The sequence below is a fragment of the Manduca sexta genome, chromosome 27, assembly GCF_014839805.1.
Source record: "Manduca sexta isolate Smith_Timp_Sample1 chromosome 27, JHU_Msex_v1.0, whole genome shotgun sequence".
NCBI classification, from domain to species: domain Eukaryota; kingdom Metazoa; phylum Arthropoda; class Insecta; order Lepidoptera; family Sphingidae; genus Manduca; species Manduca sexta.
The window spans coordinates 1736201-1869382 of NC_051141.1; the positions used below are offsets into that span (position 1 = coordinate 1736201).

General features: G+C 37.0%; 3 protein-coding genes and 1 long non-coding RNA gene across 6 annotated transcripts in view; 2 read left to right on the plus strand and 2 right to left on the minus strand.

Moving 5' to 3' along the window:
• The window catches only part of LOC115454998, a 186918-nt gene extending 165660 nt beyond the window's left edge, over positions 1-21258 (minus strand). The window contains exon 1 of the mRNA XM_030183700.2: positions 20689-21258. Coding sequence (XP_030039560.2) covers positions 20689-21166 — 478 coding nt within the window. The 5' untranslated portion in view covers positions 21167-21258. The remainder of the gene's footprint in view (positions 1-20688) is intronic.
• A 2212-nt stretch (positions 21259-23470) lies between these two features.
• LOC115455021 (RING finger and SPRY domain-containing protein 1) lies at positions 23471-41641 on the plus strand. Of its 3 annotated transcripts, none has more exons than XM_030183721.2 (11): positions 23471-23950; positions 24083-24270; positions 29346-29571; positions 34573-34743; positions 35590-35797; positions 37130-37293; positions 37744-37839; positions 38619-38836; positions 39402-39546; positions 40397-40512; positions 41431-41641. In XM_030183721.2, the coding sequence occupies exons 2-11, from the start codon at positions 24086-24088 to the stop codon at positions 41516-41518; spliced, it is 1617 nt and encodes a 538-aa protein (XP_030039581.1). In that variant the 5' UTR covers positions 23471-23950; positions 24083-24085; the 3' UTR covers positions 41519-41641. The 3 variants fall into 3 exon arrangements, with proteins under 3 accessions (XP_030039581.1, XP_030039592.1, XP_030039598.1); XM_030183732.2 differs by having other exon boundaries at positions 29376-29571; XM_030183738.2 differs by having other exon boundaries at positions 29391-29571.
• Positions 41519-50211, plus strand: LOC115455486 (brain acid soluble protein 1-like; the record flags this gene model as incomplete). The annotated part of the gene is made up of 1 exon (XM_030184110.2): positions 41519-50211. A coding segment is annotated over one exon (630 nt), but the record flags the coding sequence as incomplete, so codon positions are not given.
• Positions 50212-64332: 14121 nt separating this feature from the next.
• On the minus strand, positions 64333-108456 carry LOC115455284. The gene is made up of 6 exons (XR_003939770.1): positions 108178-108456; positions 100904-101006; positions 92727-92781; positions 92474-92541; positions 90883-90956; positions 64333-64423 (listed from the first exon to the last, which is right to left on the minus strand). It is a non-coding gene; the product is annotated as an uncharacterized LOC115455284 (long non-coding RNA).
• Between the last annotated feature and the right edge of the window lie 24726 nt (positions 108457-133182).

A 133182-nucleotide genomic window follows, 5' to 3' on the forward strand; every position in this document is an offset into this window, starting at 1 on the left:
TATTTTAAAGTTATGTTATTTTTAACGTTAGCCGTCTCTTGTGTAAAATTGATATATCAAGATGGGATAGTGTTTTAGCTGGGCTCGTTGTCAAGACGTTTCTGCTATCGTTGACGCTAATAGAATATAAGGAAAAATGTCATATCCTAACGATAAGTTTATCGCTAGAATCCTCATTCCCGTACATAATGCTAATCTTAATGATCGTAGTACAGTCCACTACTCGCTAGAGTTTAGCTAAGATCATTCCTTTTTTGAATTCACACACATTTATCCCTGAAGGGGTCCGCAACCGGGGCACCCACTTTTCGCCAAGTGGGTTCCGTTCCATGACGTGATACGGGGCAAGCCTATCGCCAATATCGGGCACAAATTCCAGACTCCGGGCTGATACTGAGCAGGAAAATCTAAATATCACTTTGCCCGACGCGGCATTCGAACCCAGGACCTCAGAGCAATGCCCGACCGTGCATGCAGTTCAACTACGCCACCGAGGCAATATTTTTTGAATTCAAATCACTTTACAAAGTTCTTTTCTAGTATCTAATGCAAAAAGGTAAATATTGTCAAACTTATTTGTAGCTCGCTCAATGGCGGGGTGAGCAAACAGGCACATAGCGCCCAATTGTGCCATAACTAACGATCAGTTGCCTATTTGGATAGGTTCAAAGGCTTTGTCAAAGTTGTCCGCTCGATACAAAGTAATTACAGTGAGCCCCTTTATATTAATTTCACCTGCTTTCGACCTAAGCGTGTGTTTGGGGTTTTTTTTAGAGCAACCGTAGTCGTTTATCAGTAATATAATATTTCTGGATGCGACATATAATGTAGTTTATAATTACAACGCGTTTATAATATATGTCATATAAAAATAGTAAAAATTATTTGCGTCAAAATTCAGCCCGCTTTCAGCTGTCAGTTGTAATTTTCGACAGGAAATTCAATCGATTAGGCAAAAAGATTTCGAAAAATGGTTTTAATTGATCTTTACTGCTTATTGAATATTAATATTACTTATTAAAATAAATGTTTACGCAAAATTATGATGACGTATACTAGCATAAACATATCATTCATAAATGAATAAGACAGGCTTTATTATTGTTAAGATATAACCGCTAACTAGTCGAAAATTAAGAGTGGGCGGAAGCGGTATTATCTTATGATTGGTAAACTTAACTGAGTGGCCCGCTTTGAGGAATATTTCTTAGTGCGATGACTTTGGTTAAGATACAATTTTGCTCGCAGCGCCGTTCGCAATATAGATCTCTCTATAACAGCCCCAGTTTCCAAATAAAAAATAGGTAGCTTGAAGATAATAATATCTACTGAAGATGTTTTCAAACATTCACGTCCCTTGTACAGATGTGTAAGATGTTTTAATTTGACATTTTACCAACGTTTTCTTAAATAGAGAGCATTCCTAAATGTTTATAGCAAGACATGTCAAAATAATGTTGACAACTGTCGAGGACAAAGTCCCTTGTGGGTTGATTTTTTTTACAAAAACCATCGGATAAAGTAGCAAATTTTGTTTATTTAATAATCTGTCATACTTCGTGGCTTGTCTGTCTCTTTAATTGATTGATGTATTGGATTGTAAATTCTAACACCATATTGATAACTCGGACCAAACCACGAAGAAGCATGCCAACAGCCAAGTTTGAGACAAAGGAACTGCCGATTCGTATTTTTTTTTTATTGATTTAAATGACGTGACGAGTTTGCCTTTCGCCTGATGGTAAGCGATACGACCGCACATAACCAGTATAAACACCATCCAACACCTTGAATTATAAAGAGTTGTTTGGTATTCCACTACGCTCGCCATCATGAGACATGAGATGTTAAGTTTTAATATGTCCAGTAGCCAGTGTAAACAGGCTACAATTTTCTTCAAATCGTAACACAACATTGATTACACACTGCTGCTTGGCGGCAGAAACAGACATTGCGGTACCCAGGCGACTTTCACATATGACCAGAAATTTTCACTATTAAGCAATGTTGTATAACTAACATGTGACTAAGATTTAAAAATGTATAAAGAATACCTTCATAGAATTTTTAAAATCACTTCGTAAGAAATACAACTGAACACTTTCAAGATAACAATAACAGCATCAATATATCTAGGTCAGTTTTATGAATGCAATTCAATCACAATTTATTCCGTAACTGGCTTGAATTGGCACTTTATTTTATTAAATTATTCTTATCCATTCATCTGTGCGTTTGTCCTTAACAATGGATGTAGAACCGTTTGAAATGTAAATATTATTGTAACATCGAAGGATCTCTAGAGACATTCTCCAATTATTGCTTTTAAAAGTGTCGAGGAAATGTAGCAATTGTAAGAAAATATTTGTGTACGTATAACTAAACTAAGAGCATAGCTATTTTGTTTGTAGCTGTGTAATATTCCGTAAATATAATGCCATTCAGAAATTAAAATATTCACGCCTAGTAAAGTAGCCGGCTTACAACTTGAGCACATTACCACTAAATGGGTGTAGTTTGTATGTTAGTTATATAAGCAGAAACAGTTTTGACAGAACATTGTGATCTTTGTCCATACAAAGCCAACTATTCATAACCAAGCCAGGTACTCTCCTGTGCGAGAAAGGTGAAAATAATCAAAAATTAACATATGATGACGTGGTTTCAGCTTGTTAATCTCGCGCCAAAACAGATGTTAGGCTAGCCGTGTTCTCTGTTAGCTTAGTTATTTTAGGCATAATATTTAGTTCACGGTTCTTTAACTAGAGCAAATAGACTTTAATCCAACTGATTGGCATAATTAAATATTTAATGTATAGGCCTGATAATTGCCAATAGAGGAGGCATTTTTGGACATTGTGAGACCTAACATCTTATGTCTTCGGATTATGAGCGCAGTGGAATACCACGCAGTGTGATTCCAAATTTTGGATGGTATAGTATTATATTGTATTCAACTGCCTATTTTAAGATAAGCAATGCACATCTTTTCACAAACATGTTATCATTATTATCAGTAAAAAATCATAAATTTTTTGTTCTTTACCGAGGCGCTATAAAACATAAAAGCAAACACGGGTATGTCCACAGCGGTTTGTCTATTTTCTAATAACACCAACACAAAGGCAAGCGACCGAGTGTAATTGTTCTGAGATAATGAGTCACTGACGTAGGTTTTATTTTTCGCGTTCCCAGCTGTTTTGAACGCGAGTGTTGCTATAAACGCGATTAAAATGTCCTCCAATTGTAAACGTTATTTAAATTTTGACATAGTTTGATGTCTAAGTTTTGAACATTTTTTAATTTTAATATTTTAAACTCTTTGTATGTAATGACGAGACTCATAATTTTTTAAAAGTAAAATTATTGTACACGTATTTATATAAAGGCCATGGCCCGATGTGTATCGTTAGCAATACCTAAACAATATATTCTAATTGCCAACACACTTCAATATTATACCCAGATTTATTTTTAAACTCTTTAATCTTGAGTCTGAGGAACTTGTTTGAACTTAAACATCCGGGTTTATGAAATAATTCGCTTTTACTCAGCGCAAGGTAAGAGCTCTTAGGATCTCGTCTGCTATTTCGCTCAGGAAATTTGAATTTCATCTGGAATGATCGAATTTCTTGACGCCGCCGCGCCGCTTCTTCTGATGACAGACACGTCGATCTTAATAATTGTGTTTAGTGCTTTATTGATCCTTTTACTTCTGTTGATCCAGCAGATTTTTTAAAAGCCAACCTTATATTCATTTTTGTCATGTTGTCTTTTTAAACCTATTTGCTTTTACGTATCTATTACAAATATTTTAGTCTATAATATAACAGATATAATTTATGTTAAAGTAAGTTAAAACGTACTGTAAAAATATAAACATAAAGTCGAGTTTGTTGGTACTTATTTCTAATAATAAGGTAGGTGCGTCTAAAAAGGGCCGGTTCCAAATAAGGTCCATCTTTTCAAACTTTACGCAGTTAATACTTAAATTAAAACGGATACCGCGCGTCGCCTCCCCAGTAACCAATCACAAAAGTGCACCGACGTTCATTGCTTTCGTGCCGACCATTTTGTCAGTGGCACTGTGTGTAGCCTCAGAGGCGGTCAAAGTATCTCAATTTATAAAAGTTCTGATTCCATTTTCTGTGTTTTAGTAATAAAACCCTGTCGTTTTGTCATAATTCTGAAATAGTAATGTTAACATACTTTCAGAACATGGATTGGCAAGGTAAGTTACCAAAGTTATTGCTTTTTTATCTCGATTTTGTTTGGTTTTTTCAGGACATATCTAAGTGCCTATGTAGGTCCACTTTTTTCGGCCCAATAAGAGCCGGACTTTATTAGGGGTAATTATTTTTAAAATAAGCATGATCAGTTATTTATATAAGTGCAAATAAGCACATGACAGTTCAGTACACTATGCACACAAAAAAAACCACTTGTCTTAACATCTTTTTTGCTTTGGATTTTTTCGCTTTCAAGTTTTATATAATTTTATTTACGCAAATTAACAATACCTACCTTTTGTCAAAAATATTTTTTCATTTTATTTTAATGATTGTTCATCCATTCATATAAGTATATTGTTTTTAGTAAAGGCAAGAATAGAACCTTTGCAAAATAGAAAATGGGGCGCAGGATGGTCTCAAACTGATTTTCAGGATGATATAAAAAACAACGAAATATCTGAATGTGCAACAGCTATAAACTACAATATACCACGGCGAACATTGAAGAATCATATAAAATCTGGAAGCGTGGTGATGAAAATGGGAAGAAAAGCTTTGATGACGTCATGCCACTATCAGAATAATAAAAAACGATCTGATATTCAAGAGTCAACTTTTAAAGAGTTTCTAACTAAGGCAAAGCTGAGACGAAAAGCATTAAATTACGTCAGACTGAAAATAACCAAAGATTTATTAAAAAAAAAAGTCAAGCAATAATACAAAAAGCCCTGCCAGACTAAAAATTATAACAATACTAAAAATTATAATGGTCAAAAATTAAAGGCAAGAGAAGTCGCCTAAAGTTCTTACGATTAAACCAGATAGAATCAAATCCAAGCAAAAAAATTAAACTGAAACATACGGTCCAAGCCAAAAAATACAAAGAAGTAATAATAATATCAGCCCTGTATTATATACTTGCCCACTGCTGAGCACGGGCCTCCTCTACTACTGAGAGGGATTAGGCCTTAGTCCACCACGCTGGCCTAGTGCGGATTGGTAGACTTCACACACCTTCGAAATTCCTATAGAGAACTTCTCAGATGTGCAGTTTTCCTCACGATGTTTTCCTTCACCGTTAAAGCGAACGATAAATTCACAAAGAATACACGCATGATTTTTTAGAAAAGTCAGAGGTGTGTGCCCTTGGGATTTGAACCTGCGGACATTCGTCTCGGCAGTCAATTCCACACCCAACTAGGCTATCGCCGCTATAAATGATAATAATTATTATTATATATTATGTTCTCTAACAACTTTAATTTAGTTTTTAGTTATTTGATGAACAAATTATAAGTGTAGCGTTGCCATTGTTTAAGTTATTTAAGTTTGTTTTAATTACATTTATGTTGATAACCAAGCAGAAAATATATAAGTACAATAAAAATATATATGCATATTTATTTTTAATCTTTAGGTTACTAGGTGCAGTGGTTCTCATATTTGTTATTTTCAAGCACTTAATATGGTCCAGATTGTGAGTAAAGAAGTGTAATACCCAATAAGGTCCAAAGACAAAAACAGAAAAAACTGATTGATTAGTACATTTTATGATTTTCTTAGCTAGAATCAATAAAAAATAACATAAAACTACAATTTGTTTCATCTATAACTCGAAAATAAAATAGTTGTTTCATATATACATTTCCTAATACTTTATAAGGCCCACGACACTAATTTATAATAATTTCCTTTTCATTATACGAAATCCACGAACTTAATGGTAGTTTAAAACCAATGCTTTCTTAAGATGTGATTTTTCTGGAATATAATGCCTAAGTGCCTGCAGTTCAATTATGGACCTTATTTAGAGCGCCAGTGCCCAATAAAGACTATAGACAAACTTTTAAAGAACTTTTTTTGTAAGCAACTGGCCACTGCTGCCTTGTTTTTGTACAATGTATACTCTTCACATAAAAACGGTTTATTTGATCATAATGTCTTACATAGCAATTCACTTCCCAAAATTGATTTATAAGGATTTCCAAAAACCCGGCCCTTATTAGATGCAATTACCTTAGGCATCTAGGATTTCACGCGTAGTTAGCTAAAATGTCTAGACGTGTCTAAAGGTGTGAGGCATAGTTAGCTAAAATGTCCGAACTTACGTCCCATTTACAGAATAAATTATTTGAATTAACATAAAACTCTACTCCATTAATATGACGCCATCTAGTACCTAATTCCCTATTAGGTCAGCGTCGTCGTTACGTCAGCCACATAGCCGATAGAATACTTACTTTTTCTGCATGACAACTTACTAGCAGCCTGACGCACTCGTCGTTTTCTTCAGGAAAACCGAACCTTTGTACGAGCGCTTTAGACGCCCTCTTGCGCTCTAGTCCTTATTAAAATGTTAAGATATGTTTGTAAGCAATAAACTCTGGAACTATTAACCGAATTTCAATGAAATTTGCCTTGAAGGTCGGTCACATCTTATGCCGAATTAACTAAGCTAATTCCGAAAACATACAAAGTTGTATTTTTAAGAAAGGTTTTCACGTGAGAGAAACCGTCGTGAGCTGTCGATAGTCGTAAGTCCGTCTTTATATATAGTGTTTAAACAAATAAATAACAAGCCATAAACAACACCTAGTGTTCAATAGTAGTATGACATCATGGTATAAAATTGAATGATAAGCCGATTGTATATATTTTTCAACTAAATAGTGAAACAAACAATCCGTTCGCCCAATGGCAAGCATCACGACTTCTCTTACTCGCAGTTCCGATCGCTGAAGAGCCCTTGTCCGAAATAAAAAAGGCTATAGCGCAAAATAATGCTGCTCCATAAAAGTCAGAAACGGACCAATTTCACTGTATTCGAAATTCAATCAAACGAAAATGTCATCTAATAGCTGTGTTTTCAAACTATATATATCAAACTAGAAATCAAAACATGCTGATCAGTTAGATAACCCTGAATATGACCTTTCGTTTAACGGGTACAATCAACCCGTCAACGATTTGCCTCAGTAGGCCTCTGTTACTAGTTGCTCGGGTACTTTAGGCCCTTTGGCGCATGGGTAGGGGTATACCGCGCCTGCGTGTCTCGGCAAACTCAAATTTGACTTATAAATATTAAATACCACGCCCTATTGGACTTGAAGCGTAATCGTCAGTGCAAATGAAATGATCCTCTTCTTTAAGTATTTTTAAGCAATAAATCGTAGCTAATAAGATTTGAAAGATATAGGTATAGATTTATTTTGGCTTTTCTCACAACGTTGTCCTATTTATGCTGTATCAGAGATATCAGATTAAAAATACTAAAACTAAGAAAATAAATAGGCATTTTATTTCCAATATGTATGTATGTTTTTAATCATCAAATGTAAATATAAGTCCAAAGTATATTAATAAATAAGGACAGAAAACTGCGAATTGTCTAATGACGTGAAGCTAGCAATGTTTATTGTAACTGACGTGAACTGTCCTTCGAATTATTATCAAGTCATTAGATAAATAAATGTATTGCCGTTTACGTTTTAAAAACTCAAGGCACCTACATTTAAATGGTTTAATATGTTACGCAATTCAGCCTGGTAGTACCTGCTCAATGAGTTTAAACATGAAAGTATGTTTCAAAAAAATGTGGTCGCTTACATTGCTTAAGGAAGCTAACTGCTAACATACAGACAACTGCAGCTATACGTTGTACATATATACCTAACTAACAGTCAATCAGCCAATTAACAAAATAATTTCAAGTGAAAATAAGGTGATAAAGCTGTTTTATTACTTTCCGAAGGTAACGATATCCATTCAACATTTAAATTTCTCTTTTCAGACATATTTTTAATAAAATATTAGCCAATCTGTGAGCTATTTACAGGCTAATAAAAATATAATTAAATTTATTACTAAAAGACGCGGTCGCTATGCTCTCCGGATATGAAAGACCATTGACGAATTGATTACATAAAATGCACGCTACTTAAGACAGTCGTCCAATTTCTAATTTTGACTAATTTAATCTATAAATATTATGAAACGGTTTCATACTTAATATGTTTGCGTAAGGAATAGGCAATTATCTTGTGTTATTTATGGTCAAAAATTAATAATAAATAATAATATAATTTAAGCCCTGTATTATATCTACTACTGAGAGGCATTAGGCCTTAGTCCACCACGCTGGCCTAGTGCGGATTGGTAGACTTCACACACCCTCGAAATTCCTATAGAGAACTTCTCAGATGTGCAGGTTTCCCCAAAACGTTTTCCTTCACCGTTAAAGCAAGCGATAATTCACAAAGAATATACACATATTTTTTTAGAAAAGTCAGAGGTGCATGGCCTTGGGTTTTAAACCTGCGGACATTCGTCTCGACAGTCCGTTCCACACCAACTAGGCTATGGCCGCTTAAGATTAATATAATTTGCGCAAATGAACGACAATTCTAAATCAGTTTTGGTTAGGTTTTATTTTAGTATCATGAAAATCACCAGTTTTCTGCTAACGAAGTATCTTAGAGAAAGTATCGAGTAATAATTTTGGAATTTAATCACTAGAATTATTCAGGAAAATTAAATAACGAGTTGAATAAGAAATAATTTTATCATGTAACGTCATTCAAACAATTTGCTTGAATTAAATAAAATTTATATTTTATTTACCAAGCAATAAATTCATAGCATAAAGAAATGTGCAGCGAAAAGATGCTGCTTTACACCAATTAGCACCTCGCACCTTTATAAACGATAAAAGAAAAGCGAAATAAAAAACCATTTAATTAATAACAAGCACCGTTTCATAAACAAGGTATCAGAATTGCAACACTCGGCATCAATACCGCTTTAGTCTATTTTTATTTGACTCGCTTCTCAAAGGCAATCGTTTACCCATTACCGCAGTTTATTGAGTTGTGTATATAATACTTAGTTTTATTTGTACCTGGCTGGAAATCTACGATAGCGACTTTTTGCAAGTCTCCGGTCGATCGATTTGATGATGTCGGAGTTCTTTTGACTTTGCTGGTTTGTGGATTTGATACTGGATTCGGAATATGAATAATATTTATTAGAAACATACAACGCCATGTTATAGCACTTTGTCTCTGCCAAAATGAGCTAGGGTAACCTTGGTTGTCCTTGTCAAAATCTCAACATTCTGATAATATTATATACTATTTTTTTTATATAATCTACAGGCCTGTTTCACAACTTCTGAATAAATGCGTCATATATACATATAAACCGACCAAATATAAAAGTCAGAGTCTTATCTATGCTCAATTAAGTGATAATAAAGTTGTGAAACAGTACCCAAACGAACGGATCCTAAACTCCGTTTGTTATCAAAAATACCCTTGAAAACAACGGGTATAAAAATTGCAATGTTACTTTAGTTGACGCCGGAGCAATATTTCGTATTAAAGTTAAGACCAACAACAAACGGTAAGGACTGACGTTTTAAAACATGCTTTTCTTTATTTCCCTATGTTATCAAAGTCCCAGAAGAACCTAAATCATTGAATACTACAAAATTGCCATCGCCTATATTAGAAAACAAGAAAGTACAAATAAATGAACACTAAATTATAAATAAATGTAATAAAAAATACCAAACATAATTTGTTCATCGTCTACCATTAGGCTAAGGCGACGAAAATAAACAGCCAACTACATGTGAGATCGCAGGGGGTGATTGATCACCTAAATCACTCCCCCAGTCACCTGCTGAGAGTTCAATAACCTGTCGGTACCAATTGTTGCAGTGAAGCCGTATAGCGAACGGCGACTACTGTTGACTGGCAAAATCTAAATTGCAAATTCAATTATACTTGTAGATAGCTTATGCAACTGGCCAATTTTAAAATCAACTATAATGCAACGAGATTTGTCGGATTGTTTGAAATATCTGAAATTATTTATACTAATTTTCTTGGTATCAACATTGTAGAACATTCAGCTTGCATTAGTTTCTGAAATAAATATATTAGGAGCTCATTGATATCAGCTGTTTTGTGAGAATCTTTATTTCGATTTTTTTTATTGGTGTTATCAATGACAGCGGCCTATTTTTGTATGTTGTTTTTGTTAGTAGTACTGGTCTTACATGGTAAACGTAATTGAAAAGCTGGAGCCTTCCAAGTGATTGGAGTCTATGCCAATAAAAAAAATCTTCCTCCCAACTTAACCCGCCTTCTTCAATGCCCATTTCTTCAGCCTCCTTAAAAATGCTTCGGCTATGTTGTACACTGTTTCTATTTCTCCCTTCCTTCCAAATATCTAATCGAACTCAGCGTCACAATATCTTCCAAAATATATATAACTGACGAATTCTTTATCCATTTTACCTGATTTTACTGTTTAATATGTTTTACGTCGTATTTCAGATTTTAATCCCGGATTGGAGAACAAAGCTAAACTCACCAGCTTGTCTAGTAATTGCCAACAAGGTATCGTTAAAATAGACTAAACATCAAGATCAATCTAAAAGCACTTTCTAATTGTTTTGTTTCAGATCCTAGATGTCTTGAATGCGAGACTACTGTTTGCGAACAATAAAACTACGAGATCAACAAAGTTTTGAGTAAGTGAAATGTTTCTACTCTGAGTAAGTATCGGTATCACTAGGTTTTCCTGCCTCTGTTGAGGAGATAAGTGCAATTTAGTCTAAATAAAATGTCGAACGTGTTAGTCAAATCCATCGAATGGCTACAATAATGCTAGCCTGTCTTACAGTATGGACTGTGGTACACAAACTGTCTAAAGAATTATTTTCATGGATCGTGCTCCTATAGCAGATTTTTTTCTCTGCAGTGGCGTAGCTAGGGTCCTTGCCCACGGCGTCGCACTTAAAGGGGCCTCGCGGGACCTCTTTAAGTGCGATTTTTACAATATTCCCCCACCTCACATTTATATTTTCTCACTATTATAAATAGGTATGTCGTGCCAAAACATGTTTGGTAAAATACATTTATTAGGTGAATCTTAGGAAGGAAATAAAAGGGGCTTCGTTGATGCGACTGCGCCCACCTCTATATTAGTCCACGCTACGCCACTGTCTCTATGTGTACGTTGGTTGCTTTTCAATCAAAAATATTACAATGTTTAGTATCTTCCTCCCAGCACCATATTTCCTTTAAAGAGATACGTGTATTAACCGCACAGTTTTCCAGTATTCAAAATAATCGCTTAGAACTTAAATATTTTCATAATTACTGATACTAAATCGATTATATGTCCAAATTTATTACTGGTTTCTGGTAATTTATTAACACTGTATGTTTTAACATTATTCTGTTTGGAATCTAAATTTTCATAGAAATTAGAAACGGTTCTATCAGTGGGCGTCTTTGCTAACTAGAACATTAAATAACTGTTATTAAATACCGTATTTACAGAGATATCTGAATTTGCGACTGTCGAATTGAATTAAGCTTATCCGACTCAGTCAATAAACTTGTTAGACTGATCATCTATAATCTTACGTCCAATATATTGATTTTAACCGAAACATCCCAAATATTATCGATCATATTTACCACGTAGCTACTCAAATTTTGTGGAATATCATAAATTACCCATATTCAAATTAATCCTTTTACATTAATGGTAAAACGAAACAGCATATTTAATGCGGCTTTAACGTGGTCATTCGGTATAATTAATCATTTACCAATAATAAGTAGGTATTTAAAACACATTTATGTATGAACATATAACTCGTTAGCAACATTAAATATTGAATTTGAGGTTGGAGCGTTATGAAATTTATTTGAGAAGAGTTAATAATATCATACGCAGACTCCAATTACATAATATTTATAAAACAATGTGACAACACAACGCTTGAGTAATGTAGGTTGCTAGGTGATATTCCCATTAGCACGAATCTTTCACCGCAACCGTCTGCGATCATTAGAGCATGCCATTATAGACTTTATACTGAACTTTTTAACATAAATAACTGGGAAATAAAATAGAAAGCCATCTTATTAGATTATGATAAATAGATGTTATATTATATTATACGTTTATCACAGCTAGACCGTGTACTGCTCCTTCCTTTGCCGTCAAATGACGCTGAACATAATTAAATTCTGAATATAGTAGTAGACATACAATGGTCATTATATAGATATTCAAATAATCTCATTCTGTATTTATTAATTAAGTGCTTCGCGATCCATATATTCCTAACATCTATTTACGTTCCTCATAAATTTTAACTCCCTAACGGTTGAAATTGATATGCCACAATTCTTAGCTAACTTTAAAACTTCATTATAACTCAGGCAGTGTTAAGACTTTTATTGTAGATCTATTCATATTAAAGTCATTTTCCTATGCCAACTACTGTTAACAATGTTAGAGACGTGAGAATTACAAACAATAGTATTTAGTACAGTAGGCAATTTTCTAGGATGGTAAACACCACCGAATACCTTAGTTCAAGACAGTTCACCAGAAACTGTAGAGACAGATATTGACCGTAATCTGGTTATTGATGTCCAAATAATTCAGTGCAGGGATGCATCCTCTAAGAATAGACGCCTCCAATGAAGCTTGATCTTATTGTGTACGATACTGAATGAGACCGATGCTATCCGTCAGGTATAACTGCATTACTACTTGTGGGATACACAATTTATGTCAATGGTGTCAACTACATTGCAGGTTGGAAAACTGATATTTGAAAAGGTACCAATATTTTTTGGAATACCCTGAATATCGACAACCGTATAAATAGAAAAAAGCTTTCGCTTGTTCCGCCCCTCTAGGATGTTGCAAAACAACGTCCGTGCCGTCTGATTGGTCGAGAAACTAAGGGGTGAGTCACGTGTCAGTCTCTCGACCAATCACATTCGAACGACATGCACCTTCGTGTCATGCTGTATGCGACATTCTAAGGGATTAAATGTCTCGTATTTTAGGACAAGCCGATGTACAGCCAATTAAAATTAAATTATAAGGAAATTCTACGATTATCGAGAGTTCAATTCATCGTGTTGGTCGACACTTTGTGGACCCTGTATTTATACTTAGGTCCTGGTCTTTTCACTTGCCGTGCCTAGATGCCTTAAAATTCTGCCCTGCAGAGTGTATCACCGTCAGTACTAAAGACAGTAATGTGAAAAGATAACTTTGCGACCGCCACGCTAGCCCACTATAAATTATTACTTATTTTTGTATAATAAATATTATATTAGAAAACGTATGGTGCATTTATTAGAAATGTGTTCTTGACTTTCTAACCTAATAAATAACTGACAATTTATGTCCTGTAGGCAGAAATTAAAGAGCTTTATTTAGATTTTAAGGCGCCACCAATTTAGCATCGCGGCAGCAGCGCTGCATTCGTGCAGCTAGGCATACATACAAATTAAACAAGCGCGACTGCCGCGCTGCCGTCGCGTGGCATATTGTGGGCGTTCTCAGGTCTTTTATTTTAGCATCAGTTGTGTGTTGGGATCCTTTTGAATTTTCAAAACAGCGCGGATAATTTAAAGACACTATTAAATCTCTTCCAAAGAAGAATTTCATTACTCGTCGATGCTCATGGCATACATAGTGTGTTCAAAAAGTATCGCAAATTTTGAATTTTCGCGGGTTACGTATATTCAAATTTCGATTTTTTCGTATATTCCGTAACTCTATTGGTAAAATATTCAAACCGTTAACATTTTAGTTTGATGTTTTAAATATCAAAACGAGATTTTAGATGCATTTTTTACTCTCGCTGCCGTTTGTATATGACTGTATGTCAATGCTTTTACTTTTATAGTAGCTATTGTTCTGTATTAGTTGTTTTTGTTTACCTACGTTTAATAAATGTTACGTTTATTCTAAGTAAAGTGATTTATTTAGAACTAAATATTGTATAAGAGTTATTTACTTAAACGGAGCATGAAGAGTATCCGATATTTTTGCTGTAGTAAAATATAATCGCGATAACCGGGCAGGAATGGAATGATATTGTGTAAAAAGCAAGCCTTGGGTTTGATCCCGTAAAACATGAATTTAAAAATTAAGTTATTGGTCGCTTTTACAGCGAAAGAAATCAACGCGAGATGGTGCCTTATAATAATTTGAATTATGAAAGTATGTCAATTCTACCCACTTTACGCAAAAACGGTGGACGTAAGGTCTTTTTTTCCTTTAATTAGTGATATTTTACTGTCATTGAAACTTTTTGCTGGAAATCTTTAACTATATTTACACTCATGATAGTGTTAAACTGTTACTTCAAAGCGAATAGAACATTTAAGAGATCTAGGTCTAAAAGTAAGCGTCCATGTCGACTAGCCTGTCGGTGGACCTGGAATGCGCTGCGGTATTGCGGCGCTTATTCCGTTGCTCGACACTTTTGCGGAAAGCGCTCGTGTGATACACGCTTTATGTAACAAGTAAATATTGACAAATATTTTCCAATGGCAAACTTTAGACTTTTAGAAATAAATATTGGTAACTTCTTATACATGATCATTTTGGCTTTAGGTTACTAAATGAAACCGCTTACTTAAAAAAATATACTTTACAATAACTCACTGTATCAGTAGCTGTAAAATAATAAGGTGTTAGTCAAGTTAATTTTATTCGCTTGTCACTCACTATACTCAATTACTGAATAGAAGTTGTCGCAGCGGCAACATTACACCTTCAGTCAGAAATATACTCACGAATACGCCACATTCGCACTAGACTACAAAATGATCAAAAAGTCACAAAAGTAACACTGGGATTTTTGTTAAACATATTTGTCATTCGTGGATAATTTTTGGCACAATGTGAGTAGAAGTAAAGACGAGTCTTTAGTTTAATTTATTCAATCAATGTCAAAATGGTACACGTCTTTGGAAGAGTATTTAATAATATTGCAGTTCCGTTTTATAGACATTGTCTCTAAGTAATGAGGTAAAAACCTCTAGCTGACGCGTGCATTGTAATTCAAATCTACGGGTTATATTATGAATCCAATCGTTTACCTTCAAGCCAGCTGCTCGCTCGCAACACCATTGATTTATGCTTAAAAACATAATAAAAAAAATAGGTCACCTACATTGAGATTAAAAGCGTTATAAATAAATTCATCGACGTGAGTGATTTCCGGTAAATGGAATATGTTCAGTCATATTCATTCACTCTTTAAAAAGATTATCAATCACGTGCATTCATATGAGGATTAATTTATTACCCGGCAAAAAGGTGTATTTTAAGTTCTTATCTATTTTTATCGGTCGATTTGAATAAACCATCTCTATTTTGAAAATGGACCAATGAGAAGCAGGTTTGTAGACATGCTAATGATGTGTTCATTGGTTCAAATATTGGCATTGATCCGAATTAAGCTTATGAAATCGGAATACCCCATGGAATAGGATGTTTATTCGAAAATAATTTAGTATTTCGTGCTGACCTTGAACCTATGCAAGCCGTCTGCAGCTCTCGGATAATATCAGCCTAATGACGGAGCGGAATATGGGTCTCTGGGAATCAGATTTACAAGACTAGTTTTAAGTATAAGATAGCACCGAATTAGATGAAAACTGTATCACTTTTTTGCTAATTGTTGATAATGATTTATAAAAATACTTAGTCTTATATAATTGGCTGTCTTATCTGTGCTAAACTGTCTTATAAAAATATCACATTTGAATAGTAGATTCAAATTTGATATTTTTGTACAACACAGTGTGAGTAAGCCTTTGTCGGTTCGCTCGACACGTCGTAATTCATAGCGTCACTTCTGTTTATAAATATCAACAAAATACAAATTAAAACGTGATATTTTAATATTAATAAGCAAACATTATTAAAGCTTTAATTCCATGAATGTAACGTGTGCATTTCAATTCCGTTAAGGCGTGTGGGACGCAAATATAAAATTTTGTTTACTAAGATATTCATGACTTGGAGAAGAACTTTATAATTTGTTAGAATTTCGTAAGTACATCGAATTGAGTTAAGAGTGCAGTGCAGTGCATCCAATCCGACGCATACCGTTCTTAATATGGTCTTATAAGTAATATCATTTTTAACTTCTACTGATCTTTATAGAATGTTAATAACTATTGTTTTTTCTAGCCCTCGATGTACGGATGGTAACCGATGTAGCAAAGCGCCAAAATATACACTAAAAACATATTCTTACACACAGAAAACATCATGCGTTTCGAATAAAACTGTTTTGAAGGTTCCTGAACACAACCAGGTTTTTAAAACAGGTTTCTTGTAAACAAGTAACGCGTTAGTTTCACGATAAACCTTTTATTTTATTATGACGGTAATATTATCAAGCACTGGAACTGACGACACCCCAGAACATAATATCTTTACGATTGCGGGAATAATGCCTTTGTAAGTTTTTATTTAATTACGTCTTTCTAAGAAACGTATTTTAGATTTATGCTTGGGAAATAATTCGATTTCCTTTGTAGAATTCTGCTGTATTTACCCGATTGGATAGCTCGTTGAGACGATACGTGTTCGAAAGGGCAGTTAGGACGTCCAATATGTCCAATACTGTATAGTTCTGAAAATCGTAGATATAAAATTATCGAACTGAAGATATGGAGTATTCGTCTTTCAGTATTAGTATTTGATGTAGGAATTTTAATATAATAAAGTAATCTATTAATATTTCTGATTGTAATCTTGCTATAATTAGTATTTCTATTTTCATTGCTAATTAAGTAAGTGAATTATCTTGTTGTCCACCCACATGGACGCCATGGCTCTAGCACAACACATTTTGTAAATAACTTAAAGAAATACTTGATTATTTTTTTTGTCTGGCCGCTTGTGTATTTTTCCTTTTGGAACACAATTGGTTTATATTTCAATATTAATATGATTAAAACAATTATGTAGATATATATTACTTGTACGGTGTTTGGTGATAAACACATTTTGTAATTCGGTGCTCCTAACGGGTAAGGCAAAATTAAATTTATATCTGAGTTCTTTAAGGATGTCTGTTTTTATTAACAGTTTCACAGCGAGGGGTAGACAGAAACAAATCTGAATCTACGATCCAATGAGATCTATGGTAACTGTGTAACTAATGGACATTATAAAATTTAACTTCTCATGGCGAGCGCAGTGGAATACCAAACAATACTTTGTAATTCAAGGTGTTGGATGGTGTCTATTGTTTATGGGCGGTCGTATCGCTTACCATCAGGCGAACGACACGCTCGTCTCGTCATTCAAAGCAAAAAACAAAATTGTGAAGACTCTACAAGGTAACAGATGAAGAAGGTTTCTGTAAGTTTCAGGCAACGAAAAACCTGTTAAGAAATAGAAGAAATAAAAGAGAAGGATTACCCTACTTTTAATTATCCGTGTTTGGTGTAACTAACAGAGCCTAACAAACATTAAAGCAAGCCGTTATAATTTATTTCTTCCTTTAGAAAATACTGTGTAGTTAATGTGCAATTGTATTTCTTACAGTTATTATACATTAGCGGGTGTACTAACAAAATATTGGATGCTACTTATTGCAGCTGCTATTTATTTCAAAGCAGTAATTTTATATGTCAGCTGATTCAACAGCATTAGACTGTGAATGTAATTTAGATATAACGCGAAAAATTATAACTATTGTTGATATATTGCAAAATTTCGGATGGTATCATAGAACCTATTGTGTGATTCAAACTCGTATCTTTCTAATTTTGATTATTGATGCTGGTTAAATACAGATCAATGCTCCAAGGCTCGCTCGGTATCGTGAAATACGTGATGTTCTTGGATACAGAAATTGTTGCGGCGGTAGTAAATGCAAGATAGTCTGCTGTGTTTACGAATGACAATGTAGAAACATCATTGGTTCAATTCCAGTGGTTACATTGTATTTTCCTTTATTGTCCGCTTTCATCTAAAATATAATATGCGCATGCTATATTTCTTTGTATTTCAGAACTCAAAGGTGGGTAATTTATTGATTTCAAATTTTCTTTTTGCGAGCAAAAGTTTTGGAAGATTTATTTTCGTACCTTTAGTAATAAATGAGATGCTTACTATTTATTTATTGACTTATACTTGTAAAGTCCGTCTACGTTTTAATGTGAATTTCTCGACGTATTTTTGATTAGTTGTATTTGCATTTAATATTTTCTTGACGGAAGATCGCCTAAGTACCTATCCCCGCACCTAATATACGAATACCGCGCAAACTTTAATGCGTGTTCAAATGATTATGTTGTATTTATGTTTTAATACCTCGCTATTACGTTGAAGTTGTTACATTACTGACAAACATTGTTTGCTTTCTTACCTAAAATGTTTTGGGAGAAGATAAAACTCTGAATATAAATGTTTTATGTTAGACGATATTAAAGAACTTTATGTTAGTTCGTTAATATCGTTTTTTTGTCTTTAAAATATTTATCTTTCTTTATTAAACCGTAGTTAAATATGATTGGTTACAAAATACGCACATCTCAATACATTGAACGTATTACATTGAGACGGCGCTCAAGTTGAATGCCATTCATAATCAATCACATTTACATATCTTTGACTACGAGTTATCGCTATATTTATGAATGGCCTGAGGCGTTTAATCTATCAGAGTATTTATTTTATTAAGTGTCGCCCCAACATTACATTTTATTGTTATTTTACTGTTTGTAGTGACAATATAATGCGAACGAGTTCAAGTTATTTGGTCTCATTGCCTAAGATAGCCAGATAACTTCGACAAACTAGTAGTAGGGACAGCCGACGGTAGAACACGACGTGGGCGATCTACCGGCTGGGCGGCTGGTCTGATCAAACAAAAACTATCGCAACACTTCCTTTTACCACAGCCTTAAGGAAAGCCGAAGACGTGGGGTATGCAAACAGCTCGTCATGGACTCTGTCAAGGAGAATCAAGACGGACTCGACCTCCAAGTGAAGTGTTGAAGAATACGATTAAGAAGAGTGAAATTATCAAAAATGTCTGTTACGTAAAACAGAGCATGTGAGTGGAATTTGTACTTTGTTTCGGGTCGGCAAGGACACGCGTTGAAGGTCACATTACGGAGTATCTCACGACGCGAAACAGAATTTGTTGGCCACCGCTCTTCGTAAATGGACTTCGAAATGGCAAGTCTAAAACCTACATTACACAATATGAATTTTGAATGATTAAAGGAGTTCTTAGGTTCCTTCAAATCGTAAGGACAAAGTAATAAGCTATACTTTACTAAGGCTATGTGTATTTAATGAGTTCGAATGTGTATTCATATTATCCGTTAACTGTAAGTAAAACAACTTGAATTTCGCGATGTTTCACAATAGTGAATAATTTAAATCTTATGGCCGCAAATTGTGATGGATTCGGAGATTTCTTAAAGATGATGTCTATAAACTGTTTTGACGTTTCAAAATTCAGTAAGGATTCTATTTGTCTACACAGGTCAACAACTTCAAAGATATTTACGTTGACACCGCTCATGACTTCAATAAGTAATGGTTATTTTATTTTTCTAAAATAGGTGCTGTTGTTCTTAGACAGTATTAGGTATTATGAGAATTGACGGAGACTGACGCACGCATACTTGTTTTAGTTTATCTACATGATCTTACTATTTATATCTTAGCTTGTCCGCAAGAATTTCGACCAACAATTGGCATTAATAATTGAACTATACCTACCCATACTCAAATAAAATTTATACAGCGACCAGTAACAGCCGTCAATTCCTGAGTATTAAAATTGAACATGAATTATTTAGCATGAAAACTGATGCGATAATTGGCACAATAAAGTATTAATGACGCGAATTGTAACTAGGTGTTATTGCCGATTTGCAATTACGAATGGAAATCGTGCTGGCTGCTGCTTTTGTTTCAAGCGTTAAGGTTTTAAAGGCCGCGCTCTGATGTCATCATTGTCTTGTTTAATTTAGACGTTTTATTGTTTTAATTGCACTCTACAGTAACTTTCGAATTTAGAAATTAGACATTTCGTTTTGATTTAATTTTACTTAACGTGGCTTTGTCATGGAATTTGGCGGCTATTCGAAAGTGTGGTTGAAAAATTCTTGCTCGAGCGCTAAAAAAAGGGAAAGATCGAGTGTCCCCACTTGAGATGAGAACAAAAGATTCCGGTCTGTTTTGAAACATGACGCCACTTGCGTCACTTGCTCTAATAACGAGGTGGTTAAATTGTGATTTGGTACAAAGTACACACTACAAACGCTGTTTTATGTATTTTCGCTTCTGCTTAACATAGTAATCGGAACATATTGAGAATTTTATAAGGATACAATATTTTCGCCAGGCAACCATTCGCTCCGCAGCTGCAACCCTTAAGAAACAATGTAGCTCGTCTTATTTTAAACAAGGATCGAACTGAAAACAAAAACATGTATTTACAAGTATCGGGCATATGAATTTGTAAGGTTTCAACCTCATGCCACGTTTGCGGACAGTTGAAGAACGCAAAGCCTCGTGAATGAGAAACCTGATAGGCGACATGGGCATGAGTTCGTCCTTGCCATAGATGACTCACCAAGAGGCTGGTGCAGAGCGGCGTGGGCATCGCAGTCAGCACAGATGGTGGAGCGCAGCATACGCTCGCGCTGCAGCCGCCGCAGCAGCTGCAGGTGTTGCGGCGTGAACACGGTACCGGAGCGCTCGCCAACCAGCACCACGTCCCCGGCTTCCCACCAGGCCTGCTCCCGCAGCGTACCGTCTCGGTTGAAAAGCCCCAGGTCCTTGTACCCCTCCGGCGGGCTGAGCGCGCCCGGCTCCGGCTCCTGGTAATGCTCGCACGCGCCGCATCCCGAGCATTCCTCATTCTCCCCTTCATCTGAGTAGCCGCACTCGTCGCGGACTACAATAATATAATCGGCCTCGAAAAATTCATTTGCGCTCTCATCAAATATAACCCTATGCTTTTTGGGTTTATTCCCTTTTTTTAGAGAGGACTTTAAGTTTTCGTGATCTTTATTGTGGCGCGTATCACGGGCGGCGCGGTCGCCGCGCATGTTCGCGTGTAATCGCCGCGCGGGCGGTCGCCGTAATGTTAGGAGGCGAGGTCGGCGTCTCGCGTCGAGCGCTCAGCCGACTGCAGCGCCGCGCCCGCCCTATCGATCGCCATCACCCGCCTCAGCGGTGCCCGCCAGCCGACCGCCGACCATCAACACACGGAGCCCACGACGATCCGCCATCGTCATGCCATAAACATCGGCCACCGTGTACCTTCATTAATTGAACCCCATAAAACATGATTGCCGAACATGTTTTCATAGCGCTGACAGCCGCAACTCCAAGGTTGCGTCGTTTTACCTCACCATAAGGGTTTTTACATGTTTGGTGATCCACCCTGGCATCCCGTACCGTATTGTATTGTCCTACACCCTTAACATGATGCGTCAGAAGCTGCGGCTACGAGGAAATATCATAACCTCTTCGCTGTCGGGCCGGAAATGAACAGTTTTGTGGCCCCACTCGCAGCTCTATTCAGAGCGTTGCAAATTTAATAGGAAGTAAGTAAACGTGCAACGGACTGTTATAAGTAACGCGCTTTGGTACTACTGCTTACAAGCGGTCAAATAACGTTAAGAAATTGCGTAAACCATTAAAAAGTAAAATGCCGTTTACATTTTTTCTATTGAGTTAATTTTGTATAATGTTGCTAGTGCCCTTATTGGATTGCTTAAATTACTGTTAAACTGTACCTATTCCATTAACAGATTGAACGTTTATATATCTTCTTGACCTTCAACGAAATCCCGCTGGCAATTAGCAATCCCCACACGAACCCCGTGCAACATACAATTAAGGAAAATTCTAGATTTAATTCATTTTTATAGTGTTTATAATGTCTTTAAATAAATATTTTACCCACGTCAGATTTTATCAGGTTACTTTATTTTACTGATTTTTTAAATAATTAACAGAATCGCCGGCAGTCTTCGTGTCTCCCAGCAAACCTGCTCATAATGGATCAACACTGTAACACTTTTAAACTATCATTAATATAATATACGTCGAATAATATTATGGTAATAATAAAAATATTTATCATTAAGCTATGTAACTTTGGTACAACAGTGTGTCATTATTAATAGTTGTAAGGAATAAATGAGATTATAAAGACGCTCATTAGAAAACCCGTTTCCAAATCCCCTATTACCTTCATAATTAGGTCCTTACCTGCATTTCAAATACATACAATATTATCCTACGTAAAAGAGATAGATCATAACTGTAGGCTAAGTATGTTGTAATAATGTATTATACTAAATATAAAATGCTACTTTATTTATTTTATTTTGGAAATCAAAATCACATACATCAATCAATTTTGCTTATATGTTACATAACTATTTTAATAAAGATAATATTGTGTATTAACAATGAAATAAGTACCTACCGTATAATAAATATATAAATGTAAATTTTAATTATATAAAACTTATGTTTGAATTGTTTCCATACTAACATAGATTTTTTAAACTGTATTCTTCTATCACCAATTCAATTTTTACCGCCATTTATAGACGTCAAAATTACAGACTATATTTAACTCTCAATGCCACAGACTACATAAAAATCACAAGTGTTACCACAGATTATAAAAATATAAGTTGAATGTCGAGAATAACATCCATCAACTCAACTGTCAGATATCTGACAACAAGATAGTGAAATACAATTTCCTATCAGAGCGAAAGCGACAGCACCACCGGTCATGCTACAAATACCACGTTTACAAATCAAGATGTTGTAGGGAAGTGGCAGTACCGGAAATTGTTCCTATAAACGATCAAATTCTTCAAAACGATTTAAAACGAATTCGCATAAACAATTTATATTAAAAGAAAATATACATCATATTTTAAGATAAATAAAAATATTTTAGTCAGAAAGACACCATCCATGTTGTCTTTCTGGCTCACAATAACATAACTAAATAAATCTCATAGTATTGGTGGCAATTAAGTAACGGCCTAATTTTTTTTACCTAAATAATGGAAATAGGTATTGTACATACTGGGAATATTATTTTCATTTTTTCTTTTTGTTTGACTTTGATAATTTAGAAGCTTTATTGCCATATATTTGATTTTGATGGTATCAAGTATTAATCTTAATTGTATAAAGTTACAATCAATAATAAAATTATAAAATTCTCATTTACGTACCAACATCTGGACATTATTCTAATAATAGATTGGGTACTAGCAAATCGATTCATAATGTTTGAAAGCTACATCGATTTTAGACAAAATCGATGAAAATGAAATTAAATATGATCTGTAGAATCGATTTTCTGGTAACAACAGAGCACAGACATTCCTATTGACCGGACTGCTTTGCAGTAAAACTTGACGGTGATTCAATTATTGACGCGTTTTGAAAGCGAACGAATTGTTTACAATAATAAAGCTTATTGTTAGCTCCGAATTAGCAGACAAAGTATATAATTTTTGTCTTTATCGTGAATTACGGGTGCTCAGAACACAAAGGGGTTTGTAAGTTGAAAGAAAGTTGCATACATCTGTGACGAGTGAAAATCGTGAAGCAGATTGTTGAGATTTAAATTAGCACAGTGCATACTTAATAGAAGCGATTACATTCAATTATACGTTATCAAATCGGTCGACTAATATAATTACAATTAAGATTCGGATGTGCACGCAGCGTAGGTGGGCGTCGACAGGGGCTTTGATTGGTCCATAAAACGTCGATAGTGATACATCTCGTTTGCAACATGCATTCTGCAGGTTGATTTGTTGCGCGGCGGACCTTTGTCGCGTTGCTCCGTGAGTGCTCAAATATATATTTTAACAGGGGATTTATTGATTGTCTATGAGTTATAAAATTATTTTATAATACATTATTGTTATAATAATATAGTGCGCGACAACGGAGATGCAAGTTGCGACTGTTTTTAGGAGATGGGGACGTGTTGGTGCAAACACAAAGAGCCTGATGAGAGCGACACGGAGTCGCCCCCAGGGCTGGACACCATCTCCTTGGCGTCTGGGGAGCCCCCACCACACCTGTGCAGACACATTGACTCCAGACTGGTGGATCAACTGGTGTTAGAGATGCTATCCCTCATTGCTTCATTTGTGGATAAGTAAGTTGAGGCCCTCACAATGAGGACTGATGCATTAGCAATCAGATCAACATTATGACAAAATTCATACAGCAGTTATAATATTTAGTGAAAGGAATCAATAATTCTGACAAAGGTGAAAATATTATTTTAACATAAATTCTCTAAAAAACTATAAAAATTATGTGGATTAGTTTGAATTGAAAATGATTACATTAAAGTTTAGCTTTATTACAAAAGTGATTTAAATTTAAATAAGATTTGCATTTACTTATGTAATATGTGAGCTTTCATATTGAAATAACAACTGGTGAATATTTAAATATCTTATGCTTGTTAATCTGGCTAGCTTGCCTAATTAAACCAATTTAATAATTGCCCTTATGAAAGACAATTGTCGAAACAGTAGTATGTAGTAACAGTAGTAGTAGGTGTACCCAACTGGTGGCCAAGGGGGTACTAATCCCAACTTAGGTGTGGAGAGATGGGGCCAAATTAGAAATGTCTAGGTATTCCCAATAATTCATATAGTAGAACATAGGCATTCAATCAATCACGAGGACAGAGCGTAGGCATAAAAAGAAGCACATTTCCTCTGTTGTTAGGTTTTTCTACTCAGTTACAGCCTGAAATCTAGAATTTGTGCATGATGTGGTGTAAGGCTGGCCTTGTCGCATCATGGAACAGAATTACACATAATAGAAAGTAGGTGCACAAGGTACGCCTTACCTGCCCTTTCAGCTTAAAGGCATGAGTGTGTGTGATTCATCATATTGGCTGTATTGACGAGAAAGGATATTTTTCTGTGACTTAAAAGACTTCATTCTAACAGGATTTCAACAATAATACATGCCCATATCGTTTAATTTTTTGTGAACATTTCAAAATCTGATTTAATTATGGCTTCAAATTGATCTAATTTATCACTGAAATGTTATGATTCACATTGAGATATGATTTAAGAAAAATATAGGTAGCACATTTTGACATAAAAAAGATATCAAAATTAAATACACTATTGCCATTTTAATAATAACAAAATTTACACAAAAGCACATTTAATACTATGGTGTTTCCTAAATAATACACATTCAATGCAATTTAAACAGTAGCTTCATCATAGAAAATTAAAAAGAAACAGTATGAGTTAATAAATGTCAAGAAAAAAAACTCATGCAATGACTCTCCTAGACAAAGATGATTAGTAAAATGTTGTTACCTAAGAAAAAAATATAATACTGAGCCATTTGTCTTTAACCATTTTTTGTTTCCCCAATTAACACCTATAATATCATTTTTTTATAAATATTTTCGGGTTACCTCAAAACTAGAAACACTAAAAATTCTGACATGTGGACATAAACATATTTTACAATAATGGTTTCATTTATTGGGAAAAAGCAAGTATTCAATTGTTTAACTTATTTTTATGCATCAAATTTCAACAATGATATATAGAGAAGATAGGTATGTTACTTGTAGGTGTCATATTTCTCCAAAGTGTATAAAAGCAACATAAATGGCAATGAACAAAGAAGTCATGGCTGTTGAAACTCATTATTATGTATCGGAATTGAAAATTGTAGATAAAATAGATTGAAAAAATCTGTTACGTACACTTTGCATGCAATTATTTTTACCAATTAGAAGTAAAAAAATAATAATGAATTTTTTTACTTCATTAAGTATTATTTTTTTACTTTTTTACTTAATAAACATTTCTGTCTATAACACTACTTAGTATGTATAAGGGTCACTCCTTAATTCAATAGAGTTGTCAGTCAATATGGGCCATTAACAAACCAACTTTATATTACACAAAACCTGCTATACTTACAAATAAAATAAAAACAGAATTAATTCTCAAATATACTATAAATTTAAATAGACAATGAAATATTTGTGTAAATTTGAATGAATTTTTGTATTAAGCTTTGATTGGGTTTTGCAAATCTCCATACGTTTAATAAATATTAGAAATTGAAATAACAACCATACTTTGGTCCAAGCAAAGACCTATTATAAGAAAATTAATTTTATTGTATATTGTAATTTTTTTTTTGAAAATGAATTATTCTCATTGTTTAGAGATGAAAATATAATACCTCCATTTACATTAAATAGTGGCCATTATAAAATGACCTTGCTTGATTAAAACTAGTATCAAAATAAATCTTATAGGAATCTACTTAGTAAACCAAAAATACCATATCTCAATGATCAGTGAATTTCTTAAAAATCAATTCCACACAGCTATAGCTGACAAATTGTAATAGAAAGATTTATTTTGCCATTGCATGAGTTTAAATATTCTTGTAACTAGGTCACCATGTGCAACGGAGCTAATATTTACCATCTTGTACTTAAAGACTTATTGCATATGGTTGAGATTTGTATTTGTAAAAATATTCTCTTTACCAGAGCATACAGGGATTCTCTCATGGTGGCGAATGTAGTTAGAATATTTTCAAGTTACATTTGAGTTATGACTTATGTATGAAAAAAATAATATTCAATATTTTTGTGCAGTAACTGAAATATACATATATTTTTACTGTGTGCACATTAGCGATAGATGCACTTCCTATCAAAATAAATATCATTTTTAATTATTATTCATTCATAGTAAAAGAGCTGATGCAATGTTCTTGATATATTGACATTGTTTTATTTGTTATCCGTATTATACACATGTTTTTTCCAGGTATGTTTTAATTTTTACTTACTGGAAAGTATTTTAATTTCTATTTCTATGGATGGACTTAATCCCATGGTTATGAAATGGAATATGTCCATAGGTATTCCAAAAAATATTTATAGAAAGCATATTTAACGAAAAACTACAATGCTTACTTTACATCTGAATAAATATCAAAGCCTTTTATACATTTTTAAATCTGCTTGTGTACTCTATGTGTTTTATTGTCCTAAATAGATCACGACATAAAAAAAAAATCTTTGAAAAGTATAAAAAAATGTGTCTGTCTTGTATTATATGTTGGTGCCTTACCCATTAATATTTTGACCCCAAACAACAACCACTAAAGAAACTTTTATTTTTATGGTCCCGCCCACTTTGACCATCGGTGGAACTCACCGGGTTCCAATAATGGACAGTGGAAAAAAGTTAAGATGTCCCCAAGTGGGGACAATGTAACATTTATTTTCCCTTGTCCGCACTATATTGAAAACACACAAATTCCTCCTCCAAGAGCAGGATTGAAACTAAGCATTTGTCATTGTCCCCTTATATTTAATATCTTGCGTCTTTAGGGCGGTTAAAGAATGTGGATCAAGACAAGATAAAGAGTCTTCGTGACTTATTTTTTTGTTACGTGGTGATATTATCAATCTGAAGTCTCAAACGCAGGAATAGATTTCATTAAAAAAAACGCATTAAAAACGGCCCCTTTCGTTTGAGAGCTATGATGCCTGTCAGACTTAGAAGATAAACTTATACACCCATTTTTACCTCGGCGATTAAAAATACTTTACAAACTCCTTTTAGAATAAACAACCTATGACCTTACTCTCACCTTTCGCAGAGGATAATCTTTAGTCTATAAATAGGATTATTTTTCTTAGACCCCTGGGAAAATACAAGAATAAATCAGCTGTATCAACACTAATCCTTAACGCGTTCTTTTCTTTTCAATTTTAATGTTTTCTAGATGGTTTTAAAAATTTCCATAGTTTGCACCTTCAATTATTAGCTCATATAAATACACACCTTATGTGGATAAGATAAGTAGTGGTAGTTGCGCCTTTGCATCCCCTTTCATTAGTGCTTCGGCTTTCCGCCGAGTATATCCCATCCCATGATACGATGCAAGCGAGACTTGCCGCATAGGGTACAAATTGCGCTCCGGGCTGATACCAAGAATACCATTACTGATATACGCTCTTTTATTAAAATCCATTCAATTCAACTATTTTACGGACTTTATCGCGGTTTTATTATTTTACTTTTCTCCCGACGTGTCGAAAGACTACCGCCTTCACGGTCACGGGGGAGAAATAGTTTAATTTGAATGTCTAACATTCGCGTAAACATAAGAAATCATAATCCATTCAATTATTTTTATGGTATCGATGGAGTGATTAAGTTTGAGTTAGCCCATGAGTGGTGAAGAGTGAGATAAAATGAAGATATTCCGCAATCGTACAGTATGCTTGATTCTGACTTAAATACAATAAATACTCAAGCAGCACCTGAACAAATAGTTTGTTGCTCATTTGTTTAGTATAATTTGATGAACATAGTACTCCAAGAAATAAAATTAATCAAAATGAATATTAATAATTTCGAATGACATTTAAGTAATCACAAATTTGGGAATCACTGGTAGATATCATTTTTTTATTATTAAACTGACATACTTAAATGAAGCAAGATGTGCTGAGCTAAGTTTTTAATGCACATCATTAATGTTTGATATTCATCTTAAGTTTTATTCATTCACTTTTCTAACAGGAACTTGTGGCAATTCAAAATAAAATTGTTGAAAACAAGTTATATTGAGAATGAAGTTTACATGTATGCATTTGAATCGAATTACATATCCATTAATACAATGCTGATGCGAGTATTCATTACATTGCATATAAAAACAAAAACGTGAAAAATGAATTAGCTTTGTAAAAAAACATAGCGAATGGTATTGAAATATGAGTGTGTAAAAGTTTTAAAAATAATATTGCAATTGAAACTAGCGAATGTATTCCACGCTGTTTGTAGCGAATATTATATGAAAAATTCTAATTGGCTAAAAAGGAGTAAAGACCTGATTGCAAATGTAATACATAATTCGTTTTTCTTGACAACTCATTCATATATCTAACGTACCATTTCATTACTTAAAACAACTGTAATTCCTCAACTATTTTGTATGATATTTAAATAAACAAATATCAGTTCACAATCTATTGAAATTTTGTTAGTACAATGTGGGCACAACAATTTGGGCCTGGACGCTTCGGCTTCTGTGTTCCGGAAGCAACACTTGCATCTTACGTATCAAATTGGTATTTCTGGGAAATTGAGAAAAACGAATTATCACAAAACAGATTACATTTTTGTTTTTAATTTGAATTAGGACTATGTCAACATTGATTCGCCACTGTTGGTTGCGCCGTTTCAGCGATGAGGAATCACCAGTGCCACTGGTGAAGTTACATGTTATTGCTGACAAGGAGGATGGTTGGATCCAGGTGGTCTCCTCGTTGGTGAATGTCATTCCCCTGGAGGATCCCCTGGGACCTTCAGCCATCACGATTGTTTTCGATGATTGTCCCCTGCCGTCAAAGGAGGCTGTTATTAAGGTATGTACCTATTTCGTTTTTTTATTTTCGTATGAAATAAAATAAGATTAATGCTTGATAACGGAGCTGTAATTGTCAAGTTTGCTTTCGCGAAACGCGTATTATTTTGAAGATGTAATATAAAAATGATTGTAAAAGTGCGGCATGTTGTAGCCCCATTGGTGTAATGGCAGTGTTATTAAATAGTTGTTTGTAGATTGGGAATTTATGGATTTGGATAGGTCGAATATCAATTTTTGTGGGTTTTAATAACTCCGTTTATAAAGTTAGGCGGGCGGCCCGGCGTAAAATGAGACTAAAGTCGTTTCTTTAAACAAATATTTGACCCCCCTCCCTTCCTCCATAGAAATAAACAATAAACGCACATAACTATTTAAATACTTTACATTTAAAACTTAATAACTTTATTGAAATTAAAAAATATGTTGTTTAGTTAAAATAAAATGTTTTAGCGAAATTGTTTTATTGATTTTATCTGAGAATTAGGTCATCCGTGTTATATCGGAGGCTCTCGCCGTTAAAAATAAGGCAGTTGCTTTTTTCAGTTATTGTATATTTTTTGTTTATTATAACAAGCATATAAACGAAAAACTGGATCGCTTGAGTGCCACGAGAATTATTTAATTGGCAACACTGGACCAGGACAGGCCAATAATCCTGGAAACCGTTGCAAGTGACCATGCTTCTCGTTGCTCGAAATTGTAATTGTTTATACTTGTGAAAAAAATATATTACTCCCTTTCGTCTTACTATAGGTAAATCCATAGCATGTTTAAGATAGATTACTGCTCCTCTGGAAACTTCATTCGTTCTCTGGAACTGATGAAGTTCTCGTTGTCATAAAATGCGTGTCAGTTGATCCTGGCTTGTTTTTTTTATACCAGCAATGAAGTGACCACACTGCAGCTGATGGTACGGTTAATGGACACAGCGTCGAGTTACGCAACACGATTATCCCTATACTCTCGCTAGTCGACATAATTATGCCGGCCTGTTTGAAAACAGACACACATATTGCGTCGATCACTATGGTCGATATTACACCTTATTAAGCAACTTTGCAGACGGTGCAGTGTGAAGTGGGAGGCCGGGATAGTGTCTACTACTAACGTTTTTAATAAATAGCTATATATGCCAGAAGCAAGCGTTATAAAACTCGAAATTGTCATTATTGTAACGTTTGCATAATACACGCGGCAAGTACCTACTAACTGTATTTTTGTTCGTATTTGTTTAAATGCGTCATGTCTTTCACAAATGTCGGTGTTGTGAAATGTCAAAGAATGCGTATGTGTGCGTGTTGAACTCTTCGTTCGTTTTGTTAGGGTATAATATATCCTTCATCATCACTACATAGTATAAAACAAAGTCGCTTTCTCTGTCCCTATGTCCCTTTGTATGCTTAAATCTTTAAAACTACGCAACGGATTTTGGTGCGGTTTTTTTAATAGATAGAGTGATTCAAGAGGAAAGTTTATATGTATAATAACATCCATTAAATAGTGGAGAAATACTGTTATTTTGTTACGTTATACCCGTGCGAAGCCAGAGCGGGCCGCTATGTTTTTATATACAACGTTCACAGTTTTTCTGTAGTGTATTTAGTATCAGCATTACACCCGTGCGAAGCCGGGGCGGGTCGCTAGTATATTATAAATGCGAAAGTTTGTGAGGATGGTTGTGTGGTATACGCAAATTTGTTCCTCTTTCACAAAAAAAAAATTAGACGGATTTGAATGAAACTTTACAGTAATATTGGTTATACATCAAAATAACACATAGACTACAATTTATAATGATTTTGTGCAATTTGGACATATTAGAACGATATACAATCAAGCAAGTCGGAAAAAAATAGCTATCTTGGCGTACGCTGCCTAAACCGTTGGAATTAGACAAAGATGATGTACCGTAGGATTGTTTGTCTTAAATAGTTATAAATAAAAGTCCACGACAGCATATATCTACCTTTTATGTGGAAGCCACTATGATCAAAATAGTGAGCCCTAAATATAATTAAATCGGATACTTTTTTTAGCAAGTCTTTTATCTCGGAGAACTCCTTCACGCCGGCGAAGCTGCCAGAAAAAGCTAGTATTATATGTATATATTTTTTGTAAATCACAATATGTTGTTCATTTTATCATATAAAAAACTAATTTGCAACGTATGTTAATTATATGTAGGTGAGTGAAACTGCGAGTTGTTTGATAGTAAACATTCTTACACCCACGTCGTGCGGCGAAGTGGAACCATTCTCTACGTAGCTGATTATGCCGTTTGTGCGATGTGTGAAAATGTGTAACTAATGATTACTTCAATTGCAATCATTAATGTGTAAAGTGCTGGCCATGGTTCGATGTAACATTTGAACTTTTCCATCGTTTCGGTGTGGGTTGCCAAATTAAAAATAAAACAAAGCTTAATACTTGTTTATCGTCTGGTTCTTGTGAAGACGTAGATAATTAGTATGGCTTAAGAGATTATGTTATGGCTACGGAGTGTACTGGGATGGGGGTAGATGGAAAAATCTTGGATCATTATCGGGTTTTAACTATTTTTAACTCGTAAATCCGATGGAGCTACTAGATTTAAAGGGCAGAGGTCGACGCTAAATAATAACAAAGGCTGTACAGTGTACACGGCACAACATTGTGATGTGATTTTAAATCTTGTTTCTATAATGTTAAGGTTGTTTTTATTTAAGCAACTATAAAGGTTTTGTTTGATATTCATTTGACAGGTGTTCACGGTTTCGCCCGCGTGAAAGCCTTTTCCGCTACCAATGTCCATAAAAACTGCAGCGACTTATAATGCAACTTGTACAATGCTAGTCGTCATCTATTAAAAAAATGATTATAAATTCCATTATTTCGTATGGGAGCAAATTACCGGGATAATAAGTAGCCTATATTAATGCAGAATATTATCTACCCGTGTGCCAAATTTCATCCAAATCCGTTCAGCTAAGTTTACTCCTAACATACATACGAACATTTCCACAAACTTTCACATTTATGATATTAGTAAGATATCAATGCTTGTTATTATGGTTATTAGGTGTCTCGTATGCGTCTGTCTGACTAGAAAGTAGACAACGCTTTGTCTATTGCTAGCTTTTAGTGCGCAAGCCCGGTTGCGTTCCGCTTATATGTCAGTCTAGTCAATGTAGGTGAGATGCTGTTAGCCTTCGTAAGCGTGGGTGACAATAGTGTATCAAGAAGGCTTATTAAAAAGGGTGGCAGCAATTCCTATTTCATATATTGTAATGTGCAAGAGGGAGATAGCCCGCTGACCTTCTCTTTTTCGCGCGCATCGTAACTCCAGATGACGTCACAAACAAATATGATGCTTATTGTTTTATTATCATAACAGCAACAAATTATTCGTCAGTGGAATAAGATTCTTTTTTCCCTAAATTATGAACATTTTGAAATATAATTTTGTTTATTGTAATAGACGGTAGACCAGTTCGATCCATTTAGCGGGGATGCATTAAGACAGCAAATTTATTCAGTTTAAACTCTTTTTACAATATCCATTATCGGATCAGTTCAGTACTTGCCATTTATTCACATTCAATCCACGCTTTTACATCATCTTCAATCGTTCTATTTGTTTTTTCTGTATTTAATCCTCGCAAAGTGCCTGACGCACCCTTTTACAAAGGATCTAGAATGTTTTTTCTTTTATTATCATATCCGGACTTTGATCATAGTGTTATAAAATCTATTTTCCAATGCAAATCCGTTGGACGTATCAAATTCATAACGTTCGATGAATGCAAGATAAGTATGGAATATTTCGCAGTGTCCATTAATCGTACAGTTGGAATCAAATTAATGCATAAACGTATACATTAGGTATATTAGGTACCTATTAACAAAGTGATAAATATGGAACATCTTTGTCATTGTATTAATTAATTTTGCTGAATTTTATAATTAAACATAATTTTAAATTATCAATATTTATATTGTCGCCTTCAACATCCATATTGTGATGGACTCTAATTTTGACGCCGCATTAAGTTTATATCTATCTAGCATATTTCAAACACTTACCAATAAGTAATGGGTGGAAGGAACACTCTTTAGATCAAAAGAATTAAGTCAATATATTTATCGATTATTTCAGATGACAAAAGTTAAATAAAATTCATAGATTTATAAAAATATTAGCCTCACATTAAACTAGTGGCCGGCGACCTATATTTTACTGTGTATTCAGCTTTCATGTAATAAACAATGCAAGCGTTGGCTTAAGCTGTTAGCAGAGGTCAGTGCAGACTGACCAAGGGCTGAAATCCAAGCTCGATGCCAATTTTACTGAACCATATGCACATTCGAATACAGCTGATATTCATGTAACAAAACGGTGAGCGGCAAGAATACGCCGGCGTGCGTATTTTTAAAAACAACTTTATGGCTATTGCCTATGGTTTTCATTATTGGTATACATTTCCTTATTGAAACGGGTCTGCGATAGAGGTATTAAAAGATTCAGGTGTACAAATCGATTGAGACCCAGCCTCGCCTTGGCATAGTTTATTGAAATAACGTAGTTCGTTGTAATTTCCCTTTTGTCGTATTAATGAATTTTTGATCTTGCGTCAATTAAAAGAATGCCCTAATTTGATTACTAGTTGTACCTTTTTGTAGGTGTATTAAGTATTACTCTCATTAATCTTCGTCTATTGTCCAATCAAAAATCGAAAAACTATAAATTATAATGCTATTACGTATGGGATGAATTGAGAAATTAATAATATAGAATAAAAAACTCAACAAATAAATAAGTAAATAATTAGGTTATTTTAAATGCCTTCAGTATAATTTTATTTTTTTCATGTTCACTAACCTATTTTCGCGCTGAAGATTTCGATGTAATTTGGATTGCCTTATCGTTTTCCACCGTAACAAATACTACAATTTAGCACTGAAACTTTCCAAAACCGCAACTTGGGACACTGTCAACATTAAAAATGACCCCCCACTCCAGCTAACCAAGTACCTGCGGCTGAACAAGCATCGCGCACTGAAGGGCCCCGTGAACGTGCGCGTCGAGCGCAACATATGCGTGGTGCTCGGCTGCATCGCGGAGAAGCTCGCCGGCCCGAACAGCGTCGCGGTGCTCACTGACGACACGCTCGATTATCTGATTACGTTCCTGGTGAGTTTTACATTCTGGGCACAGTCAATGCTAAATTAATTATTCATGTTTTATACGCTTAAATTTAATTTGGGGTTGACTGTACATCAACAGAGTATGGTAATATAAACTAAGAAATGCAATAAGATATTGTTCTTTTTAATCATTTAAAAGAATGAGGAATGCTCAATTCGTGTGTTTATATAATATTTTTTATTGTTTTTGTTGAGAGTCAACAGGTGATCAATGTCAAGCTATTTTGCCAATTGCGGAGTCAAATAATTATAATTGAATGCCTGTCACGCAGGCTGAAGTTTGTAATTATGAGTGTGGGCGACATTTGTAAATAGTAATAGGCTGCCCTGCTATTTGATGTAGGAAATGCTAGTTTGATATTTATAAATCATCGTGCAGGTTACTGTAAACATTTGACCCGCTCCTGGTCGCAGTTAATCAGGCTGTCATTATGTTAGTGATGGGTCATTTGTGGTGGATCCTGACTTACGATTTTATATTTAAAGTGGTCAATGGTCAAGATATTCTAAATCGAAGAAATTGTATTAAGTCATATTTATTATGTCTCTTTGGTTTTTCTATGACGTTATATCTATATTGGACATATTAGTGTATCTACATTACTATGTGTTATATATACGACACACGGCTGAGTACGAGCCTACTTGATAATTATCTCACCACATATACAATTATGCTGGTTGGAACCGTATATACAGGATGATCCCGGAACGCGACACACTTGGCCCACTACGGCGCATTTTAAACTTATATACGGTGCTCGCTATCCAGGCAGATATGAAATAATTCCTACTGAGTATTTACAATGGTTATATGTCCGCGAACGTCTAGACGATGCGCCGCGAGCCGTGCGTGGTGTTGTTCGCGTTGATCGCGCTGGAGAAGTTCGCGCACACCACCGAGAACAAGATGACCATCCGCCGACGTTTGGACAAGGAGCGCGACAACCCCCTGCTCGTGCTGGAACTGCTGGCCGAAAACGAGAACTATCTGTGGCGGCAGGTCGGCTTCTGTGCTAAATGGGCGCTCGACAACCAATGTGAGTACACAGTTTTGTTCCCCTGCCTTTGTCGTTCCAAACAGCCAGGGGTAATATATTTTTTAAAGACATTTTCTCAGCACTTTTGTCGAGCATTTGTTTTTGTTCCCCTGCCTTTGTCGTTCCAAACAGCCAGGGGTATTATATTTTTTAAAGACATTTGCCCAGCACTTCTGTCAAGCATTTGTTTTTGTTCCCCTGTCCGTATCGCCATCCCATGCAATTTCTAGCATTTTGTAGAAATATTGTTAGGTATTATGACTGCCGCGGCGTCTTTTCTGAAGAGAGTTTCAAAATTCAAATGCCAATTTTAAACAAGTTATATTAAAAATATTCCACGAGGTGTAAATGTTACCCAACACGGGAACCATCAAACATCAGGAACTCCGAGTCCGCAGTAGATGCATATTGCTAGACAAGGTTAATATTCCTGAGTCTTGTTCCTAGTGGGAAGATCAACTACCGGCACGTTGACATTCTATTTTCACCTGCTCCTCATGTTTTATGTCTTGTTATATTTCCTGTTAATAATATCAGCCCTGTATTATACACTGTCCCAATACTGGAGGCCTCTTCTAGTACCACCACGCTGCGTAGTGCGGATTGGTAGTGACATACCAATTTTTTATAGAACCTTAGGATGCCTTATGATGTTTCTTTCACCGTTAAAGTAAGAGATAATTCACAAAGAATACTCACATAACTAGAAAAGTCAGAGGTATGTGGCGTTTTGAAATTGCGTTGTCTCGGCAGTACGTTTTACTCCCAATTAGCTATCGCGATTTACCAGTGATGTAGGGTACTTATAACCCGATTCCTACCGGCTTCCCTTTATTGATGTAAAATTATCATTAGAACGATATGCAGACCTCATTTATTCATATTATTAATACCTATAAACAGTATAAGCGGCGATAGCCTAATTGGGTATGGAACGGTCTGCCAAGACGAATGTCCGCAGGTTCAAATCCCAAGGGCACACACCTCTGACTTTTCTAAAATCCTGTGTGTATTCTTTGTGAATTTATCGTTCGCTTTAACGGTGAAGGAAAACATCGTGAGGAAACCTGCACATCAGAGAAGTTCTCTATAGGAATTTCGAAGGCGTGTGAAGTCTACCAATCCGCACTAGGCCAGCGTGGTGGACTAAGGCCTAATCCCTCTCAGTAGTAGAGGAGGCCCGTGTTCAGCAGTGGGCAAGTATATAATACAAGGCTGATATTATTATTATTATTATAAATTGTGTTTGGTTCTCTTTCTTATATCCCTCAATATGAATTCGTGAATGTATTGTTATCTAACCTCAGTGGTTAAAACCTCGTTTCTCTCCAGTCGTGATCGAGGGCCGCAAGCTGTCGTACGAGTCGGTCGACATGTCCGGCATCAACGTGTTGCTGAACACTCGTGACGTCAGCGAGTACCTCAAAATATCGTGCAACGGACTCGAAGCGCGCTGCGACTCCTACTCGTTCGAGAGTGTACGGTGCACCTTCCAGGTAGACCTTCAATATTTTTTTCATTTGTTTGATGATTTTTTCTAATCAGTGATGCTGGTCACTTGTATGTTATAAAGGAAACGCACCAGTGGCGCCTCTATAGTTTCTTATATTCCTGATCAGGTTATAACTAGACTATTCTTTATAGGTCACTTGTATTTAATGAAGGAAACGCACCAGTGGCGCCTCTATAGTTTTTTATATTCCTGATCAGGTTATAACTAGACTATTCTTTATAGGTCACTTGTATTTAATAAAGGAAACTCACCAGTGGCGCCCCTATAGTTTTTTATATTCCTGATCAGGTTATAACTAGACTATTCTTTATAGGTCACTTGTATTTAATAAAGGAAACTCACCAGTGGCGCCCCTATAGTTTTTTATATTCCTGATCAGGTTATAACTAGACTACACTGTATTGTGTATATCTCCACGTCTCCTTGTGTCCAGGTGGACGCCGGCTGCTGGTACTACGAGTGCACGGTGATGACCCCCGGCGTGATGCAGATCGGCTGGGCCACCAAGAACAGCCACTTCCTCAACCACGTGAGATGCTCTTTATTATCTGTACAGTAAGGTTCATTATGAGCTAAAGTGAAAGTCACGAAAATTGGCAAAACACAAACATCACTAAAGTAAAAGAGTTGCGACATTGGTGAAACGAACATATTGATTTGAGTTACGATTACTTTGACATATTGCTAATGAACTGATCGGTTGTTAACATGTTATGTTTGTCGCTGTGTGTGGACTCGTGATGGTCAGGTGCTTCCCGCAACGTTCTGAACGAATTTACGGGTCATAGTGTTTTTTTTATTGCATTGTATGACGAAACGAGCTTGTCGTTCGCCCGATGGTAAGCGATACGATCGCCCATAAACAGTAAAAACACCATCCAACACCTTGAATCACAAAGTATTGTTTGGTATTCCACTGCGCTCGCCATCCTGAGACATGAGATGTTAAGTCTCATTATGTCCAGTAGTTACACTGGCTACAATGTCCTTCAAACGGTACACAACAGTGACTACATACTGTTGCTTAGGGGCAGAAATAGACATTACGGCGATATCTACCCAGGCGGATTCTCACATATGAGAGATCTACTTCCAATATTATAGTGTCTAAAGTAAATTTTTTTGTTGTATTTATTATTGTCATGAGAAGGTTTTTATGAAAGAAAAAATTTAAAAAATTATGCGGACAATTAGAAAACTTAACGACAATATTAATTTTACATAACTGTCAGCGATCGACAGAATGCGCGCGTGCAGTATAGTTAATACAGGTCTGTCGGGTCAGCTTGCACATTTATGATTTCACAGGAGGGATACGGAATAGGCGACGACCTATTCTCGCTGTCATACGACGGATGCCGCAAGCTGATCTGGCACAAGGCGAAGCCGACCACGGTGAGGAACATGCCGGAGTGGCAGCCAGGCGATGTGCTGGGCTGTCTCATCGATATTGAGCGGAAGGAGGCCATATTCTCGATCAACGGGCAGCGCATGCGCCCCTGCAAGGAGATATTTGAAACCACGCAGTAAGTTACTTGTATTATACTTGAATGAGTTGATGAACGAGTGAGTCCTGCTCGGCTGATGGGGTTTATAAAAACGTGTTATTTGTTTTTGTTTGGTGTATTTACAAATTACTTCGGTCACATACATATTTGCTAGAAACTCTGCTCGCATGTAAAGTATGGATTAAAATTGTAATATGGACTTTTCCAGTATTTCCAGTTTCAAATAACAAGTGGCCTATATCTTTCTTTATCCTGGGCTACTAATTTTATTAAAATCAATACATTGGTTTACCAGTGAAAGCGTATCAGTGAGATAGACAAAGTAACTTTCGCGTTTATAATATTAGTAATAAAGAGGTAATTACATTAAAACTTCAATATTCAGTATGAATAACTAAGAATGTGTTAAATTCTTTGCCTTTAGATGCCACAGCATGTAATACATGTAGGAAAAATATATACATTTACAATTTGCAACTGTGATATATAAATTTAAAAATTATGTAACTATCACCTTAACTGTTTCAAAACTTATTGTTCCAATATAAAATAATTGTTTTTAAACGAACAACGTTCCCCGCAGGTTCGGTTTCTTCGCGGCGGCGAGCTTCATGGCGTTCCAGCAGTGCCGGTTCAATTTCGGGCACGAGCAGTTCCAGTTCCCGCCCACCGACCGGCCCTTCAGCACGTTCAACGAGCATGGAGACCTCACCGATGAACAGAAGAAGGTAACTACGTCACTCCTGGCACGAAGGTCTCGCGCTAGTTACTAGGCGTTGCTCGCGGTTTCGTCCGCTTTCCTGCTACGTAGTTACTAAATCACTGTGGTGATCCGCTGTACTGTCTGTATAACACAAATGCCGTCTACTGTAAAATCTTATTAAAAACCAAATATCTTCTATAAATTATCGTAAAGATAATTATTAAACTAAAACAAAATCCTGTATGTTAATCCAGGATATAATGTAATTGTCTGTCAAACTTCATCCAAGTCCGATCAGTTGAGTTTGTATTCAGTTTCTAATAAACATCCAAACATTTACATTTATATTAGGAAGATAAGATTTCGTCATTAATATATATATGTACTACGTACTAGATTTGACGTTCCGAACGTTCACTGTGTTCAACTGGATTCAACTGCAATCCATACAATTGCTTTAGTATGATGTCAATATTGACAGCTTGTAGTTGTGTATGGAGTCTCGAGTCTAAGTGTAAACCTGGATATGAATAAAAAATATTAGTCAAATAAGTAAAATTATTTGTTGTACAGGGGAAGAAATAGTTTATAACAGTGATGTTTTAGTTGCCATTTGAGTTCATATTTTGAACAAATAGTTTTTATCGACGTTCGTGTCTATAGAATATACGTCAATGGATATCGTCAAATCATTTTTATATAGAAATTTTGACAGTGAACATTTTTTTTATTTACACAAAACTGTTACTAAATATATTACTAATTAAGAAAATAACTTTAAAAACATATGTATGTAATTTTATTTATAGAATTAATCTAAAATGTATTTTACGTAACGAGTACTTGCAACGGTAACAAGATGTTTCTGCCGTCAGGTGGTCCCGCGCCGGATATACCTGGAGCAGCTCCGGTGCGCGAGTCTGCGCGAGGACACCTGCACCCTGTGCTTCGACGAGCCGCCCAGCTGCGTGCTGGAGCCCTGCATGCACAGGTAATGTGGGCTGAACAAATTAACATAATCCTGGCGTCCGCAAGCTAAAATGTCCTACTACTGCTAATAAGTACACGGCGAAGTGACCCCACTACGCCTGGTGGTACGTGGAGTGGGGTCCAATAGAATGTGGACTGACAAAAGATCGTTATCCTCGACAATAGGGTACCGGACTCATTTTTGTTCTTTATTATTATCAAATAATTACGTCATATAAATTATAACAGAAAAGGAATTATTAAAATCCGGTAAAACATCAACAAGTTATAAGTCTTTGAATGTCGGTGGAAGGGGTAATTAACAAGAAACAGAAAAGAGACGAAATACCCACATTTGACGTCATCGGGAATTGCGACGCGTGCGAAAGAAAGAGATCAAGCGATATCCCCACAACGCGCCCACTTCTGCACGTTACAATATTTGAAATATGAATTACTCGCTCATTTTTTAACCTATTATTATGCAATTTTCGCAGGAGTGCTTCTTTTTCGTGTTATTAACCATTACATATAGAATAATGAACAAAATCAAACATAAGCCGGTTCCCTATTAATACAATGCCGGCCTGTTAGAACTGGATATACACAGGCTGATCCCGGAACACGACACACTTACGTGGATACTATGGCGGGTTTTAACACCTTGTGTACGGTGGTCGCTATCCGGGCGGATATAATGTATCCTACCACCAGCAAATTTGGTGCGCTATAAGATTTTTGAGATATTCCAGAACTTAACTTTTTTTGCCTAGCTACAGCAGCTAAGGTAACTGTCCCTACTGCCCTGTCTCCAAAATTCATCCTGTGAATATTTTTTGAATCACTCAATAAAGATAGACTTTAATTGACTTTCGTCAAATAAATTTACTAAATTATATATTTATAGCAGTTATTTTATACTATCCACATATTATTACAGGGGTTTCTGCTCGGTGTGCACGGGCTTGCTGAAGGAGTGCCCGCTGTGCCGTGCCGAAATCCTGAACATCCGTCGCGAGCCCACATGACAGGAGGACAAGAGCTCGCTCTCCACCGCGTCGCCCAAGCCTGCGAGCGCCGCCGAGCCCAACAACCATGCAAATACTGCCGAGGAGCTGCCTACCATTGAGGAGGCCACCGACGGAGAGGCGGCCGCCGAAGAGGCCGACGCCGAAGAAGCCGCCGCCAAAGAGGCCGCCTCCGATGAAGCCGCCGCCGATGAAGCCGCCGCTGAAGAGACCGCCGCCAAAGAGGCCACTGCCGGAGAAGCCACCGCTGACGAGGTCACCGCCGAAGAGGCCGCCGCTGAGGAGGGCAGCGCCACCAACCCCGGTGACGAGTCCTCCGACGACACCGTTGTGTCCCCAGAAGATGCGGCCACAACGGCTGATGAGATCCCCACAAGCGACGAAGCGACCTACTCCTCGCCAGAGATTTCGCCGATCACACCACTGGACTCGAACACGGAAGCGAGCGCCGATGAGCAAAACACCGGCGATGACGTACCCACGGTGCCCGAGGAGGTCATGAGCGATGTGCCCACGCAAGATACAGACTCCCCGTCGTCGACCTACGAGCTCGGCCCGGCCACGGAGCCCGCGCTGTTGCATGCGTACGCGCAGGTATACACGCACACCAGGATCGAACGCGACGGTTAGTCGGACCACGGAAATGTTATTTGAGATACTCACGTGACACACTGTATCAAATTAAGGTTTCAAGTTTCCCGATTTATTCTACGAAGAAGGATTCGTTTAAGGATTTTGATGCGGTTTTCACCGTTTAGAGACGTTTTTGTCTTTGGTACATTCATAAGTAGACAGTGGATAATTCTTAGCATAGATGATGTAGACACCGGTTTAAATGTTTTAGAATTTGTTCGCGATTGCCGGCTATTTATAATTCATTGTATGTGTAGGAATAAAATATAATTTAATCATAATACATTGCAAGAAATAGTTTAAAAACCTACAACGGAATCGGTGACGCCAGCCCGGTACATAGGTCTTGGTGTCAGATCGCTTGGTAAGTCTCGACCGCGCTGATAGCACACACGATCCCGTAACGGGCCCGAAGGCTTCTAATCACAGATGTATTGTTCTATCCATTTTAAACAATACGATAGTACGGTAATATTAAAGTACGTAAAACATAAGATTGCTGTAACTCAAAAGATTAAATCTCCATCCTAATATTCGTAAAAATTCTGTTTAAAACATGTACTGTGTACTGTGTGGATAATTAAAAAAAATCATTTGACATTACAATATCCTCCGATCGCGAAGCATAGGACCGACAAAAAATATGACATCGGCAATCGCTTGTCAGATACTACTAACAACGTTTATAGTCTAAACTTAGCCACTTATATGTGACCCTCGTCTAATAACCAATACACAAGAAGGTGTCAGAGGCTCTTTGGTATCAACACAACATCGATTATCTGTGCTATGATTTGTGAGCCCTTATCCCGCAAGTCAGTAACTCTCAGATGCTCATGTTGGTATGGACATTTTGTTTCGGCTTCAACGAGGTTCTCATGTACGTCCACAAACATTATCAGCAAAATATTTAAAAAAAGAGATGTAGGTAATGACCTTTGTCCTGGATAGGGGAACAGAAAAAAAAATATCAGCATACTATCGTATTTAAAGTATACGATGTACCTGTGATTAGAAGTCTGTATGTACATTCACCTACATAATTAGCTGAACAAATTTAACACTTTATATCGCATATACCCTTTTGTGTTCTTATCAACTTCTTTTCTTCACAAAAAAATAATAAAAGTGATTTACTTTAACTTTGCACAAAAAAATGTTACAATTGAAGTTTTGAATTTGTTCAGACACTTTTGCTGCTGACTGTACTTTTAAAGAACCTATTTCGCAATAACTGCGACATGCTAGGCGACTGGACAGTTTGAGTCGACCCTTCGGCCCTGTTGCGGTATCGTTTTCGCCACCAGCTCGGACGAGAGTTATCCCAGCCATCATGGCTGGCCAGGTCGGCCGAGAGCCAAAAATCATTCTTAATTTTTAATCAAGTCGAAATTATTATTAGATGTCGTATATATATTACAGATATTTCCATAACTACAATAGCCTGTCGATAAGCACAAACAGTCAAATTCAGTATTACTATCGTAGACGGACATATCTATCGTATTAGGTGTTTATAGTATAATCACAATAAATAAATAAAAATAGATTCCATCACCATCAAGTTGAAAAGCTTAATGTAATTCAAATAAATAGTGAAGTAGTTTTGTTTTCAAATTCTAAGTGTTTGTTAGCGGATAACATGTATTAGTTATATAAACGTTAGACAAATAAGCTTACTAGACGCCACTATTTCAGTTAATCTTAGACGCTATGTTGTATTAAGTATTTCGGTCACGTGCTCTTTCTGCGTTTCTATTGGCCAATCAGCTTCCACTCTAGATGTAATACGTTGCTCCTATTGGTTGATTTTTGTCACGTGTTTTTAATTGGCTAATCACAAAATTAGTAACCGCCATTGTTTTCATTTAATAAATGTGGCGTCTATATGTTTACCGGTCTGCGCGACTTACATCTCATGTTAATCTATATTAATATGTGTTAGTAATATAATCAACATAATTTTAATATAAGTTATTGCGCATATGTAAGAAAAGCTTTGAGTGTCTATTATCAATATGACCCCACTGGTATGATCCGTTTAATTTTTGGTGGAACTTTTTTTGTACCTTTAATTTGATACATGATGTCCCTAATCGATCTTGTCCCTATATGAGTAGTGTTATCTTTTATTTCTGTACAGCTATCGCCTCTGGTCTGTGTTGTAGAGGTCTTGGGTTCGAATCCTGGGTATATTTATAAGGAAAGTTCGCGTGAAAAGAAGCTCGAGTAGAATCTACGACCACGTGAGCTTGTATGAACAGCTGTTCACAGTGTATATAAAGGAAGTAAATTACGGAAACCTCGTGACAATATGTACTTGTATTCATTAGGAACTAAATTATATAATGTAGTCTAGACATTTGTCTATAGTTACCGTCAACAAAAAAATTAAATCATCTCAAATAACATTTCTGATTTCTTCACTAGAAGAGGCGCCATCGGCCCCCTATAGTTGTTTAAATTGTATATTTGTTTATAGTGAAATGAAAGAAAATGTGAATAATAGAATGTAAACGCTGTATAATTCTCTCTAACGGTTTAATTTTTACCGCCAGTTACGCTTTAGTATAGTTTATAGTTAGCAAAAAAATCTAAATAAATAATTTAGTATTGACGCGGACTTATATGCCAGTCACTATATCGGCTCATGACATAAAGGTTTTAAGCCACATAACGTACAACATAATGAATACCCCGAGCTGCAATATTACCGATTCTTTTTAAGGTTTGAGCCGATGTAGTGTTAAGTCGATAAGTCCACGTGAATTTTAACCCATCCGAATCGACTGCTGTTAGTTGTGAGACGCCCTAAGGGTATAGGTAATTGATATGTGTGTGTGTGGGAGTATATTGCGTTTGACATAGTATTTCAAATATATGTTATGGTTTCTCGTTATGTTTTCATAATGGCGAATTATTTTTATATATTTAGATTGAGTGCTGTCGAGGGGTTCTAGACCACTTTTAGGGGTCAATAAGGCCGCATCAATACCCTTATTATTTTTCTAAACATAGCGTTAAGTTTTTAAGCCTAGTTTAAAAGTAACAAGAGATAGCATCTGTCTTATAGAACGGCGTAACCCAAGTAGTGCTTTCCAATTTTTAACCATCAGGAAACTACATTTTCGTCTCGTCATGTCCCTAAAAATGGCCCAACGAACCCCCACTCACTGCCCTTTATAATTAAGATCGTTTACAACGAAAACTTTGTTTATGACGTGGTTACATGAGATATATATGTTCCTAGCAACTTTTCCATAATGTATGAGTGTTATGAAATGCATTTATTTGGTGCGATGCAGTACCGTTTGTTTGCAATGTGTTTGTTAATTTAAAGCTATGACAATGACGTGCTAAGGCGTCGCAGGGCAGCACAGTGTCGTAATTGTGACAAAAATATCGTCACATTTTCATTATTGTTTAAATTGTATTTTTTTTAAACACTATCCCGCCACAAGACGGCGACTGCACAGTGAGTCCTTAATTTAAGCTTGTGTTGTATATTTTGTGCTTAGGTTGTGGTGAAAACTACATATTCCCCAGACTTATAAGGATTTGTTACTGTTAAAAAAATACGGTTAATGTTGGACTTTTTTGGCACCAGTACTGTTTAAACGTCACATGCTATCCAAGTGATCATTCGACGCTAAAATAAGCCGAGTTGTTTGATATATAAAGTGAAATTTCCTTTCACCGTGCATGACCTGAATATCAAAGGTAAAAAAGACTCGGCTTCTTTCTTGTCAAGATACATTGAAATTAAAACTGCCATTGATTTATTTAAGATTTATTTTCTAACGCTACTTTAAATATACTCTAAAAATAATAGCAGAAGCTTATTGCTGTTTAGTTTATTTAAATTATGCTCAAATTTACTTATAATATGTTTGACAGGCAGCACTGTACAATTGGTTGTATTTCGTTGTAAAATTTATTTAATTGTAATATAATTGATATTTGTGACAATTAGACAGTTCGCTTTAATATTTTTTATTGTAATTAAAATGACTGACGTACGGACACGGCGAACTATAATTAAATTGAGCGTGACGTTCAGTGACGTTTTGAACGTGTATCGGCGAATTGTATTGCTGCATGAACTCTGTTCCTAAACACCTAAGAACAGTACAGCTCGAGACGCATCGATACACGTTCTCCTACGTAATGGTTCTTTTCGCTTCAAAACAATGTCTACACAAAATTATTTTTAAACTTTTTACATTCGGTTTAAAAACGTTCATTTATGTGATACTTCAATTATTTATGAAACGGAACAATGCACAAACATGTATCGACAAACGATTTCACTAAATTATTCGCACCGCTAGGTTGTTATGACTTCTCTTTCTAATATGTATGCATAACCTACGTCTTTAGACGATCGATTTTTATTTCTGGTTTCTAGATGAGCGACACGAACATGTGTTACTTTTGTTTTATATAGTTGATTGTATATAGAGTCTAAAATTTTGGCAACAGTGAGGATTTCCCACGGCTATATATACGTTTCTTGGTACCACTTAGACATAAAAAAGGGTGCTGTTGAGTCAATCTAGGCATCAAACAAGCTCCACAAACTTAGACAATATCGCTCATCTAACAAAACCAGCTGGTCCTCAACGCGCTGAATTGTCGCACAACTAAATTAAACTCGTGAAACTATTTAACCCAAATTAACTTAGGTGATACATAGAGCTTATGATTTGTGTGCAATTGATACGGTGATTATATTTTAGTTGTAAAATTATATTTTTTGTATGCGATATCTGTAAGTCTAAATCAGTATTTTTACTATAACTTAGTGTGGTAGCGGTCTGCGGACTGTACGCTGTGTGAATTGTGTATGAATGTAAAGAGTAAAAGTACACGAATTTTGTTTCGTCCATTACATTCCTTAAGGACAATACGGTAGCGTACTTGCGATTTGTATTGTTTACATTTAGCGATGGTACTTTCGTCTGATACCTAGTCATTAAACGGCTAAGGCCTTCCGCGACGTATAATGACGTCGTCGATGTTAGGCCGCGTAATTCGTCTGTTACGCGACGGATTGTAATTGAGTGATTTTTTATATGTCATACATTACCCGTCTCTATGTCGATGACGAATATAAGGCCCTAAATCTATTATGTAATGCTCACAATACAAGTACATATGTATCAATGCATTCGGCCAGCGCAGTGCCGGGAATACATGGATTGTTTACTGTTGAGATAATGCCGAGTGGCCTGGGACAGCGCTGCGACAACAGGGCCGTACTTAGTCAGGCTTTCCGAGGATCTAGGACCCATACACACCAATAATCGAGATGCCATTATCGGGAGATATATTTTTACAACGCCTTGCTCATATCTACAAAGCTTCATTTTGTCACATTATGATTGTTGTTAATTTCCGGTTAAAATAAAACTGTTAGCAATTCTAATGCAAACAGCATAAATAAAGACTATAAATAGAGCAGGTATGAAGAAAATAGCTTTCATTTGTCGCCCGGAAAGCCCGAATAAAGACGGCCCTGGAGGAATTAAATATAGTTTAAAATCTTTACCACTAGTCGTTAGATCGATACAGGGATGCATTAAAACAAAACAGTGCATTTGTTCTCTAAATAAATTTAAAAAAATAGGTTAAATAATCATAATTATTTGTCCAGTTTAATTCTTAAAACAAGAAATTGGGAAATAATTAACCTACATAAAAAAAGAAAGGTATTCAATCCACCATTTATTTGTAATATAACTTCAGTAACTCGTCACCTATCGGTCCCATTTCACAAGCTTTTATTTAAATTGCAATATTTATCTTCGTCAAATATGGCAATTTAATGCAGCAACGTAATTTCTACAAGTCATGTGCCGTTTCTCCACTCTTGAGTGTGTGTGCCAAAAATACATAACTTAATTTTGACGCCGCAATCCATATATCTAGCTCAAACTATGACTGATATTAATCTGGAGTTTTCTAATGTTAGACAAAGTAGCAAATAGAGTAACTCGCTTCAGATTCGTTAAAACTATATGTAGCGGCGTAAAGGTAGACACCGCTGTAGAGGAACAGATGGTTACGTTCCTCTATGGAAGGGGAAGATTTCCAGTCAGGCAGATGTTGCGCCTGACCGGCCGCGGCCCCTCCGACAGTTCCTATTCGGAGGTGGTATATATGCTGCACGTCGCTCAAATTGTGCAACCGTGATTCAGGATCGATGTCGCCATCTATCGTGATTGCTGTGTGATATTACTGTAGTTGCGTCACTGCATCGATCCTCTTGAAGTTCCGGCGATGTTGACAAGATGGCGGTGTATGCCTCGATTGGACCGCCACATCACTCCCCCCCGGAGACCGGAGGTCGAAAGTCTTCAGGTCTTCAGTCGAGTCTTCGATGCTAAGCGTATAGCATGTCGGTGCCAGAGAGTAGATGCCCCAGTGCGTCGGGGTGTAGATGTCCCCAGTGAATCGGGGTGTAGTTGCCCCAGTGAGTCGGGATGAGATGCCCCAGTGAGTCGGGGTGAGATGCCCCAGTGAGTCGGGGTGAGATGCCCCCAGTGAGTCGGGGGTGTGGTCCCAGTGAGTCGGAACCGTGCGCAATTGGCCCTAGTGAGTCAGGGCTGTGCGCGGTAGTCAGCTCCTTTGAAGCGAAGCTGAGAGTTGGATTCCAGTGAGTCGGAATCGATGCTGCGTCCTCTGCGATGAGTTCGGTGCGTCACGTGGCTATACCGCGACAACCGGCGAATGCTGCCCGTAGATGGTCCGACTGTAGCGCAGTTGTGCCGTGACGTTGGAGCCGAAGTCCGTGCAGGAGTGCCGAAGGTACCAGGCTTGCATTGGCAGCATGCATGTGGTAACCTTAATGGCTGGACAGTGCTGGCTGGCTGTGCGAAGTGTTGACTGGCTGGATGGAATGGAAGTGATGGATGGCGAGGTGATGCGAAGCGACGACGATGCAGGTGCGGCTGGTCTGGTTGATGACGGTGCGATGATGTTCAGCGTCAGGGGTCACCACTGTAGCGGCGTAAAGGTAGACACCGCTGTAGAGGAACAGATGGTTACGTTCCTCTATGGAAGGGGAAGATTTCCAGTCAGGCAGATGTTGCGCCTGACCGGCCGCGGCCCCTCCGACAGTTCCTATTCGGAGGTGGTATATATGCTGCACGTCGCTCAAATTGTGCAACCGTGATTCAGGATCGATGTCGCCATCTATCGTGATTGCTGTGTGATATTACTGTAGTTGCGTCACTGCATCGATCCTCTTGAAGTTCCGGCGATGTTGACAAGATGGCGGTGTATGCCTCGATTGGACCGCCACACTATAAATGAAGATCGTTTCGGATGTCGTTAAGGATTGCGTTTCATACAATGATATGAAATTAACTGAACGGGTCTTTAATCTGTAATAGTGTTTTAACTTGACAAAATACAATCTTAATAATATAATAAGCCTTTAGATTCATAAAAAATTATAGCTACTATATAAATAACTAATCAGATTTACTACTTATATTTTATTATTTATATTTATTGTAAGCATAAAAGGAACACCTACCACATGCATCCATAATATCGATCTACATTCTAGTGTTTCCAACCAGTGTGCTAAATCTGTAATATATATTTAAAAATCTATTTTCTTACAAAATTTGTAGTACTCATGTCGTTTTAGAGTAATAAATGGGATGAAAACAAGGAGTGAAAAACAATATTTAAAATTACATCGTTACATCATCTTTGTAACTCCGTTAGTAAACAAATTGCAAAATACATTTTTGTGCAAGAATTTCGACTGAAAGTTTTCACTCAACTTCCCTTATTACATTATATTATAAGTTCTGTGTCGATCGAGTTGAAAATGACTGCCACGGTTTGAGATCAATTTATAATGGCTGATTGATAAAGTACAACGATTGTATACCTTATGATGTATGTCGGCCTCTATCTTACCTCTAATTTATTTGTAACACTACTCTATACTCGTATGTATAGCCCTCCTGCATATCGGGTTATACATTATTTACACGAATTGTTAATACTTCGGGTCACAAGATTAAACATTAATAAAGGAATGTTGTTTTATTTCTCTCATAGCTGTACCAGTTTTCATTTCCCTTAAAAAAATATATATGTTTCGCCTTTCTGGTAATTGAAGGCGTACTTATATTTATATTTGCGGACCGGGAGATCATTGCAAATTTGCACAACTTAGTTACATATTTGTTTCTTTACCTATTCTTTTAAATTTTGAATTCTTATGGATCTGCCGTAAAAGCTATAAACGCCTTACTTATTATTAAAACGAAGTTCCTCTACCCGTCTGTCTGTCTGAATGCAATAAACTCAAAAACTTAAATTTGGTATGGAGATAGTTTGAGACCATTGGCGACTTTTTATCGGGGTAAAATATAGTAGGACTTTTTCAAGAGGATACTAACAGAAGTAAGAAGTAACAATATGATTCAAATGTACATAACATATAGTTACTTCAAAAATATACAAATTTTTAATCAAAATAAAATTATAATTATGAAGATGAACATAAAAAAAGTACAATTAGATTGTTCGAAAATCCCTTGGTGAAATAAAACTATTTTACGGACTTTATTGCGATTTATTATATTATAATTATCTCCCGTCATTTCGAAGATATTGCAGCTTTTATGGTCACATAAGGGACTGCGATATTGGTCGTCCGAAAAGTCAAAGATACAAGATCAACCTACATTTAATAATCACACATAATTGTTTTAGCTGTTGACAGTCCGATCTACGCAGTATGAGTTCGGACTTTTGGGTTCCGATTTAATTAAATGTAGAATAGGCAATGCAAGCTTCCAACTATTTTCTTTATTAGAATTCGAATATTTTTTTAATTCCAATAGCCTCGCGAATCATCAGGTTGCAGGGATCGGTGTTCTTTAGTAAGGATTTGTGACTTGTCTAGTCGTAAATAATGAATGATTGGAGCCTTCTTCAATGTTCAGCAACTGCATAGTTCGTAGAGCGCCAGAGTAAGTAAAGATATGACAAATCACGTCTCAATTAACTAAGTTATGTTATATCTCTGTACTTTCAAAATAATATAAATAGTATATAATATTATGTGTATAATATGACATTATACCGCGGACCTTTAACGGCCCTGCCACGAAAATGGACGTACTGACATCTCTCTCCTTACTATTCTGTTTCGGGCTTCCTGCCTATTCTTACGTGCATCTGTCCCGCTCACTCGTAGCTGTCGCTCGCCGGTCGGTTAGCGTCTGCGTGCTTCATACTTCCCATACATATTTTGTTCTTGCCGCTCGCCGCGCCGCAACAAGTCGCCGCTCAGAGCAGCAACTTCGTTGTTAAGGCCATAGTCCGGTAGGCTTAGAAATCAGTGTTGGATTCTCCTCACATTCACATCCATATTTTCAAGTTATAAGCCAGGACCCATAGCACGCATAATGACAAAATTACTTAAAGCTCCGAAAGATTATGGGAACATTTAACTCACTACAATCAGCTATAATATTTTTGGCATAGCCACGTAAATGTCATGAGAGGCAATGTATGATTAAGAGTGGCAGCTATCTTATTGTCACGACTGGTGATGTCTGTTAAGTACTTACAGCTTAAAATACACAAATCTAATTCCAAGTTTCAATATTTTACCAATAATTATTAGTAAAATTACCTAATTATTACCTATCTTCCGGAAGAAATAACAATACAGTACAAATATGTATTTTCTGACTACGATAATGGAAAGATAGGAAAAAGTTGAAAAGGTATGACCTAATTAAACTATTTCCATTCATTCATATTTTATTAATATATCATTAATATTGTAGTGTGTAGAATAACAATATTGAACAAGAACTCTCATTTGATCTAATTTGCCCGATTTGTCCTATTTTGTGGTGGACGATTTTTCTAAATGTACCTACAATGCATAAATTCTTTGAACTAGTAAAAATCAAATCCTTCTACTAAATTAATAAAATTATTATTACTTGTTTATCTTCAATAAACCAATAGAGCCAAAATGTTTGTCCAAGAAAGATTTTCAAAAGTCTTGCGTTTTTTATGTTTTAGTGCCTATTTTATTTTAATATAATATTAGGTAGATTTAGCCCTCATCAATCTCAGATATATCTGGGTTAAAAATTTCAATTTCTTCCCAGTTTAATCCCTAAAATGATAGACCCCCGCATATCTCGGGAACTTGGCATCTTAAACGGCGAAAATATAATTCCAATTTCCCGTACTTCTCTTTACACATTTATTACCCACTATGAAAATCGAACCGCAATTAATTAACATTTTAGCAATTAAACGAAAAATAAATTGTAACCCAAGTCTTAAAAGCATGTCACTAGAGCGGGGCGGGGTGGTGTGTAGGTCATTTAAATAAAAAGTAAATTTAAACGTAGCCCTTGACATTTATTCAGTATGCCATCAGAGGGTCAACAAAGCCCAACCAGCAAGATGCATTCAGACCGCAAAAAAGCCACGCCCTTAAACTCGTTTCATGTCATGAGCGCGAATGCGAATTACCACTCCACCGCAAACCATATGTAATATCTTAACCAGGTTTGTATTAACCGTGTTGAGCCGCGAGACGCGAAAATCAGGCCGTCTCCCCCTTATAATAATAAAAATATCAACCCTGTATTATATACTGTCCTGGGTCCTGCGCACGAGCCTCCTTTACTACTGAGAGGGGTTAGGCCTTAGTCCACCACGCTGGCCTAGTGCGGATTGGTAGACTAACACACCCTCGAAATTCCTATAGAGAACTTCTCAGGTATGCAGAATTCCTCACGATATTTTACTTCACCATCAAAGCAAGCGATAATTCACAAACAATACACACATATTTTTTTTAGAAAAGTCAGAGGTGTGTGCCCTTGGGATTTGAACCTGCGGACATTCGTCTCGGCAGTCCGTTCCACAACCAACTAGGCTATCGCCGCTTTTTGCTACAAAAAATAAAATATTGTCCTTGGTTCTAGCGAAAATAAGGCGCTCGTTTTTCGAAGTCCGGGTACCATGTACCCCTTGCACCTTCGGGAAGAAAACGGCTCTGATCTTAATATCTATTAGTTCCATCCACCCCGAGTGCTTGAATCGAAGGAGCTATTAAGCTGCTACAATTGTGGCAAAGGAGATAAGTCTCTGAGTTAATTAGTTTAGTTCAGCTGAGCTGTACTTCAGTTTCCCTATTATCTTGTGGTAATAACGATCACTTAGCGGTTTTGTTTCGAATGCTGGAATAATCCTCGTCACATCGGTCGTAGATATAAAACAATTGTTTTATCGCTTAAGAGGTTTTAAATAACTATCGATTAAAAAGTAAGTATATTTAGTTTCTTTGCTACAATTTGTAGGTAGATAAGAATTACGCAAGTTATTTTTGTTTCTGAAATATGAATAACTGTCAAATTAATTCTAAATTAGATTGATCGAGAACATTGGTAATCATTTCATTTAAGTATAAATATATACATCGACGATATAAAACGTTGTTATTCTACTTATTTTAAGATGTTTTTCACTAGATAAATTGTATATAAGGCGACGCTCTAAATTTATTAGCTTTATGAACATCGCAAAATTCCCTATCATGTTTCACAAAAAAATCTTTTTCTATACGTATCTCGTAATTTGTTTACCATTTCAGTACGAAAGTTTCCTATACAACTAAATATCATATTATTGTGCAGAAGAATCATCCACACGTAGAATTTAAAGTTACATTTGTGATAAGATATTCCCTACATTAAATGAAACCTTCGTATTGCAACAACAAACATTTAAACAACATTAAAATATATTAAATGTAAGTATCGTTTATAAAGACAATAAACAGAATAGTTTATAATCTCCAACAACGATTTTCGATTCTCTTTGACAATAATTATAAATATCAAAACACTGTAACATCAAGAACCATTGCCCTATTAAAATAAAAAATACAATTGTTAGCTGGCTGTTTAATTTGAATTATGAAGAAACAGAATTATTGTTATGTAACATCATAAATAAATTATAAGTTATTATTATTTTGCTACCTTTTTACCTTATTATGTTTTAAAGAAGTTCTTATCTCACACAATTTTGTAATTTATTTAATTTTATTTACTGTAAGTGCTCATCTAGCAAACAAATTATAGAAAACCTAATTGTGTTTTATATTTAAATTGTTTCTGGTATTCCAAGGTACAGGCCTAGTCTAGTTTGGGTACCCCTGGCAAATATGTTAATTTTTGTTTTTATAATAAGTTTGTAATTTGTAACCATTGAAATTGTAAACATATTCGCTTATTTACAATAAAAAAAATATTATTATTAACTTTTTTTTAACTTAACGTTTTCTCGAAGAACTTATTCTTCGGTTTTAAATGAGACTCACGGGCCTAAACCAAGTCACAATCATTTTTACGGTAAGTGAGCAATGGGGGTTTCTTCTTGGAGAAACTTACGAACTATTCTACACGTATTTAGAATTGCTGCCTTTTGCATAGTAATATATGAATTTGTTGGGAGATCTAGTACCTTAATAGAGTTTAATAATAATGTTGGTATTACACCCGTACTGGAGAGAACCAGGGGTACGATATGAACTTTGTTCAATTTCCATATCCGGGTTATTTCTTCTCGTAATTCTGTATATTTGTTAATCTTTTCGGTTATTGTTTTTTGTAAATTATGAGTGTTGGGTTCCGCTACGTCGATTATGTATGCTACTTTATTATTCTTGTCCATTAATGTTATATCTTTTCTATTGTTATGTATGGTTTTATCGGTTAATATGGCTCTGTCAAAATACATTTTATATTTGTTGCTCTCCAGTACTGGCTTCGGATTATATTGATAGTAGGGTTCTGGTTTTCCGGATATCAGACCATGTTTTAAAGCTAATTTTTGGTGTATGTAATGAGCTATTTGGTTATGTCGGTGTGTATAGTCGGTTTGGGTTAGTGTTGGGCACGCGCTAGTTATGTGTTGAATAGTTTCGGGTTGTCGTTGGCATTTCCTGCATTTATCATCAGTGGTATTGGGGTCTTTTAGTATGTATTTATTATTAATATTATTATTTCCATTCGTTTTTAGACCGCCCAGCGCTCTGTTAAAATAGAGTGGTGCCTCAAAGAGTCGAACCAACCTTTTCTTAATATTTTATCATTTTCACAACATTGAAGTAAATGTGATTCGCCAGGTAACGTATAAAACTGTTAATCTCTAGTAAGTAATATTTTTATTCAGTTCATGACTTGAATGTGATCGCTCTATATCATGTTCAACGGTTACCTTATAGTGAAACGTCTCGAATATGGCCCTTAGTCTGCTTACATTACCTGTGTTTAGGTACCTACACCCTAGTAGGCGAAGTTAAATAATAAAATAATGACATATTTTGGTAGAGCCATGGCATAGCTAGTTACAGCATAAAATCCTGTTGGGAGTAAAATTGTAATTTCCGTATGTCCAGACTTAAAGTAATATCTGATGATTGTGCGAATAGCGATTAAAAAAAAAAGAAAATATTTCCAGTCCCAATAGAAAAACAATCACGGATAATTATTTAATTACTACGAAAACAATAACAAAGCTCGCGGCCATGCGCCGCAATCCGCCGTGGGCGAAATGTCCATCACGCGTCGGTAACACGCGCTATTAATGCTAGAAGCTAGACCGTGAAATAATTACGTATTTTACCCTCAGAAATCATCACTACGTGCCTACGTCATGAACTATCTCTCGAGCTGACTTCGCCCGTCCATGACCGCTGTCAAAATTTTCAACATTTACACAATGATATTTGGTTTTGTTTCCCTTACGTGCTAATTTACGTTATATTAAATCGCTTATGTAAGAGAAAATTAATTATTGAAATTAAACTAATTTTCGAATTCTATCGCGGTTTTTCATATTTTAGTTTTTCCTCGACGTTTCGAAGACTTGGCAGCCTTCATGGTCACGGGGGGACTGAGGTGTTGTTCATCCGTAAAGATAAAGTTACAATATCTACCTACATTTTACAATTATACAACTTTTTAAAATTTTAGCTGTTGGTGGACCGAGCTAAAATTCGAAACGTCGGGAGAAAACTAAAATATAAAAAGACCTCGATAGAATCCGAAAAATAGTTTAATTTCAATGTCTAACATTCGCGTAAACATAAGAAAATTAATTAATCAAACTTTACGTGAACTATGCTGAAACCAGGAGCATTTTATTTAATTCATTGGAACGTGTTAAAAATGAATAGCTTGTTTCGTCGAATTTATTGATGACCTTTAATATAATATACTAACAACCAGCCCTGGCTTTGCACAGGTTACACTTATTATCTATAGCCAGACGACTTCTGGTCTTCCGATCGAGAACAAACTTCACTGGGTCACCCACCCGCTAGCTTATCTGAAGATTATCAAAAAAAATATTAAAATAGCTCCAGCCTCTTGAACTCCATTGAAAACATACATGCGCGTAATATAAATGTTTATATATTACACTATTTTTATATATTGTTATTTATCTATTACGTTACAGGTTGAATTTTACAAGGAGGCGTGGGTGGCGATATCCGAATCTATAAGAAATAGCGCAAAATCCTCAAAAGAGTATCGAGAGCGATTTTGACGACAACTAAAACTGTTTCATTTTTTATAAATCGATATTACTAGCCAGTAATAGAACCCTTTGATTTTGACGAAAAAACACACTGCAGTTAAAGGTAACGATTCTATAGCATAGCTTATTAGCTATGAATTAGTTTAAGCCTTATTAGGCTTAAATTCTAGGAGGTGACATGCGGGAATCTAAGGGTAATAACTAATTAACTACGTACGGGATATTATAGACAAATAATTAACTGCAAAATGTAATTTCCATTAATGAAGTGTAGAGGGCGCTAGGGCGTAATACCTGAATTGCGCTTTGGACAATAGACACTAAGTTTCGAGGTATGTGTGTGGCCGTCTGTACTTTGTACTTTACAGTTGTCACTGGTTTTCAGTTCTCACTTAAATATGGTGGTAAGATCAAAAATATACAATATATCGTAATGGCTAATGTCGAGAGTTTTGTATATACGCCAAGGCCTGTGAAAGCTTTGCACTGTGTTTCATTTTATTAATCTTTATTAAGACTTATCCAAACCTAAAAATCTTGATTTATATAAATCCGCTGTTAAATGGCTTTTAGGTTACTAGTAGGCTGATAGGAGGTAAAAAAGAGGCTAAAAAAGAAAGGTAGCAATCATCATCATCATCAGCCCTGTATTATATACTGTCCCACTGCTGAGCACGTGCCTTCTCTACTACTGAGACGGAAAGGAAGTTAAGGTAGAAATAACATGAGAATTTCTATATGAATGTTACAATTTTGAGATATTCAAGAGAAGAATCTAATTCTCAAAGACTGACGAAGCGACCCATTTACACGTTTGTCTTCTTTACATTAAAAAGAAACTTTGGTGTTTTTATTAATTTTGACGCCAAGGAGTTTTGTGCTCTGGTTAAAGAGACATTATAGTCTATTATCACTGAGCATTTCAATAGTATATAATACAGGGCTGATATTTTTATTATTTCGATAGTTCGTATCTAACATCTCAGGATGCAATCGCAAGTCGTGTCATGCAGTAAGATCCGTCTTTACCTGGGGATGCGTGACACCCGGGCGAGTCCGAGAGTCGGGGGCGAGAGAGAAGGCCCGAGGGGACGCAAGCTGATCGCCCTCATCGAAGAAGTTCGTTTTTTGCTCAATCTCTGTAATAACAAGCGACAATTAATTTAAATTATTTTGTAAGCATGCGGCACAGAGGCTAATTTTTGTACACAGAGGCCGATATAGTTAAGACGGTCCTGCCAGCTGTGATTTTGAACTGTGTTTCATTTTACTAATTTTTATTAAGATTTGTCCCAACTTAAAACTCTTGAATCAGTTAAATCTGCTGTCAAATGGCTTTCTGATTACTAATAGGCTGATAGGAGGTTATAACCACTGAGCTTTTTGATAGGAGAGGACTAGGTAGTAGTAACCTTTGCTGGTGGGATATATTTAAATCCACCTGGATAGCGACCACCGTAAACAAGGTGTTAAAACCCACCATAGTGGCCCACGTAATGTAACGTAACGTATGTCGCGTTCCGAGATCCGCCTGTGTTTATTCAGTTCCAAGAGTCCGGCATAATTGTGTCGATTGCTGAGAGTTAACATCTCTCGTCAGTCGCCATTCTATTGGACCTCATTCCATTTACCATCCGGTGCAGTAGTCACTTTGCTGTGTCCATTAAAAAGAAGTTATTAGTTTAGTGAGGGTATTTTTTGTGGGTGTATAAAAAATATGTTTCGAATAATTCATTTATCAGAGTCTGAGAGAAATTATCTGATTATTGAAACTTACCTAGAGTAGCGACTTTCCCAGCGTCAATAATGTTGCGCGTCATGTTCCGTACGCATAATAAAACGTTGCTCAACAAAGTGGCATGCTGCGGCAAGTGTACCCAATTGCAACGCTTTAAGTGCGGGCAGTCCCTGCGACCTGCGGTTGCACCAATTAGTCGCCACTCACGCTATGCTAAGCGATGGGCTCTCGGTACATACCACTAACATCACCCCTATGTATATGGCTGTTAGGTACATAATTCAAAGCACTTGCCTACAACGACATCGCGAACTATAACCAATATGTAAAGCTATTAAGATCCTAATGAAAATTATGTAGTCATAAAGGCAGATCAACATAATTGTGCTGTCCAAAAAGACGCCACATGCCCGCTGATTGACATTTCGTTTGAAAGCATTGCGACTTGCCAACAAGGTAAGTTATAAAAAAATATGTGACGTTTCTGGAAGGATGAGATCTCAGAACAAGAACAATTGCTTGTCATTGTTCTGAGGATGAGATGACCAAGTTATGTTTCAAAAGATATTTGGACTCCAAAGATTACCTGAAAGCAAAGGAATAATACTTAATTTGGAAAATTAATTTTTAATCGCAAATTAAAGTTATTACATAGTACGTACTCGACTAGTCAATCGTTTGTCTAGTGATAAGCGTCACGGTTACCTAATCTAAAAACTGAACATCACACAATTAATATATTTTATTTATTTACTTATATGAGCATTTACTGTACGGTACGGCAAATTAGCCCTATTGGACCTGATGCTAAGTGGGGTTAGGTCTAGGATATAGACTTTAGATTGACTGAGGACAGATAATTACCCTTTATCAGTCGACATAACCATGCCGTCTGCCATAACTATGTATACATAAAAACAGAACAAAACTTACCTAACATAATTGCTAACAATGCGTCCCAAACAAACTTAAATATACTTCCTCCGGCAGTCGAACCCACTCCATGGGATCGTCACAATACACTTACCTCAAAATAACTCGATAACTGAATGTAACGTATTTGTAACGTTTGTAACACATGTTAAATAATGTAATGAGTAGCTGTTCTTCAGACATTTTTGTTTCCCCGCAAAATGTTTTAATTATAATTCGCGTCAATTTGCTTTCGTGCTGATTTTTTATTCATCTGTTATAACTAAAATTATACAATAAATGAGCACCTCATAATATAATTTAATTGTAATCATATTTTATATTAATAAATATAGATGTGTCATCAGAAAGCGTAATCTAGAGTGTAGAAAGATATTGTCCTAATTGTGACATTTACATTAACAAACCAGCAGAAACAAAATGCAGCTTCATTTTGTTTCTGCTGGTTTGTGCTCTGCGACATAAGTGTCTTAGTTTTAAGAATTGAGTGGCAGGAGGCGAGAGAGATAACTAACTCTAATAAAATGATTGAAGATGGTTAGACTTGTCGCGTAGTTGATACCGAATAACATAACGAAAGAACATGTAATGCGGTTATTTTATTTATTTTGAGAGTTCACAACAGAGAACACACATTAATTATTTTCACATATAGCAGTATAACGGCAGAAGATAGCTGCGTTCTCTGTTATCTAAGAAAGACAGAAAAATAATAGTTTAAAGAAATTTCAGAGATTATTAAAACCTAACAAACTGATCAAATGCACCAATTCCCTTTGGTTTTATGCAATTTCAGATAAATGGAATCGAAATCCACTCGGATTTAACCATTGTCAGTGGTAGTGTCTAGAAAACCACATGTAGAATTTTAGAGTTCCTAAAATGTTTGCAATGTGCGCGAGTGCTATTGAATTTTAATCCTTAATCCTTTATCCGTGTCGATGTTTCTGACGCTGTTAAAGTTATGAATTTGAAATCCGTGTTTGAATCGAATTTATGAGTTGTACAGAATATATTTTTTTATCGAAATGTCAGAAGGCAATCTGTTAGGTGGAACCTGTGGGTATATATTTCCTACATTGAATAAAACCTTATACGAATACAGAAAATGTATTAAATAAAAGTGTAATGTAAAATAATAACTTTCGATTCTCTTTAACAACAATTTTAAATATTTATATACGTTTTCAAATTAAAGCGCTCTATGTTAATATAGCGCTGGATTGAAGAGTAGGACCAACCTATTCCTCACAAACAGAAACACAGGAATCTAAATCCTGGGCAAGTCAAAGAATGACAGTGGCTTATCAAGGAGAGGCAAGGATACCTCTAGTCCCTCACATATAATAATAATAATATCAGCCCTGTATTATATACTTGCCCACTGCTGAGCACAGGCCTCCTCTACTACTGAGAGGGATTAGGCCTTAGTCCACCACGCTGGCCTAGTGCGGATTGGTAGACTTCACACACCTTCGAAATTCCTATAGAGAACTTCTCAGATGTGCAAGTTTCCTCACGATGTTTTCCTTCACCATTAAAGCGAACGATAAATTCACAAAGAATACACACATGATTTTAGAAAAGTCAGAGGTGTGTGCCCTTGGGATTTGAACCTGCGGACATTCGTCTTGGCAGTCCGTTCCACACCCAACTAGGCTATCGCCGCTTTTACATAATTACGATGGAAATATATTCAATCAAACTTGATTTATTCTTATTACTATGCAATATTACTAAAAACTGTAAATAAATCAATTCGTGGCGCTGATATTGATTCTACGATACTGAATGACTTAAAAAACAGCTGCTGGCGTGGTGATGAGCGTTTTGACTGCCCATAAACAGAAGTTACAATATGTCTAACTTAAACTTTTGAGTTACAAGACTTTGAATCGTTTTGTGCTATAACCATAGACTTTAAAATATTTATTTTACGTGACATATTGCCCAGAAATTACACAAGCTTTCTACGATGTCTTTCAAACCCGATCCCAAAATATCTGTTTGCAAAAATATATCCTTTTATTAAAAATATATGTCTGACCTTTCATAGGGCCCTATTCCGTCTACGAGGGCAAGTCCGTCTTTACAGGCGTTCTAATCGAAGGACACATTTGCCGTATAGATAAAAGTGACGAAAAATTACCTATTACCTAAACCATCTATGAATCCTTCGATTAGAACGCCCGTAATTGCAAAGACGGATTTGCCCCCACAGACAGAATAGGACCCCTGACCTTAATGCAGTTATTGCAGCGACATCCGCCCGTGCGGAATCAAACGTACGGGAGTCCTGGCTGTATTGTACCACGTAATCAAATATATTTATTTCTTAGTTTACTGTTATTTTTAGAAGTCTTTTGATATTATATGATTTTACCATATTTCCTCATTAAACATAGTTCCTCACAATATTTCAATTATCGGTGAATGTGGGCAGACAAATAATTTATAATTTCTTTAAAGTTATTTAAACATTTTACGCCCACTAAATTATGTAATTTGAGGACTTTTTCGTCGAATTTTCTTAAATTAAACCCAGTTAAAAATCAATAGCCGCATGGACTTAGTAGCAAAATACTTAGACTGAAGTAATCGGCTTTAGCTCTTAAACCGGGCAATCTGTAATTTGAAGCAACACTTCGAAATATAGCTACAATCGACATCTATAATGAATATAAAATCTACTTATTTAGAGTATTAGGAAGTAAGTGTTTAGTGGGAATCAGCTTGCTACTATCGCAATGTTTATTTCTCCCGCCAAGCAGAGCTGTCTATTGGTTAAAAATGTAGTTGGAATTGGCCAAGGGTCCATATAGTCTGATTATTACCGGCTTGCCTTTCCTAACTTATGTAAAATCTAATTATCATTAGAACGATTGTCAGAATATTATTATAAATCGACCCTAGTAAGTATATTTATTTGGCCTTTTACTATCGCTATGTAGTAAAAGATATGTGAAGTTTGCCAGCCCGCTGTAGCAGCGACGAATCTTGCCATAGAAGGGCCCTATATCAAAACTTGTTGGATCCCATCAGGGCAGTGCGAACTTTCGCCACGTTTAATGTAGATGTGAGCCACGATGAGCCCCTAAAGATCGAAGCTCTCGTATCATTAATACGGCCGATACTGTGGTAGCTACGCCCCTGCACTAGACAGGCGTGATATTACACTCAACTTAGTAGCCCGTAGGTGGTGCCCTGCAGCGAGTATGTAATACCGACTTAATAATTATTATTGGTTTATTTCATCTCACCCACCTTTTCTTCTATATCCAGATATAGATATAGACAGGCGTGATATTATACTCAACTTAGTAGCCCGTAGGTGGTGCCCTGCAGCGAGTATGTAATACCGACTTAATAATTATTATTGTTTTATTTCAAATCACCCACATTTTCTTCTATATCCAGATACAAAGAAAAGGTGGATGGGATCTCAGCACTGGCAACAACTACTATTATTAGTTAGTACGTCACGTTTATGAAAATGTTTTTGTGTACGCTGTCACCAATAACAACCCTGGGCCCTTATTCTGTATGATAGTGTAAACGCGTAACGCGGGCGTGTCATGTTATCTTCGAGAAATGTGCGTGAAATAGTATTCTGTAAGTCAAATTTCTATAGTCCTAAACATGACGCGTTGTGTTACGTGCTTGTTACGCACTGTTAAAATAGCGTGCGGGATAGAGAATAAGGCCTCTGATGTACTTAATCTTTAATCATTTAAAATCTCATCTTGAATGAGTCAATTGCAATCTCCATGTATTTTTTTAAATGGTTTATTCTTACGATAACTGTATAAAAATATAAGAAAAATCTTCGTTAAAATAGTAATTATTTGATAGTATTTTTAGTGTCCTTGTGTCAAACCTCATCAGTGAACTTATTCTTTACGAATCAACGCCCAGCAATTATCACCTGTCTTCGATTTTGATAGTTTCTCTTACACCCAGTGTAAATATTTGATGCTACTGCTTCAGGAACCCATTATTGTCGGGCGGATAAAGTTTTCATCTCATTCGAAAGGATGTCGTCTCTGTTTCAATTATTTATTATATCAATTATGGAATATTCTGGACTTATTATATAGAGGCGATGTCAATACGAATCCTTTTAGTTCGCTGTTACTAGTAGGTACACGACAGATAGTGTGGGCTGATCAAAATCTGAATATCAAATACTGCATAAATCTTTATAGTAGGACGTAGTTATGTTCAAGTAAATTGTATCCCCAGACTATCACATTATCTCTGATTTAGATACTTAACGTGTACAGACGAAGTGTCGAAGATGCGTGTATAAACAGCTCATTTGGGTGCATTAGTTACTCATAATTCACAATTAAAATCGTGCACAATATTTTTTTTTTTGATCTTATAAATGATTTATATTGATTGATTCATTCTCAGAAACAGATTGAAGATCGAGATCGTTTATTACGATCAGCTTTAAATGAGGCATTACAGATACGTATCTAATTTAAGTTGAACATTTGAAAGTATATGCCAGTGTGGTTTTTTCATTAGTTCGTCTTATATATGACAAATAGAATTTAGTATAAAAATTATTATTATATTTAGATACATAAGTGTAGACCCTGCCGTGAATTAGAGGTGAAACTGGCGATAAGCGTAGTTTATGAATTACCTTCTTTAGCAAATATTACAGTCACAAAGACCTATATTTAATAAGGTAAATTATTTTAAACGAGTCTGATTGACGCTGGTCAATCCAATCTTGGATTGCATTAATTAGCTTGTAATCATTATATTATTGTAATTCTATGATTGTATACATATTGTATAATTGTACAATTTATCAGTATGTGTATATCTATGTTGTGTATTGTATGTGAGGAATTCAGAAAAAAGTAGTATAAACAGTAAATTAGATAACAAACATTTATTGACATAATATTTTGAATACATTCTCTTTTCTTCGGATACAATTTTAATGTTAACCACGCCCGACGATCGACCTGAAAAACGTTGAAAATGCATTAGTAAATTGCCAATGCTTAGACGTTACGAATACAAAAATAAAAAGCAATTAACACAACATTCAAAATCATATTATAAGACAATACTTATATCAACATTCATATCATATTGAAAAACTATATTTCAACATTCAAAATCATATTATAAGACAATATTTCTACATTCATATCATATTAAAAGACTATATTTCAACATCCAAAATCATATTAATATACAATATTTTCTTCTAGATGTTGGCGGCATCCGAAGAGTCAACAAAGCTGGCTGTGATATGTATTGAGACACCATAGTCACAACCACCTTGTCGACCCCCCGACTGCGGCTGTCTGATGAGGTCCTGCTCCGGCCCGGCGCGGTGCCCGGTGATTAGTGTCGGCGCCTGTCGCTCATCAAAGCTGGCTGTGATATGACTCAGTATTGCACACGACAACCACTTTGTGAGCGACAAGCTATCGCACGCCCCCCCTGCCCGTCTTCCCTCAGAGCACTTTCGGCAGCGTCGGCTCATCACACAACCCAACTCGTCAAAAATGGCTGTGATATGAACTTAAAGACATCTTCACAACTATTTTGACGAACGGGTCATGGACTTGCGAACTGCCAGCATGCCCGTCCTGTTACTCGCTGCTGTTTCCTGGTGGCTTCGCGGTGGTTGCCGCTCGTCGCTCGCCTCCTCGTAAACCGACCACATCAAAGTGGCTGTGATATGAAGAATAGGAGACATTTCACTGCCGCTTTGACTGGTTAGGTTAGAGAGACAACAACCAGTTAACTATGATGTATCACGACACGTGCAGCTTCGGTCGGACATACACATGGGGCCGTGCTCATCAAAGCTGGCTGTGATAGCTTCGCAATGATCTATGACAAGCCGACTTTGATGGCAGGGCCTCATTGAATTCTTTAGCTCTGAAATTTTACATAGTTCATGTCACAAAATCTGTGCGTCGACACGCTGTAGAACCGCCTCTTCACCTAGCGTTACAAAATCATATCAAACACAATCAATAAAACAATAAGGGCCTGTGTCACCACATGGTCTCAAATAAATGGTTATAAAATCAGTACTATCTACATTCGCTGTTTAATATGGTAACTATCGAATAAAATTTACTTGAAACTGGTGGAACAAGCCCCTGTGACTTAATCACTAATACAACACTACTTAAATACATAATCAAAAGTGTTTACAAAACAATTAGTCGTAAAAACATAATATTCAGAACACAAATCTGAATTTCTAAATCGGAAACACGTTACAAAAGATGTAGCAGGGTAATAGACAGTTTTCGATCAATGCTTGCCGGCAGGGTAGTTTAATTAACCGATGTCGTATGACTCGATCACACGTCGGTGGGCGGCGAGAATGTATCCGGCGCAGAGCCGGGCCTACATGCATCCGCAAACCCCATCCACCATTAATTAACAATGCAATTTTCAGATACGAACCTAACATAGTCCGTCATCTGAAAATGATTTTCCATTAACCTTATAATTAAGCCCCTACCCGCCCTACATTCGCGCTCACTAACTTTAAATAGGCATGATTTAAAAACCCGATGTGATAACTTTTGCTTTTAAACTGTTAGTTTAAAACCCGGACTGCTCGACCACTTCAAAAGCGGAAACGTACTTTTTCATCTTTTATTTTAAACCCGTTTTAATTTAATATTTTAGCAGATCATTAATATTGTTTTTATTTTATGAGGATTAATTAATATAACAGAAATTATTTAAGACAAAACGCCAATCGGATTGCTATAAACATTGGTTAGAAAGTTTATAGATAAGCTTGGACATGCTTTGAAAAAGCAACTGAGGTCGAATGCAAGACAATAATCATAAAAAATGAACTGCTTATTGCAGATTTTTCGAAACTTACACTACGAGATGGTCCGTAACTGTACTGTAGGACTGTATACTCACTAATTTGCTGTTGTCTTTAAATATATCTCGGATTTGCAAGTTTTCCGATACTTCGCAAAGACCAGAACTCTCGTTTAACACCTAAATATTTCACGAAAGTTGGGCGAGGGAAGTTTTTACAGTAAAATTGCATTAAACTTTGTCTGTGCAGTAGCGTCGAGTCAAATTATTTTGGATAAACCAATCTACAGGATTTTCATTACGGCTGTTTCGTGATAAAAGCTCTGTCACTTCGCGATCATATATGGAACTTAATTAAATTCGCGAAATACAGTCATTCCGCGCGTATACTTTTTTTGGGGGAAATAAAACCGCTGCGAACAAAGGTGAGTCGAATAACAGAGCCGAGACAGTTTTTTGTCTGATTAAAATTAATTAACTAACAGCAAATAAGTTAGAAACAGAAAACAAAATAAAATATGAAGAATGTTTAAAAATGTCGCATGTCGCCTGGTTAGGGGCTACTTTGCCGGTGATATTATGACCACACGAGCCGTGTTATCGTAAACAGCTTAGCCGGATACCTATTACCTATGACTGCGGGCCCGTAATCCCCGTGTGTGCAGCCGCTGTGTGCACTGCGCAGTGTATTCTTACTAGATTAAGTTTTATTGTACAGCAAACTTTGTGTCGGGAGATCAACAGGCGCGGTCAATATAGCGTCTTATTCTGTGAACCGTAAGAAGCCGATTTTGTGAAAATAATATATTATATCATAGAGCTTAGACTAGAATTTACAATGACAAAATTTTTCAGTTTATTTTATAAAATCTCAAATTATATAGAAGGATATGTAGATTTTTTTTTTGATTCTTCTTGTAATTTATAAGGAAGGAGCGTTTGGATAACTTCTAGAATGAATTTTGTATAACAAATATTTTACGAAAGGCATTTTTGTGTTCTACGATAATTAACGGAACATCAAGGAATAAATAGGACTGGATTGATACGGGTTTTCGTATTAAAATTTCGCTGCGTTTAGTAAAATATTAGATCACTGCCATGTTTAAGTGAAATCTCGCAATAATTTAATTCGCATCGGATACCCTCTAGTTTAGCTAAAACTATAAATCTAAAATACTTTTTAACGGAAAACAATGTTTTGTTAAATACCAACCTCTAAAATCTAAATTTGAACAATCAAAAACTATTTCAGATAATAATCAAAAGAAGTCGCGATGCCGCTCGAGAATTTTTAAAGGTTTTTTAAAACTATTAAATAAAATTTAATATTTATTTTTAAATATTTCTTATTTAAAATATAGATCATTTATTTTTAACTGAAACAAAATTTAAATCTAATGAAACCACTCGCACAATTAAACCACGCCGAAAAGCTAAAAAATTTTTAAATCACAGTCGGTTTGTGCTAACAAAGGGCGGAAGTGGTAGAACCAATAAGCAAATGGGATAGATACGTGTACCTGCACGGAGTCGGGAACCGCCGCAGTCGCAGCGGGCGCGCGACCGTCCCCGACCTCGGCACCCGACTGACTGTTCACTGTTCAACGCGGGATGGGAGTCTATCAGGACGAGACCCGGGAGTTCCGCGTACAGCCTCCGTCCCTCTCGCCGCTACTGACGCGCACCTACCTTTCAGCCCACCACTATCCCAGCCTAGGACACACCCCCGACCTTATTTATATACCTTTATGTTGTTCAATCAATAAATGTATGTGCAATTATTATGTGCATACGCTCTGTATCGCAGTTTCGTTAATGAGCAAGTGGCCGCAGTAGGTTGTAATTAATGTGATTGGCATCATTTTTAATAAATTAAACTACATAACACTTTGATTTACAATTTCAAACGAAGAATTTAGTTTGTTCAAATTGATTTTGTTCAGTGCTAAACCTAGATGACCTATCTTATTTTTCAAACGAAGAATTTAGTTTGTTCAAATTGACTTTGTTCAGTGCTAAACCTAGATGACCTTATTTTATGTGCGTATTGTGTGTCCAATCATACATTTTTAATACCCGACTACAATTGGTTTATACCAGATATGATTAAAAGGAACTTTGTTTTAACAAAAATATTATCTCCGCGCGGCGGCAATTAATTTATCAACTATTAAATTCTCTAATGATTAGTTAGAAGTTTTTAGAAGAATTCGTCCAGATACCTGATGGATCGGAATCAAACAAGCTGTAGTGATGGTATTTAAATTTTCTTTGTAATTGAGGTTTTTCATAGATGACAATATCTTTGCTAATTTATAATACGGAAGAACAGTTTCAGAGAATCCTTTAAGATAAATTTCTTAATCAGCTGAACTTATGATACACTTAAACCAACGGAATAACGTAATCTTTACCAAATAATTACTTATATCTATATCATATATCGGTCAATGTACTTTAAAAAGTAAGCGGACGAGTTCGGACGGATATATGAAATGACAAGCTTCCCTCAACTTCATCTAATGGACTTACGTGAAAGTTCGCGAGGAAGACTGTCAAACGCCAGTTAGGTCTAAATTTTGCCTACATGTGAATTAATGGCTGTCTACATGCACACTGACCCCGGATACCTGAAGACGGGAAACTGGCAAAGTTTTAATACTTTACCGGACCACTGTATTAAAGTATCGACTAAGAATATATTTCCCCTCATTAGCCCGGTCTGAAGAGATTCGGCACACGCGCAAGTGGGCTCTTAAAGTATGCAGTAATTTCGAATGGACAAATACGTAAGGCACATAGTATAAAGGATTTTTTTCATCGTACGTAGGAGAAGCAGGCTTTTAAGCACTAGTTGCGTCCTAACAATACCAGAATCAAGTATTTAGCGAACTAGCATCACAAAAACACATAACAACCACAATTAAAAACCTTACAACTATCCGCGAAAAATTTAAACGTGTATACACATCCCTCAACGAAGATCACATAAATAGATCATTCAATTTTGTACTACATTAGAAGCTAGTTGCAGTTACTTTCATTCCATAATAAAGAACGAACGCGGACAACGAACTGCCGTCACGTTTACATAAATGCATCGCTGCAGATCCCATATTCGACGCCACTTATATGAATTTTAAATTCTCGCTTTTAGCTTTCAACGAATCGTCCACCCGGATGTTTTTAGGCACCGTATAATAGACAAAGTTAATACATGTCATGCATATTTAGTTGCAAATATAACGAGTTACAATTTCAAATGCAAATAAAAATTGATAAATCGCCGCGTGACGTCGTCAGGCGGGATTAGACGACGTGCACGACATTCCGATGGACTAGACCGCGTTGGAAAAATACTCAGCGAACGGTACGTGAACCATTTGCATTTCTGCCTGAACCTTATGTCTTAGTGATTGAAGTGATCTTGTGTCCTGGACGTACTCTGACGTCGCTTATTGCAAGGCGCGTCTTTCCGTAGACTAAATCCAATAAGGACGCCGTCGTGACATGCAAATATGATTTTTATCGCATCTCCTTACTGGCTGTCGCCGTCGTGCCGATAATTACACACCCCCATCTGGCAGCGGGTCTAAAATGCCGTTGACGAGCTATGGAGGCGGGTGGAGCTGCCATTCCATTTATTTGTGGGATAATTTCAATATTCCCATAAAGTACTATGAAAGCAATTGCACCCATGTTCCTCTCGGTCTCTCCCTAGGAGCGACCCCTCGCACCTCTCTTCTGCATCAAATTACATTAGAGCCCGTAAGCGGCCATCTTCGTGGGATTGCCTCGCAACACTCCACTCCGGATGCATCTGAGACGCGCGTTTCCTATCATGTTTAGCGTGTCTGATGCTTTTGATATTCTAGTTTCTTTATTTATTTGACACTCGATACCTACGTCGTTCGTTTTGCAAATTTGTGAAACGCCCCAATTATTTACAAATCGCAATTTACAAAGAAAAACCGCCTACTGGATGCCACAACTAAGTAGTACATCAATATAAAATAACGAAACTTATATTCTATACTTTATTAATTAGTTAATATAAACGTTCCTAATGCATTTACAGAAACAAAAAAAGATTATATAAATCATCACAAAACAAGTAAAAACCCGTGCAACGTCTACATTTGCGTGTGAAATTAATTATAACTGCACTTATTATTAACAGGTTCGACACAATAACAAAGAAGGTGCAAAAGTGGTTGATTCCAGTGAGTCGCGTTATAAGAAAGCCTGGCATAATCTTGGCGATAGTCGAGAGACGACAAGTCTCTTTAATCGACACAACACTGTATTGTCGGCTGCATACTAATTAATATCCCGTGGCAGGGTTAAAAAACAATTAAATTGAAAAATTAATATAAAATACATTCACATCAATAAAAACAAATATAAAATAAAACACCTTCCTCTTCATGTGTCCCATTATTTGCACAGAGCCGTGCGGATAAAGTTTTGACAACGAAAAATAAATTAAAAAACACTAAATAAAATTCAGAGTTTAAAAATAAGATATTGTATATTTTTTAGTCTTTTATCGAGTAGCTATAGTGTTACAGTGGGTTTTGTGTCCACTAATAATTACCGTTCCCTTACGATACGTTTTATTTTTTCTGACATTTTTCTCCCAATAAGCCCCGATATTCAGTACGGTTCGAATATTACAAAATTGGATTTCAACGTGAAATTCCAGTTATTTGGGAAATATTTCCATACTGTTATGATACATATTTATTTTTTGTTGGAAGGAATTTTAATCTTTAGAACTTATACTGAAGTTATAAAAAATCTTCTTTACAAGAAGCTACATATCCCGAGTGGTTAATGGTCTATTTAATTTTTATTCTGAGAATGGACACGGTCCGAGCTGCGACGAGTAGTTAGCAATGAGTTAGTTATTATGTTACAATGGTCTTGTTAATATCGATTTGAAATTTAATTGAATAAATAACATAAAATACAATAATGTGACTACACAAATTGATTGTCGTAAATCTCAAATAAATCATGTAAAATGTATCAAATTGGACATTAAGACGTGTTAAGCTGTATACGCGATAAGTAATCTGTATATTGTGAACATGCCCTGATAATAACTTCGTACCAACTGTATACATTCAGATATGTTTATTTGATTATATTTATAATACTGTATGCACATATTGACGAGCGGGCGACAGCTTAGTTGGAGACAAAATGGTCAGCCGCGACGAAAATTCACAGATTCAAACGCAACATTACGTGTGGATTGCCAATTATAGATCGCTTTAACAGTATAAGAAATCATGAGAGAACATACATACCTGCGTATTCTGCGTAAAGCTTTCGAAGGTATGTGAAGTCAGCCAACACTTTCAGTAATAAATGAGGCGCGTGCGCAGTGGACATTAATACAGGGCTGGTATTACTAGTATGCAGAGAGTAGCGAGTGAAGTACTGGAGATTATAAGACTAATTGAATCTCATCCCGAGAGGCGCAGTATCGTACCTTGCAGATTGCAACATAATTACTGTAATGTAAAAGTGTCGATGACGTTGCTCTGCTGTTCATAATCTGATGTGCTTACAATGAACTGAACGACCGGTACGTCCTACGCCAAAAAATCTAATGTATATGTATGGAACATCTACTATTTCAAATATATATAAATAACATGCTAAAACATTAACCCCTGAATATAAATATCAAGTCTAAATTGTGCCCATGTTCGGTATATTATTCATTTATTAATAAAAGGTCCTGTCATCAGCAATTACCCGTAACCAAAGTTTGAAATACCGAACTAAAATATTTAAGAGGGGCAATGGTCTATATTCAAATTATACCTGTCTCCCGTCTTCTCACAAATTAGAGTTCTATGAAAGCTACCGAAACAAATATAGAAAATGTACACTTCGATTAGAATATTCAACGAAGCGTTTCAAATTGGTAGTACAGAATTATAATACTGTTAATGATGTCACAACAGTTATTTTAAAACTATTTTAAAATTAGCTAGACAGATAAAAATACAAAATGCACAAAGTATCGCTGCATACTACTACTGCTGTCTACTTTTCCGCAAATGTTTTCATTATATCACTACTTTGTTACATAACTCTAACCAACTTACAATAACCATTATAAACCTGTAACTTTTTTTTCCGATGTTCCAATATGTTTTACGTGTGTGAGACAGAGTTCCTACCACGGGAACACTAACCATACCAATTCGTATTACTGTAAGTACACAAAGGAAAAGCAGAGATTTATTTCACTTCAAATACGAGACTTGTGACCATTAACTAATAGGAATATTGCAGATATAAAATGCATAAAGGACGTGCAACATAATTATATTAGCTGTTCGGGGCAACCAAGATGAGAAAAATATCTAGTTCTTTAATGAAGATGGCGTTGACGCTGCGCCATTTCATTAGAGCTACAAATATAATAACATCAAAGTCGACGGAGACTCCGGCAGTGACTACATGGACTTAATATTCCATTAATGTTTTATCATATAACCATACAGCATTTTTAATGCATGGTAATGTTTGTTTTTTGTTTATTATTGGGATATGTATTCTTTTTTAGCTTTATTTCATTTACCAGTAGTGCCGGTAATAAGAAATTCAACTACAATATACACAAAAAGGAGTGTACCTATTATATTATGTTCAGACTAATTGTCATAAAATAGTTACTGGAAAATCTTAATTACTACTTCAAAAATGACCCAGCCGAAACCTCATACAAATTTTATATCCAATACATGTATTGTAATTAAAACAAATATTTTGCGCACAGAGATTCAGATCATGGATGGAAAACTAGTGGCTGGTGAGACCAGAAACATCTGCGATGTGATTTACTTTGTCTTGAGGATGCGCACTACGTCCAAAGACTGCGTTAACAGAGCTGAACATTTCGTATTACGTATTTTCTACGACTCATTGTACCACATTAATCCGATTGGTAGTCCGAGACCGCCTGCTCCTTCGGTCAAAGGCCACGATATGTTTCTTTTTCCCTTTGTACCGTTTTGGAAGCAACAATCGGATTGTGTTTATGGCTCTTTGGTTACATTTTGTGTGAAATTTAAAATATGAAATCCAAGTAAAGGGAATCGATACCCACAAGGATAATACCATTGTAGCTGTACTAAGAAATGGCGAATAAACAATTTCTATACATTGTCTGGTAATTCTGTTTACAAATACAAGATTTCGGTTTTATGTCGGCAGATTATATTTGGACAATTTTAGTGTAAAAAGTTTTTGATCTTTCTTTGTTATCTGTAGTGTAAACTAGCTGATCCTGCAGACGTTGTCCTGTATTTACTATGAATTTGTAGCGTGCATTCTGTCAATCGCTGACAGTTCAAACAACTGACAGTAAAATAAAATTAATATTGTCAAATTTTCATAAATGTTCCAATGTTCCGCTAAACTTCCTTAATTTTTTTCTTTCATAAGAACCTTCTTCTGACAATAACTACACAACAAACAAATAGTTAGCCAAATTGTTCCATCCGTTCACATGTCATGCGATGACCAAGGAAAATAAAGATTCATTTATATGTAGATGTAGATTATCTATAATTTCTTCACAGAGATCACCTGCGCTATTGATATGCACAAGGCAGGAACGCATCCGAAATGTTTACACGATATAGTCGACATTAGGGCTCATCCGAAAACACACGTACTTTTTCATAAACTTTCGATGTATGAAGGCTTTTTGATAGTGACCCATCCGTCAAAAAATGTGCCCAGATTTATTTACAAAGCTCCATATTCGTACGAAGTGCGCTCGTTAAAAATAAACCTCACGGAGCTTTCGACACATGTCGAATAAAATACTAGAAACGTTCGTTAGTTAAACATAATATTCTGGAAACGGATACTGTGGGACATCGGAAACCGTACAGGATTAAATCCAATACGAATATTCGTGGAAAGCAATCTAAAAGAGGCTAACGCTGCGGGCTACGAAATGGTAAGGTTTTTTTTTTATTTGACAGTCAGTGGAGAGGTTCGGCATCGCATGTGTACTCGATATTCGACAGTTTTGACATTTGGAAATATTGGAAATATTACCAACATCTAAAAACGTAGCTTTTATTAGTTTTCCGTTGCTATGGTATATTTATATTACTCTACAAGTAAAGTCTTAACAAAATCTGAGCACGCGTTTTAATCAAGAAATATATTTAAAACATAAAACATGAGATTTAGACTTAATATAAGTAAGCACACAACATGTACGCCTTTTTGTCCTCAAGGGGTAGACGCAACTAGGGAACCCACTTTTCGCCATATATTCCGTCCCATAATGTTATAGGGAGCGAGGCTATCACAATATCGGGCAGAAATTCCGGACTCCCCAGGGGATACTGAGCAGAAAAACGAAATATTACTTTATACATTATAAATATTACATATCAAATACTTATTAACAGTATGACAACTAAGGAAGACATCATTATATTAATAGTCGGCCGGCAAGGTCGAATGGGAAACAATGCACTGATTGTAACGCAATTAAACTATCATCGTCTTGTAGACATCAGTTACATGTCATAATTCGACGCTTGAGAGGCAATCGTATCTGAGCGACAATCAGAAATTTTTGAGTAGAGTGCTTTAAAGTTTTGATTTTAATATGAAAATTCATAAAAATTCAATTTTTTATTTTATAAAGATATAGTGTAATGTTATTATTGTCCCAGACCTACAAAACCTAGATCAAATGACACAGGAAAAAATGGCAATTCAAAATATTTATATAATTCATTTTCGGTATGTTTGTCGCTTAGATATGATTGTCTTTCAAGGGTCGAATTACATTTGCCACCGACGCTCTTTATTAGGACCAGTGAGGGACTTGCGATTGGCCACCCTAGATACTACCAGCCGTCGGTCACTACTACGAATTGCAGACTAATATGTTTAACTCACGTAAGTGAGACAATTTTACATAGTACATATGTTAGTTATCATATTTGGGGTCTATACATTATAAATGTATATGTATTTTTTTATACTTGCCTATGCAAGTATAAAAAAATATTTTAGATATGGAAACAAATCTAAAATAGTTTGTCGTTAAAACTCATTTTCAGTGCGTAACGTACGTTATGTCTAAATTATTTAAACATTTACGGTGTCCAATTTTTTGCCGCGTTTATCGTTTTGTGAACCTATCTCCATATCAGTCCAGATTTTAGACTCCGGGCTTAAAAGCCTTATTACTTTTGCTCAACCCGAAATTCGAACAAGAGGTCCTGACATTTTAGTGTAGAAGTCGTACTGCACGCACAATACAACAAAGCCAGCGACGCACTTGTATAACAAAGCTCTGCGTGACACATCACTGCGCTCGTTACATCTTTAAATACTAATTAATTACACGCGCTACAAAACAAATATCCAGGAGAGAAAAACAAAATAACTATTTCAAATGCATGTATACTATAAAAACTTGTATAAAATGGAAGATGGCAAAAACAAAATGGCCGCCTGGTAAAAGGCGAATGGAATTTTTTATCTTCAGATGAAAAAGTTGCTCTTGCGAATAGCACTTTCTTCGTTGCCGATCTGGGTACTGTAGACTGCGATCAGTAAAATCACGATCGATGGTGCATCGGGAGACAATAATGCTCACGGTCAATAACAATAAATCAACGCGACCTCAACCTATCAGTCGACATTGTACGTGCGAGAAATAGTTAATTCTAATAGTACGGTTTCAAATTTATTAGGTAAGTAATATATCTTAGTTTAAATAAATCACTTGGCATTATATTCTACTAAATAGTTGTGCAAATGGAAACGCACATGTCTGATAGATTAATATAAAACAATTAACATAATACAACTTTTCATCCGGAAAACATTTCATAATAGTAATTATCACGCACAAAGAGATTCGAGCATCACTGACCTTAAAGCTCACAAATCAAACGCCATTTGTAACAAGTACGAGATATATCGGTAACAATGAGTGTATTATTATCTTCGAATGACCGATAACAGGCGTCTGTCTAATTCTATTGCATAACGACACGTGCAAGTGATTCGGCAACAGATATCATGTTGCGTGCGTTTGCGGCCGATTTGTGATAACGCGCACTGTGTTAGTGGGGAAGGCGGATGGTGTTTACACAGCCGACGGAATTTGTTCTAGAATCTAGACCGGCGTGTAGAGAATTATTTTTTATAGACAACTATATTTTATCGGTATTGTGAATTAGAAATTATATCTAATTACAATTGTTTAGTCACTTAAACTGTTTCAATTTATATTGTCACAGGACTTGACGAGAATACTTATTAATGTACACACATATCTAAGGTTACTAAAAATATTGTATATTCCCTGAGTTTCATACAGACCTGTTACTGACGCATAAATTAAAATAATTATAAACAGACAATGTTTACAACTTTACCATTTTATATAAAATCTCTAAAACTATTCAAGCTATTTTATAAAAACTTTCACTATCACGATATTGCCTTAAATTAAGAAGATATTTTACCACAATCAATTACTTTCATATCCAATGAATACAGACAACAGACACCACACCACGTTACAATACATTTTGCATTAATGCAGGAAAATACACCTATTGAGCCATCACTCTCGAACGAGGTCGACAGGTGCATCTCGGATACACAAGCCTTTAGTGCTCACGGAGAAGTGACGTCACTGACACAGTGTGTTTTGGGCACAAAGCCACCATTCACCGTGTAATACGGGAAGATATCGTGTATCGATAGTCGGTATCAACTTGGTGTATTCATAAGTCATGACAAGATCGATGCGGGTGGATTAGGTGCCTTGATCAATTGTATACCTGCGTAGTCTTAAGGTATGTCCGTAATCTGTATATGCTATAGTAAGTTGAAGGATTGTATAGTTAGGCACTTTATTAACTAAATTTAAAAAATAAGGACTTTTTCTTGCTTTGATTTAAAGCAAAGGACAAAATAACACTACGCTTCATTCTAGAATTGTTCCAGCGCTTATGTTGGTATTTCGTAGCTGTTTGAGACTCAGTTTTAGTCCCTATGACATGTTTATATAAGCACGAATACAGTACGGCTGTTCTCGCTAGAGTACCGCACCATAAGTAAAATACATTTTTTGAGAATTATATTTGAAGCCAAATTTTATAAAGTTATTAAAATAAATAAATTTGCCTAACTAATCTTTTAATACTCGTCTATATTGAAAGGAGTGAAATGAGAAATTTTAACCCATACATCTACTTAACTGAATTATGCGGACAGACGAAACATAATATTATCGCTGAAAACTTTATACAGAAATAATATATGCGTTGTGAAGAGTCATAATTAAAAACACACACCTAACTTGGATAGCACTGTTGCGTGGCGTGATAAGAAATCCAATAATAAAACTCCAAATATAATTAAAATAAATTCAACTATTTATTAATCCATGTTCCAACCCTTTCATACCAATCACTCGTGTCGCCGTATTTGCCCGCCGTACGTTCGGTCAACTTTGCCTATACTATTGTATGAAAACGAACATTATCCTGGCAAACATAATTTACCAATTCGAAACCAGTTAGCGTGAAGAGTGCGTGACAAGCTGCATGTGTGCAATGCAAATAAGAGAACATCAGCGACAATTTGATGACAATTTACTGTAGTTATTGAAACGTGCAATTTATAATGGTCCATTATAATTTCATCACGTAGTTATTAATCCATGGTATTACTCGTATGTGCATTGTGATTGTATTTCCATATATAAGACGAAACAACTTAGAGGTTAAATATTAAGACGCAATTACGGATTCAATATAAAAAACTATAAATCATCTCAATATACTTAGTCTGGCCATAAATACTGTTACACTTAATTATAAAAAAATATTACATTTGAATTTCGAATCTGTCATTTTTATACGATTGTTCATTGTGTTTTCTCATTTTGGCGCCAATACATTGTAAAATATTTTGCGATATTAAAATGGTGTGGGGTGATAAAGAGAACCGAATCGCTGTGATAGCATTACACAAAGTAGGTATGGAGCCAAATGCAATTTTTAAAACTCTCCATACACTTGGTATTAGTAAAATGTTTGTGTACCGGGCTATTAATAGGTACAATGAGACCTCCTCTGTTTGTGACAGAAAAAGATCTGGCCGTCCACGTAGTGTTCGTACGAAAAAGGTGGTCAAAGCAGTAAGGGAAAGAATTCGAAGAAATCCTGTCCGAAAGCAAAAGATTTTATCTCGGGAAATGAAGATAGCACCTAGAACCATGTCGCGTATTTTAAAAGATGACTTAGGACTTGCAGCCTATAAGAGACGCACTGGCCATTTCTTAACTGATAATTTAAAGAAGAATAGGGTGGTAAAATCGAAACAACTACTGAAGCGGTACGCAAAGGGAGGTCACAGAAAAATTTTGTTTACGGATGAGAAAATTTTTACAATTGAGCAACATTTTAACAAACAAAATGACCGTATTTATGCTCAAAGCTCTAAGGAAGCTTCCCAATTAGTCGACAGAGTGCAACGTGGACATTATCCGACTTCAGTGATGGTTTGGTGGGGTGTTAGCTATGAAGGAGTGACTGAGCCATATTTTTGTGAAAAAGGTATCAAAACATCGGCACAAGTGTATCAAGATACCATTCTTGAGAAGGTAGTTAAGCCCCTTAACATCACCATGTTCAATAACCAAGTATGGTCCTTCCAGCAAGACTCGGCGCCGGGTCATAAAGCTCGGTCCACGCAGTCTTGGTTGGAATCGAACGTTTCGGACTTCATCAGAGCTGAAGACTGGCCGTCGTCTAGTCCCGATCTTAATCCGCTGGATTATGATTTGTGGTCAGTTTTAGAGAGTACAGCTTGCTCTAAACGCCATGATAATTTGGAGTCCCTAAAACAATCTATACGATTGGCAGTGAAGAATTTTCCCATGGAAAGAGTGCGTGCTTCTATTGATAACTGGCCTCATCGTTTAAAGGACTGTATTGCAGCCAATGGAGACCACTTCGAATAAGCTTTTTATATTTTTAATTGTTTTATATTTATGTATTAAACTGACACACTGTAAAAGTAATAAATGTTATTTGCAGTTAACAATTTTCTTTTTTCTTTATTACAATATTTATGGCAAGACTAGGTATAATTCTCTGCACGACAATTTTCTGGGTGCCGTAATTGCCCTACAATCGACTTAATCAAATCTGACATACTTAAATTGTATTATAATATTGAGACATCTCTTTAAATAACATGAAATATGAGACGGACACATACATTATCCACTAAAATAACTTGGCGGTTAAAACAAATTAAATCAAACGCATAATCGTTATTTACTAACAATATGACCCCTAAGTTAAATTGAGTACCAATCCATATAATCTGGCGCGGAACTGGAAATTCAGTACATCAAACTAGATGGGACTACACTCGTTATATTACAATGACTTATGACTGGATAGTTGTTTGATTCTACTATTTACTATTGGAAAAACCATTTGGCAAAATTACAAGTGTTATGGCGCCTTAGTGAGTTGTTAACAATTGTTATCGCGATGTTGTTTAATGCTGTTCTATAGTAAACATGTTAACTTAATTTCTGTTTTACTTCTGTATTCGTTGGAATATGAGATTTTTGTCATTCATCGTATGTTTATTGTTAGATATTTAGTAAAATTGGTCCTAAAAGATTATTTGGATTTTTACGTGAATGGTGTTTTATTTTTTTGATAATTTGAGGCGGCGGATTTTCACGATGTACCAAATCCGGATTTTAAAGATTGTTTTGATATCATAAAAGCTAATATATTCGCGTCTACATCATTAATCATGTATCATATTGCCGCAAATACACATCTTATTTTCGTAAAATTCGAGCACACTCCGATATACATAATTTTAAACAATACAAATACTCGTATGTTTAAAAATTTATTTTATAAAATACAAATTGCATATCAATTTCACTGAAAAATAAATGCTGCTTTGAAAATTCATTTTACATTTCGTTTTAATTGGCAAATTGAAACAGCACGTCACTGATTGGCTGATACTTCGTTCTTTTGAATTGTTTATTTTCCGAAAATAATTTTGGTAATGAATTGGTGCCGGATTTGCCAGGTGCAATTTTCATTAAAGCTTTTATCCTGTAGAGACAACGGTAGCTCGTAGGCATTGGAACGTAATGCCGACGAATTCCGAAAATGCACTACATTTTAAACCGTAAATTTCGTTGTTAATTTACCACTACGATTTATAGTGAAATAAAATATTATGTCTTATAACAAAAATAGTTTTAAACAAATAAAGAATAAAGTCTCTAAATTTTTAAACAGGCGTAGCCAAGTTTTGGTATTGGCGGGTTAAAAGAAAAACAACAGTAATATGTGCTAAGAATGACATTCATATTCATTGAAAAAAATAACAGAAGATTGTTAATCTTAAAAAGTCTAAATCAATTATTGAGTTGAACCCTTAAGCCCCCTCGTGGTTACGCCCATGAGCCCTTATTAGGTAAACGTGTTATAAATTACCTCGTCCAATGATACTATATTAATACCGATTCGGTATTGTTTATTAATCGGTATTTATTAAGTTAATATAATATTCAATTATAATTGAACAAGTTGTAAACATATTTTACATACGTTGAACAGTTTCCGTGTTTGGACATACACACATCGCGGTGAATAGAATAGTATTCGGCAAATTTACACAGGAATTTACTGAATGGTGGCCAATGAAGCGCTTAACTCGTGTGTGCAGCACACACACGTCCGAGCGATGTAACAAGCCGTGTTTACTAATCCCGAACCGATTCCTCAAATGCTTTGATGCCAGTTGACTAGTTAGCTATGCCCATGTTAACTCGGTCGAATTATACGCATTGCATACTAGAGAATCAATCTGTTGTGTACAGAATAGATTTGCCAGTTTACCTATAACGCTTTGTTATATGAGCTTTGAAGTCGGGAGTGATCGGTTCAATTGGCAAGTTAAGCAAGACTGGTAATTTGGTCGGTATTAGATCGCCAAGTCGATTCGCGGTATGTTAACCATTTTTTCGGAAGCAAGTATAAAAATTATATTTATGTTTTCGCGAATATTAGATATTGGAAAAAAACTAATTAGGGATCTTATCGCGGTTATTTGAAATATTATTTTCTTCTGAACTTTCGAAGACTTTGCAGTCTTCAATATCGCGGGACGGACTGAGGTATTGGCCTTATGAATTCCAAAGTATGAAGTTAACCAAATTGGCACCAGTGTGATAAAACAAAGATCCAACCTCGCACATAAAGAATAATAAAAGTATTTTACACAACTTTTATAGTAATTATTTTACGATATATCAAATAACCACCCCAGCGTGCGTTTGCAATATATCCCGCCAATTATTGCGTCAAATACGCTGGCTGCTACCAACACCGCATCCAATTAATTGGGACCTGTTTAAACCCCAATTATATAGATGATTAATTTAACATTATGCACTAATTGGTTTCAAACGTGGATGCGGCGAGCATCGATTGATTCAAATGTTGCAAATTTCGACGGTGCTAAAGTGATAATTTAATAAACACAGCAATTTGTCAGTCATAGGTTCGTTAGTCTAATTGGACGCATGAATACTTAATTATTTGCAGATCAGGTAATAAAAAATGATTTTTTGTTTCGAATTGTGTTACAGGCTTGGCTCATGATTACATATTGAATAGGAAACGCCGTTCATGATCAGTGTAATTATCTACAAGATGAACTTCTACCTACCTTGTCGATGAACTCCGGTTGAAATATTGAAAATTAATAATCTGTGATATGATTATTAACGTATCATATTATATTTCTAGCTCGCACCTCCGTAACACAAAAAACACGCGAAGCATGTGGTCCCCACGTAAAATAAAGCTACTATATTTCAGTAATGATATTTTGAATCCAATGAGGGTTTTAGCATGATATGCCGAGTAACGTTAATTGAGCAAACATAAGAACAGACTAACAGACAACAATTCAATAAGTGGTTTTACTTTCAGATACTTATCACTCGCGTGACTCGGCATTATTTTTCCAAAAATATTTATTGTACACACGCCAAAAACCTACAATTATACATCGTTACCTTTCCAACCAAGAGACAGTGTACTTATACAAAAACCAGCCCACTTTCGGCTTTAAACCCCAGGTCGCACGATCATAACCTTGTAAACATTTGTGACTTCATCCTAATTATGAAGATAAGTTTCTTTTATCATCTATCCGTCGTAGTCATTCTTTAGGACCAGACGCGAATACGGGCTACGTAGTGCATTCCAATATCCAATATTTGAACCCGGCTATTCGTAATCAAATCGCGCAGCTCTGGCTGAACGTGTCGCATGTGGTCATTCGTGTGCCGCTATTAATGGAGTTAGTGTGAAATCCATTCATGCAGTAAGGCATAACAGAGTTAGACGGCCTCTGATTCCGCAACTGTGATTTCAATTAGATGTCTCTGGTTATCTCGCCCAATGGAAATAATGCGTGCATTGAAATCCACCGTAATCGACATTCTGCATTTTTATTAGAGAGAATTTATTTTCTATATTTTTTCTTAAAAAATATATACATTTGCAGCACTTAGTTTCGAACATAATCATCCTATATACTACAAATAATATATTTTGAAAAAATAAAGAAATAATCATATTCATTAAAATACCTTCTTCCCGATAATGCTGTTAGACGCGAAAATCAGTCCGTTATTTTTCGAACGTTGGATTCGTCGAAATTCCCTCAGTCAGGGGAACATTAAGCTGATTACACGAGTACATCTCGTGTGAGGTACTGTTATAATGTGTCAATACGTTACAAGTTCTTAGAACGATGACACAAGGTTCTAGTTAAGAGGAATGGACATTTCATACGTCACGTTTTGCATCGGACTGCGAAGTCTCACGTTGTATGGAGGAAATTACATGACGTTTTTTACCAACACCACAGCTTTTGTTTCCTGTCTATGTGAAGGTATTTTATCATTAGGATGACTAAGTGACTTCACTGTACTTAAAGTTAAGTGACGTGAAGCCAAAATTAAAATGTCGTCCCGCAAGAGATGAAATCATCCCTAGACTGTCGCCACAGATATGCCAACTCGCCTAATTGGTTTTTCACACTCCGCTTGATGGACTCCAAGTTACAGGAAGGAGGGAACACGTAAGCTGGCAAACTATTCCACAGCTTCTATGATTACGTACTTTATCTTAGAGTAATGTTTTGCCGAAATGTTCGCTTATTCAAGTTATACAAGAGGGTGTGTACCAATTCATATTAAATCGGTGGGTTTAAAACACGAAAACTTAAATGTAGAAAGCGAAGATTGTTTGTTTTATAAGTTTTATATATAGAGAGATTATATTAGTAAAATTAAGTTATGTACTTACGATTTAAAGTTTTCAAGCCTGCTTTTATTATTCGATATATTTAAATATTAGTTAACAAATAATTCGGCAACTCGCGTTATAAAGTTTATTTTTGACTATTTCAAAATGTTCTCTTTTTATTGTTTTAAAATCTACAATTCTTTTCATCTAGCCTATCACAATTCGAATAAACATGAACGACTGAAAATTGAATCCCCGCAGTCCCAACTCCTATTGATCAGTCAAACGAAAAGGTCAATTCTACAGGTCTCGAGTCAAACACACAACGCCAAATGTGTTTGATCCACACAGCACCCTGTCCGGCACAACTGCATGTTTATTGCCCGATTACAATACTTTGAACCTTAAACACCTACAAATACAATTGACATACTGTTGTTTTTTGGCTTGAGTCTTCCAGACGCGTCAGCTCGTTGACAGATGACACGTGCCCAATCCGCATGAAAGACAAGGTAGTGAGAATTTTGATGTACAGGACATCTCACTACCCATGTCTTTCACGAGGTAGAAGGCAACCGACGTCCATGGTGTGGCTGCAAATACGCCACGATGCAACCTTACCATCGATACGATGCGGCGTAATTACCAAGTATGAACATGTTTCTTACTATGCCAATTCTAGTTTCGAATAAAAAAGATTTGTTGGGACACGTTCCATCTCAAAAAGTTTTTCAGCGCTCAAAGGCAAAATAGGTTTGTGTCATTCGTTTCACTTTTCCAATAACGAAGTTTTGAAAATGGAAATGAATGGAAAATGTTACGAGACCGTCGAATGTTCGTAATGATCTTTTTTTTATGTAACGTCTGAGTTTTTTAGACATTTCGATTACAGCAACGATAGAGGCAGAATACAAAGGGTCATATCATATTGATTAAAAAAAACCGCATCGACAGCGACACGACAAAGTTGCATCGGACGTGGAAAAGCAATTTAATCCGAAAGATTAAATTGCTTTACATGAACAATCAAAATTAATATACATGATATATTTATACGTAATAGTACATAAACGCAGTACATATTTCATTTGCAGTAAAACAGCAACAATTTTCTTAAATTGTATAATTTTCGCTGACATTTTAGAATATTAGCAATTTAGTATTCCTTAAATAGCGCTGTATTACAACAAAACAAACTTCGACATAAATGAGTCATTACCCGGTGCGCGCGAAGCGTCTTTTCATTTATAAACCATTTTACTCGTAGCTGGAATATCGATAATTTCTAAAATCAGCAAAGGCATATAAATCTACACCAAATAGAACAATACTTTGTTTTTATGACTGACATTAACTGTCGAAGCTAGTCGTAAAGTCACCCTATGTCACATGACGTGAAGTGCACGACACGATTGGTTTCATAACAAAAGCTCCTAGCGGCGCCAGTAATGCGCACAGCGTACTTAATAATTCAATTACTTCCGAGACTGAACAACGGAAATCGATATTGGTCAGTAAAAAATAATTTAATAAGAAGAAAATTTTACTATTATATTTTTTACTTATTAAAATTTCTTGCGTGGTGGAAGTAACCATGTTCATAATGCAGTTGAATTTAAAGCAATTTTTTCACCGACGTTCGCATGGGTTTTTAGAGTTTTTACAGCAGTCGCTTTAGGCCGTGTGTCTTCAGCACGTGTTGAATTGGGTACTCCAATTGGCCAAATAAAAACAAGCCAAAGTGTTCTTTCCATACGCATATAAATGTTGTTCCGACTCCACATTAGAGTGGATAAGAAGAAAAAGAAGAAGACTAACAGCAAAGTTTATCAGCTAGGAGCAACATGGTTCCCGAGGGCTTGATGAAAATGCAAAACAGTTTCTAAATGTGCAAAATATTTTCCAAGTATATAAAAAAACTATCTTTTGCTCGCAGCTTCCACCGGATGAAGAAGTTTTCTGGAATAAAAGTTCTACTACATATTTTTTGCGGGATAGAAAGTAACCTAAAACCTTCCCAGAGTCTTAAACTACTACTTCACAAATTTTATGATAATCCGTTCAGTATCGACAACATACAGACAAACGGGATTTTGTTTTATTATATGTATAGATGTGCTTTTGTCACAATTAGATTCATACAAATCCAACACCATTGTTCGTACAACTGGAGGTCAAGAATTAATAGATTGTCATTTTCTTTTACTAATACGTAGTGAAAATGTGAAAGTTGTTCTAAACGTGTGAATGTTTACTGTAAGGAAATAATTAAACGGATTTGGATGCAATTTCGCACACGGATATGCCGCGTCCTGTATTAACACATAGGCCATTTTTATCCCCATAGTAAATAATTGAAATTTATATTTTGATTAAAAAATAGATGACGTAATGGAATCACTACAGACATTTAGGAATTTATATAGAGGGAATTGATTTTCATACGCGCGTTATCACGAGCAAACACCTACAAATATAATGCTAAAAATTCTACCTTGTTTAGACAAGAACTAATAGGGTAGTAAAAGCGTTAGGATTAATCTTTATTATTTATTAAAAGTTTATAATATTTATATCAGCTTCCCTTTTGGGTTTATTACATTAAAAGTTATTATATTGAACAGTTGCGAAGCGTGAATACAACCCGATTCCTATCGGCTTTGTCTCAGTTTTTGTTTTCTATTAAACTGACCGCGATATTGTTTTCGCCACTAATATTGAATATTTACCTACATTTCTTCAAATCTAAACCACCACAATAAGTAAACCGGTGCCATATTTTAAACAGAACTTCAAACCGAGAAACTCGACATCATTTGACATTTAACAACTAGTGCTTGTGTGTGCTTGTGCATATAGCGAGATTACCAATCAATTAGGTAGGATATAAGCCCGGCGCACCGTGATTGCACTGGTGAATGAAGTCGAAGGTATTTAACGATGGCGGTGCCCATACGAATTATAGAGTTTACGTTCAATAGTTATTACGTAGCTATTGCAATAGCTAGGCGGTGCTAGATAGTATTTTTGACGTTACCCAATAATAATACGTGTGACTCAGGCAATAGATAAGGCAGAACATCATATCTTTATTATAATATATATAATAAAGATATATAGAATATATCATTAAGCGGCGATAGCCTAGTTGGGTGTGGAACGGACTGCCAAGACGAATGTCCGCAGATTCAAATCCCAAGGGCACACACCTCTGACTTTTCTAAAATCATGTGTGTATTCTTTGTGAATTTGTCGTTCGCTTTAACGGTGAAGGAAAACATCGTAAGGAAACCTCCACATCTGAGAAGTTCTCTATAGGAACTTCGAAGGTGTGTGAAGTCAACCAATTCGCACTAGGCCAGTGCGATGGACTAACGCCTAATCCCTCTCAGTAGTAGAGGAGGCCCGTGCTCAGCAGTGGGCAAATATATAATACAGGGCTGATATTATTATATTATTAATATATCATTAGGAGTCTTTATAAGAGCAATAGAAGCCAAAACAACAGTTTTAGATATTTTTGTCTGTCTGTATGTTTGTACAAGCATCGGATAAAAGCTACAGCACGGAATTGAATTTAGTTTTCACCTATGTATTGCTGGAGGGCTAACTTAATATATTAGAGTCCATTTTATCCCAAAAATACTTTCCACGCGGACAAACCTGCTGGCAAAGGCTTGTATATTAATAATGTAGTTGTAGAATTACATTTAAATAAATTAAATAGTCGTTTAATAAAAATAAATATAAGTTTTGTCTTAGTAGTTTTTTATTGGATTTATTACCCGATTATAAAGCTATACTTTTTCTAGGTAACTTAGGATGTAGGTTTTTTTTTATTCAATTAGTTTCATTACGAGCAAAGACTCGCGTGGACTTAGCCTCGAGTCATCATTCGTAAAGGATTTCCATTGTCTTTATAGTTTATAATAGTTATTTTATATGTTGTATACGTCAAATATATAAATTTACAAAAGTCTATATACCTCATTCTATCAAATCAGAACAAAAGGATTATATATTAATTATTCAAAATTTAATTTCTATTGCTATAATCTAACTTTTGAAGATAGTATCCAAGCTACTTTAAGTGTCATGGGCAAGTGTTAGAAAGAGAGATCAGACATAAGAATAGTATACAAGTCTATAAGTTACATATGCAAGTCTGTAATGCATAACAACATGTATTGTATGACAATAAAAAATTACAATAAATCATCATCCGGCATAAAAGATACTGATTCCTTGACATAATTTAAAGCATAGTTAATAACTGGCCTTTATGTAATTGTTTTTATATTAGAACATTAAGGAATGATTTGAATATAAATAAATTTGTCGTTATTTAGCTTTTAAAATTTTAATATATAAATTACTGTATGACTACTTCTGTTCTGAATAGAATATCGTAAACGTATAAAAAAATAAACTAATATATAATATAAACTATATAAAAGTAGCTATGTATTATAGTAGTATTGCACCGGTACCTACCTATCCCGTTAGAATGTATTAAAACAATAATTTTATATTGAAAAGCCACATTTTTATTTCGTTGCAATATAATTTTAGACTTAGATTTTGTAATCGAAAGGTGAAATGGTATTTCTATACCCTCAGACACCTATATCTTTGAGCTTTGATGGTGTCAATTAAATTTTTACTTTGACTTTATTGAAATAAGATTACAAATATTCCAGCACAACTCTTTTACCACCATGCTTTTCGTGAGCATAATTTCTAGGCACAAACATCTCTCACTTAAGTGTCAAACCTTATACGAAACAAATGTAATATCGTTTTGATATTTACGTTGGTAAACTTGAAAGCCAGTCAAGTTAAAAAATTATATTTATTGTTGATAATCTTCGTATTTATTTAAATAAAGACAAATTTCTAAAGTATTTGGCTTGTTCGACGTATATATTTTAATCCCAGCGCAACACTAGAGCATTATATCTCACGAAAAGTTCAAACTGAGTCACAAAATTTTCTTCACAGTTCACGATGATTATAACACTTGCTTTACTGGGGATACACCGGTGGGGAACACGACAAATAGCTTAACACTATAACAACATTTCACACGGCCTATCAATGACGAACGGGAAATTTTTCCGAAAGTAAACCCGCTAAATGCAAATCGTTCTAATAACCAATTGATTTTATAGCAATTACGAATGATAAGGCGACAGGAATTGGGTTATATGGCCAGTGCCGTATACATGACTATGAATGCAAAAGATACAAACAGCATTACCATCAAGCCGTTAGTAAATCTGAGAAACAAGCCCAAAAACGTGATAACACTCCTTGGGAAACGAGAGCAATCAGTTTAAAACAAGTTTTATGTTCGTCAGTCGTACAACGGAACCAGCCACACCAGGCTATCTAGACACAAAGAGATTATGAATGCAACTTAACTCAACGCATTGATAAGTGAACTCGCGTACAGGATGTCGGCTGAACGTCGCCCGCCCTCGGCTTATAGGGCTTGCAACTTGTAAAAAAAAAACAATGTATTTAGCGATAACACCTCCTATTTTACAACCATACCATGTAATTTGTCTTTATTTATTGATATGCAATTGTTTTATTTGATAAATATGCCATAAGAAAATGCATTTATTAATTTGAAATTAGAATTGATTCTTTGAATCTCTAACATTTAGATTAGTTTATAGAATATTTAGTTTCATCGTATTGGGAATAGATGTTGTTTGCGTGACAAAAGTGGTAAAGCTCTTTAATTCACACTACGGTCTTAAGTTTAAAATAATTACTAGAATATCAAATACTAAAGTTACTAATTTATGATTTACAGCATTGCTGCTGCTTCCGTATGGAAATGCAAATATGTATAGCTGTATTTCCGTGATGCGGGAACAAATAAAGTATTATCTATTCATGTGTGGAATACTTGTATAACGCGGACCCATACAATTCAATTCCCTTAATGACGGCCCTAACGTGACTTATTAGATTTACCAAGTATCAAAATTTAGTACCTACAGGAGGAACAAAGAAACGTAGCAACCCTAACCGAATCATAGCGGCGGCGACTCCGCCACTAACAGTTTCAATTATTTCGATATCACTACGGTTATTCCGGAGGGCGGACAATATATTGTGTGAATTATATAATGAACACTATCCTGCGAATTGCGACCAGTCGTGTCGATGCACTCGGTTGTGACAATGCGCGCGCGCATGCTGGCCACCTCCTGCGCGGTGCCAGGGGAGGCTAGCTCTTCCCTGCTCCATAATAGGAGACGACTAGCAAAGACATTTTTTTTTTATTTTTAGTAAAATACCTGAATACATCTTTATACAAAATATTGGATACTAATAAAATCAACAATATTTATAAATAAAATACAGTAAATATACATTTTGAACATGTTTTACAAAACAGCAAAGCTAGAAAATTTAAGGTACATTAAATAAAAAAATAAACGAATACTTTTCATATGAAAGTACAGGTATAACACAACTGATACGCAACAAAAAAACATGCAAAACAAAACAAAACAAAAAATATATACAATTACAATACACTGAAAATAATCAATAGCTATTTCACGCAGTCATGGGTATTGTCAGTAACATTCGTAATAGGAACGAATTTGTGAATATTTTTAAGGTATTTATTTGAAAAAAGAATCATAGCGTGTAATATCAATAATATCATTTAAACATTCAGTTGTAATTTTTAAATGAAATCTTTATTTTGACTTTATAATTTATTCATTCAAATATAATATTCACCTATTATAATGTGTAGAGAACTAGCATTGTTTAGAATCAGAAACACATTCGCTAGTGCTAATGCTAGCTGTTTGAATAGTCGTTGAAACGCAACGAAAGCATAAAACAATGAAATGAGCATGGAAAAACAAAAATATAAGGATTAAACCGTTCGGTATAATGGGGATGTTTAAAATATATACATAAATACATTATTATAAAACAATGAACTTATATGAGAAATGAAAACGAAATGATGTCGGATGGCCTTGTAGTGGGTAATGGGATGTAGATAAGTGAAGTGAAGATAGTGGAGATGTTATCACCGATTTTTGCGTACCTTAAGTTTGCTTCTAACGTCCAATACGCCTTAAGATAAGCAAATGTAGGTGAAATGGACATGATCCTTATTCCGAACGATCTAAGAAGCATGATATTGTTATGTACAATATGTGGGCACCTACCTGAGATGGCAGTGGTGACGGTCAGCCGGTCTGCACCACGGACTCGAACCGGCACTGCTCCGTGGAGAGGCAAGCTGTCAAAACGCATCATAATGTCCGTTCAAAACATTTGTACATTGTGTCTAGTATATGGTATCTAGGTAAGTTGAAGCAAAAACCCTCGGTTGAATAGTGTTCATAAATACTGCTGAACTGATTGTTTTATCATCGAAGAGGTGGACAGGTGTATCATTGCGATTCGGTTCGTCGAGTGTAATTCCGTCCCAAGTGGAAGTCGAGCCTATACCACGTATATCCTAAGCGACTTATCGGATCCAATCAATAACCAATAACTAATAAAACTTTTAACTTGACCACCTGAGCACGTCACTATCATAGCGAGACAATTTTTAACATATGTGATACGACACGACCCCCTACAAATATTAACATTTAACATCACAAAGGGCTGGGGCCTTTTTCTCTATCCCGCACGTTATTTTAACAGTACGTAACAAGCACGTAACACAACACATCACGTTTAGGACTATAGAAATTTGGCTTACAGAATACCATTCCACGCAAATTTCTCGAAGATAACATGACACGGCCGCGTTACGCGTTTACACTATCATACAGAATAAGGGCCCTGAACGAAATATCGGTATCGAGAACGTAACGTCGCGTGGTGACGCTTGAAGCCCGTCAAACGGGCGATATTCCAGAACAACATTTCCAATAAACACGCCGATGGGAAGTTGGAACGAGTTTCATTAGTTTCTTGGAACTTTTCCATTCAACGGTTACTGCACTTTGGTATCGCATCTCCGAGTATCTCCGGCTGTACAGTACGGCTTCCTCGTCTCAACTTTGTTTATGAGTGAAAGAATAAACTTTCTTTCACTACTCAATTTAATTATAAAATGTATTGAACGAAACTCTGTGTTCAACTAATTTTCTTTATTGAACGTAAATGATATTGGTACAAGTTTTTCTACAGTTATTGTTTACTAGTTATTTCGAGTCTAGACTTTATGAAGCTATAATTAGCACGGTGACAGTTTATAACAGTGTTATTATGTTGTTGATAATTATAAATGTTCAGAATAATTCCCACAAGTATATGCATGACGTATCTCTGATATTGTGAAGTCAATACGCATCTAACAAAACAACTCGGTGGTTCTATAACGTATAATGACATAGCTGCCTTGTTAACCCTAAAAGAGTAAAATACTGCACTTGGTGGTGCAGTCCAAAGATAGTGAGTAGTGGAGGCGCTCCTCCTGACGATCACCATAACTTTGGCGGCCAAATACATCATATAGATTGCTAAAATAGCAGTAAAAAAAACCATAGTCACATATCTTAGTTGCATTTATCATGTATATTGTAAGTGTTAGTTACATATTACTGGTAAAATAAAAACACATCTGCCGCCGAAGGTTTTTCTCAACTTTCCCCACTACAAAACAGAATTCCTTCGCCGTGGACAAAGTAAATCGCACGAGCGATACAAATTCGCTTATAATGAACATTCGCATGGCATTGTTTCAAAATTGTCATATAATTAAAGTAAACAAAAATATAAATAATATGACTCAATATTTACCTGGTGTTAGTGTTGATTTTCTTTCATAAGATCTTCAAGTAGAATATTTCACTGGAACCGCATTAATTCTGTAACAAAAGAAAAATGTTCTTGATACCAAATTCATTGGGGAACGATTGTTTATCGTACACATTGCATAGCGGCATAGCAAAACACATTTTTCGCATAAATATTAACAATTCGCTGAGAGCAAAACAACTATCTAACCACAGCGTGGGCTGTACTACATCTACTGTTAACGTAACACACTTACCAGCTGTCGTCCTGCCACCTCGCACGAACCGGGCCGTTACCACCCGCTTGTGTACCTGTTGGAGAAAAACTTTTATGAGTAATCGTACGATTTCAATACGCTACGATGCAGCGTTTCGACAAGAATGGACCGCGACCGTCGCCTTTGTGGTAACTTCACAAAGGCAACGTTAAGTGGCTCCAATTTTGTCCCGGCGAATCAGATTATATTTCGCAGTTAGCAACTTCGGGCTACGTCTGCTCATTTACAAAAGGCAAATAATAAAAGCTATCGCAACACGTAGTTTTCAAGGAGTCGCACGAGTCGGAAGCACTCGACACACTCTGGATCACTCAGTTCGATAAAACCTTACAAAACACGAACCGAAGCTCCGACGAATGGTCTGCCTGCCTGCTACATGCACTGTGGCGTTACTTTAACACTCCACATTTAGTTTTGTAAACATTTTACTGACGTTTATTTATACCGGCGTTTTAAAATATATTCTCGATCATTTTATACAACACGCCGAGTTGCGAACAAAAACTTTTGTAATGAAATCATTGTATGGATTATTGCGCTTTGTACGAAATGTCATCTATGGAGAGCCATTCACCTTAGGATTCCGAGTCAAATATTAAGAATTATTATCAGTGCTCGCTCTTTTCCGAAAGTAAATATTTTTTAAATATTTAAAGCACCTTCAATATAATTTTTAATAGTTTTGACTTAGCATTATATTAAATACATTTATGATGAGTACCTAATGCACTAAGTTATGGATGAATTAGATAAATAAATCAAAATATAACACGACCGCGACCATTCTCGATTAGACATGCTGGTGTCGAACACAATCTCACAATCAGATTGTACATTAGAGCGTACAGGGATTTTTAACTCGATAAAACGCCGGTCCGGCCGTATTGACTCGCAGTAGCTATTAAGAACAAGGGAGTGATTTTAAACTAATTTGGCGCCGGTCCGCGTCGCCCGAGGAGTAATTGTGTTTCAAATTACATTACTTATATGCGAGATCGCCACTCTGCACTCTAATAACCTAGAGTCACGGCGTTTTTGTATCTTCACCCAACATTTTGTTTGTTATTTGTCAATATCCGATAGATACTCAAAAAGAGTCATGTCTCAGTCTGATTATGATTTTAAAAATGTTATATGTTTATTATGCGGCGTATATTCCGTCAGGAGTGTTTGTATAAAATCATTTAAACGCCATCACGCGATGGAATATTACAAAGTTTGTCGCGCCGTACGACGAGGGCTTAACAAAGAAAATTGTACAGACTTAGTAACAAAAGGTCAGTTTACTTTAATGACAAAGACAACAAAATAACACGCCATTTAATAATTCAAACAGTGCGACGTAAACGTTCAGCTATCCGCGCATACGACGAGTATCGCGTGGCAACGCACACGTGAATGCAAACATTCCGTATTTAAAACATGGATATATTTAAATTCTTTTAGAAAGCATGACTGGCGTATGTACTGAGGATACCGTAAATGTACCAAATACTCGACCACAACTCTGTTAGCACCGACTTGTTAAACGCGCTTACACGTGCATTACAGCCGCGGTGTACACTAGAGCGCGGACAAATCACTGCCTACGACCTATTTGAGTTTAAAACTCTAACGTAGTTTCGACCAACAAAAACAGCAGCTCCCGTCGCTATTACGCATGACATGGGCGTAAATGCGCGTTTCCGTCAATAGGTATTTTTTTAAATATCTAAACAGTCCCACTGCGACAGTGCCTTCTCTGACACACTTGAGAGCGGCGGATAAACATTAACAAATAGTTTTTAGCGGATATCGGCGGAGGCTGATGTTTTTGCAGATCGATCGCACGGCGCACGCGTGTTTCAGCTAGTTTCCTCTGCGGTGGCGCTGTTCAACTTATCGGTTACATCTGAAAATTGTATTAATTTAATGAATTCAGTTCGTCTTGAAACGAAATGAAATTGTTTCTCGAATTTGTATGTTGTCCTTTTTTCTTGGCGTTTTTACGTATATCTTGAGCGTGTCTTGAGCAGTTTTAAATTCATTTACATTAAAACAAAAGCACGGGAGAAATGATATCGACTAGACATAACGGTTGTGCTCATACCAAATTCTGTCGAAACCATTACTTCAACATAAATTTACTTTAAGAGTAATGGAGAATTTTGTGGATAAGTGCTATAGTGAATTTTATATAAAAGTTATAATTAACGGGTGCAAGCCTCTCATCCGATATCAATGCTCATAGACACAACCAACACCTAGAATTTTGAATAACAAAGGACTACGTGGTACTCCACGGCGCTGAACCTCTTATTAACTTTAATAATTTCTCTTAATTACACGGCCTTCACACCGAAATATGGAAGTAACGTTTTGATACAACTATGATCAATGTAAACGTTAGTTAAAACAATACTTTATTGAAGCCTTAGATTCCTCTAGGAAATCGGTGTAACCCGAGGACTGGTGTATTCACTTCATTGTGGATAATTACAAAGAGCGGAAGATGCGGGCTCCGGTAAGCCCCTGAGACTTGATAACGTCTTAGAATAATATGAAATAATCTAAAGAGATCTCAACTGTATGTGGTATACATATAAATAAAGACTACATTCGTGTACTATATTAAATAGGTGTGTTTTTATAGTATAAAGTGTTATAATCCCCACAACAGTCATAATGAGAAATGAAAAACATAAGCGAAATAAAAAGAGCCTCAACAAAGACCCGCTTTAAACTCAAATCCAGTCAAAACGTCTACTGCATTGCAGATGTCCATTGCGATGTTGATCAATTACTATGCGTCACCGGTGTGCCTTCGCAATCCATAAAACGCTAATAGAATTATGTTTACTGTCACTGCAAATCCCTTTTAAACTAATTGAAGGGCGCCTCCGCCCAGGCCTTCCGCATGCAGCGGCGCCGCCGAGACGTGATCGAGAACAGTGATAAACCGAGAGACTCAATCTACTTCCTGCAGCGGGGCTCGATCTTACTCTCCCGTGACATCTGTACGATAGTATTGTATTTTTTTTTAAATAGAGCTCGGTCCCATACCGACACGATATCGAATACGATGTTTCACGTGTATATTATAAATTTAAAATTTAGATTAAATATTTATTTTACGATTCGTTCTGTTGAATATAAATAACACAATATTTTTTTGAGATAACGGAAAGTTATATTTCATGCATACCGGTGACGCTGTTGCTATCTATACTTCTAAAGCAAATACCGGTGCCGCATCAATATAAAGGCGTATCGTGCCATTATTAATGAAAATATCACCAAACAAATTAAGTATTACCATTCGACCCTTGTTATACATACTTAATACGACAATTTTCGATTCACCATACACTTAACTACAAATTATTACATATCCAACCACTCTGAAATTATGGCTTATAACGTTTATAAAAAGCAAATAAAGCGCGTAATATCGACAAAGCCACAAGTTATACGAAATGAGGACTGAATTCAATTAGTGTACGTTGGCAGCCGACCGCAAGCGACTTCGGCTCGGTTATAAAATCGACCGACGAATTCCGATTATTATGATGCGCTTTTAACGTAGACAGACCCCTTGTAAAATACGCAGTGCTACTGAAAATAAAAATAAAACTGCACCGGTTTACAAAACGCAAACCAACTGTCGCCGCCTACGTTCCACGTCACAAACGTTGAAAACGTATCAATTGTAATTTTACAATATAAATTTATAAATATAAATGATAATAAAAACACATAGCTTTCATCCTGTCGCTCGCCAAATGTTTACAAGGCGGTCGGAGAAAGTCACGCGGTCAATTATAGACGTGAAAAAACACGTTAAAACGTGACCGCACTGAAATTAATCTCGGGCAACAGGAAGCAGGGTCGCCAACATTGTTAAAATATTAAGGATAATTGTTGTTATTGTGATTACTAACGCTGTGTTGCCAATGTATATCTGGTGGAACAGAGTTACGTATGTACCTAAATATGTGAATATAATACTTGATAATGAAATAAAAAACGTTGACAAATGAAAATCGCGTATGAATTAAACAGTTGTAGCACAAATACCAATTTCATCGCGATGGTATTGTGTTTTCAGCATTTATGCTGAATGTTAAATTTTGTAATTATTTGTTCATTGATCTTTACTGTGCAAGAACTCGACACCATTCACATACTGACATTGAACTAAAACTCATAAATCGTGCCAATCACATTCAAGACACAATATACAATAATATTCTTTTCTAAAAATATTTCGCTCGTTGTCATTTTTTGGAGTCGGCAACCCTAAACCGCGTCAGCTGAGGCGGTATGCATATTTTTCACGAGCACACAGCCGCGCTGCGCACAATAACCACACAACCTGACCTCGGCCAAAGCTAACGGGCCGGTGCATTCGCCGTGCACGGTTCAACGGCACGTGTTTTTTAGCCAACTTTTACAATCGACGCCATTCAACCTCGATGTTTTGCGCTCATAATGCAACGTGCGCTAGATAATCGCCCGCGGATAGATGGCGCCGTACGGTGGCCAATTTACATTTTTGTTGTTGATGTTAATACGTTTATCGGCTTGGTCTACAACGTACATTAAGTTACAAAGACTTTTTCGATAAAACAAAAGTTGTACGGCACTGGAATTGGCTCGATAATGTTATTGTAATATGCTCACTTTTATAACGTCATGGGACAAAAATGCGCTCAGTACGCCGTGTGTGCACTGACTGCAACTTCGCACGTCTGATACATGCGTACATTATTTATATGAGAATTAGTTCGCACTTACACGTATGTAACGTACTTGCCCACACTACGTAGCGATTCTATTTTAGACTGTAACTTAACAATGGGTCATCACAATGTAAATACCCTTATCAGTTACGCAAGTGCTACCGAACAGGATCACACGCGGCCCGACCACTGGCGATGTAATTGAACCGAAATCATTTTTACCCCCAACTGACCTCTGTCAATGCACATCGCATACGTTAACATATTACATACAAACGTATGGATGCAAACAAAATTGAATCGAACATAAATGTAATAAGATCGTGTGTTGGTGTCGCGCGCGGGCCGTTCGATCGGTCGTGGCTTTGACATTGGCGCCGGGCCTTATCATTCGGATTGGAGCGCAGACTCCATTCACTGCGTTTATCACACACTCTCACTTTTAATTAACGTTGGTGCAGTTTATCGACGGGCCATCGGGGAGACACATTGACACTAGGCACAAGCTTTTAGCCAAATAGATTCGTACAACTAGTGACGGTATATTTATAACGCGATGGCGTAACGCGGTTACACCGATGTCAACAAGGCCGATAAGGATTATTTCTGTACAACAACGTTAATAACTACTTGTTATATTTATATGTACAGGTTAAAGAAATATGTTTGTGTCCTATACATATTTGTCAATCAGAATATCAAATAACATAATATCACCGCCCACAATCAGCGTACATTCCAATAATAATAATTAAGATGGACCAATCTAGCAGGATAATTAGTTTTCCTGTTTTATAAATAAATACAAGTGAGTCAGATTGATTGTAATTTAAAAAAAAGGTACAAAATGTGCGACGTAAGTATGAACTTATTGTATAAATAAAATAATAATATGCAATTATCAGAACACACTTGGATGTCACATTATTTAAGACGTATAGGAGCTATTTATTTTTCATTATGAATATTAGTTTAGTTAGTAAATGTTTCTGATTATCTTCATAGATTTTTTGTTTTTAATTATCTTCATAGATTTTTTGGAGTAAATATGAAATACATCGATTGTACCCAATATTAATGCGGTACTTTGCTGCTAGTACTGCTTTGTTTGTAATAGAATAATTAACAAAATATCACACGTAACTCAGTAATCACAAAATCCATTATAATATTAATAAATTGATTTAAAACGCAAAAACTGTGCACTATATTTGAATGGTAATTTAATTTATTTAACAACAATAACGTACGATAAACTTGACGGCCAGTGACCGGTGACCTACCGATAAGGCTATGTCGTACCGCGCGGATTACACGCGGTTTCCAAACGAGGCACTAATTCTAGTCTTGGATAAATGAATATTAATTTAAAATCAATATTACTCAGTAATAGTTTACATGTGATCATTTATTAGATTTTTTAATTAAACGAGATGGCGATTCCTTGTAGTACGGCCTTACCACGTGCAGTACGTCGCGCTAACTGTATTTTTAAGAAGCTATCTCTATCCGAAATGTATAAGTATATGAATATAATTAAACATATTTCTGCTATATGTTTCTACACTTTTGTTGCTTAAATTTTTTATCATGTGTATATTGTTTCGTTAATTTCAAAATGAAAATGCCACATAACTTATTGACTTCGTGCATCTCCTGCTAAAATTTATAACTCACCTTTACGATAGACAATAGACTATTTTGCATTAAAATTCTTTTACAGACCTAAAATTGTTTTTTTTTTTACAAAAATCATTCGTTGATATTTGCATATACTGTACTAAAATAAAACACACATTGACACTAATACACTTTTTATTTCCGCGTGGATCTAACTTCACATAGAAAACACTGTATATTATACCTACATGACACTCAATATACATACATACAAACACATACACAAGTATCGAAATTCGCGCGTCACCGCGCGATAATCCCGCGTGTTATGAAAAAGTTATCGCGTAACGTACTAGCGGGACGTCATGCGCTATCGACTAACAAAACTGTTACAACTACTCGTGACTGCCGGAAGTCCAAAAAATCTATCAACAATACCCTTTTGGTCATATTATTCCTGATTTGTGGTAGGCAAACCATTAAGCGATTACTTCACTAGCTATGTTTGTTAAAGGACGGAAATTTCTGCTTATTTATCCTATTTCGTTCAACACACTCAGGTTAACAATGCGATGTTTTAATATATGAATATATTACCATCGGGTTATGTAAGCCTTCGTTCCTAGCAAACCAACGTAAACCTGACGAACGAACATCGAAATGCTGACTAGCTTTTTGTAAGTATTATGCACTGTACTTAGCACCAGGTGCAGACTGCGGGGTAGTCAGTCTGCTGTGCTGGGATAAAAAAATATTCCAGTTCATATTCCTTAATTTATAGTACATTTATTAAATATATATTTAGTAATATAAATTTGGTTGAGTATTTTATGTTTAAACTTTTTACCCGGAGTTTCATGTTTTATTACTGTTTCTAAGACCATCTTACGGTCGCATGCATCGTAAACGCAGTGGAAATTCCGCAAAAACAGGCGCAAGCATTATTACACATTGCTGAACATCGCGTACCTAATTCACATTAAATTAAAAATATAATTGAACATGAGTTACCGCGCAGTGTGAATAGGGCTTTAATAGTAGCGCAGGAGCACCGCCAGGGCTAGTCTACGGAGCGCGACTATCCCTCAAAATCTCACATTGTAAATTGTCATAAGAAACATTGTACGTTCTAAGAACATTTAAATAGGAACAAATGTTAGCGCGTCGGGCGCACCGCGAGAAATAACAGTCGACGCGCGAGCCGAGCCATAAACATCGCAGCGGGGTTACAACCGACGCTCGGACGCACGCGTTTATCGCTACACTTCATATCCATTGCTGTACCACAATCGAGCCTCGTACGTGAACTGTCCAGTAACGAGCAACGTATTTAATTCAATAAAACACGACCGGCGTCTGAATGCGGTTCGCTGTACTCTGCAACAGTGACTGGTTGGCACATTCCCAAAAAATTATATAGAGTCACCGACAATGAAGCGCCAACGCTTAACGTTCGGGCCCCGCTGCGGATGCGGCACCGCAATTTTACTTGGTCTATACCTTTGAAATAGGAAATGTTGAGAGCAAACTAGAATACTAAACAGCACGCAATAGGAACTGTGACTGATTTTGAATTCCCTTTGTATGTTATTATTTTTAATAATAACAATGTCTTGTACAGCTTCAATGTCGAAACCAACTGAAGTTGTTTGGTAAAAATCTTTTCGAAAACGATTTTCCAATAGCAGCTTCAAGAGGAACGCGGTTCGCGTCTATAGCAAATTTCTAACCCGTTTTCATGTTAAAAACATATAGGTTGTTTTTACTGCAATTTATATTTAAACAAAAGTAGTGAATGTGTATTGCCATACTTACGTTGAAGCCAGAAGATATGTGCGGTCACGACAGTATATGCATCACGGCTGCCACTCCCTCTTGAAGCTTGCTGTCTTCATTCATCTCACGTCCGGCGCCATACCTGCGAACAATATCAATAAAAACTTAGTCTTCCAATACCAAAACTCCGATCGTCCCGTCACAGTTCAATATTGAGCGCGGACTGTTTTGTCTGTCATTAATAAATGTTAAAGTTTTCAATATGTTAACTAAACACGTAAAACTTTGTTGATACCGTGAGAACATTGTCGCGTTGGAAACATCCGAGCGTTTTCCCGTCGAGCGGCCCGCTGTCCGCCATTTTTACGGCCCTTGACACAAAGAAATAAGATTATTTCTTTGTGCGTCATTAATATTATTAACTGCGCTTCAACACTTCCAAAGCAACACAAAGGGAATGAGCGTGTTGCACAAAATTCAACCCGCTTTTTGTGGGATGCCAGGGGATGACTTTAGCTGAATAGTTTTGGGGGTCGACTACCTGCGTGCCACATAAAAACACGCGTCTCTTTACCCAAGTTCCCGGAGTTAGTCGATATTACCACTCATGTGGCGACTTAATGTTTTTCAAGAAAGAAATGCACAGGATGGGGAATAAAAAACTTAACTTTTTAAAAGATATTTAAAATATTCAACATTCGAAAACGAACAACAGAGTCTATGTAAACGAATCCCACAGAGTTTTGTAATAAAAACGGCCCATAACGTGCAATATCCGAGTGTGAAATTTGGCATGAACATTTGCACAATTAAACTAACTAATAAAGCGGATGACGCCGGTCTCGATGCATTCGCTTCAATTGACAAAATTAGTTCATCAGCCACCCTGACATTTAACATTACGACTAACCCGCGAAACGTCGTTAACGCGAAATGCGCTTAAATTACTCTCCACATTCCGTTTCATTTTAGTTTAATGTATTTTAAAATGTATCGCAAATTGTTTTAAGAATGATAACAGTGTACGCATACAACGGCTTGGATGCAACTCGCGTTTTAGAAGCAACACTTTTAATTAGGATAACCGTAGAAAAAGTAGGATAAGTTGTGTATCGCAGGCGCATTCACGGCCATGTTAGCAATGTTAATGTTAATGCGTGCAGCGACGCTCTACTTGGTGTAACGGGACTGCGGAGCGTCGCGTCGCCGCACCGCGCCGCCTCGCGTGCCCATTGTAAATACCTGTTTTTTCGACACCTTGCGTCCGAATCCCGAATAAAACTGGACATTCGTGTTATTGTTACGACAAATTACAATTTAAAACGGTGCGCAAAGAACATATTCACAAACAGGAAGAATTCCAACGAGCGAACGACAATTTGTGAGTCAGAGTCGGCAGTGATCTCAGGCGACGTAGGTTTCAAAACGGTAATGATAAGTGCTAATGTTGTTCTGTAGGTATAGGTGATATGTGCTGCTCACGGGCCGCTATCCCGCGCCTTAAAGATTTGAATGTCAAATCAGTCGTCCACGTCCATCCACGTCCCAAACGGCTGCAAATTAGGTGGTACAATGACGGGCGACGGGCACCGCATGCAAAGCTATTCATTTAAATTCGATCGTACGATTCCAAGTCACGTAACTTAACACTCCAAGTTCACAGGCAATATCAGTTTCTGGCGCACGACGCGAACTGTACGCAAAACACGAATCCGTGTGCGCGCGCGCAACAATGCTCCGGATCACTGCAATTTTATGTAATTTAAAATAAACTTTGCCGTCGTAAAAGCGAATGTTGAATTCATTTTCAAGTAGCCCATTATAAAAGACGGCCATTACGTAGGCAGTTAATAGACAAAACGGTGACGTCACATCCTCCTGGCAACTAGTCTATGCACGGACGTCGCTGCGTAACGGGCACGCTGATGGCTTGCATTGTCAACTGTCGATATCGCTGGATGCGGTATACACTCAGTGTAATAATATCGACAATGTCATGCAATTGTAATAAAAATAATTACGAGTTAACGGGTGGCTCCGAAAGTGAAACTGATGCGGTGTCGGCGAACATGAAACATTCGGCGACGGTTTCTTTGCGCCTACATCAGCGTGACATTTAACGAATATAAAGCTGACATGCGGCGGCGCAGTAGAATGTATAAACTGCACAAGAAATGCATTCACTCCTCAAATTAAGCGGAAATGAAAAGAGAAAGGGCTGTCCGTGTGGAATGATTAATGCCGAAAATTGGTAACCAACTTTATATGTAAAAATTCTATAGTATAGACTATAGAACAAAAAATAATATTTTAGAAAACGGGATGAAATTATTTAGTCCTCGAACAAAACAGTAAACAGTGAAACATTCTTAATTTGATGTGAGAATTTCAAACTGTAACGCACTAGCCGTAATACGTCACTATATCCAAAACAACATCGGTCACAGCGGGAATTTTGAGAACTACCCGTGTCTGCATGCGCATACGGCTGCAGACTAGAGCGTAGGGACGCGACGTCAAGCGAACCGTGTAATCACATATTTCTTGAAACAATTCCGCTGGGCTTGATAACATACATTATATATTATACATTGAAACGGTCGTAATAGCTAAATTATACACTATGTAAAACATATATCCTCATGCACGTATCTTAAACACCATTATAAACGTTAATTGAGCAAATGCTTTGCATACATCAATATGTTAAAGCCACAATAGTAATTAAGGTGTGCAACGTTAATTTTTCACAATAATCACTCAAAATGATTGATCGGTGAAATCTGACGCACTATCAATCCCACAGTGTGACACGGCGGTTCATTTAGTTTTAATATGATACTATCACCTTCTAACTGATTGGGACCTCAAAGCTGAATCGGATTTCAGAATACGAAATGTCCGGTACCAAATTGTTCCCTGAGTAGATATATTGAGAGATAGCGATTCCTGTTTGAACGTATTCTCGGCTTTCGGGATTGAAATGGTTGGAGGATGTGAGGAGTATTTGTGAATAGATAGTTAGTATTCGCAATTAATCTTTCCATAAATATAAACCGGTCTGGAACGGCTAATGATGTAACTATGGGATACAATATCAAAAAAATTAAAGCAATAACGGACATAGCTAAAGATTTCCCTACTCGCATACTATCACGTGGCTCGATGACTAACAGTTCCGCTCATTGGATTCATAAACAAAGTTTGATTAATGTATGTGTTTCCAATAGAGATACAATGCGAGAGATATAAGCTTTCTCGCATACCGCGCGGCATTGCGTGTTGCGTCCGATGCGCCGGCGCATCGCCCGCTCCGTCGCACTCCACTTCGCTCGAGGCCTGCGCACTGCGGACGCTCGCAATACCAATCGAATGTACACAAAAATATATATATTTCTAGGTTTATCAGATTGCCAGAGATTGGTAAAATCCTCAATAAAAAGAAATCGATTTATATGCAATGAAAATTAGCATAAATGTCGACCTAGATCAAAATTTTAAGCTATGTTTTATAGTTTAAAGGTAAACAAATTGGGAAAAGCTAATCACCAGCAACTATTATTGACGTGCTGACGTGTTTAAGTTGTATAACACGGCGAAAGCCATTGGCTCAAAAATGTCCCTATTGATATATGAACTGTTCCCTAAATCAATTTTGTTATTAATTATTGAAAGTTAATAACAAATTAAGCAACATTTAAGCCACGCCCCTCTGTTAAAATAATATGTTATCGTATACATTTAGCACGAATATGGTCGCAGATCCGGCTTCACTCTCGTTCTACTTGCTTTATGGACCGTATGTGCTTCTTGTAACATCATAGACGACACGAGATCTCAATTTATAGATACAATTTTGGCTCCTTTCTTAATAATACTTTGAAAATAATCTATCTCATATTTAATGATTCCACGCACTTCTTAACCCATAAGGTTATACCTACATAAAAAATATGTCTAAACTTCTTCAACTTCCTACTTTAGGTCGCAATATATAAGGACTTGATTAAATATACTACATATATCTACCAATTGTGAACTTTATATAACCGACCGCAGCTCGTTCAACAGACATCTCCATTCAATACTCAACTTCAAAGCATCTTATCTTGTAAGACCTCCCGACCGGTGCGACGCTAGGATAGTCGACTCAAGTGCCCCTCCTCTCGCCATGAGATTCTGCGCGCAAGTTTCACCAACCGCGATAACTTCAGAAGCGAGCAGTAGACGGAAGTTGATGATCGACTATCTATAGGATACTCATATGACAACATTGTTAATATTATTTTATATTTTTCTCCAACATACCAACGCATGCCGTGGCAACTAAAGTTAATGCATTTTAATTTTTTTTTTTTGTTGTAATATGTAGGTTTAATTGTTTTAATGTAATTACCACTATTTGTCCTTAAAATAAATAAATACATAATATAATAAAACAAACTCCCCTTTTCTGTCCGTCTGTATGTTGTCGATTTTCTCAAAATCTACTGAATGTTTTTGAAATTCGGTACCAAAATTCGGCTAGGAGTGGACCGCTGTAGTTTTTGTCAAGTTATCATTAAAATATGTATTTTTCGCCGTAAAACCAAAAATTACCTATGTGCTTATTTGACGGCCTAGTACTATAACGGAATGTTTAAAATAAAAAAAACAAGTGCGAGTTGCACTAGCATACCGAGGGTTTTGTAAAAACTTGTAGATAAGGTATCTAAGTGTATAAGTTAGAACATGACAAACTTTAACTTGCTGTTCGACCCTAGGCACGGTTATTTCACCAACAGCTAAGTTTGTAATAGTACTTTTTTTTTACGAACATATTTACGATTTCAAATTATTTTTCTTTAATAAATTGAATATTTCATGATTCTAGGTCAACGGGAAATACCATATACGGACGGGTGAATGACGTAAAATGACTTACACGGACATCTTTTGATTGCGTTGACTTATAACTTTGATTTTTTCACAGCTGAATAACCAGAGTATTTGATATAAATTTTGAACTTGATACCTCTACATGTTCCTTAGAAATGGGTTCCTATAAGGATTCCTTCTAAGGTGCGGAACCCTAAATGAGTATGTGATAAGCAAATAAAAGTACAGGATTTCCGGTCTGATAAAAAAATTGTCAATTTTTTTTAAATTGGAGATTATTCTAATAGCCGTTTGAATCTGTGGATCAATTAGATGATGTCACTTGTAAGAGATAGGTGACGGTAACAGGTAAGTGCGAAAGAGAGCGCATGTATTCTCTTGAAGTCTATAAATTTACTAGTAGAACATTCTTTCTTTTCTAATAGGTACTAACTATGTAATTTAATGAAAACATATTTTTTCTCTATTTTAAACGTCTTTTTACGAAAACTAACTGTTACACGCGCGTAGGTATTTATGTACAAAATTAGTATCTATTATTCCCGAGATTGGAATATTTCCATGCGAGAAACCGGAGCAAGTACGTATGTATAAGATCGATGTGTTTTAGAAGGCGGTGTCTGGACACATCGCGGTTACTCTATACACTATTATAGCGATCGATAATAACGTGACGTATTCATCGAACAAACTGAGAGGCCCTCAGAGGCGCGGATTCGACTGGTCATTGGCATGAGGTCCTTGCCCGCGTTAGTAACTAACTTAGCACTAAATACGTACACCTTTAGTGCACCATTGGCTCGCCGAGGGTGCAGTGGCCAGCGTCTAGCCCTTAGTGTCGCGCTGCACCTGGCGGCCGCGCCCGTGCGCCGACACTCGTTTTTGTTAGCTATCTGTCGGTGCCAGACGCCAGTTTATTTTAATAGGTAGTGCGCGCGCAGATGGTGCGGCCGATGCGCAGGGGCCACGTATTCCCTGCGACGTCATTGTGCACCCTAAAGTAAAAAGCACAGGGTGCAAATACGGTCGCGCCGTTCCCCAGACCATACTTGTAAACAAACCGAGCGAGGGCAATGGCTGCCTGCCACTCCCCGCTCTGCGCCGCGCCGGCGACGCCATTCAACCGGGAAGTTCACCATCTATTTTTAGTATTACTCCACGAAAACATTAATTACAATATAATAAAATGATATGGCGAACCACTCGGCGTACGTTCCAAACACGTCCGCATTTTACGGAAACGGCATGCGAGCGCCTCGGTGGGATCCACCGATGGAGCTTCGAGGCATCCGCTCGATGCCGTTACATATCCACGCGTGACGATGCGACCGTTAAATTTAAAAACGAGCCGTATACGGTGTACGCCAATAGAAGACAAGTGCTGGGAGCGTGGACGCGCCTGCCGCCTGCCGCCGCCGCCCGCCACCCGCCGCGGGCCGCGCGCCGCCGCGCCGCGCCGGGTGCAGACTCGAGTGCCGCCGCATCGCCGCACCGCTCTGATAAACCACCGTGCTCGCCGCTCGTTCCCAAAGAGTTTGTGTTATCCTTATCGTAATGTTATAACTAAACAAGAACTGGTCCCAGGACGAGTTCGCTGGCTGCGGCGATAAGATAACAAATAGATGTAATGAAGCGTGGCTGCGTGGGCGCGTCAAACAACAACCTCCAACTGCGTAAATTCGTACCTGTACGACGCAAACGGTTCACAAAATATATAAAACCGCTCGCTATCTTGACGCGAACAAACAAATCGGTACGCTCAATCTATAGTCTCAGATTGTACGAGTAATGAACTATTTTTGATTGGCATCATCTGAAAATATAAAATGTGCGGGTACTGTGTGCATAATGTATACGTAATCATTACAATGGCAAAGGATAATGCAGTGGTGAGGCCAGGGGCCAGGTGCACGCCGGGGTCAACAGCCGTGCCACTGCCGTCCAGCGACAACTGCACCCGCCTCGCGTCGCTCATCTTAATGCTCACTTTAGCTGCCATTGCCATAGCCCAATAGTCGACATTGACATTGGACAGGCGGTGAAACGGTGCGGCTGCTTCGGTGCCAAGTGCTCGGCGGTCAATCCGCTAACGCTCGGGCCACAAGCGCTGTCGGCGGCGGCGACGGCGGCAGCGGTAGCGGCGACGGTCGCGGCAGCGGAGTTGCGCGAGTCAATGACCTGAGGGCGCGGAGGGCGCGGGAGGGTGCGCGCGCACGCAGCCGCGCCCCGCCTTTATTTATTACGCTACGCGCGGGCCGCGGCGCGCTCGGCGGACGGCGCCGGCAGCGTGCGGCGGGGCGGAGGCCGCATTCCGGACGGCCGGCGCCGTGGTCCGCCGTGCGCTGCGAAAATAACACGGTACCAACCGAACGGCCGCCCGTCCGACCGACGTCACTGATCCAGTCACACTTTAAAATAAACTGACTCAAACTTACTCAGTTATGGAAAGAAACGCGAGCACGTGCGCCTGACTCGTACAATGTCCTGGATTCTCCCGTCACAGGCACCATAGTCACTGGTCATGTTTGACATGTATTGAACGCCACGGTAGAGTCGGTAGATGGAAGCGCGGAGGCTCGCCAGTCCATACATAAGTGAACACGAGAGGTCACATGGCGCGCGCGAACTGTTGTGTCGCAGCGGAGAGCGCGCGCGGCGCGACGGGCGGCACGTCAGCTTTGAAGGCGATATGACGCATTAGTGAACGCGCGGAGCGGTTGTACCGAGTGCGCAAGCAGGCGGGCGAGGGGCGAGGCGGTGCCGGGCGCGGAGGTGCGGTGGGGGCTGGGGGAGGGGGGACGCGGTGGCGCCCCCCGCAGTGGCTCGGTGCTGCCCTCTGCATCGGGCTCATCGACCGCGCTCGCCCTCGCAGCGTTACGATGTTGCTGCTACGCCACTCTCACTGTACCGCAACACGACGCTTCTCTCGCGGCTCACCCGCCTCCCGGAACATCCTGCTGCTGTTACCCGCATTATCCGTGTCAATTAACACCACATGCATGCTTACGTTCACACACAAACACGCGCGCCGTGGCCACTTCACAGTTGACCTACGACACGTTGCCACCGTGAGTGTAAACGTGGGAATCCATTCGGCAGACACATCTTCACTATGGACGCCATTCCGAGCCACGGCTGACTCGTTCATTTGGAATAATAGCGATACATAAAAACACATAACAGTAACGTGAGGCCGGGCGGGCCACGCAGCAAACATATTCAGACGGATATACGCAGATATAACGGCAAACTGAGCACATGTGAAACGTCTCGAATCCATTAAGTTGCATGACCCCAGTGATGGCCGCTCTGTCCCATTACAATCGATAGCGCGTCATGATTCACGGGGTGTCTAAAAAATGAGGAGCGAGCGGGTCGGGGCCCGGCGCGGCGGCCCCGGGCCGGCACGGTAACGGGCCGAGCTACGTGTCGACGAGCACGCGAGCGCGCCAGCCTCCGACCTCCTTCACTACCTCTGCCTGTCTGACATCGATACTCGCAACGCCTTAAACACGTTTCTAAATGACGCTGAAAGCGCAGATAACGTTTACCTCCGACATTCTTCGAATACCGCACACACTTTACAAATGATCGAGCCTATTGCGAGTGTTTGGAACTAGTCGACTGCCTTATTAATATTCTTGGCGTTTTTCTAAGAAGACTGTGATTACCATAAAAACTTTAATTCACGTAGCAGGCACCTTACTCTATACGTGTATTATATTTTCGATTATTACAAATGTTTACTTTTATTTAATCCTATTATAATATAAAAATATTATACAAATCGTAGTGGCCATAGTAAACCGGATATCTAACATCAATCGTATTGAAACGTTTTTCGGTAGTATTCAATGGACTAGTTTTTTTACTCACAATGACGCTTGAGTAAGTACAACCAAGTATGAATAAAACGCGCGACTGTCGAGTCTAGCGGACGGTGATTTGTTGCGCGCCGCCGCGCCGTGTGACGCGCCGGCCTGGTGCAATAGGACCAGTACGAAATCAAAAGTGCACAGGTGAGTAGCCTTTTGATTTACATTTACTACCGAATCGCAAATATTGTTCAGTGGTACACGCCGCTGGCAGTCAGATATTTTATGTATTGCGAGTAGACATTTTGGGCAACGTTTGGAAGCGTCTCTGCGCGGTCTGAGCGCGGCAGATAGTAATCGCATGCGGCTGACGGCGCGCCGCCTACGCAGTGCTCACAGAAATAACTGCGCGCGCGCCGCCTCTGACTCACGGCAGACAATGGACCTGGTGTCCCCGCCTGCGACAGCTTTCGCTAACGTCAACACGTCATGCCGCCGCGCCGCCCGCCCCTACGTACTGCACATTTAGGGCCGCCATTCGTACTAGGTTTCCCGGATTTGTCCTAGTTTAAAAAGCGTGTAATGGACCATTTATATATCGGAGTAATATCAGATTTTCCGCGAATTGCATAAAATAAATGAAACAGATTTTATTTTAAAGTTGTTCAGAGAAAATTACTTACACTGCACTCAACGATCCGAGTGTATGTTTGAATTATCCCATGAAATGAAAGTAACTGCCATGCATCTATGCTTCATACTTAATAAATCTACATATTTTAAATTGCAAATACCTCCACTAAATTTATAGATATATTTATTTTTTTATAGGTAAAGGAAAGGCTTACCTGATGTGAAATAATTATTAATGAATGCATATCCACATATCCATGGGTGACGAGATGCGTCGCAAACCTTTAAGGAAAATAATGAAGATTGGAAGAAACGATTTTATGGCACCCGACAACCATAAAACAACTTCCGGTTTATTTATTTATTTGGACAACCAACAAAACATATACCATACATAGTTTTTTGTTACATTTCAGTAAGTAATTGCTGCAGTGCCGTTTAATTACAGGCTTAATTATTTAACTGATTCTGCATAAATATTTCCTATAATGTGGTTATCACAAGCCCGTTGGCAGCACGGACAATTGTGCGGATCCCACAAACTTGTTCCGAATCGGGAATAGAATGTTTACTACTTCGACTACTCTGGTTTCTCGGTGCGAAATAATGTTAAACCATCAACTTAAAACCAATTTTTTTTAGATCGACACAGCATGCGTGTCAAGCTATCAAATACGATCTTCAGCATTCCACAAAATTCCACCTTCTCATGTTTATTGGTATTCCTTCGCTTTTCCATTCATACCTTTTCAGTAGCGGATGAATGCTGCTCAAGACCAGGATGGTATTTTTTTGGGGAAGTGCCGTGGTTATCACCGGGGGTACCCTGCTAATGGTGTACAAGCGATCCCCCGGCTTAGCAACCACGGCAGTCCCATGATGAGTTGGTGGGCCCTACCGCTATCACTGGAGGCGCCGGTTGAAGGTTCGCTGGCAGCCTGTAGCTACACGGTTTTAGGGCCCGGGAGGAAGAAGCGAGGGGATAGAGGGAAGGAAGATGAGAGGAAGGAGTAGGAGTTATTAGGATGGTTGGAGCGGAAAGGGAGAGGAAATGTTCGCGAACCCTTATAGACCTCACTGTGAACACAGCAACCATGAGATATACACACGAGCTGTGTGCATAAGGTCGCGGCAAATGTACTCCCGTGCATGGGCGTGCATTTGGTGTGGGACCAGGATGGTTGGCGTTCACTTTGGGAGCCCTACATTCAGCAGTGGACGGCAACAAATTGACGATATTAGGCAGCGGGAATAGCACAATGCTGCAGAACCAACAGCTTAGTGCACTGGCACGAGCGGTGGTGGAAATCTCATTCCGCAAAATGTTTATTTATTCTTTAGGCACCCAAAATCAGTTCACAGGGACACAAAGTTTATGGTAATGTTATGTTGTTTTGTTAATAGTGCTATAAGCCGTTGTACGGAAATATGCAAGGAATAAATATATTTAAAAGGATTCATTTTTTTTTTGCTAGCGCGGATAATAAACGCATATGCAAATTAATATGTTATTTATCATTATTTAACTTTACGGTGTTCGCATAAGCTTTATTTATTACATTGTTTGTTTCTATTGATGCTCAACTTTATTTTATTCTTTAGTATTATCAACTTATGACAAACAAACGAACAAGTCCTAACTGTACTCTCATATGCAATTATGATGTACCAGGACCCACCTCATATCTCCTTCACAAGAACAAGCCAAAAATAGTGAAAACTAGTAGTTGTAACGTATTGAAAATGAAATTTCAAATAAACACATTTTTAATATCATTCCAACAGGAACTTGACAGGCTACATTTTTGATATGTAAAATCACAATTCAATCAATACCGAACGACGGCAACAGCCTAACGCGGGCAGCCATTTGGTGGGAATCGTGGATCTAATAAACAAAGACCGGTCTGACTCAGCCGACACATTTATATGGTAATATTGACACCTCACAACTTGATTCCGAATGGTGTTCGTAACCTCTGATACCTAATCTGTACCGTTTAACACAAGGTCAATGTAGACACGCGTAACCGCACATAAAAATACAATGCTTTCAGTCCCTCATTTCTCGCAACATGGTTCGACTTAGATAAACGTTACAATGCACTTTGCACATCGATCGCATTGTTTTTGGGTATTTTTTATTTTCAACATTAATCAGTCTGATTGTAGTTACGTAATTAAATATTAATTTATATCATAGAACGATTTTAAATTATTTTTAATGCGTTTAAACTAAATTCAAAAGAAACACAACTGTACAGCAACAATCAGATCCGATCGTGTAAAGTCCAAACCGTCTGTCATCGTTTCGAGACAAGTCGAAGGCATTTTAGCTTGCCAAAATGCAGTTAGTCAAATATTTGTCCATTCGAGTGGTAGGCAAACATGCCCGGCACATACTAATGCGATGCTAATCATTACGCCGGGGACATATTAATTTCCGTACGGCACTTTAGACCGGCGCGGCGGCTGAGCGACCAACGACAGTTGGTAACGGTCTGAGCTCTTAGAAGAATGGGAGTTTAACAGGTCGTGTGTTCTTCGCACTATATTAGACTCTAGTGACAAGATATATATATTAATAGTCGTCAGTGAAATTGGCAGTCAAATGGTTGGTGATTTCAAGATTGACATTTGAACTTTTATATAAAAAAAAATTACCTCTAAAATACTTAACAGAATTAATCACAATAAAAAATATATATTTGCTGTAAACAGTCAAAAGGGGTGCAAGTATTGGGTCGAAAAAAGAGATGCAATATCCGAACCGTGAGGTCACTGGTATTACGAAGCGGAAACTAGAGAGAGATAACAAAACCCAGCTATAAGGCGACTCAAGCGCATACCAAAATCTAAAATCTGAATTTATTACTCAAATTGTACACAATTTCTACGGTATTTTGACAGAAAGGTGTTACATATTTTCTTTTACAAAAAGTACAAAATCAAACATAAGTCCCTAATCATAACCATAACGTTATGTCGCAACGTTCAAATATGTATCTGAAATTCAATTCAACGCGCTAAACCATTTTTCTACAAAAGCCCAGGATGTAACACTAAGTAAAAAGTTTCTACATTATTAGCAAGTTGTATTCAAATGCACAAGTAAACATTTTAAACAACAGTACGGCGCCTGGGCCCGTTTCGTAATGGATCGTAAATCTATCGCCATTGTTATTTTCGTATTCATCTGCAAATTCTTAAAGAATGCATCCGAATCTCATGGCGGTTTTTGTTTTGGTTGCAACAATGCTAACAGTCCTTTACAACCCCAGATATTGTAAATTACCATTCCGTCAGCTGCTAACCCTTCCAATTTCTTCAAGGTTCCATTAACAGGGGTACCGTCGGAACACTTGCCCGCCGTGTCTGTCATTGTTGGCTGTACGTATTGAACCGTGGGATAGCGGGCTGTTTTTCACACAATATTTTGTTACATCAGCACACGACGAGTGTTAAGGTACTTACTGATTCAACTCTCATTCAGTGGGTTTATAAAATTGATTATCAATACGCCCGCCATGAGCCAACCTACGTAACCAAAATCCAAGAACATAAACATTGTCTATAAAATTGGTATCCTATAATCACGGCCGCAGGAATAGCCGACTCTAAAATCTAAACCAATATCAATTTCTTGGGAAACGGCTCATAAGACACGGCACTTTATTTAGACCGGTCGTACACTAACCGTTGTGCCTGCAAGATAAGAAGAAACTATTAAACCGGCTGTGGAGGAATCGTTACTGCGGATCAGATCGACAAACTTTGATCTCGCCAATCGGAATTAGAAATTGTGTTTGCGTACCACAATGGCGCGGAAATGTTTAATGGAGATGCAATATTTGGATATGCGTTGTACGCATAGCATGTATTTATGATGTGGGTGAAAAGCGCTGATTTATCTTCTAAGGCACGTCATAATACGTGTTATTAGTACAACAAGTTCCAAATATTATAATTCCGACTCATAGCCGTTTACAATGAACTATTCCAATTACATTTTCCGATCCATCGCCAAAATTGACCAATTAGATTTTTATATAATATAAAATAACAAATTTTATTTTATTTTTTTGCGATTACATCTTACGATTAAGATTGCGAAAGTTTATTGATAGCGGTCGAAATATAAGATTTGTCCTTTCATAAGTGGCATAAGATGTGACTGACATCCCTTGACTTAAACCATTTCAACAACACCTAAATCATCACGGACAATATCATCAAATCATCTCAACAATTTGACTCTCGATACTTAATATCACTCATGGCATATTATTTTTACAAACGCCCCCTTGATACTTGAAGCTAATGCAATTAGAAAAAACACTATCAAATACCACCGGACTTACAATTCGACAGTCGACAGGGCCTCACCAGACGCATACGAAAACAAGCTTATTACAATATAATCCATAACAAAGAGCAATACGTTATAAATAGCACTAACAAGGCTGCGCAAGTTAGTGCGCAGTTGCAAGCGTACCCACAGCCCGCGGTATCGCAAGTGAAACGGCCCCGCGTACAAACTACAAATGCGTCCGAGCGCTTACCGGAATGGCCTGTGAATATTTTTGCACCGAGCATCGGGCGGACCCGTTCAACGGCATTCTCGAACGCCACCCCACTAGTTCTGACCATACACAGAACTCAAACCGACCATAGTTCAGGATAATTCTAGATTGTGTATGAGGCTTTAGACGTGGACGATAATTAAAACAAAAAATATGGAATACCGTCACGCCAACGGGTTGGTGGTGGCTGCTGGGTGAAGAATTGCACCACTCGTTTATGGTATTTTTATACATTACCGATGCCTGCATAACGAAAAAAATACAATTAACTTAGCCCGTACTTCATTGACCCAATAAGTGGTAGCTAAACAAGTGATTCAAATCTATTATACGACTGATAAATAACAATCAGGCTGGCTCCACACGTTGGCCCCAACGGCACACGTCCAATGTGTGGATCTAGGAAATAGCATTGGCTCCAACGTTGAAGCGAGCGTTGGTAGTTGGCCGGCGCCTGTCGGTATTTTGAGAAAGCATCAAAAGAATCTGTACCAACGTTAGCTGTCCGTCCACACATTGGTGATTTGCTCAGTCCTGTTGCAACACGCGTAAAGTGCGTACGTCGAACGAAAATGCCATCATTCACAAAATCGTCACACGCGTGGACAAATGCGTGAACGCATCTCGGATGGATCATAAAAATAAAAATACTGTAACAGTACTGTTAAAGCGCTTAGAGCAATTACGATTTCTGTTTCGGACATCTTCACCGTGGCTCTGTCAAGACAGACCTAGTATAAAAAGTCAACGTGTGGACGACTCACGAAATTAACTAACCAACGTTGGCTCGAGCATTGAGACCAACGCGTGGACCCGGCCAAAAAGTAGATACATCAATTTTCAATACAATTTTTTTCACGTTTATATTAATAGCATTCATAAACCAGTTCTGCAAACAAACACTAAGATGTGTAAATGTTTAAAACCACCGAGTTATAATAGCAAAGCGCAACGATAACAACCCCGCCCCACGACACCTCAGTACTTCCGCATGTCCTCACTATTGCAGGCGTTTTGTAACTGGTGAGAGACTTGTTCATCTCACTAACTCAAATCCTTCTTACAACCACATCAATCAACGACGTCACAATCGTTAATAGCATATGTATCCCGATTATTTGTCGGATAGTACGAGTATTCCACGCGCGCAGTACACAGTGGCGGGCTTCTTACTGCGAACTCTGGTGCAGAGTGAAGCCACTGGCACGGAGCCAACGTTGCATACAAAACTATATGCACTAACAACATAATCCACTAGCATTAATCCGATTCGTTCCCATTTCAAAGAATTTTTACGAGAAATTATCTTTGTTGTGTCCAGAACTTCGGACGTTGAAATTTGCTGCGTCTATTTAAATATGAAATGCTAATTTGGCAAATAGCTGGGCATTAAAATTAAGCAATGTTCTTGAATATTAAAAAAACAGGTATGGGTTTCGTCACAGTTTTTCTTGAACATTGCATATGATGATCAAAATGCAAACGTCACATAAACAAGTATCCTAAACAACAAACGTTGATAGCAATTTCAACAAACCATCATCGTAACTCATTCATTCATCAATTAACTTAAATACAAAACAGTTGTAAGATTAATCGACGGTCATTTGCCGGCAAGTAACAAAGTTAGCGCCGACATGGCAGCGAATTGGCACTGCCAAAAGATATCCATCAATATCCCTCAGTATCGAACGTGACGCGCCACCGTCCGTACAATGTACACGTAATGGATACGCGAGAGTAAGCCAGCGGTGCGAAAGGGACAAGCAAGTCGGCCGTGGGAACGATCCTTAACAACTATAGCTGCACTTGAACTCCGAGCGACTCAGGCAACAAGTTACTGGAAAAAGTTGTCGGAGTGCGGCGAGCGGGGCTTACCGTGGCCTCGCCGTAACGGACCTGCAGGCCGTGTCCGCGGTTTTGATTCCCCAAAAAGTATGTAATGGTACAACTTTTGTACGTCAATTATCATGTAATCCAACACCGTACCGAATAAGGAGAGTCATTGAATTGGATGCAGAACCCTAATCCCAAGGTATTAGCGATCCACCAATCCAAACCACGGGAAACGTAGCTAACAATCACAAAAAATATCGGATCGCTACAGCACGGCGTACACAACTAATAATGTATTTAACAAAATAATTAACGCCGAAAATAAAAATTTCCAATCGGTTGATGGAAACAACAAATCGACTAGGAATGTGTTCCAACGCCCCCCAATTAACCGCGTCCAAGCATATCAAACACTTGATTGATAGTATAAACAAGATACTACCAGCTTTACCGAAAACAATATTAACGTTTATTTTGGAAATACAGATTTTTCAATTCAATTGATGTGCGGCTACGAGAAATTATTCCATAATTGGAGACCAGAGGGACCAATTAGCCCTGGCATTTATGTGCGGTCGTTGCATGACTGTCAGTGAACCACGTATGTAAAAATCGCAGCCTAGTGAAGAAAAAGGAAGACCGCTACACGCAAATGCAACTTTTAACATGCATGCGATTTAAATTGCGCGAGATTCGATATATTTCAAAGAATGATCGTGCAAATAACACACTGCTCGGTGGAAGAAATAGATACACAGATGGATTATATCATACAACTAGAGGCGAGCGTGGCATCTTTCTTACCCCGACTAATCACACTTCATGGTATTATGGTCAGCTTTCTTCTCTTTCTTCTTCCACTTGTTTTGTCTTTGTCGACGTCGATCTGATCGTACCTACTATTCAGAAAATATCAAAATTCACAGTAAATTACGACGAAGTTGAACTACCCACATAATGCCTTTGTTGTATAAACTCCAACCTCACTCGCGCCCCCTCCTCCCTCGCACTAGACTCCTGGTTGCGGCTGCGAAAGTTGTCGGGCAAACAACAAAATGAAATAAAATAATGTCACATTTTATATACAATTTGAATGCTAACCGCTCCGGATGGCTAAACAAACTGTGTGTAATAAAGTAGAACGTTATTTCGTCGGTTATTTGTATGAGGTTTGTGTGTAGCGCGAGTTCAGAAAACTTTGCTGAATTCATAAAAAGCGAAGCAACTAGTACCGAGTAACACATAAGAGTATGTTCGCGCAGTTATCGCTAAGGGGTTGGGTAGATGGGTTGAGTGTACCAAACGGAGCTTGTATACCATAATGGGGTAGATAGCAAGCACATTGCCCGTATGGCCCTAACTGTAATTCTAGGAAACTGTCTTTCCGAACTGAACACGGATTTTTATTGTACAAGCGCGGCAGTCATCACACTGCACCTAAGTAGAGTGGGCTCCAATAGAATGTCGACTGACGAGAGATGATCACCCCTCAGCAGTCAACACAATTATGCCGGGCTGTAGAAACCGAATATACACAGGATGATCCCCGAATGCAACGCACTTCGTGTGCCACTATGGCGGATCTTAACACCTTGTGTACGGTGGTCGCTACCCTGGCTGATATAAAATATATCCTACCACCAACAGAATTTATATTATCTTGACAACAGAAAGATCTGGGCCCTTATTCTGTATGATAGTGTAAACGCGTAACGCGGCCGTGTCATGTTATCTTCGAGAAATGTGCGTGGAATGGTATTATGTAAGCCAAATTTCTATAGTCCTAAACATGATGCGCTGTGTTACGTGCTTGTTACACACTGTCAAAATAACGTGCGGGATAGAGAATAATGCCCCTGAACAGGGCTTCAAAACGTATCATAATAAAATATGCCAAAACATAGCCACTTAGGCGTTGTTGAGAATGCCCGAGTAAAACACAACGAAGTGTTTTCAATGTAGCTACAAATTCATAACCAAACACAAAGGAACGGTAAGTCTAGCAGAATATGAAATTTGGCTTTGCTTTAAATGAAAGCAGATTAAATGGATACACTAGCGTGACAAAGAGATTCCGTAATAACTTGAAACACGCCGCGTGCCACAATGTTGTGAATTAATATATTTTGAATTCTATTGATATAATGCGCACCTATAAAACCGAAATTTTGGTTTCTCGTAACGGGCTAAAAACATCAACTGTTCCAATATGTAAAGTGATTCCAATATTAAGATGAATCATGACTGAGTGATAGGTTTAAACTACTTTTTGTTCAAGGATTCGAATTGTATACGTGAATTCTTATGGCATAAATTGAGAGACGATCGGTACATCGGCAACGTGTGCCACATTAGTAAAAATGTGAATGATTACTTGATATTCCCCGAGAGTTTCGTCACTTTATTCCCTCGTAAAAACAGTATGTATATGTTCTGTTGAAACAGATTCCCTGATACTGCATCGATCTCAATTACTGGCAAACACTATTCAACACGTACACATAACGTACGCGTCTGACCAATCCCACAGGTGAAAATTGACCATTCCATAGCGAGCTCAATTAGCCTAGCCTCTCCATGTAATCGCCTGAATTTGATCCCTTTTAGCCTCCTGCCTCCCCTAACACGTTACAAATCAGATGGGGAGAGATCGTTAATGTTATCGGGTTGCAATGCTATGTATAGAATATGATGAGTACTTTCTTTAAGTGTTATAAATGTGAAAGCTTCTAAAGATGTGCCGTAGAAGTAAACGCGTAAACTGTTAAAGCGTTTGAATAAAATGCGGCATACTTGGCGATGTCCTGGAACATATATTATACTTTCAAACCCGAAAAGTACAGTCAGCCACAAAATAGCTAAACAAATTAAAAACTTCAGTGCAGCTACACATTGACTGGGATCGAAATATTCTTTTCTCATGAGAAAAATAAAGTAAACTCTGAGGTTCATTTTAAAGGATTAAAAACGATTGTTGACATGCACACAGAAGTTTAAATGCGAATTGAAATGTTGAATTTGTTCTGCTCCCTTTGTGGCTGACTGTACATAATGAAAATTTCATAAAGAGTCAGGTATTTCATGCGGCCGTTGACGCAGACACCTATTATAAAACAATGTGCACTTGAAATTAATTTGTCGAGGGAACTGTTAGAAACGTTGATTTTTTTTTTTTTATCTTTATTTAAGGAGCTTGGTCGTTATTTCACGACTATGTCGCTCCGTACGTCCACTTTTATCCATGCCTACTATTTTTTTATAAAATCAAAATATTTTTTTAATAAACCTTTAGCCTCTTCCGATTCTGGAATGGACAGAAAGCTATTTATGCTGCCCACATTAAAGCTCAAACGATGAGGCCCACTCCGCACACACTCCGACAAAACATGAATTAAGTCATCTCTTACTCCACAGTCAGAGCAGTTTGAGGAGTTTGACGCCTGCATAAGATGCTTAAACATATTTGTCGGAATATGCCCAGAGCGGAGCCTCATTACTGCCATTAGCTCTTGTCTGCTCAAAGCACAATCAGTAATCCTTGGAGATTGTAACGGCTCAGGTTGAATCGTGCGGTACCATATGCTTTTTTCTTGGGAGCGTTTATCAAAAAACTCATTCCACAGTTGGATACAGTGACGCTTTACTTGTGTTAACAATTCCGTGAAATGTGGTGCAGGATTTAAAAATATACCCACCGTCGTCGCTTCTTTAGCTAATAAATCTGCTGTGTCATTACCACAAAGACGAATATGAGCAGGAACCCATTGTAACGTTGATTTTATTATAGAGATAGAAATAACTAACTAAATACGAAATAATTTCCATTAATTAATGCAATACCAGAAGAAGCAGTTATTAAAAAACGCATAAACTCTGTCTAAAGATCCGAATTACGTAACAACTATTCCATAAGTTCGAGGAACACAGGACAAAGTCGCTAATGAAAATATATATTGTTTTCAACTTCGACAAAAGCGGGCAATAATAGACAGGCAACATTATTAATTGTAGGCCGCGGAGGCGTTTTTCACGCCAGAAGTAGCGAGCAATAGTTAGTACGAAATAAAATCTTTATTGAAGGTACTAAAACGGCTGCGCTATGCCAATATTGCTGTCAGCCAACCTACGCCCCCCCGCCCCCGCACAGGGCGAGTGGTGACACGAGATTAATAAATTCCATCCACATTTTACAAATTCCTGTAAACGACTAATATGAAAGAGTCAAAGCGTTCCGACATTGAATTCGGGTATCGGCTTGAAATAGACGTTTGAATTTACGCACCTATCCCCTATATTTAGAATGTAGCATTGCAAATACGATTCGATGGTGCACATCGCTTTATGATGATTGTGATTGGTCAGAGGCCGACGCGAGAGTCACGCGTTAGTCCCTCTACCAATCACAATAAAACGACACGGACTCTCGTGTCGTATTTTCTGCCCCATTCTAAGGGAGCTGGTATATTTTTTAATATTTTGTTTTCAATCTCGCTCTTTTTTGCAAATCAATCTTTAAAGATACAATCAAGTACAGAAAATCATTGGAAAATAAATGGATGTAAAAATTAAAAGATGGTATATAGTATTTCACTGTGTTGCGAGGATAGTGTTTCAGTTAGCAGAGACAGCCCAATTTTGTTCTTTTTACACGCAAAAGTAGGTACAGTTTCGTTCCTATTACCTGTTTTAGTAAAACTAAGCCGCCTATCTCTATAGATAGAGGACTTCAAAGACTGATCGATAAATTTCATCTTTCAATTTGTACCTGACAGTCAGCGAGCTACAATTTGGGCATATATTATGTATTTTTAACAAAATCTATACATTCGAGCACCACAGAGAGCCCCTTACTACTAACGCGTGACTGTGAAGCAAATATTGGATTATATCCCAAAAGCGCGTCACGCTCGTACAATTTTACGCAAACATAACGCGTCGTTATTTTTAGAAGGTTAAAAATCGACTGTAACGCGATTGATATTAAAATCAGGTTGTAAAATTTTATTGCCTAATTATTATCCTCACAGACTAAATGACGCACGCGGCTCCGCTCGCATGAACTCTAGGGTTGTAATAAAAAACAATACTTTATGTCCTCCTTGTTTAGTTTATCTATCCATAATAGTAATAAATTATGTTAGTGAATTTTAAATGCTAATGCTTTCATTTAACTTGGAGGTAAATTGAGGACTAACAAAGGTGTGAAGACGGGCTACAATATCAAATTAAGTTTACGACAGTGACTTTACTTAGGTCAATATGAGCTAGTGGTCTTGTGAAATTAAAGGTTGTTCAAAAACCTTGTCAATATTTCTATCTGCAGTTATTTAAATAAAAATGCAAACAATGAGAAAACAAAAAAAAAACATTATGCTTTTAGTGAAGGGCTAAGCGGAGGTGCAACTACGGCACTCACTATTCACCTTGTGTATGTAATGTTTGTGACAAATAGTAACAAATAAAATATATTACACTCAGTTTCATTCCTAATTTTGCGAAACGTTGACACAAATAGACCAAAACATGCACAAAATAAAACCACGGAGATCGGTATTATGACGCGATTATTGTTTAATTTGACTATTGGCGGGTTATGGCACGGAGCCAAGCTGAACCGTGCCTACACGTACATCACACCAGATCGCGCAAACAATATAGTTTCATTAGAGCTTTATCCACCGCCAGTCTGAACGAGATAGCCACCTTGCGTTGAAAGGAAAGTTTGTTGGTTTTTTCTTACAGAAACAAAATAACGGATCGACATTTTACAGAGTAACAGCTCATGCGCAAGAGATTGGATTAAGTTTTTAATCACGGAAAATGCTCAGCTCTACTTTGACTTTTGTTCCGGCCGGTTGTTTTGTTTAGACTTGCAAGTTGCGTGCAAAGCTAGAAACCATTAGCACAATCAATAGTAAAAAATACTCCGCGCTTTACGCTAAAATACAAAACTTGTACACGAGTACCCGCGTGGTTGGATTTGTACCGCAACCACCTAGAGTAAAAACAAACACATGTAAATTGCACAAACAATGGTGCAACGTGAGGATGTACTCCGCGTACTCTTGTTTCACCGCCGCCCACTGAACACCACAACCAAACAAGCAACAGTAAACAACCCAAGATCGATGCAGTGGCTAGTTCCAATTAATATTGCACGTGTATAGCTTCGAATTGTTTGTCGTATTAAGCCAAGCGGAATCTCGCTATATTGATAGGAATTTACAAAATTCCTATCAATATAGCGACTGCCTCGGTGGCGTAGTTGTATTACCGTCGGTATCATGTCCGGTACAATAGCGCTCTGAGGTCCTGGGTTCGAATCCCGGGTCGGGCAAAATGATTTTTGGGTTTTTCTGCTCAGTATCAGCCCGGAGTCTGGAATTTGTGCCCGATATGGCGATAGGCTCGCCCCCTATCACATCATAAAATAAAAAAAAAAAATAAAATACTTTATTTATCACGTAGGCGAACAAAGTTGCACTTATGATACGTCAAAACAAAGAATAAGAATAATTATTATTTCTAAACAACTATTAAAATCACTTATATAACTATGGAGATTTTAAATTAGGGATAAAGTTTATACAAAAGACTAGGTACAAAAGTACGAAGTAACCAGCTCGGGCTGGCAAGTAGGGGGAAGAAGAAAGGCAGAAAGAAACTCCGGGCTTTCTTTTTTGTCATCAATTATTCAGTACTTCTTTTGTATTTTTTCCAAGTCTTTCTTGTACATAGTCACAATAGTTATATAAGCTAATGCACGCACATCACCGTTAACATGGGATAAGATGAAATCCAATCGACTAAACCTGGAGCGGCATAAAATAAAATTAGCGATAGCAAATAAAAGAGAACATAGATTCATACTTAAATAACGGCGTACAGCGTGCATCATGGGACGGAACATATTTGGCGAAAAGTGGGTGCCCTAGTTGCGCCTCTGCATACCCCTTCGGGGATAAATGCGTGATGTTATGTATGTATGTATTTACAAAATTCAGACCAATGCATATTTCCGTGGTAACAAGCAACATTTCTTATAGTTTAGTCATAAATAATAATTTACTCTCGTAATTATTTTCTTTACAAACCTCGTACAAAGACGCCACAATACTATATTTAATACAGCGCGTTACTCTGACAATTCAATTTCTCCACTATGCTAATCCTTTAAGTATTTGATTGCATATCAATCGTTCTATAAAGAGTATTAAAAAATCGTCACGTGTTCATTCAACTCACCCCTAAAGCATCTGAAGAACATCAAAGGCGTCCACTTTAATACAAGTCCTTTATTCATTACCTACTGTTTATTATTACATCCCGTGTATTCCCCTAGTGCTCATAGCGAAGGGTCTGGGCCCTAATCTATCACACTAACTTAATGCGATTTAGTGTTAAATCATGTTTAAGTTAGGGTGACACCTTCGAATATTCCGTAATGTTACAGTGCCGCATGATTAGGGTTGCCACACGTCTAAGTTTTCACGGATTTGTCCAAGTTTTCAACAGATCCCTAGGAGATATTATCCTTCATATGCGTATAAAAGTTAGAGATTAATGGGTAGTAGTAGTAGTAGTGAGCCCTTAATAATCGTGTACCAGGCAAAATTATTGAAAAAAACAATTGTATTTTTTGTACTTGTTTTACACATATAAGTCTATTATTAAATATCAAATATAAATAAGATAAAATATTATTAATAAGCCCACATTATGTGCAAAAGAAATATACGACAAAACCAGCAAATCCAAATACCACAAGCGATAAACATAATGATATCGCAATCAGCGCGGTGTAATATAAAATGCTTTTCGATATTTCCATTACCCATTCAACTACCCTACACTTTATCCGTTTAATTACGTTTGCGTTAAAGCGCCTGGTACCTGTTGCGAGGCACAAATACAATCAATAAAATGCAAATTGAAACGTGCAACTGGCGAATGGAGGTATTCAATTTGGACAGGCGGCGTGAACGCTTTCGGCTTTTCAATTGAGATCTCACTCAAATATTTGACGTATTCAGCGGATTAAGGCTGCCGAGTCGTAAAATCGGCATTCAGATTCATTAACCGATTTACCGCGGCATTTTAGTGGCAAGGTATAACGCGTAATCTAACAATATTTGCGTAAAATTGAAATCGATAAAAAATATATTACTGTTTTTGACGATGAGGTGGACCAGGTTGTAAAGGGAATAACTAAACGACGAGCGATTTAAAACTTTAATCAATAACATTATTACAAAATTAGACCTATGAAAAAGCATAGAATCCAAACTAACGCTATGTATGTCCGCCTTTATCCGAACATCTGGCAGCCCTACACACATATCTCCCATTTTGTCGTACATACCGCATGAGCAGATAATGTTTAGATTTCAATTGCTACTGTTAATTACATTTGCTTATAGTGATACCCCCTTTTCAACATAAACGCAGTTTGATATGTTTGCTTTATAAACGTTAGAAAACATTTTGTTCGCGGAGGAATGTTGCGAGATAACATCTGCAGAGTACAAAATGAGTCACACAATAGTTTTTGAACTTAATTGTCGTGTCAATTATGGCCATGATATGTAATTCCTAAACTAAATCATGTTACTTAAGTCATATACACGAATTAACACGAAAAAATAAACAAGCAAAAACGCAAAAAAAAAAACCGTTAGAAAGCTAAAAAAATCATCAGATCATTGACTCGTATTTACTGGAACGTGTGACTCAGATCAAGTTATAAAAATGTATTTAATGTCTGAATAAAATTGTAACGCACTCAATCATGGAAAGTGCAAACATGTCGCGACACAACATGCTCATACAGTAAATATGGTTCATACTATAAGAATAGAAGCGATTGAATACAACATGCGCATGCGCAGAGTTCAAGGAACACTGCGAGAGGCGCGCACCGCTCGAGGCAAGTACCGAGTGCATTGTGTAAATTCAGCGCAAGCTTGCAGTACCATTAATAAAAAGCTAAAAAGTACTAGGATGCGATGATCGCAAGGCGGTTGACCTTGTTGGTGTTTACATCGGCGCGCATCGGTCGCGGGCGCGTCAGGGCCGCTCGTTGCACCGCGCCGCGCCGGGACACAAACAACATACATACGTGCCGCATAACGCGCTTCGCCTCTATCTACATAGTGGTTCGAGTATGCAGGACGCCGAGTTGTGTGTGTCCGGTTAGGCGCGTCGCGTTCTGATGGTGGATGGCACTGAACTCTCGCCGGGCCCATTGTGAACCTTATAGGCACACGTTGCGCTTGCAACCGCTGTACGTAACAAACTATTTTATTGGCTACATATTTTTTACCAATTCGATGCATTGTTTATGGTATATTTCTAACGGTTTTGATAGGACGCATCGCATATCTAACTATAGATAGATTAGACTAATATTTTTTGAATAATGGTGTCGTATTAAGCATTTTTGCGTGGTTTTATTAATTTTCATTAAAGAAAGTGTGTTATTTTGTGTTGTAAATAAGCAACATATTAAAAATAATCTTTATGAAAGATGGTCTTCGTAAATCTGAGACGTATTATTTAGGCACGGAAAATATACTGTAAAATACATTACAATTGTTACATTCCACATGGCGTCTTGGTACGCCTTAACTCCACTCATGCAATTAATGTCAAAAAAATATATTAGTCATTAGTTTCAGGTAACCTAGAGCAACTAAAAACTTTCTATTTCGAGAAACATTTTAAATTATATTTATTTGTGCGGCAAACATAGTCTGTTTTTATTTGTCCCCAAAAAAATCTCTATAAACGTAAAACAAATGTTATCTGAATGTAATATAGGGTTAAAATTTCAAGACTTTGAAGTTCGGGATAATTTTGAATATATAATAATAATATCAGCCCTATATTATATACTTGCCCACTGCTGAGCTCGGGCCTCCTCAACCACTGAGAGGGTTTAGGCCTTAGTCCACCACGCTGGCCTAGTGCGGATTGATAGACTTCACACACCTTCGAAATTCCTATAGAGAACTTCTCAGATGTGCAGGTTTCCTCACGATGTTTTCCTTCACCGTTAAAGTGAACGATAAATTCACAAAGAATACACACATGATTTTTTAGAAAAGTCATAGGTGTGTGCCCTTGGGATTAAAATCTGCGGACATTCGTCTTGGAAGTCCGTTCCACACCCAACTAGGCTATCGCCGTTATATATACTTTTGAATACCGATATATTATTTACAAACAGTCCACAAATACTATTTAGATATTTGTTAGCAATATAATTGCCTATATGTATATATATATATATACATATCTATGCATAACGTGTTTGGATTGTTTATATCATTCAAACGTGTCTCATCTTTCCTTTTTAAACAAACCATCGAATGAAAGGCGCGGGCGTTAACAAAATTTGTTTAAGCACAATGTCGATAGCAAATGGAACAATACAATATTAGCATATCACAGACGATTTATGAATTAGCCGTATGTAAATGTTCGGTGAATCACTTTTCTCCATACTGCCATTCTTGAACGCCTCATGAACTAGGACAAATCCGGGGAAGCTTACATGGATGGTCGTCTCATTCATACGCCATATTGGTCGGGCAAGAATTCTATGAATATTATTTTTATATCCTTTTTATGAAAAAAAAAAAATACAAAATAAGAACATAATATTTTCAGACTATGTAAAGGTTTTATTACAAAACCGTATACTGCTAAAAATAGCGCACAACAATTGAATACTGTTGATAGGATGGTACAGGATGTAATTTTGTATCCGACTGGATGCGACCACGGTACACAAGAAGAAAACATGTTATATCTAGTGGCTTGTACCTACGAGTAGCATTCCGGGCCAAACGGTATACATTCAGTAAAACAGTCTGGCACGATTCCGGCAACCGTCGAAATAACGCATCTAATTGGTCGATATTTAGTATCAAAAAGTTCTTAGGAAATAAAATATTGCCATATGAAATCTCTTACCTTATAACGTCGTGGTGGGGCGCATGTATCACAGGGCCGTCGAACTTGACTTCAATAATAATACAGACGGATGGGCGTACAGCCCCACGGTTGGTGGTGTGTAGGGTGCGCGCGCGCTCAACCGAGACCCTCGCCGTGCGCGCCACCTGCCAATTCGATTAACAATTGCTTAAACACATGATAGTGTAATAAAAATATATGGACATATCTTGTGATACCATGTAATTACAAAAACAATATGAGTGAAATGTTTTAAGAGTTAGCTAATTTTTTTTAATAATTAGTAGTAAAACTATCCGGAGCTTTGTATTACAAACATTCTATAACATTGGACTGTGTCTTTCAGCCCAAGTATTGAACGCTAAGTATCAAAATACCAAGGACATGCGACAATGCCCTCTGAACAGTGTTCACACATTACTTGGTAGGAAGGATATATGATGTACCGCTACATTATAAATATACCTAATTCCGGTCTTTTACGGAATCTATATTCATATACATGAAAAATAAATATTAAACTTTAAATTGTCTTGAAGTAGTCATATATAGCTCAAATTCTGTAGAGTTAGTTATCCGCTTAAAGGTAGAGTTCTAAGTGGGAGGAAGTTTATTAAAGATACAAAACAAAATTAATAAAGGAGACACGTAGACAATGCGTATTCAATCGCGGCATCTGAGTGCAGGCTATGTGCCACGACTGGCGCACAATGTTGCTAATAAAATTTAAAATGAACGATATTAAATACCGCAATACTGTAAACCCCGGAGAGGAACAAAGAATTTAATACGTGTTCGTGTTACGAGCAAGGAATGTTAAGGAACAACATAAAACCCGAGAGAAATAAATTAAAGGATTATTAAAATCCCTGTTCTGGCGACGGGAGCACTCTTCGATAATATTAGAATGTATTCGAATACTATAGAGCCCACCGAACATGATATGAAGAATTCTCAGAAGAGTCACTAGCCGTGGCGTGGTAGAGCCGTTCTGTAGAGATATTTATCTACAGCATGAATGGGCCCAGTCGGTCGGCAGAGTACTACCATGCAGACCAAGAAAGTAATGCTTTTCTACTATGTTGTGTATGGTAAGTGATTTCCTGAAGCCAATCAATTTTAGCTGGTGGTCGTATGTTTGATCCGCTGGGATCGACCGTACACAAGGTATAAAAAACACCATAATGCTCCACGTAAGTGTGTCGCGTTTCGGGAACGGCCTATGTATATTCCAAACAGGCCGATATAACTGTGTCGACTGGCAAGGGTAATCATTTCTTGTCTGAACTCTATCTCGTGCGTATTAAGTGCAGTGAGTTCACTATATCATCTCCATATAGAAAATAAGTCATTCCATCCTATATCCCATTTCATGTCTATTTGTTAATTTAAGGTCGGCACCGCATTTATCATTCTTATGGGCATGTTTGTGGTCGGTAGTCAGTAGACATCACTCAACATCAGATGACTCATCTACCAGTTTGCCAGCCTATGCGGCCAGCCTATGGCGGCTCGGTCCGCAGCCAGCTCTTTTCAATTCAGTAAATCATTCATAATTACGGGGGGGAAAACGGTGAAGGAATACATCGTGAGGAAACCTGCATACCTGAGAAGTTCTCTGTAGGAATTTCGAAGGTGTGTGAAGTCTACCAATCCGCTCTAGGCCAGCGTGGTGGACTAAGGCCTAATCCCTCTCAATAGTAGCGGAAGCCCGTGCCCAACAATGGAACAATATATATTACAGGGCTGATATTATTATTATTATATTATTATAATTACGGGGGCCACGGAGGCGCGGTCTTCCGATGTGTCGAATTTTTATTTATAAAGCACTAAATCCAACATGAAATGCTGGAAGATATTTTGCCAGGATAAGAACTCATCAACAAAACTTCCACGTGTAATTTCCAGGCATCCTTTGCACGCTCTTAATTTTACTTGAAAACTTAAATTAAAGGGCGTGGTAAGAAGTTCCATGATCAGACATTTTGAAGTGGACGTGAGGCCCGTAAAAGTATGCACCGTGTAAAGCCTTTTTTTACGTTCTTTCTAACGTGACCGTCGTTCTGAACTTCATAAATTTCAATTTACGATCGGCATCCTTTTTTAAAATTTTAATTAAATTCTAATACCAAGTTCAATCCTCCTTCCTAAGAAGATCTTGATAATTTATTTTATGATTTTAGGGATGTCTTTTAAAACAAACTCACAAACAGTTCAATCTTGGCGAAAAAACGTGACTCCGAGGACAATCACAAATTGTATTAATTTGGGAAAAAATTTAATAACATCATATTAATATTGTTTCGTAATTTGTGAGATAAACCCAAGCTCATCCGTGTGCCGACACGGAACATCCACTTTAGACAAGAGTCTAGCATACTTTCAAAATGTTAAGGAAGTGTCTCACAGGTTTCAAGTAAATTTTATACAACGGTTATCGTATTAAATACCTAAAATATATACATATTAACAACGACTGGTAGATTCAACTAGACTCCTAATAAATCAGTGCAGAAATAAAAGGCACCGCGTTATACGATTTATATCCAAGCTTGTATTTTTAAACCAAAAACCTACAACATCACAATTCACAATTCAACAGACCTACGAAAACGTGTAGTCCAATTCGCGTCAGGCCGTCATCGGTCGCAAGGCCCCAAACGTGGTACAATTTAATGTCGTATAATAGGGATCATTAATTTTACCTCTTCCAACTTAGTAGGTTGTCTGAACTCTAGCAAACAGCTGTTTGCTAGAGTCCACTCTCTGATGGAGTAGGGTAGCTACCCTACTCCATCAGAGAGTGGTGCAAGAGCAATAGAAATGTTATTTTATAGCAAAAATGCAATATTCCCTATTCTGTCCCGAAGCGTGCCAGTTCCAGAAGCTTTTATGTCTGCGACATGGATTTCTCTCAGCCGTTCTGACCACGTTCCATGTCAGAGTAACTAACACAAGGGCCTTTGTGCATGTTACGTTCTAATTCCACCTGAATAGAGTGCAAAAACGCTTTGAATAAGCCATCACAAGCCATGGTTCGAACCGAAAATACATACTAACGCAACAGCTTTGTTTTAGGAGTCAAATTATTCAGATTTCCTACCTTAAAATGTACGTTATAGGATCACTTTATTGTTCGTCTGTTTAAAAATACCCGTTAGGTTAGGTATCAAGTTGAAATTTATATCAAATACTAAGGTATTAGGATTTCAGTTAATGTGTTTCAGTTGTGAAACTAATAAGTCAACTCAATATTTATAAGATAATTTCTGCACATAAAATGAAATTTAGCGACTCAAAAGGAAGAATCTAAAAACCGTTAATATGTTCTTTGATAACAAAGAAGCAAATTAATTACTATTAAAAATTCATTATTTTCGATTGGTAAAATAACTATTAACCATATAAATAGAACAGCATAGTTAAGTTTGTCAAGTTTGAACTTATATACCTTACCTACAAATCTGTACGCAAACCCCGGTGCACAAGTCCAACTCACACTTATCCGGATTTTTATTTTAAGTAAGCATGGCGAAAAAATAACAAACAAAATGAAATTTCACGTCACAATCGCAAGGAAAAGCTATCTACCACTCAAGAATATGCCCGTACACGCATTGGGCCCGTGTCAGCAGTGGATCGGGCCACCGTGGCAGATCGACACTCATCCTCCACCATGCGGAAGTCACGCAAATGGCAAAGGTAACTGGCCGAATATGGTGGCCGTAAATTAAATTTTCGCCATGCGGCATCCATTTACTACTGGGATCACCTGGACGTTCAAACTTGCGGCTATCGGAATATTGCTGAGGGGGGGAAAGTATAGCCTCATTGGATAGGCTAATTATAGACTAGTTTTCAAAATTTTGCTGCATTAGTAAGGTTTGGTCTCAAAAATCGCAAAAAATTACCATCTTAGTTGTTTTATTGGTAGTTAAATTAGACAGAATAGAGAACAAAGAATTATTAAGTAAACATTTTCGTTACACCAAAAATTATTATATTATACTGCATGGACACTCAACTCTTACAATACTAGTAGAAAAACATGGCAGTGCAGTTTTCACGCTTTTGAAATAATAAAAAAGCTATCAATAGAATATTATGTGAGTAAGTCCAAAACGACTAAATCGATTTGTATTAAAATTTTAGGTAATCTTCAAATTAGCCTAGCGGATGATCCTATGAAGTATGGTAGCGATCTGACCAACACAAGATATTTGGCTATAGATGATGAGTACTACCAGTGCGAGGCCGAGTCGCGTCCCTAGATAAAAATAAACTCGTCTCCACTTAACACCGCTATGGATAAACAATAAGCACTCTTACACTCAATGCTAAGTAAGAAAATCCATACTTTAATGGTGGTAAGAACAAATACCGACCGCATAGCAATTGTGTCGAAGGTACAATAAACATTTTTGCTATGGAAGAAAAAAAAACACGGGGAGAACGTCTTGAGTGCGCATTGAGGCCACAACGAGAGCTGTATTTATAAAAATGGGTTACTCCCGGTACGAACACAAGAATGAAGATCTTAACGACCAACCGCACATACTCGGAGGTTTTTAGTTATTTCAAAAATACTAGTGTATTTTATGACCATGTTTTTTCTAAGAAATATTAACCCTGAGCCTTAATAGATAACTTTAAAATAAAAGCCAGCAGACACATAGAATTTGCTAAGATATAATGCATTAATTCCTTTAAAAAATTCGAATAGCTCGTGCCAAATTTGTATGAAAAAATACAATGAACACCAACAATATATTAATATAGAATTCACTTCATCCTGAACAACACACCTGATACTGATCTAAACAAAACATTTTATATAACACCCCAATTTAACACCTCTATAAAAAAAAACTGCTTCAATATAGAAATCAGTTTGAAAAATGAATAACCGGACACAATTTGAGCGTCGTTTAGTGTTTCACTTTTTGAAAACCGATCAAACGCAGTCAGCGGGTGTTAAAATGTTCGCCGTTCATGTGTAAAATTTAATAAAACCTTTTATGGGGACAAGCTGACTGTTACTTTTTCATGTGAAAAACAAACGTTTGGTGTGAAACAATTTGATCGGTCCAATGCGGACTACGGAATACGGCGTGACTGTCGGAATTTGGTGACAATACAGTTGAATTTGGCGGTGACTTGATCCATATTGGGTAAGACCTCTAATTGAGAGTGTACTGCAAACTAACCCCCTTATTCATAAACGTTTTTTATCTAAGGACGGAGTAAAGCTGTGATAACAAGCCCGTTTCTCAGTGCACAACGGCACTGAGAAATAGACATAGGGCCGTTGTGATTGGTTATTATTGTTGTATTTCAATATTAGCCAATCACAACGGCCCTGCGTCTACGCACTGCGAAGACTGCCATGCCGTCAGCACTGAGAAACAGACTTGTTATCACAGTCTTACTTGATCGTTCGATAAAAAACGTCTATGAATAAGGGGGTAAGAGTGTAACCCAATACGTTTATACTTTAAAGAACTTCGAGTTATGTAGTGGTTAGGCTTTTAGTTCATATACACCTAAAATAAGATTAGTCGGCTTTTAGTATCAATGCTTTTAGACGAGGATC

Excerpts from the sequence above, each read along its gene's own strand:
- LOC115455021 (XM_030183721.2), top strand. The coding sequence starts at position 24,086 with ATGGGGACGTGTTGGTGCAAACACAAAGAGCCTGATGAGAGCGACACG. Across the intron at positions 24,271-29,345 it reads ATTGCTTCATTTGTGGATAA|GACTATGTCAACATTGATTC; the intron begins GTAAGTTGAGGC and ends AATTTGAATTAG. Across the intron at positions 37,840-38,618 it reads ACAGCCACTTCCTCAACCAC|GAGGGATACGGAATAGGCGA; the intron begins GTGAGATGCTCT and ends ATGATTTCACAG.